This window comes from Rhopalosiphum padi, chromosome 3 (assembly GCF_020882245.1).
Source record: "Rhopalosiphum padi isolate XX-2018 chromosome 3, ASM2088224v1, whole genome shotgun sequence".
Taxonomy (NCBI): domain Eukaryota; kingdom Metazoa; phylum Arthropoda; class Insecta; order Hemiptera; family Aphididae; genus Rhopalosiphum; species Rhopalosiphum padi.
Genome location: NC_083599.1, coordinates 17,613,218 through 17,757,396, shown reverse-complemented (window position 1 = coordinate 17,757,396; position 144,179 = coordinate 17,613,218). Strand labels below are relative to the sequence as shown.

The window sequence follows — 144,179 nt, the reverse complement described above, 5'->3', positions numbered from 1 at the left end:
TAAGTATATCAAAAGTTATACATCTGTGTCATTATAAGCTAAAATATAATATATTTTTTGAGCTAATTTAAGTTTTTTTACAAATTTTCTTTTATATGAATACGAATTGAAGAAATCGTAAAATATATTTTTAAATAATTTTAACAATTTCAATAATTTAGGCTGTAGAAACTAAGTTTTCAGATATTTTATATTTTTATTGATGTTAGTGCATTATAAATAAACGTTTCACTTTGAAACTCGATTAATTTTGCGTGTTATCTCGCATACACGTTACTACGTTACATGTAATGCTTTCAATAAAAAATAAATATTTTTTATATAAAATAAATAGCAAGTTATACGTTAAGTAATATTTACAATACGTGCTATATTATACTTTTCTTTAGAAAAGGCAAAAGGTTTGTGTACATTTTTAAAATCATTAAAAAAATAAAATGATATGGAGGGTATTTTAAAGTTTAATGTTTATTTAAAATTTAACACGCGAAGTGTCATTTTTATGACATAACCATTAACAAGTTATTATTTACAACAAGTTTTACTTCATTTTATTAATTTATTATGTAATGATATGCTCACATATCGTTTAATTATTCTATAAAATAAATAATAACGGCAAAGTTGTCGCACGCAGATAACCGTTTTAAAATCTAATAATCACCATTATAATCACTTGTGAAGGAAACTATTTACATTGTTTGATCACGTAAGAACTCACACTTAGTTGTGAAAATGTGGCACAATACGTGTGATCTATTTCGTGTGCCGCCAGAGACAAGGGATAGCGCAATATGGGCCTCCGTCGTCGGGGAGAAAGCCAATTTTTCTAAAGACGCGGAGGCCTTTGATGAAGCCGCTTGCGAGGTGCGGGCGCACCACTCCTTTTAATAACATCTCTCTCAAGAGTGCATGAGCACCATACAAGCATACCATACAATGTTTCTCATTTGTTTACGATGTATCTGGTAAATGTGGTCAATACGGATAGATCCCCCCAATTGGTCCTTTTTTTTACTTGATAGGTTTAATAATATCGTACATATATTATAGAAATACAGAATAAAATTATCAAAAACGCTACATTTTATTATAATATTGACATTTTAAGAATTTGGAAATATTATAGTTGATGGCCGTAGTCAATACGCGACTTACTGCTAAATATGTATATGATTAAAAACAATTCGTATTGTAATTCGTAAAATTCCGTGAATCGTCATTATTGTCAATAATGATCCGGCTATTATCATGGTTTTTATAATAATTAATAAGCGTTTGGTTGCTATTTCAAAACTTATTGCAAGGTGAAGGTATATATATATGTATAAATAGGCATTCTAAACCAATACGTTCTAATAATTAAATGGTATACAAATAATAAACAAACTTAAACACTAAATACGAGTTATTACTTATTTTTATAATATTTATTATTGCATTAGTTCATTTTTAATCCAGCATAATAATTCACTATTCTTTATAATCGAACACGTTTTTACTGTTTTAAATTAATGCATCTTATTAATATATAAATCATTTAATAATATTACTATATTATTATTTAATAATTATATTAATAACTTAATTATAATTAAAAAATTAAAAGTTGAAACTTGAAAGATAACGTTTATTTTAAAAATCGGTTCGCAGTAATAACTGCGCACCAAGTTTCATTGTATTTCCTGATCCCTGAATCATTATAACCATACGTACTTTATACGGGTATGCGGTACTTTCTCGGTGTTGTGCATCGATTGATGTGTGCATATCATATAACTCTCTTTACTTGAGTAGTAATAATATGGTCACGACATAATAGTTCTCTTCCGAAAAGCACCCCAATGTTCTTAGACAACGTCGCCTTTTCATCGTTCAACAATAATAATTGTATATTACATAAACACAATTCCAAGCGATCGCGAGTCACCACCTTTTGCTAAACAATGGCATCGCTTCTCGTGGGTTTTGCGTCGCAGAATAATAATAATGATTTGGATTGTACCAAATATTTTAAAATAATATTATTGCAGCGATGGCGGTCCATTGTTTGGTGGACAATAATACGATTTATCCACACGGTGCTACTAAAAATACTGTAAAACAAATACACAGTAGCGAGGCTTGAGGTTTTTGGTTGGGGAGACACTGAAAAAAAAATGGCACTAATACGCCTAGACCCCCTCTTTTTTTCTTGAACCCGGCAACTATGGCCATTATCTAAACGGTAATAAATAAATGTTCAAAAACTAAAAACAAAATTAAATTATATTTAAAAACTTCCAAAATAATAATATTTGATGTAATAAAACAAATGTATTATAATTTATAAATTATAACCAACAAAACAAAATAAAATGTAATATAATAAACTGTATATGTGCAACTCGCATTAACATGAAGTTTAAAAACAAATTTACGTTAATTTATACGTTAAATCTATTTTTCTATTTTTTGTCTTAGAAAATAAGTCAATGACATTGTCAATAAATGTTGGGTCAGTGGCTAATTCACTCAACATTTTCTTCTCGATAGCCATAGTACACAAATTTGAGAATCTATCGTGTGTCATTGTATTTCTTAGAAACGTCTTGATTCTTTTTAAAGTACTCATACTTCTTTCACTAGAAGCCGTTGTTACAGGAATACACAAAATTAATTGTAACAATTTTGTAAGCTCTACGTACACTTCTTGTAACTCAGCTGAAACAAATATGATTATATTATAATTAAATACATAGATTTTAAAAATAATAATGATTATGTACCAACCTTTAATAATATAATTCAGCAATTCTTTTGGTGGAAGATGTTTGTTATTATCATTGTAAATAACTGTTAATTCATTTTGTAATCTCTCTTGTTCGAATACTCCTGGGAAAACTTTTAGTAGTTGATTTAGTTTCTCAATTGGAAAATGTTTTTTGTAATTAATAAACTCATTGTTGTTTGCGAGCTCAATAAATTTCAAAACGTGAAAATCTTGAAATCGAACTTCAGTTTGGATAATTATTGAGTCCAATATTTCATACGTCAGATTTTTGAGACTATTTATATCTTTGTCTGTATATTGAAGTTCGTTATTCAATTCCATTGCAGACTCGCAACACTCGGTTATAGTATTTTGGTCATTTCTCATAGCTGATAATTGTGTAGATAAATTTTTTATTTCATTTATGCAAGTTTGTACATCCGCAGTGCATTTTGTTTGAAGTATTAAAAATACATGATCCGAGTATATAAATATTCGATGAAACAGACATAATAAATACACAAATTTTTGATTTGATAATTTATGCAGTAACCCATACGCTGTACTTATAGAAATCGGATCCCAGTCTTCCCCCTCTGTTACATACGATATCGCTTTTTGTAGTTCTTTAAAATGTGTACTTATAGTAGCTGCTGCTCTTGAATGGTAATTCCACCTTGTTTCACAACTTTTTGGCAACTTAAAACCTTTTTCCCGAAGCAGCTCAGTTCGTTTTGGTGATCTACTGAAAAATGTGTGAAACATTGTAAGGTCGCTTATAAAAATACGGACGGACTTAATATTTTTTGACCCATGTAAAAAAATTAGGTTCAGTTGATGGGCATAGCAGTGAATAAATAGGGCTTTTGGATAAGTTTTTTTAATAATGGCTTGGACTCCATTTTGGTTTCCAGCCATGACGGCCGCTCCATCATAAGTCTGACATATAATTTTATCGTTTATATTCCATTTGGTTATTTCTGCCAATAAAATATTTGAGAGCCCAACAGCACTTTTATCTTTTGATACATCAAAAAAACCTATAAATCTCTCTTCAATGTTGTTGTCAACAACGTATCTTAAAATAATACTCATTTGTGATTTGCACGATACATCGGTAGTTTCGTCGGCTTGTATAGACACAAAATTTGCACATTTTAAATCATTCATTATTTTAGTATTTACGACATCTGTAATACAAGCAATTAAATCATTTTGCACATCACTAGACGTTCCTTTAAATAAAGAGTTAGACAAAAAATGTTCTTTGAGTATTTGTTCTTCTTGCGATAAGAGTTCTAATAGCTCTAAATAATTACCCTTACTTAATGAGCTTTTTCGTTCATCGTGTCCTCGGAAAGCTAACTCTTGTTTCCCCAAATAACACACAACATGAATTAATCGAGCTAATATGCGACGGTTAATGCCAACTTGTTCATTATATTTTATGGCTTGCAAGCGTCGCCCTTCCGATAGTGCATGATCAATTATATTTTTACCAAGTAACTTAAATTGTTCCTGACAAACGAGATGCCTTTCAGAAATAGCATGTTTGTTTGCTTTTCGTTCGAAATTTTTTATATTTGACACACCTTCGTTGCTCCAGGTTTTCTCTCCTCTTAATAATAAGCAGTAAAAACAATATAGTTTATTTCTTACCTGACTACCAGTAAGCCATTTATATTTTGAATACCACACGAATTGAAATTTTCTAGTTGTTTTTCCGTCAGCTATTGTTAAATGCAATAAGGGACATGGTTTTTTATTTTTAAGTTCATATTTTTTTTCGTATGAATAATTATTAATTCCATCGTCCAAAATGGAATTAATTAAATCGTCAGCCATTATGAATTACGAGGACAATTAATTACAATTACAATAAGAAATAATAAATATTGTAAAACAGTCGTACGACATTACGATTGCGCGGCGTGACAATGCGACGGCGACGTTTATTGAGGATTGAGGTAATTACGAACGGCGAGACTTGTCTCATCGAGTACATAGTAATCCCCACTCACATTAACATTTCCCTTGTACCCGCGCACCTATATTTGTGAGACAATGCGTCGCAACGTCTTTTAGATTTAGATATAATACCGTATTTGAAATGACCCGTATCGCCAACACGTACGCACGGCTGTATCGCCGCCGTATGCCCGTATCGCGTGCATCTAATCTATTTTAAGAATTCTATAACTTTATAACGAAAAACCGATTTTAACAAATACTGAAACATACATCATATATTTTAATATTTTATAATATAAAATAAAATTCACATTTTTAAATATTGTATAAAACAAAATAATAATTATTTATTTGTCCCGTGTTCTAATTTCTAAGTGGGGAGACATTGTCTCTTTGTCTCCTATGACGCTTCGCCACTGCAAATACATTGTACAGCGATTTTTGATATTAGGATAATTTTAAATAAAATATGAATCTTTAAAAATAATAATTTGATTTTTATTACTGTAAAAAATTAATTGAGAATACTTTAAAATGTTGTTAGAATGCTAGGTATACCGTTAATAAAACTTGAAATATTCTGATTTTACTAAAATTTGACTATTATTTTCTTCGGGAAAAATTTATTTCTGTATATTTTTTAAATTATTATAATATTATATGTAAATATATTGGTATCTTATAAAAAAATACATAAAATCACATTATTATTATAATATAATAATAAAACGATTTTTTTCTTTAAATTCATATAATTTGGTAATTAAAACATATTAATAAAAATAAAAAATTATATTATTTACTAATAATAATTTATGAACATAAATTAAAACTTAAAAAAATCATTCCTTTAAAGATTAAAACATTATTTTTGTGCAATATTGGTTTTAAACTTTTAAAACACAACAATTGTCTTTTTCCAATTATTCATACAGACATCTTCCATACAATTTATTCGGGAACACATGAGAGAAAACCAATATAACATAATATATATATAAACTGAACGTTAGGACTAGTAGGATAAAAACCCTTTCACCGAGCTGCTGACAACACCACATGATTCGTCCTTCAATTTTTACTGCAAATGAGTATAGCATTCGAATCGTACAAATATATTATATTTACTCGAAATACAATTCGTTTTTGTTGAAATTCCGTTAAAATTGTATTCGTTAAAAACTCTACTTTAAAAGAAAAAACCGTAGACATCGTTTTTGATTTTTATTTGTTCGTTTCTGTAATTTCGAAAATGGCACTATGTTGTTGTATTGAGTCGTGCGTACGACGTACGCAAGACACATCCAGTTGGCCAGATGTTTTTTTTGTGTATAATACGCTATATAATGCCGAATTTCATTTAACATCGTACCATGATTTTATCTTTCATTTTATTATTCATATAGAATTATTTAGAATATTATCTAAATGTACTCGTTGGACCCAACTGCAATACATTACATTTATAGTATGGAATCTTTTACAATACCTCGGTCACCAGAAATTAATGTGTTACAGACCTACAGCAGTGTTTTTTTCTATCAGTGAAACCTTTTATTATGTTCATTTAAACCGTGGAACCTCTACATTGCTTTACAAGTTTTAATGTGATATTTTATGCACGTATTATTTGTACCGAAAATTACAATTATTTTATAAAATAATATTTATTTGATTCGAAAAATATTTTTTAGAATTAACTAAAAACGGGACTTTTAAACTATTACATAATTTATACTAATAAAATTGCATTTCAGTATATATCTGACTTTATTGATAAAAGTTGAATTCTCATGCCAGGTTTGGTATTGAGTCTATTGTTGTATCTTCTTTTTGCCGATACATAAACTGAAATTACCGTTTTACACATATAAGTGGTCGCAATAGATAAATAGTTAAACATTTCTAAAAAATTATTAAAAGTTATAAATAAATATGATTTTATATTTTTTATAAGTTTTAAAAGTCAGTCATATTAAAATTATGAATAAATGTATACTTAAATTTCAACAATAGAAGTTATAAAAGTGTAGCGCAGATTACATATACGTTTCGCTTTCTGTCACGGCGCAAAATACATGCTAAATTTTTATATTTTGGTGGGTTCATGGATATTATAATTCGTTTATAGTAAAGTATTTATACAACTAAAATATACTTATGCAATTACATAATAAAGTACTTATTAATAAATTAAACATAAATATAATTAAGTTAAAAGATATTCTACTACAAGATTAAAATCGGCGCATTATATACATTATACATATTGGCTTACATAGCATCCATATATAAACTTGACTTTTTTCAATAAATCTATTAATAAAGCAATATTATATTTAAATAAATTATTTTATTTTAATAATTATAATATTTCAATTAATATTACAAATATGTATTTACACTTAAAAGTAAAAACTAAACTATTAGCAGTACATAATAATAATTAGTATTAGACATTATGGTATTTATAATATAAAATAATAATTTACTTAAATTAATTTTGAAATCATTCATATTTATGATATACATCTTTATGTTTGAAAAATTAGGTAAAGTATTTTTTCACAAGAATAAATAATAATAAATAAATAAATAAATAATAATAACTCAACTAAATAACATGTGTTCAAACAACGATTTACCACCACCTCCTGTATGTACATACCGTGTTTTATGTAATTACGGTTATCCGGCCCAATCGTTTTTAATCATATCAGACGCCTTTTCCGCTATCATGATCGTTGGCGCGTTGGTGTTGCCGTTAACAATCGTAGGCATTATGGAAGCATCTACCACCCTCAAGTTTTTGATGCCCCTCACCCTCAACCGTTCGTCCACCACAGCATACTCGTCGTCCACCGGACCCATCTTGCACGTGCCGACCGGGTGGTAAATGGTCATCGTGTAATGACGAGCCTGACATTCCCAATATTTGTCGGATAAAAACACGTGACTCTCGCACCCCGGCGTGGCAATGTTATGCAATGTGGTGTTTATCTTAGTCATTGCAATGGTTCGGCTGATGGCGTATCCGATTTTGGCACCCTCCACTATAGTTCTGAGGTCCCGCGGGTCGCTGAAATAATTTGGCACGATTTTCGGAGCGGCGTAAGGGTTGGGGCTTGAGATATCGATGTAGCCTCGACTGTACGGCCTCAGCAGCAACGGTGATATCGTAAAGGCGTCTTGATATAATATGGGCTCGAATACTTTCTCGTAGTACTCGTCGGTGATGCCCACGTCCCGCTTATTCAATAGACCACCGTCGTCATTTTCCCCAGACGCTGTCATAAACAGCTGAACGTCCGGCCAATCGTGATCATCATTGTGACTGCAACGAGAAAACCATAATATGTAACAAAGATTAAATAATAAATCTAAAACAAAACTAGAAAACCATGTCGGCTTATCTTATATAATTAACAGGACTCGTATATATAATTAATAAAATAACTTGAATTAAGCATGGTGACTACCTATTAAAAATTATCTGGAAATAAGAACAAAATAAAATAAACAATTATTTATTCATAAAATAATATATTAAATTATTTTACATGAGTTACATTGTATGATTAAATGTTTTGCCAAATATTGAAATTTGAAATACATTATAACACGTTATATAATGCAAATTACCAAAAAAATAGCACTAAAATCCTAAAATACTTCAAATATGCAAAAATAGTATTATTAAATTTCATATTTATATTTCATAAAATAAATTTATAGCTCACTCTGTTATTTTTATCCGTATCCTATACTAATTAGCAAATGCTGTAAAATCCGAGCCCTGGTAATTAGTCTATTTTAAATCTTAAATCGAAAGCTCACTTACCGCGTGTTTACAAAACCCATGACTTCGCCAAGCGGTATCCTATAGAGCGGTCCCATTTTGTCGCGGAAGAATTGCATGAACGAGTTCAGCGTAAACATCCTTGGTAACACTATACCTAGGCCTTGGGGATTGGATTCGGGGGGCGAATCGAACAGATATGTTACTCCGCCCATCGCAATGTGGTCTTGCAGGTTCTGCCCCACGCCAGGTATGTGTTTAATGACATTTACGCCGGCTTTACGTATCTTGTCGGCAGGCCCTATCCCCGACAACATCAACAGGTGGGGCGAATTTATTGCGCCCGCAGAGAGCACCACTTCTTTTTCGGCCATCACCAACTTCGGTATCGACCCCAGTTTCGATATCAGTACACCTGTAGCCCGGCCGTTTTCGATCACGACTTTTAAGGCATGCGTGTGTAAGCTGATATGCAGGTTTGGACGATTTTTGATTGGCCTCAAAAACGCTTTGGCCGTACTGCACCTCAACCCGTCTCTTAGAGTTCCTAAAAAATCATATGAGTTACATAATCTAATTAACATAATTAAAATTCTTATTACGAAATTTAAACACCGACGTTAGTAATAAATAATAATAAATAACAAAAATACACTATTAATGTTTCGTTTGGTACCTACAGCATTTTATAAGTTACACAATTAGTACCTTGAGATCGTGTGAATCCTGTCTGACTCCGACCGTTTATATCGACTTCGTCGTAACCGACTTCCTTGACGGCCTCCAAAAAATTGTCCACAATCGGCGATTTCGACCGGAAATGCTCAACGCTGAGGTATCCTCCTGTACCGTGGTACTCCGAATTCACGAGCTCCGGTATCCTCATATCCTGGGACTTGATGAAGTACGGTAATACGTCATCGTAACCCCATCCCTCATTTCCGGCGTTTCGCCACGCGTCGTAATCCTTCCGGTTGCCTCGGACATAAAACATAGCGTTCAGAACACTGCTGCCACCGATGACTTTGCCCCGGGGCCAGCTAGATTGGTTCCCGTTGAGGCCCAAGCATGACGAATGACTGGGTTCTGTTTTATACTGCCAGTCGATATCCGAGCGCTGGAGGGAAGGATAAAGCAGCGGTATGTCTGAATACGCCGGTTCGTCGATTCCAGCCTCTATTAAAAGAACCTAAAAAATGAGAACGATTATTATTACTTGATAATTGTTATAGTATTTGTTTAGTTTGTATATAAGTATTTTTTCCCGTACCTATATTTGCAACTATAGATAGTGTTTAATTATAGTTATAATTAAATTGTTATCAATAAAAATTGAATAATAATAACTGTATGCATTAATAAAAAAATTAATAAAACCATAATTATGATTTTAGAATCTTTTTATTCTGCAACATCATTTCGTTCAAATAATATATATATATTCATATTTATATAATATACTATTATGTTGATGTTATGATAATAATCCATTTTTTACTAAAATAATTCAAATCCATTTCAAAGTTCGATTTCCACTATTGAATTAAAACCCTGATGTAATTTATAAATTAAATTTCAATATGTTCAATTGTACGTTGATTATTAATAATTGTGATTATTTTTAATGCATTTATTTTACGTGAGCATAGTATTCTATTCCATACATTTATGAAAACATATTGAAAATTTATAAAAATAAGACACAAAATCTTTATTATAACATCGCTTATTTTATTGTTTAATAAAATATTTTTTAAAGAATTAATTCAATAAATAATTAAATTATTTAATTTAAGAATCTGAAGGTATCCCTTTTCCATTAAACTTTTTTTTTAAATTATAATTTATTAACTATACCAAACGTATAATAAATATTATTTATGTAAAAAGAGATAATTGAAAGTAAATAGTTCTTATACAAGAATGAAATATACACATTTTCAGTATCTCATTAATTAATATAATTTTTATTTGTACGTATTAAATCACTAGTATGACTAGCAATGCAAAATGAATAATTTTAGTATTTCGTGTGTACAACATGTGCTTAAACAATGTTACCTAACATAACGGGTTTTTACACGCAATCAATTAATGTTATTTATAAATATTACCGTCCAGTTTGCGTTCTCGGACAGACGATTGGCGATGACGGAGCCCGCAGAACCGCCGCCAATCACCACGAAATCGTACTTGTCTCTGATCTCGGTGATCTGGCGGTCCACGAACCGGTGACTGATGTCCTCGATGTCGGACCGGAAGAACAGTAAGGCCATACGGATGACCATTATGTAGCCAACACTGGACCCGTACGATATGGCCCTTCGGGTGGTCAGCCAGGACGTGAACGGATTGGGCGCCATTTTCGACGACGGTGATTGGTAAATGAACACTACCGGAATCGAACACGCTGAGTAGGTATGTGTATAATAATATTATACAGGTGCACCTGCCAGAAAGAAATGATAGATATTATAATATTAGACGCGTTATTATAATTGTTATTTTTTTTCGGGTCTACTTCACGTCGTCATCAGTCGTGTGCGACAACAATAAAATAACGTTTATGCCCGTCGACGAAATATTTTGTGTTGTGTGTCTGAAAGAGAGGTTTAAAACCGTCGACACCTGCACCGTTCCACAAATTATGAATAAGTAAATGTATTTAACTATGTTCTCAAAGTTTTTGGACACTTACATTATTATAATGGACATTTTTGCGAATAATAATCGAATTTTATGTTGGTTGTCGACTTCAAAAAAATTTATTTGTGCTCTATTATCTAAATGTATACATAAGTATTCAATATAGTATGTAGCTATACGTTGAACCGTGGAGAAAAGAGGTCAAAGTCGGTACATTAGTGGTATAGTTGTACGCCGAGCACGGTGTAATGGAACAAATTTAATAACCATATAGGTGCCCAACTGTAAAATAATAGGTAAATAGGTCGAATAACACGAGTAATATTAGATCTCATTTTTTATATTATGTAAAACAAAGTATATTGCGGCATTGCGTGTAAAAAAAAAATTTGGCTACAAATTCCTGGTCGATTTAGTTGTGTAATCATAATGATACGCACCAAGTCTCAACAGATATGAGATTGTTGGCCACGCAATATAAGTGTGTACCCCGCGTCATCATGTAATAAATGATGACAATAATAATAACAAAGTGCAATAATATGGAGTATATAAAAATGTACGGTCATGATGGGGCGTAAAGCCAACTCGCGTAACCTATATATACAGTTTATAGAATTTGACGAAGATGGCGATGAGTTTGATGAGTAATACGGCCGGTGGTGACACAACGGGAACAAACGATATAATATATATATATATAATATTATGTCGATGAATTAAGTGCTCGTATGTATGGTGGCGCGAGCGTAAGGTATGAAGTTTATTCGTTGACATGGTATATGGATACGTATTGTCACTAAAGTGCGTGAAGCAACGCCTTTTAACTTTTCGTACCGAGTGCGTAACTTCGACTGCGGCTGCGACAACGCAGAGATAGCCAGGTAGGTCCTTTGTTACCGCGAACTTTGCCACAATCGCGTTAGATTATATAATACGGCACAATATATATATACGAAAAATATACGTAACACATAACTATAAAGTTATATAATATTCAAATATTTTCCATATAAATAATTAATATTATAATAAACGCATAAACATTATACAATTCGATTCGTTATGCTATACAGTATAAACAAATGATTTAAAATAAATCATTTACATAGGTAACCGAAATATATGAAATTTGGTATAACATATTATATACATAAATAAAGCTTTATGTACGTATATTTATAACATAATAAATCTATAGTTCATAATAAAAAACCACTTATTCAACAACAATAAATGCCGTTCTCGGAATCAAAGACTTTTGATATTGTAGATCCATATCATATAATTTTTTATTTACACAACAATCACAGTACCTATTTACTTTTTAAAATTTATTTTATAGCTACTAAATATTATAATACTAATATTATAAATTAATAAGGTTGACTCAGAATAAATATATTTTCTTGAAAGCATATCAAAAGTTTAAATTAAATCATCTCAAACTTTTTATTAAATATTGGTTACAAAAATAAAATATCACCTGATATCGTGAATTTAATATAATGGAAAATAATAATACTGTAACATTAAAAAGGTTATTAATCGGTTCACTATTAATCATATATTTACACGTCTGTTTGCGTATTTTAGTGACGTTAAAACATAAATAAAAGAAAATATTAAATTAAATAAATTAAAATAAATTAAATAAAAAGTTAAAATGGTAAAATATTTCTAAATTAAGGTCACAAGCTTTTAGGGTGAAGGTGCCAAGTCCGTGGGAATCATTCCCAACACTTAAATGTGCTGGAGAATAAAATTAACCACCGGATATTAATTAGTAATTACAGTCTTACGCAATTACTTTCCCTTTGATCGCCGGAGGGCTCTCGAGGTCGTATTTTCGAAAATATAATAAAGTACACCGTATGAAGAATATACGTCTAAATTATAATAGTAATATAATATAATGTATATTATAATTATGCAACTTACCTGACTCGCAGGAATATATATATAAATATATATTGTAATGACGTGACGTGATGAGGTGATACAAATAAAAAATTCTCTGAACACGTAAATTCAAATAAAAAATAACACTGACTTATCTGGTTTGAAAAGAGGTCCAGTTGTCGCACGCGGAATCTGGTGCAGAGAGATACAACTCTTGAGACTGTTGTGCATGGACTGATGAGAAAGACGATTCGGTCATTCTATTCAGAGTCGCTGGCGGCCCCATCAAAGGCCTCTGAGTTTCTAAAGAATTACATTTATCCTTGCTAACAGAGATCCTGAATAGGCCACCCCTTGTTCCTGGCGGCACAAGAAAAATGCACCTGCCTTAAGCCCCATTGTCGCAAAACACCTGTCAGATTTTACATAACCGTATACAATGTAATTTTTCCCTTTTATTAGAGATGAAAGAACGTACATTACAATAAGTATGGCCTCGCCTCAATAAACGTATTGATATACTTTTAGAAAAAAATGTTTCCTTTTGTGAAGTGCTGGGGTAATGCGTAAAAGCGAAAAAAAAATAATATTAAATAAACAATATATTATACATACTAATAATATGAAACATATGTATTATTTGAAAATATTGAATAGATCTTTGTGTTTGGTACCAAATTAAGATTTCTTGTATTTTTTCGTCCCTATAGATTTTCAATTATATTCTAGCAGCTTCCGAATTAGGTGGTGGACGATTAGTGTCGTTGCGCAAAGAAGTTGATAAATATCTTCTTAAAATTATCTAAAGTTTAAGTTTTTCATTAAAATAATTAAATATAAAATATTGTAAATAAATTTTATTCCTTACATCAAAATAAAACAAAGTAAATTGGTGACTGATTTACGATTATCATATTGTCATCTTCCAACACCAGAATCTCATTTTCGCTCAACGGGTAATTATCGTTCATTATTCTTCGTATTCTTCGGAGAATACAAAATTTTACATTTATTACAATTATGATCATACATTTAAATTCCCCGAGGTATTTACTATAAATAATTTTATTTAAATTTATCTATTACTTCATGACTGTATTACAAAATATCCTTTACCTATTTTATATACTTTTTTTAAATTGCATAATATTGTGTGCACATATCTCTTTCTATATATCCAGAATTAATTTTATAAGATTGATTAAACATACAGTAGCGACACAATAATCCGAGAATAGGCTAATATGAAAGATGAACACATACAGCAACCCCTCTCATACTATAGATAATAAAAGGTATATTCGTATTATATATAATAATACACCTATAAGGCCGACATCACGGCACATATTATCATCACTCATTTCGCTTCCCGACTAGCAACATCCGTTTTTTTGTCAAGTGTGTACAAACCAATTCATGGAGTAACACACCCAAATCTACCAGGACCGTCATCCGGAGGTCCGAGAGACACTACAACAACAACGGCAACTACAATACTGACAACAGCGGGATTGACACACCATTGTGGCGGTGACTTTCAAGGTGTCGGGTAAAATGTGTTATACCTTTTATATATATGTTTTATGTCCCAAACTTGTGTGTCAATAATAAATTTACCAAATATGTAAATAAACTGTTCTGCATGTAAACAATTAACACCTATATACAAACATGCCAAATCCACGTTTTTCCGACCCAACCGGTCTCGGATCCGTGATGGTTGATACCTTTTTGGTGTCCGACCGTAAGGAAAACTTTAGAACTGTATATAAAAATACAATAATAATAATAATAATAATAATAATAATAATTTAAATTAATATAAAAAAAAATCTAATCAATTATCATATTTATTGTACTCGAATAGTTTATACACATATCAATAATAAAAAATTGTAAATTTAAAATGCAAGTCAAGTTTGTAACAAAGTCATAGGTAATCCGAACCACCCCATTCCCCAATTCCCATCAAATTAATACTGCCGCCACGCTACTGTATAATATACATTAAACAATAGGTACCATTGTGTTGAGTGTAGAGTGTTAGAACTTTCAACGTGTGATAATTAACAAATAATAATACAATTCAAACATTTTATTAAACATGAATCAAAATTGATAGAAACAGTTGGTATATAGTTATTATTATAGTTAAATTCATAAAAATAATTAATTTAATAATTAATATTAATATACAACAAATAGAAAAACAAAATAAAATAATTTAAGTTACAATAGCTACATTAACTATATATATTCAATGCCATAAACAACCAATCAGTCTATCAGATCTAAGAACGAATTTTTTTTAGCCTATAGGTGTTTTTGTTTATAAATTTATATGTTATAATCTAAAGCCATAATTTTTAAGGCATATTATTTGAATAATCATTGTCAACGTAATCAATACCTAAATAATTCAAGTTTATATCACCTACAATTAGGGTTCTAAATTTAAAATTTAAAATTTCACTCTTTTTGAAATATTTTTTTCTTTTTTTATATGTGTTTGGTTATAGTTGATTAGAAATAATATATTGATTATATACAAAACAAAAAATATTGATAGTAAATATGCAAAAATATCCACTATAAATTTTTGATATTTATCACTTGTATTAAATTGGGTCCTTATTAGTTATTATTATTATTATTTATTATACATATTTTCTTTGTTTCACACAATAAACCAACTTTTGAAAATTTTCACTTGCAAGTTGTCATGATTATAAACTTAAAGATATAATAGTTTATGTTTTATTTTTCATTGCAATGAAATATTTCATGAAGATTTCAATAATATATATAATTATTATAAAGGTTAATTAATATAATTATAAAGGTAATTCTTATTTATCACTTGGAGTGATATAAATATACATATTATACATTTAACGATATGTTATTAACTAATTGTATTTTAGTATTTTACTTTTATTTTTTTACGATTCTGAACGGAGATTATTTGTCAGTCTAGGATATACTATTATTACCTATATTTAAATTGTAATATATCGCTTTTACGCGGTTTTGTAAAAAAAGAAATTTCGTACGTTCATAACATTTTTTCTATATTGACGCTAGAACTTTTTTTTGCAGTTATTTGAATAAAAAGTTATGGAGAACCTTGTATAAGTTTTTTAACCTTACAGATATAAATTACAAAAATATTATGAATTTTCACCTTAAAATTTCAATTTTTTTTACTTCTGATCCCCCAAAGTACCAACTAGATTCATTTTCTTTTTCAAACAGGGGCTGAAGTAAAAAAACATAGCACTATTACTACTCCAAAACGTGATGACAGACACCATAAATAAAAACACATCATGGTAAAATCAATACACTCATCACTCTGTTCAGAATCTATTTTATTTTGATAGATAATTACTAATTAAATACTAGGAATGTTATATAAATGCAATTATGCTAACGATAAAAATTTAATTAACCTACTGTTATACTAATAATAAATAAATTACTTTAATTGCAATATTTTAACTTTCATTATCTCGGTTCAGAACGATTTTTCGTGTACAATGATTTATTATTAAATTCAAATTTAACATATTATCTATCACAGTGACCCACTAGACACTTATACTATAGAGTAGAGGGGCAGCCGCTGGCCCGACTTTTTTAATTTTTAATTTTTTGTGATTTTACTAAGTGCAAAATATAAGTTATTTTGTTTGGTAGTAATTAATTCATTTGAAGGAAACAGGAAACATGTTCTATACAATTTCAAAATAAGCAATGAGCATGCAAATCATTATGATAGAAATAATTAAATATTTACAGAGCAAAATAAATTTGAAAGTCGATATTCAATGAAATAATTTTACTATACCTATTACCTAATATATTTTAAAGATTTTTCGTTTTTTAATTATTATAACAATATAACATACTGCGTTAATAACGGCTCGAAAATAATGTACCTAAGTCTTACCCATCTAACAGGCTGACCTCAAAAATGATTCTCGTAAGGTACTAGCCATCAGGGCTTAAAAAATCGCACACGTCTTATTCACGGAGTGAACTGAAAAACAAAGTACGTTTTTCCGCAAAATAATAATTACTATTTGGAATCGAATTTTGATAATTGTTTTGAACCATTTTAAATAACAAATATTAATATTTTCATTACCATTGGCACTAGAATGATAATAAACAGATGACTGAGACCCTCTTTATAATGTGTTGTTTATATTTTTGATTTATCTGTTTATTTAATACTCTAATGTTTTCCTTTTTCATTTCTCGTTGTGTTGTTTGCTGCCGAATTAGTATTGCCTGTATTTGATATTTTACATATTCAATTTGTGATGATTCCATTTTTGGTTCTGTAATTAATAGATATATTTTTAAAAAAAGTGTACACAATGCTGTTATTAAAATAAATTGTGTTAAACGTAAAGAATAAATAAATTACTTATAATAATTATTACTAACGAAAAACATTTAATTTATGTATATACATATATATAATATATATATATATATATGAATAAATTCTTATTTTTGTATGGCCTTATGTACATAATTAGCTTTTAATAATAATAATGACAAAAACTAACAATCTAAAATTAGAAATACATTGTTTTTTTTTATATAGACATTTGAAGTTCAAACTTAGAAGAAATTGTATATTTAAAATATGTATAACGATATTTATTATTTTGTTATAACTCAAAACATTATTCTTATTTAGGGACAGAAAACTTTTATTTATATTATTATATTTTATGCAAACAATAATTAGCAAAAATTAATGGAACCTACTGTACTACTAATAAAATAAATTGCTTTAACTAATAACAATATTTATGGAAATTTCAAACACCTATAAAAAATTATGATTATGTATTTCTTAGATATCTTTGTTTCAGTATTAACTACTCACAAGTAACCTTAAATTATATTTTCAATCTCTAACTATAAATATTGAAAATTGTAAAAAATTTTTGCTAGGTAATATAATATACGTCTTATACTTCATAAACATATTATTAGTAATACAATTATATTTGATCTTTTAGTATATTTTCAAGAATTTCGACTAAACGAAAATTGTTTTATCGACATTTATAGAAAAAAACTAAAAAATGTATCATGCCTACAAATAGCTTAAAATAAGATTATTTTTTAATGTGTATAAAATGATAGTATAAACACTCTAAAATTTCAAATTTGTAATTATGTGCGTCTAAGACATCATATCCTTTTTAAATTAAAATGTATAATAAAATAATTATTTTTATATAATTATTATTCAACAAGAAAGTCACTACATGAATCGGAGAGGTAATATTATCAAATTATAATATAAAATAAGTAATAGATTTAATAGAGACATATAATCGTCCCCGATAATTTAGAGTCCTTTCATTCATTACAAATTTCTAAGGTCATTCGTTTTTTAATTATTATTATAACAAAATAACATACTGCGTTAACGTCTTAGAAAACAACAGACGGCGGTGGTATGAACGGCTCGAAAATAATGTACCCAAGTCTTACGCATCTGACTGGCTGACTACAAAAATGATTCTCGTAAGGTACAAAGGTTTAAAAAATCGCACACGTCTTATTCACGCAGTGAACTTAAAAACAAAGAACGTTTCTCCGCAAAATAATAATAATTACTATTTGGAATCGAATTTAATCGTGATAATTGTTTTGATTGTTTTAACCATTTTAAATAACAAATATTAATATTTCCATTGAATGATAATAAACAGATGGTAGAGGCCATCTTTATAATGTGTAGTAAAAAATGAACAAAATTTGTTACCAATAATTTTTTTTTCGGAAATGGGCCATCACGTGTCCCTTAGAAAAATTAAAATTTTATCTGATGTATTCAATGCATTTGAAAAAAAAACTTCGTCGTTTGGAAAATCACCTAAGATAATCGACAATCGACTGAATTGCTTCTGGTCAATCTGGGTTTACTGAACATTAAATTTCTTCATTAACACTATCTACAGTCGTTTTTTCGACATTTTCATGAACATAGGTATATTAGAAATTTGAGTAGTCAAAAACGTAATTAGAAAATATGCTTGCGTCTATTAGTAAAAAAAATAATGTTTAACTTTTAATCTATAATACTAAAACACGCTTACTTTATCGGTACTCTCAAACGATCAACGATAAATATTTAATATTTAAATTTTAATGTAATTTAATAATAAATAACCAACACACACAATATGTTTATCAGCTATGTGAGCAGCAAACATGTGTACCTAGTGTAGTAGTGTTAGCAATTACAGCTTAAAATTATACTTGTTAGTCGCTTATGTTTATGTCTGCGGCAAATAATTTATGTATGAATGTATTATGTGTGTAAATACAATATAAAAACTTTGAAAAAAAAATTCAAGTTGAGATAAATCAATAATATGGTATTACATTTTAGTATAACATTTATTTTATTGGGCCATTGTAGACAAAAATTTTAATTTACTTACAATATAATTTATTTCCGCAAGCGTAAATTTCACAGTCATACATAAACATGAATTGTTTTCAAAAATATTAATTTAAAAAACATTCGCGGGAGTAATTTTTCTTTTTCGACGCGTTGAGATTTTAATTTTTTTTTTAAACTTCCACTGAAATACACATGCACGTTTAGACATTATTAATGATAAATAAAATAGTTTTAAATATTAATTTAAGTAATATAAATAAATGTAAATATGAGTAATAACCATTTATTATACATATTATAAGAGTATTTATAACCAATGGTAATACTTGTGTAACATTTATCTAAGGCGACGACGATAGTCCGCGACGTACAACGTATAAATTAACAATGGTTTAATCAATAGATTATAAAACTAATACGAAGTCTACACGATAGCCGCCGTCTTAGAATAGCTGTACCGCAATTAGGTACTACGTATAGGCTGCAATAATTTATTTTTATAAAAAAGCCCATTTGAAAAACCAATGATGTACTTATACCTATACGAGTTTATAATGTTATATATATATAGATAATATAATAATAAATACCTTTGCTGTATTTCTTTCGTATTTCAAATTAAATTATTTTCAAATAATATTATATACTATATACAATTGACGTTTTTAAAATAAGCAAATTATAGTATTTCATTGTTTAATAAATGTTTAGATTTTAAATACAATATAGGTACATTTAAAAAGAAACTAAATCTAAAAATGGAATTCTTACTTCACTAAATCATCAACTACATAGTTGAGTTATTTCATAAAAATCTCGCTAATTAATGGCATATTTTAAAGGTTTTGCTGTAATTTAATGTAATTTTTCTTTACGTTTGGAGTTTGGATAATTTTTTTTATAATTTTTAAAAATACTGGGATACTTATACATCATTGTCACATTAATGTATTTTTCGCTCTTAGTCCATAATCTATAAATGATCTGAGTTTATCTACATCACCCATCACTCTTTGATTACACTACGTAAATAATATTATAAAATTGTTACGAATTTACGTTTTTGCAGATGGCTAATAATTGCCCTTTAAAATATTGTGTTCCCCATGCAGTTAGTATTATAATAACAATAATAATAACAATTTTACTTACATTTTATTATTATATTAACGTAAATACGTCTTGTATAAAAAATTATTTAAAATAAATAATAATATTTGATACAATTTTTTAGAACAATGTCTAACGTACAAATGGATTTTGAAAAAATGTCCCACAGAATGATAGCTTTTGTGAACATTTTTAAGGAAAATAGTTCTATTCCTACAGTACTCACTCCTCACTATTGGTACAATATTAGAACATCCAAATAAATAATAAAAATATCTCATTTGATGCAGTTAATTCCTTTTTGATATTTTCCCATATTATTATTATTCATATATATCAACCGGTCTTTGTTTATTGTGCGTATACAACATGCAACGTTGCAAAGAAGTTAGCGGGTAAAAACGTTGTCAATCGTGTTTTGGCGCACAAGTGTATAACCATACACGCGGTTGCGGTGTAAGTTTTACCAACCGGACCGATACACTTGCCGCCTAAATGTTGTCGTTGTTTTGACTCCGCGTTCGGAAGGTTTTGGAGGCTAGACAGGCATGGAGGTAAATAAATTGTAACACGTATTTTTGTGTCTGACGCGTGTGCGTCAAAAGTCGATTTATTGTCGTAATAAGTAGTTGGACATAAGTAAGATCACGTGTGACTAGGCGTACGATTATTGCCTTTTCGTCGGGTGCTCGATGCTCGGGCGTGCGGTGTTTGCGTCGGGGCGCACGCGAGTTCGTATCGTAATTCGTGAGCGGTTGTGCGAGGGCGCGAAAGCCGTAGAGTTCGGGTCGCGAGACCGGGAACGTCGGGGACGTGTTGGTCGACGGGACGAGAGCGTGTCGAAACCAGATTCGTCTTGAAAGTGCTCGTTCGCCGCGAAATCGCGATATGTAACGGGTCCGTGCGCGTCGTAGCGCGTACCGGATATGTCGTGTCGGTGGTCATTGCATCTCGTAAGACCGATCGTCGATGCGCGTGGTCGTGGTCACATACCCACGTGAAAATTGGCGCGGAACGTCGGGTTCGGGTCGGCGGTTAAAAGTTCGGTCGGACTGTCGCGGAGTAGGGGCGCGATCGCTGCGTCGCGTAGATAAAAACATTTATAAAATTCACAATGGTCGCATACATGTAAAAGTATAAAAACGAAAATAATTCAAAATAATTGTGAACGAATAGAAAATATAAAAAAGGTATAATTCACGTATCAAAAGTGGTAACGTCGGTCGGGCGGGTCGACCAGTAAAGTTATGACAATCGGTGTCGCCACAGTGTTATTAAAAAAGATACGGCCGATAAGGATGGTTCTCAATCGTGTTTTATTCGTAATATGTAGAGCAATTCAAAGGAAATGGACAGGATCGCAGACGTAAGGTCAATCAGTGCTACTATAGTGTTATAGTGTGTTGTGGGTATGTCTATAATTATATGTATGTTAATTTAAAACTATAGGATTATGATTCAGATAGCTTAGATTATAAATGATAACAAGGCTTTTTTGCCAGTTTGGCACAACCAATTTAATACTGATATTGTACAAAATAATAGTTCACAACATAATAACATAGTGAAAACTAAAAATTAAAAAATACAAATAGATGTAAAAATCTTAGCCCTTATGGCTCAACAAACAAATGATTATAAAAAAAAGAATTTGCATGTTCTAAATAACAATATTGCAAATAAGCATTTAGTATATAATATATTGCTTATTAGTTATACCTTATACTATTAACTAGGGTTCTAAATTTGAAATATTTAAATGAAATTATGAAAAAAAAATGTTTTCTTTATGTATTTCTTCAAAACATCCTGGGAAAATTAAAGGTATACGTTCATTTCAGAAAGTTTCGGGGAAATGACCAGAATAAGCATTTTTTTTTTTTTTTTTTGAAAAATCAAGCACACTCACATAGTAGTGAGTATAGTATGAGCACCAACCATTCATAAAGCCGCAGTTTACAATATACTGGAGCAATAAATTATTAACCACAAATTATTTGAACGATTTTAGCTTAAAAAATCAAAAATTTTTAATTTTTAACTAATCAAGTAATATTTTTAGAAGCACTTCTTAGCTTAATGGTGTGTTTGATAAATGCAATAAAGTTACTTTACTCGTTACTCAAATAAAATTGTAATTAAATTACTTTATTTTAGTTTTATTTTATTTTTTAAAAATTCCAAAAAAACATAACCATTATTACACATTTCTTTTAAAATATTATTTTGTATAGTTATAACTTTTGTTTCAGTCCATTTTAAATTTTGAATTTTAAAACGCTCACGAAAATTATACGCCTGAGGATAAATCCCCAACTTAGCCAACTCCCCCCCCCCTAGATCCGGCCATGGGTAAAGATAAATACATTGTAATTGATTTGATATTTGTTATAAATTATAATATGATAAATTAAAACTTATGGTACTACTGCAGTATGCTACCTTTACCACTACTTCGGCTGCATCCGAATTACGTGCTAAAAAAAAAATGTTCGAATTGCATGCCATCTTTTAGAGTGGTCTGTCCGAATTACATGCAGTGTACCCAACAAGTTTTTTATCATGCACGATGTATTTATAATTTATATGTAAAACTTAAACTTTAATTTTGATGTTTCGTATATTATTATTATTATTATTATTTGTACTTTTTCAGTGTAATTTAGTTAATTAAATAATTTTAAACTATTCCTTTTTTCCATATTGACATATTTTATTTTTATAATTTTATTATTATACATACGTAATATACTAGTACTATATTGTATATTGTCAAAAAAGTTCACCAAATTTTATAATATTATTATTTATTTGAAATTCCATGTAAAAAAGTGAAATACATTCACTTAATTACTTTAAACTAAAATCGTTTTATTTAATATTCACAGTGCCATCTTCTCCTGTGGTTTGGTAAAATTTTTAAAAAAGTATTTCAATCTAGAAACTTATCAGTTTCTATGCATGCGTTTTTAAAAAAATAATAGAAAAATCAAAAATAAAGTTTAAGTTGTGCACATAAGTGCATGATAAATAAAGATAAACTTGTAGGTGGTAATAGGTATACGGCATGCAATTCGGACATTCCAATTTACGTTTATTTTTTGGCACGCAATTCGGATGCACCGCACTACTTCGTATTGGTATAATATACTGCCTACCAAAATGACTTAACGAGTAAATGTTACCGTATTTTATTAATTTAAATATATCAAACTAAGACTTACTTAATGTATTGCTGATGAGTGATGAATGATGGTCATTATTGTCAAGTATTTTATAATATTCCTAGAATACATCCCAGAAAACTTCTAAACAGTGTTGCGTATTAATGCACCGCCACCATTTTTCTTTTGTTTTATTGGTAATAAAATCTCTTTTTTTCACTTCAAAAAACCGTCGTTCTAGAATCCTAGCAACATTTTTACATTATATACCCATATAAATAGCACATTGATGTATTCAATATATTATTTTAAAATAAAAATTTACAAAGTAAATCTCGCAACGAAAAAACACATATTTGTTGGCGGATGTGCTTCGTATGCCAGCGGTAGACCCTAATAAGACTATTATTTCCTTAATGATAAATTGATAAACATACAATTTTATTAAAAATATCAAAGCTGATGGGGTTTTTATTGTTATCAATAAAAAACCACGAAATTAAGAACTAAATTTTCATATTTTTATTTCGTGATATGTCATATTTACATTAATATAATAATTATTATAATATTATTATTTACATATTAAGGAATATTTACAAACTAGTAAATGTATACATTTTATTTATACGATATTATATTAACAAACTAATACCTATATTTTTATATTTTATTTATACCTTATATTTACAAAAACTAAATTTAAACATCGGCTAACGTGGGAAGATACAATTAGTGAAGGAAATCGAAAATTTTTTCTGCGATGTCTGAGTCATTTAATTCACCCCCGAGATAATCCGAAATTTTTTCTAAATCCTCCTCCCCCGCCCATACCTGTAGCCTACGGTTGCAGGTAGCACATGTTTTGAAATTGCGTAATGTAAATAATAAACGTTCAATACCGTCAACATATTCAACACTCGATTTTACACGAGTGCGTAACTCTATGAAGTCATTTATATCATTATATTCTATAACGCAAACAGTATTACTAGCACAAAAATATTTTTGGGTAGTAGGAGCATGTACTGACGCCCCAAACATGGCGTAGTCGATTACTATTAAATTAGAAAAAATAATATTTTTTTCTTTATTTAAATCTGCGTGAATATACCCGAATTTTAGAATGTAATACATCTCCGTGTAAGTGTAACAGAAGTAATTACTTCTGATTACATCAAACTCCAGAGATGTATTTTGTAACCCTAATGACACTAATAATGGACTGTATTTAATTTTTCTGGTTATTTTACCCTCCAAATTGATTCTGTTGTTTTTACACCTTGTCTTTACAATCCAATCAACTTTTGGATGCATATTATTTTCCGATGTATTTCTATCGAAAAACGTCATGATATCCGCTTTAAACGAAATACGATCGGTGTATCTAATTGTATCTTCCCACGTAAATCTTTCCAACAAATTATTACGAAAATCAAAAGCATCACTAAGTTCGGGATCATAAGCTCTTAGTCCTTGGGTTCCGTCCTCATCTTCATCGGAATTTTCCTCACTCTCGTATTCCCGAGCTTCAGCTTCCGCTTCCGCTTGGGCTTCTTCTTCAGCTTGTTGTCTAACACTTAAAAATGAAAGTTTGCATTGAAAAAATTATTTAAATAAGATTTTTAAATAAAAACAGACATACAGTTCTACTCCATATATATTTATGAGATCTTCTATGCTTAGAAGCGTATTTTCATCTTTTTTTACTCCCCATGATGAAGGTACTAAAAATCCCACAATCATTATTTTAACGAATAAATCTAATAATGCAGACATTTTTTTAATTAATAATTTTTCTTAAATCAAAAAAAAAGAATCACTCGTATTTCAAATAGTCAAAAAACTTTAACACTAAAAGGCGGGCGGTGCGGAAATGTACGCGTTCAATAGATGAAATCATACTAAACGAATTTTGGTTTTCACAGTCAGTATTAAGGTGGTGGTATACTATGCAATGTGAATTAAGACCTTTGAACTGTTGTCTGTTAGTCCAGCTAGGAATGGTCTGTCCGGTAATGGACAAAATATTATCGATAATACACTTTTGTGTTAGCATATGCTCACAATTTATATACATATTAAAAAAAAATAATATAAACTAGCAATATCCGGTTGAAAGAATATGCGACGATTCTATACATTTCTATATATTTTTCTTATAACATTTGTGATAAACCATAAATACATAGTGCATAGTACATAGTGCATTGCACATGCGCATAACATAAACCAGGGGTCACCAATCAATACTTTCCGCGGGCCACGGTAAGAATTTTGAAAATCCTCGAGGGCCATAAAAATTCAAAAAACACAATATTTATTGTAGTAGTTCCTATCAAGATAGTACAATACCTACACCGCATATGCGCACAAGAACTATGGGATTATACAATCACTGTAACCGTACGCCTTATCAATCATATAATCATGGTAATAATTGGTTTTTTAACATTGAAATTATTATAATTTAATAATTTAATATCCATATAATGAGTACCGCTATGTCACGACTAAAATATTAATTATTATAAATAGTAAAGTAAAATGAAAATAAAATATAAAAAAAATGAAATTTATTATTCACAAAAATTAATATAATGGGCAATACCTAGTCAAACTTCATTTATTGGATGATTATCAATATTTGAACATACTTCCAACTTCATACGTTTTTAATATTTCCGTTCTCGTTATTGTTTATTGATTTAAAAAATATAATTCCGTTTTCTATCCCTGGTTTATAGTGAGTATTTCATTTATTTAGATTGATAATTTTATTTTAACCTTGTATGAGCACGACCGGCATAACCCTTTTTTCATAACATCTCCAAATTATTTTTTCGTCCATCTTTATCTCTTGTTTCAGAATAAAACCATTGTGCACAAATTAATTCATGAATTAATATCTCGACCACGCTGGATTTTTATAAATTGTAAGTATATTAAAGTATATTTATTGTTTAATAGACTGGTATAGGCTGTTATAGACTGTTTTGGTATTCTATTCGATACTGTCTAACTGATGCTAAAGAATCATATATTATTTATTAAATAAAACTTTAAAGATACGATATCAAAATTACGTGCGGCGAAATGTCGTATGCGGCGAAATGTCGTATGCGGCGAAATGTCGTATGCGTCTAATTGTCGTGCGTCCAAATGACGTATATATCTATATTCTTATAGAGGTTTTTTTCGATAATTTAATATTTTAATTTTAATAAAATGTGACAATTTAAAAATGCTCATAATTAATTTTTAAAGATTAAAATAGCGAAAACAAATATCTGAGCACAGACCATGGTTAAAAATATACTTGTAAGTACCTATACCTACTATAACCATGTCAAAGATGAATCACATTATGTATAGTAACCTAACCTTATTAATAGCAAAAATAGTGGCTGTTGCACCCCGTATGTATTGTCTCTGCCGTACAAGCATATAATAAAAAAGTACAAAATATACACAAACTTATTAATTTAACTTAAAATATTTAAAACAAAATTTGGTGTTCTTTGGAGTATGATAGGTACTCGATAACTTTCTATGGAGTACCGTGATTCGAGATACTTGATACTTAGATACATTTCAAGTATTTAGATACTAATACTATGAATAGTGTTATTCATTATTTTGTCATACTTCAAAAAAATTATTCACGGGGACTTAAAACATTTATGTATAATCTTATATTATATATGTATTAGGTACTGTAGGACGTAGGTACACACAATGATATTTTCAAATGCAATGTTTTCAACATAAATTATTAAAATTACTGTATTACTTATAGTAAAATAAGTTACATTACCATTAATAACAATAACAATATCAATATCACTTTCCCTTTGTAAGACACGCCATCACATGCGCCTTCCAAATATCGTTTGCGAACGAATAGAAACGGTCAGCCTATACCAGATAATGGTGCAGCTGCTATACCTACATAGCTATTACCTATATACCTATATAGGTGGTGTTATTTAAGAGGGTGACTGAAATCGCAAAATTTGGTACCAGGGCCACATCCGCAAGATGTACCTAGCCAACTGGTCGTTCATTCTATAGGGCGAATGTAAGTTCCTACACGAGACCTAGCAGGTAAACAAGATACATATGTTAGTTCCTACACGATAAAATAAAGTATACACAAGTTTCTACACAGTAAAAAGCAGGTACATGTGTAAGTTCCTATACAGTAAAAAACAGGTACATGTGTAAGTTCCTACACGGTAAAAAAAGGTACACGTGCAAGTTCCTACACTAAGTATGTTATAAGTTATCAATCTAATATTAGTTATATCATATTCTAATACTGTCATACATTTTAATCCTTTATTCTATATAATATATAATTCTTTATAATATTTAATAATTTACCTTATAAATATTATCATTTTAATAATTTTAACAATAATAATTGTAATAATATAATAATAATTCGTCATTTATTGTAAAAAAAAAAATATAAATGTTTCGAACAGTACTAACATAACTATTATTATTCAATGTGACAATGTACATTATTCTGTGAGGTTTTTTGTACAATTTGTATCAGTAATGAAAAGTCGTAAATATTTCGTAGATTGAAAAATCGAATTTATAAGTCACTTTGTCAGCTTTATCGATAAACTATCGTTATAATCTATCTTATCTTAATGCGATAACATTATTTCATCACTTACTCCACATTATTATGTTCTTACAATTATGAATTATCATTATATAGAATGTATTACTTATATTATTTTTAAAATTATTAAATTAAATTAGATAGAAAGTTTATAAATTATATAGAATATAGAATAAAGGGTTAAAATGTATGACAGTATTTTATAGACGTAGATTGATAACTTATAATATTCCTAGTGTAGGAACTTACACATGTACCTTTTTTTATCGTGTAGGAACTTACACAAGTACCTTTCTTTCGTCGTGTAGAAACTAACATAGGTACCTGTCTTCCGTCGTGTAGGAACTAACATACGTACCTTTTTTTTTTTCGTGTAGGAACTTACACATCACATATGTAGGAATTAACGTATGTAATTGTCTACCTGTTACTCTCGTGTAGGAACTTACGATTCCCCATTCTATAGCACAGTCTGTAGTTCATCACAAAGACGTTAATGCAATGCCATACGAGAATAAGAAGTATATGCTTAACTGAATTAAATAAATGTTTTGTAGTAAAAACGTGTTTATCAACCTACCCGCAATACTAAAAATAAAAAAGATGAGTTCAATTTGTATTTCAGTAATAATTTAAGTTTTTCTTATAATGTTATGGTTGAAACGTATATTATCTGAAAATATCACGATTTGTTAGTTAATAAATTACTACAAGTAATCGTTTAATTCAATTAATACAAAATAAAACTAAATACTATAAATGTATACAGCATTTAATTTTTAATACATAATAGATATTTAGCTTACTATTAGCTTGCATACTTTATAAACGAACCTCTTATTTACTAATTTTTTGATCGGTCTTGACAATTATTATATAAGTAGTATATTTATATACAAATAGTATGTTTTGGATCTTTTAAGAACAACGTCCGTACAACCTCACACACAGCATCCCGTATCCCTAGTCCTTGGTTAGTTGATGGCAGATCTTAAATCTTGATACCTCGTTAGAGTCGTCCGTCGCCGTTGTCGCTGTACCTATAGTATAGTTCCTATAGTGCTTCAGCCGCCGGTCGTCATAGCCGAACTCAGGGCCTTTCAAAACTATTATAATCAAATATTATTAAATATATTATTATTATTATTTCACATTACATTCGCGGCCACCGCTAGCCGTTTCCATTTTGTAAAGGATATTTTATAATATATTTATATTGTATGCAAGTACCTACTCTATAAGTAATTTATTTTTGAAATTTTGCTGAGTATTTTCAAATTTTTAAATATATTATTTGTTGTTTGAATGACCTTAAAGGAATAAATAGCGTTATGATATAATTAATGTAAAGATTTAGTTTTATGATTTTCTAAATGTCAATTAATAAACAAAGATGAATTTAATTTATTGACAATGAGTCAATAAATATTAGCTATAATTATTATCAGAATATTACCTTTAGCCCATTTGAAATGCAAATAAGATCAGTTGATACAATAAATTCAATATAGTTTAAATGTCACGTTTACTTTATAAAATTATCCATTTCATGAAACAGATAACTTTTCGTGAAAATAATCTACTTGGTGAATCAAAATATAATATACATTTAATACATGTAGTTATGATATCAATATATCATATATATAATATAATAACGCTAGCATTTAAATAATATTAAATATACTACCAATAAATAATAAAACTTTACGACCAAATTATTTTCTCATGGTTACAATATTTACATTAAAATAAACTTTTATTTTAATGATGTGAACCGCCTTTACTGTGGCGTATTTATGGGGGGTTATGGGGGGATAGATCCCCCATTGGTCTTTTTTTTACTTGATAGGTTTAATGATATCGTACATATATTACAGAAATACAGAGTACTATATTATTGAAAACGCTACATTTTATTTTAATATTGAAATTTTAAGAATTTGGAAATATTATGGTCGATGACAGTAGTCAATACACGACTTACTGCTAAATATGTATATGATTGAAAACAATTCGTATTGTAAATCGTAAAATTTCATCAATCGTCATTATTGTCAATAACGATCCGGCTATTATTATGCTTTTAATAATAAGCGTTTGGTTGCTATTTTAAAACATATTGCAAGGCGAAGGTATATAAATATATATATATATATATATATAAATAGGCATTCTAAACATTAAGTTCTAATAATTAAATGGTATACAAATAATAAACAAACTTAAACACTAAATACGAGTTATTACTTATTATTTTAATATTTATTATTGCATTAGCTTATTTTTAATCCAGCATAATAGTTCACTATTCATTATAATCGAACACTCGAGTTAGTGCCAGTGTCGAACTTCAACATAGGCAAACTAGACAGCGGCCAAGCGGTCTTTACTCTTTACCTTCCCAGGGTGGAAGCCTCCGGCTAAGTACCAAAAAAGGGCCCTTCCTTAGTAGCAGTATTGAGACACTTAAGTTCGGAGCACTAGCTGATGCATTACTTTTTACTGTTTTAATTTTTCGTCCTATACATATATATTTGTATATTTATCAATAAGCACTACTATTGTATTTTTATGGTTTACTCCATTTTATAAAAAAATGATAATGAATAATATATCTTCAAAACAAAAAATACAATCTTATATATTTATGTGTAGATACTTATTGATAATAAGTATATAGATTTTCAAAATTTTTGAGAAACGGAATTAATGGTAATAAGTGTAACCCCCTCCACCCACCGGTAGAGGAAATTATATGTTTGCTAATGTATATCCCCCTCCCTTAGACAAAATCCTAAATACGGCACTGACCCTTCATACAAATAAACTATATATATATGTTAAGGTGTATGACCGCAGTAGGTGAATGTCGACAGTCACCGGTGTATGTCGACATTTACCAAAACTCGTAGTGAATGTTGACAAATGGTCTTAACGCGTTCTTAAACCGGTGATTGTTCAAATTTAAAATAAATGTTGGCAAATGTTGACCAGTGACCACATATGAAGCACGATGTAAATCACTATACTAAAAGGTATTTTCTTATTATTTTATAGAATTAAGACGTTATTGTCCATTCACAATATGCGTTGGAGACGTTTTAACGTTAGTATAATGTTATGGCATGATTGGTATGAGATAATCCGAATGATATTATGGGTAAACTAATCGTCCCGTAGAAACTAAAACTATTCATTATGTAAAGAACAAAGAACTAGGTACTCGAAGTTCATATAAAAACATGGTCATAGAGGGCGAACCAGAATGATGAACGAATACTCTGTAACAGTAAATGCCACGATAGTTAACCGTGTTGTAATAAATATAACTTAAAAAATTAATACTACTAATCTATAAGTTAAAAAATTAATTTGTTAAACTATGAGTATATTTCTTTATGAATTTATTACCTATATATTTGATTATATATGTTGTCAGACATGTCAACATTCAGTAAATAACTATTGCGTTTATCAACAAACACTGGTAAAAGTCTACATTCTGAGATATTTGTAAAAATTGATAACATTCACTAAAATGATCGGTAAATGTCAACATATACCGGTGACTCTCAACATTCACTGCCATGCGGTCATACACCTTAACATAATATATATCTACACTATTGTTATATTTTAATCAAACAGTCCTATCAAATATTAAAATATAGGTAGAATTTGAAATATCATCATTGAATAAGTAAATAAGAAATGTACAAAGTATCAAGATAAAATATATTAACACTAAAACAATATTTAACTATAATAATAACTGTAAAAATTGTTTTCAATCAATATATACCATATTGGGGACGATTTGACCTCTAAAAATAGTATAAAATGCCCCTCCAAACAGAACGTCATTCAGAGAGTTTTTAGTATCCACTCGCGTATACATTTTTGTCTCACACATACAGACCTATTATATTCCTTAGGCCAGTGGTCGGCAACCGGCTATTGTATACGGCCCGCTTTAAATGCTACGACAACGAAGTTTAATTGAATATTAAAATTTTTTATTTTTGTCTGGCCCGCGAACATATTCATAATTTATGAATGTGACTCCCGGGCGGGAGTCCAAAAAGGTTGCCGACCACTGCCTTAGGCCATACTTGGCTAATAAGCTCAAATCGTTCCTACGTGGCTACGTCATTGTCATTAATTTGTATCAAACAAAATATTGTTTATTTATTACGTGTGTAAAATTTCTATTGATGAATATTGCCACGATAGGTTATATTATTAAATCATTTATTTCCACCAGTGAATTAATTATCAGCTACATACTGTTAGCAAGGTTTACCTTATAGAATATAGAGGAATAATCGTGTTATAGGAATTAACGAACCCTTTGTAATTTGATAGCAATTCTTTCTGTAAGATAAGAGGTAATATAACTATTATATATGGTTTACTTTTCTTCTTATTGTTACCCAAAATTTATTTTTATTACAATATAATATTACCATTAGTTGTATATTATACGAATAATACATTAACCATACTTCGAAATAAATATAATAGACCATAATACTATCATGTCTAAATTAAATATATAAATTTTTTTGAAATTTTAAAAATTTGAAATACCTACATTAATTTTATTTTTTGAAATTTAATTCTTCGTTTATTCAAAAAAAAATGATTGGATCATGAAAATGGTTATTACATTTAAAATTAGATTTCAAGCACGTACAACGGTTAAAATTTCATTTTTTTTACACGAAAAATTAAAATATGTTTGTCCCCCTGATAGAACAGCAATTTATTATAAAAAGAATGTTATTAAACATACAGCCGTATGGGTACCTATAGCAATATAATTATAAAATCCAGTTCATAAGGCAGCATCCGAGTTGAGTCCCGAACTTAAAATGTTTACACTAGTTGAGCAGAGTCGAACGTGTATATAGTGAAAATCCCGTTAAAATATTACGAATCTTATGTTTACGAACGCTACAGCGTACCTATTTAATAGCATTATATATTAGTTCGTGAATACCGCTTAGAATGCTTAGATAACACATAATTATTTTCGCCAAAAATTGACAAAAGGATCTAACCTAATTGGATAATAAATAGTTATCAATAAAAATATAAGATTAATATACTTATATTATATACCGTGTACTATGTAGGCCTATGTAAACTACAATTATTAGTACACACTTTTACGTCGCTGTGTAAATATGAACGATTTAAAAATTATTAAAAGTGAACGAAACCGTGTCAATTGTATATCAAAGTTATACATTTTACAAGCTCCTGTAGAATTGACAAAATTATTAAATAGTAACGACATAAATCGAAAATACGGAAAAATATATATCATGAACACCGGAAAAACTTAGATTTTATCAAAATCTCTTATAATGTCACACATGTTACTATTCGCAAATTAAAAATTAAAACAAATATTAATGAAAAATTTTTACTAGATAACAATTCTGCATATAATATTAAATATTTTCAACCAAAAAAAATTTAAAATATATATGTGACAAAAAACAATTATTTTTGTAGATGGTAAGTTTTCACATTGCCCAATTTTTTTTATCAAATGTTCACATTGTATATAGTTCACAATAGTTATTATGTATACTATTATAATAAAACTATAGAAACGTATAAAAACATGTTTAAAATATAATAGCTGAAAAGTGCAATGACTTTGGTTTAATATTTACGCCGAATTTATTTGTAGAAGATTTTGAAACAGCAATCCATAATGCGATCAATAAAATGTTTCCTTTATGTAAAAAAATAGGTTGTAGATTCCTTTTATCACAATCATAGTATCGTAAAATACGAAATTTAGGACTTACTACAAATCTGTTACAGAAATTGGAAAATGACTTCGTAATATATTTGGTCTAATTTTTTTAATTCAGTTGAAGTTGGCGAAACTTATACAGATGATTTTATGTTAACTATCCCAGAAAATTATGTTGTTTGGGAATTTAGTTGATAATTATATTTCTGACGAAGGACTTTTTTTGCCTCATATTTGGGCTTTGGATACGATTTCTAGTCAAAGAACTACTAATGCATGCGACTCCTTCCACGCGAAGTTTAATAAATCATTTTCATCACCATATCCAAATATATTTGTATTTATTGATGTTTTAATACAATTAAAAATCGATACTTATATTTTAATGCAGAATACTGACACAAAACTACCAAAAAAATAAAATAATATTGAAAAATATATTGACTTTTATGTATACTCAAAAGCGTATTGCCAGGCTAGAATTTTTGAATACAGTTTATTATTATTATAAAAAATGATTAAAACGAAAAAATAATGTATAATAATGACAATAATTAAATTTGACGATTTAAAAAAAAAATGTACAATTATAATAATAATATGTATATTATAATAATTATAATATTTATATATAATTAACATACTGTGATGTATAAAATAATAATTTTTAACCACACCTAAAATTAAATCATTGTCAATCCTAAGCTTGTAAGTGGGAAGGAAAATGAGTGTTTACTAAATATTTAACCCCTTCAAATGCATGATAATTTTAATGAAATACTTTTTTTGAACTTAAAACTAGTTCGACTGCTACCTACTTTTTATCCGAGTGCAGTTCGAACATTACCTTTTTTAAGGTATAAGCGGTCACTTTGTACGGTCCATTGTTTAAACCGCATAACGCGGACACTTTTTACGGTCAGGTAATATTTTATATTGCAGAATGTGAATACTTCGTATTATCATATTATGTATAAAGTATATGTATATTAATATATATAGTTATATTATATACATAAATGTTAAGTGTATATAAGGTAAAAATTAAATATAAATAAAGTAAATTTATTAAATATGTTATAAATTATAGTATATAACTATTAGTCAAAATAATCAGTTTAAATCAATTAAATATGGGTACAATATGTCAATATAAATAAAAAATAGTATCGAAAAATATCTATGTCAAAAACGAGAAATAATGTTAAAACCGTCATGTATAATATATGGAATTTAAAAATTCAAAATTATTTCTTTGATGCTGGTTACATAATTTCAATAGTTTAATATCTTCACCAGAATTAGATTTATACTTCTTATGTAGCCTATTGCCGCATTCAAACAATTGTATTGATCGCAAAACTGTCCAAAAACTCGGAGAATGTATAAGATACTTAGATTTACCAAATAATATTTAAACTCAATAACATTTTTAATAAAATTGTATATAATATATACATTACTCGTATGTATATACTTTATGACTTTATGTGTATAATATTACAAAGTGTCCTGCAATGAAGCTTTTTACTGGACAGTACAAAGTGTCCGCATTTCGCACTTTTAATACTCGACCGTACAAAATGACCTAGAACCCTTTTTTAAACCCAAGTGCAATTTGACAAAATAAGTGCAATTCGACCATACCTAATTCTTTTAGGTATTAAACTAGTTCCTAAATATTTTTTGACAATTACTACACTAGACTAACATTTTCTTGAAAAATGTTAAATTATTATTCAAAATCAAATTTATGAGTTATAAGTATAAAATGTATACTTTTAATTATGATGCGCGGAGTGTTGCGGTACAGTGATGCCTCGGAAAATGTTGGTTTCCTTGTACTACTTCACTTACCTTTGTTTAACATTAAATTTATCTTATAAACCACTCATACGAATATCGATTTTTATTTATCGAAATAATTCGAAAAATATTCTTCTTTAGAATATTAAATTAAAAATTAATATAATCATACAAAAAAGTAAAATATTAAAAATTATAATGACACAAAATATCAATGAAAATTTTTTTTTCAAAATAATTATCGATTTTGAAATAATGAGTGTTGTTTTCAATAAATTGATTACTCAGTATATTCACATTAACGTATTAATTATTTATTTCAAATGCATTATTTCGAATTTTATAATAGATAATTTTAATGTATTTTCTATAATTACTAATAAGTAATAAGTATACATTAACGATACTACAACACGTGCCTACGGGATGCTTTGAAATATAATATTCAATTAATGTGGTGAACATAAAAAAAAAGTAATTAATTTATTAATATTTAAACGATAGACGGTATATAATTATAAAGAAGAACGCGCCTACAAATCAATACCGTTATAAATTAAATTTAGTATTATTATGCAAGTCATATCTGTATTTGTATATAGTTGAATATACCTATATAATATAATAACAAATAAATCTATTTGTTTTATTTACTCTAATTTTGTACAATATTATTTTATATATAATAAATAAGTGTCCACTAATCTCATAGATTGTTATATACACAATCGTCAATAAATTGTTTTAAACATTATTTTTTTTCTAAAAATTATTTACCAAATACATGCAGTTTTTTACGCAAATAGATGCATTTTTTTAAAAAATCTGGTACCTTCCAAATATTGGTTACGAAAGGATTGTAGCGGTCATTCGGTCAGATAATATAGCTAATATATGTGGTGTTATTACTTATTTAAGAGGGTCACTTAAAACGCTAAATTCGGTACCAGGATCACATTCATAGGATATTTTTTATCTTGTCAGCCAGACAAACATCTCAGTGCCGCCTGCCGTTCACAATGACTTTAACGCATTGCCCTTTGTGAATAGAACGAGTACGATTTATTTCAACCACTGTACCTTCTGAATATCGATTGTCGTGGTCAGTCTATACTTCTGATATACCTATATAGGTGTTGCTATTTGGGAGGGTGACTTAAATCGCAAAATTCGGTACCAGGATCACATCCGTAAATAAGTAATATTTATTACAAGAATGATCATCCGGGCGTTGGCTGTAGTCGGCGACGAGACGTTAACGCAGTGTCCAACACTCCCACAATATTATTATCATAAGAAAAGTGTGATAACTGAATTAAATAAACATTTTATAACCAAAAAAAATTAAAAAAATAAAATATTATCATAGTTGGATAACAAATATATTTAAAAAGAAAACACTGATAATTGTTGTTTTGAATTAGGTACATCGATATCGAAGATTATAATAATATAACCGAATAAATTAATACTTTAATAAGTAACGAATGGCCATTTGATGCAAAAAATCACGCGATATCAAATTTTGGTGTACATTTCGTGAAAAGATATCCCATTAATTAAATTTTTAATTATTTCATTAAGTGGAAGAAAACAGTTTCTCCATTAAACTGGATAACTTTTCATGAAAAAATAATTTTTATCTAAGTGGATGCGACAGCATATACATACATCAGGGACGGCGCTAGGGTAGGGCAAGTGGGACATTTGTCCTGGGCCTCGCGCTTTAGAGAATATTATCAAGGCCTCGCGTTTGCTCCCAATAAAGACACTCAAAAGTAAACATAATACAAAAAACATGAACTAAGAATATCTAAAATTAAGTATTATCGTGTTACGTGTAATGTTTTTTTTACAAACACAAATTGAAAATTATTTTATTTATAGTATGATGATACTTTTTTTTATTATTATAAGTTGTCGCCAATTATTAGTGGTTTCTCCGTAACCGATAAGAAAAAGACTCGTCGATCAACCGGTCGACACCGCAGTACGCATTGTTTATACAAAATAATTATAAATATAATTCTTGCATGTATCAATTTTTTATTATCTTATCTTATTTATTTTTTGATTTGGTGAACAAACAATTACAAACTTGCAAATCACTTTTTACTGAAGAACGTCTGGCAACGGCTGTCAGGCGGTACTGTAGCAATAATAGTTTTTATTTTATTTGAATTTCGTAAGGGGTAAGTGGTAAGTAGACACAATTTAGAATACACGGAGAGGTTCAGCTGTGCGTGGATGGGGATTTAATTTTTATTTAAATTATTGTAATAATTAAATTAAATAATTTTACATATAATAAAAAATGTAATACAAATATTTTTAATCATGTTAGATTTCTTGCTAAACTAGGTACCTAAAATTTTCTGTTGACCATAACTTATGATGGCTAATAGTTTTACTATAAAATGTTATTATTTGTTATATTATTTAATTTAATTATGTAACAACTAACAATCAGTATATTTGATCTAAAATATATTATAAATAAGTATTTTAAGTATTTACTTTTGCCATGGTTAGAAATTGTTTGTATCTTTTAGACGTCATCTCTCTCAATTCTCAACTTATATTATTTAAATAAAACGATTACCTGGTTTATCTATACAACTATACTAACAATAACTAGCCGCAGTGTTGGGTAAATAACTTTTAAAAAGTAATAAAATTACGTTAGGTACTTGTTACATTAAAAATTTTTATTTAAATTACCTACATTCGCATTACCTACCTAACATTATTTTTATCACGTTACATTACTTTTTCTTTTCAAAAGTAGGGTGTTAAATTAACTTTACTTTTTTATTATTTATTGATAAAATAGATCAATTTTTTTTACTATAAAAAATGTTATACATTATACCTATATAAATTATGTAGGTATAACATTAATGTTGTACATTATTAATTTTATAAATAAACAGAATGTATAAAATATATTATACGCCGTATATAGATAGAAATTACAAATAATATTATTTCGAAATCAAAATTTAATTAATTGAATTGTAATTTGTTTTGGACATTGTAATCCTTTTACGTTTGTTATAAATTATTGTACTTCATTTTAATAACGTAAAAAAATGCGTTACTCTGCACATTAATGTAAATTTGAATAAAATGTAATGAAATTACTACCACCTTACTAGAAAAGTAATTTCGATACAGTAATTTGTAATTTGAGTTACGTTAATACCCAACACTGTAACTAGGTAATATAAATTCAAAAAAATATTAATTTATATCTTATTAGGTACCTAGTTATATTACCTATGAAAAATATTATATTAATAAATAACATAAAGTTTGTACTCCGAGTGACTTATCCCCTTTCTCACGAAATATAATTTTACTTTGACTAATACCCAACCACACGTATAAATATCACAATAACTGTGAAACATGGGATAGACACACGTATTTTTTGTATTTTCAGTGATATATAGAATACAATGGGACGAGATCGCGATAAATTTAGGAAGTTTGAATCAGGATGTGCAAAGCGAGAAAAGAAAAAACAAAAAGAAGAGTTTGTAAAAAAGATACGTGGAAGTCTTGAAAAATTTTTTCCAACCTCCAACAAAGTAGAGACCACAAAGATTAATGAAAAAAATACATTGGAAAATAACATAGAAAATAATTTTGAAATTGATGAGATACTAAAAAATGATAATACTGAAGGATGCTTAAATTTTGAAGGTGAAAAAGTTGATGCCACTGAAAATTTGTCACTTGAAAATCATAGATTGGATGATAATATTATAATACATTTTTCTACTAATATAAATAAATTAAATGATGATCACTTGAATGAAAATAAATTACATTTATTGAAAGATCATGCGAATTGGCCAATCGTAATGAATAATAATACAAAATACGAAATAGTTAAATTGGGTCCTTCACGTGTAATAAATCATAACTTTCCAATTACAGTGCAAGATGATGGTTCAAAAAGGAAATTTTCAACAAAATTATACTACCGTAATTTAATTAACGGAGAACAAATTAATAGATTTTGGTTAATTTACTCTAAGTTGGAAGATTGTGTATTGTGTTACTGTTGTAAATTGTTTAGTACCAATGCTAATTATGATAAAGAGACTTCATTAAGCTCTAAAGGTACCAATGATTGGAGACACTTATCTGAAAAACTTAAAACTCATGAAAAATCTATTTCACATTATAAGTCTGTCGAAGCCTGGATGGAATTGAATACTAGAATATCCAAAGGGAAAACAATTAACCAGCTAGAAATAAATATAATAGAAAGAGAAAAAAATCATTGGAGAAATGTATTGAACCGAGTCTTATCAATAATTCATTATTTAGCCATACACAATGATGCCTTTAGGGGTACAACAGATGTTTTATATGCCAAAGGGAACGGGAAATATCTTGGTATTATTGAAATGTTAGCAAAATTTGATCCGATAATGGAGGAACATTTAAGACGAATTAAAGACGAAGAAACTCGTGTGCATTATTTAGGCCATGATATACAAGACGAACTCATTCAAATTATGGCAAATGAAATAAGACAAAAAATAATAAGTTTGATACGAGCCGCAAAATATTTCACTGTCGTAATGGATTGTACACCAGATATCGGACATCAAGAGCAACTTACAATTCTCATACGCATAGTAAATATGGAAGAAAGTAATGAATCTGATCCAACCATACAAGAATATTTTCTAGACTTCATAAATGTAAATTCTACTACTGGATTAAATTTATCTGAAGTTCTCCTTAAACAATTAGAATTATATAATATAAATATCGGAGACTGTAGAGGTCAAGCATATGACAATGGGTCAAATATGGTTGGCAAATACCAAGGAGTGCAGACACGTATTTCAAATATAAACCTCAGAGCTTTTTTTACACCATGCGCAGCTCACAGTTTAAATTTAGTTCTCTGCGATGCGGCAAAAAATTCTACAAGAGCAATTTCATTTTTCGGTACAGTACGCCGTGTTTACACCTTATTTTCGGCTTCAACAAATCGTTGGAGTATAATTCAAAAGCACTGCAAATTATTTACTGTTAAACAATGGTCCGATACGAGATGGGAAAGTCGACTAAACAGCGTGAAAGCATTACGATTACAATTTCCATGTATAATAGAAGCTTTAGAAGAAGTATATGAAACGGCAAATGATTTAATGGCTAAAAGTGAAGCTAATTCATTATTAAACGAAATAAGTAGTTATGAATTTATACTTAGCCTTATTATTTGGTATGATATTTTAGAAAAGGTGAATATTGTAAGTAAGAATCTTCAATCCCAAATTATGAACATCAGTACTTCTACAAAAATGGTATACGGTCTTTTAGAATATTTGAAACAGTATAGAATAACAGGATTCGATTTTGCAAAAAATATAGCAAATAAACTGGCTTCAGAAATAGACATCCCAATTATTTTTAAGTGTTGTCGTGTTAGAAAGAAAAAGAAGATGTTTAGTTATGAACATGACGATGAATCAATCTCAAATGAGGAAGATCGTTTTCGTATTGATTATTTTCAAGTTATTGTTAATCAAGCAATAGAATCGATTAATAAACGTTTTGACCAGTTAGAGTCATATTCGAATAACTTTGGTTTTTTGTATCAAATAGGTAAAGTAAAAACTATGGAAGAAGATGAACTACTAAAATATTGCAAAGATTTACATTTAGTATTATCCGATGGTGATCTGAATGATTTGGAAGGACTTGACTTATTTTCTGAACTTCTTATTTTTCGTATGATGATTGATGACAATACAACTCCGCTTATAGCTCTTGGTATTTTAAAAAAGACAAATGGTTCATTTCCTAATATATCTATTGCTTTAAGAATCATGTTAACAATACCAGTAACATCAGCTTGTGCTGAAAGAAGTTTCTCAAAGCTTAAATTAATCAAAACGTACCTGCGAAATAAATTAAGCCAAGAGAAACTTTCAGATCTTGCACTTATATCTATTGAACAAGAAATATCTAACAAAATTGACTATCAAAATCTTTTAGAAACTTTCGCTTCAAAAAAATTAAGAAAAAAATTTTTTTAGTAACATACAATTGCACAAGTAATAAGTATACTGTATAATATACAAATAATATTCAAGTGTTCGTATTATTATTATTATTATATATTATTATTATTATTAAATCAACAAAAGTTTGTTTATCATTTTACATTTTCGTATCCATTTTTTTTCACAATCGTTCCTATAATCAATATTATAATAATTTTAATTTAGGGCCTCGTAATAGTGTATTGTCCTGGGCCTCGCAAACCCTGGCGCCGTCCCTGCATACATCATACATGTTTATATTATAGGTATTGCTGTATAGGTACACTTACAATTAAAAATTAATCGATAAAAGTATACCGATAGCCGACTTCATCCATCTTTTCTATACGGATATATGTATAATGTATATAGTATATAATCGTCCCTAAATCACGGTGAAGGTAAACCTGTTAGTTTATAATGTGTAAAAGGTTAGCTAGCTATTATGTAATACATAATGTAGACTGTCTGGACGATAACGATCAAAACTCTTACGAACTCGATACGCCATAAAATATATTGTACTCATTAAGGGGTACATGGACGATTTTAATATAATTATTAAGGTTGTAAAAAAAAAATAACTTGTTATGTGCTAAGGGGCTATAATAAGAGTAGGACACAATGCTCCCTTGGAAAACGATACAAGCTCAATTATTTATATCAGTTATCATTACAATCATCACGTCAATTAAAGAAAACCAATTTATAAATAGGAAATTAATATTTAAACAAAATCAGTCAAAATTACAAAAATGTACATTATATATTTATTCTGAATACCTAAAGCTCAAATATTAAATACAAAGTCCTACATTATTATTTTTTAAATGTTTATTCTATAAAAGTAGAACAATAAACATCCATATACGATTACATAATAATATGTTTAGGATGATCGTGATGTCCAACAGGAGTGTATTTTGATCTGTTTGTAGACTAATAAGTTATTATACAATATGTATATACATTTTTTTTTATAAGATCTTTTGTTTAGGACATCATATTTACATGTGCAGTCTCCGTCTTACCTACATACGCATAACATAACAAAATGTCCATGTTTATGAGAATATTCCATAAGTATAATTAATTTACATTTAATTTTTTACATTTGTTATATTTAATAAACTTAATTTATACATTAAAAGTTTAAATATGTAAATATACTCATTCACATTAAAAACTTTTTCAGTACATTAAATTCACAGCTATACTTATTACTAAGTTTTCATGTCGTGATCTCAAAAAAAACAAAATGTATTATTGCATTAAGCAGCTTTACTTTATAAGTAGGTATATCAGCAGTATAATCTGATCGGCTAACCACTACAACTCGGACAATTCGGTCGTAGACGATTATCGGGAGGTACCGGGCTTTAAAAAAATCGCATTCGTTCTATTCATGTAGGACACAGCGTTAAAGTCGTTGTCGACTATGTACGAAGATAACTTTTTTTAAAACATATTTGATGATAAATTATAATACAATTTAAAAATTAATACATTAAATGTATATAAATTTATTTTGAGAGATCTCTGTTTTCAATTTAAATCGTATCTTATTTTTAAAATACCTAGTATAGTACTATAGTAGGTACCTATATAAATAAAACAACACTTATATTATATCATTATAGTTCATCACCAATTTGTTACTTAAAACATATAGGTATAAGTGTATAGGTGTATGATTACCTATAACTATTTATAACAGTCGAAAGATTTTTATTAAAGGAATATTTTTAAAGCTATTTATTTATTATTAAAGATATTTTAGTAATGTTATTATATTTTAAAAATTAACAAATAATATAATATACTATATTGGTATATATTTCATCATGCGCATATAACTTTAAAATTATAGCTACTAAGACACATCAATTTAACTTTCCTAAAAGTAATAACTGTTTACAGTTTTATAAAATAGTTGTACTTATTTGAAAAAAAAGTTGTAAATTTTTAAAGCATAAAATTATACTTATTTAAACGCATAAATGAATGCATATTTAATTTTTTTTTATAACCTTCCTCAGCTTTTTAAATATCAAAACAGTGTGATAAGTCATCAATATAAAAACTACGAATCATTAAATTACTTTATTGTCGAATATCGTCAATAATCTTATCTACTGACCGTTGAAATTTTAAGTGTTATAACTTATTACTGCTATAAGTATTTTAAAATATAATTTGATAAACTATAATAAAAGTAATCATTGAATTAATTTTAATGGATATTAGATAATACATAGATTATAATCGGCCTATATATGTACATTTTAAATTTAATATTCTGAAGTAAAATATTTTTTGGAGTATATTGATAAATGCAAATCACTCAAAATCAAATTTATGAGTTATAAGTATAACATTTATATTTTTAATTATGATGTGCGGAGTGATGAGGTACAGTGATACTACTCGTCGTTTACTACTTCACTTACCTATATTTAAAATTAAATTTATCTTATAAACCACTCATTCGAATATCAATTTTTATGTATCGAAATAATTAGAAAAATATTCTTCTTCAGAATATTAAATTAAAAACAAAAAATTAAAACATTAAAAATTATTATGACAAAAAATATCAATGAAAATTTTGTTTTTCAAAATAATTATCGATTTTGAAATAATGAGTGTTGCTTTCAATAAATTGATTACTCAGTATATTCACATTAACGTATTGATTATTTTTTTCAAATGTATTATTTCGAATTTCTTATAGATAATTATGTATTTTTTATTATAAGTATACATTAGCGATACACAACACGTACCTATTACGGGATGCTTTAAAATATATTATTCAATTAATGTGATGAACATAAAAAAAAAAGTAATTAATTTATTAATATTTAAACGATAGACAGTATATAATTATAAAGAAGAACGATTATAAGCGCCTACAAATCAATACCGTTATAAATTAAATTTAATATTATTATGTAAGTCATATCCGTATTTGTACATAGTTGAATATACCTATATAATAATAATACATAAATCTATGTTTTATTTACTCTAATTTTGTACAATATTATTTTATATATAATAAATAAGTGTCCACTAATCTCATAGATTGTTATACACAATCGTCAATTGTTTTAAACACTCCCACAATATTATTATCATACAAAAAGTGTGATTAACTGAATTAAACAAACATTTTATAACAAAAAAAAAAAATTAAAATATTGTCATAGTTGAATAACAAATACATTTCAAAATTTTTGAATTACACCGATATCGATAATTTGTAAAGATTATAATATAACCGAATAAATTAACACTTTAATAAGTTAATGGTTAACCTGTTCAATACAATACCTAATACAATTTGAGTACACCAGTAGAAAACTTAATAATAATTATATGAAAAGAGGTAATATAATGTACTAAAAAATATATATTCAAAAATATCCTATTTATAAATACGTAAAAAAAATTACACAAAGAAATATTTTATAATTTTTTTAATTACTATAATTTTAACGACGAACATTTAAGACTATGACGTTTATGACTGCTTGGTATAAAATACAAACATATATTGAACACTCATCTTGTCTTATTCTCATACAGCACTGCGTCAACGTATTTGTGAACTATACAGAGGGTGCTGGAATGAACGGTGTTAGCAAGGTACACCTTATTAGTTATTACGAATGGGATCCTGGTACCGAATATTGCGATTTAAGTCATCTTCCTAAATAACACCACCTAAATAGATACTATAAACTATTTAATCTGACAGACTGACTAATTTTATCTGTTCTAAAACAATATTGGGAAGCCGCGGATAAGATTTAAAAAAATTGCATTTCTTTTCTATTCACACGGGACACTGCGTTAAAGTCATTGTATATGAACTACAGACGACACAGGGATGATTGACGCAATAGCATATTACAACTTACAGATGATGTGACCCTGGTACTAAATTTTGTGATATAAGTCAATCTCTTAAATAATATTACCTATTTAGGGCTATAGAATTTGCATAATTTAGGCATAACTGCAGCATAATCTGACCAGCTGTCAACGCTCATCGTTTTTTTTTGTGGTAAATTTAATTACTAGAATTTAAAAAAACTTGAAATTCTTATATTGTCTTATCTGTGAATTTTATGTATTTCTATATTATTTCTTAGTTCTTACAACATCATAATAAAGAATTTGTTTAAAATGTTACCAAAGCATTTCTAATTTGATCTAGTTTAATTATTTTTGAAATGTCCTCAAAACGATTGTACTTATAGGATTTTTTGATAAGGAGCATAATATAGCGCCTTTGCGAACTACATATGGCACTGAGGTGATCGGTCTGCAGGCAAGGTTCCAAATTGTACGATTTAAGTCACCCTTCTAAATAACACCTTCTACTTAGATATATCTGTATATAATAGCTGTGAATGTAATACATTTGCATATTTTTTTACTACAGCATACAAAAAAAATGAATTTTATCAACTATTTTTTGTGTTATTTATGAATCTAATTGAATACCATATTTTGCATATTTAAGAGGACGTCATATCCGCATGTGTTGTCTTCGTTTTACGCATATAGCACATAACAAAAACTGTTTGCCTATGATAGAACTACTTAGGTTGTAGTGGTAGTTAAGAATCCAGATTGATATACAATATATATGTTGAGAATATTACCTCTGAAATATTGTTTTTATTTTTTTGATATCATTTATACGAAAAAAATTCTTATTGGTCCAAAATTCATTTTTATTAAATTTGAATAATTTTTTTTGTAGTTCCGATACCGAAAAAACTACTATATTTCATAGACAAATATTTCCTTTTTATGTGGTAAAAATGTCTTTTCTTAGTTATAGCTGTAGTCTTTTCGGTTCTTTCCTGTGATGCGGAAATAATGGCCTCTTACTTAGTCACTATTACTATTTGTTGGTTTTAATTTTTTATCGATTAAATTAGAATTCAAATAATGTAAAAACATTAGTTTGTTGACACATTTAAAATTCAATAATTAAAAAAAATTAAATTAATATTCAAACATCAATATCTTATTTGGAACCAAGTATATATAGCTGTGCATGTTTGTGGAAGACCGGTGGTTAAACATTTACGAGGGTGGAAATATGTTCATGGCCAGAAGCACTGCAGATAGACTTCTCGATGACTCTGATAGCAGCGGTAGCGAACACCGTGGCCAATCGCAAATACAACCGCCCCCACCATACTTAATAACGTTAACGCTATCGGTGTCCGCACGGAAGGCATGAAGTGTAGGCAACAGTACTGCTGTATCACTGTTCCTGAGGTGTGCATTCATCACAACAAACTAATTATCATTTATATATATAGTTATATTTAGTATATAGTTTCACGCTAAACCAAAGAAAAAAATAATGACAGACAAACGGCGTAAAGAGCATACCAAAAAACCAACACCACCAAGGTAAATGCATATTTCTATAATATTATTAAGACTTAGGAGTAAACTGAGTCATCATGTATTAGTTATTAGTTATTTTGCAGGTATGCTTTGATAATATAGTAAAATGACATAACTTATATTACTATATTACTAATAAAAGCATTGTTCAGTATATATAATTAATAGTTTTCTAAAAAATTATGAATAAATACAATTAGTTGATAACATGTCGATAAATATAATAATTATATTTATATCACTCCAAGTTATAAATAGAAATTTTAACTTAAATTTATAATTATTATAATTATTTTATCTGATAATTGAATTAATGGAGTTGTTATAAATTGATAATTATTATTGTAGGTGATATAAACTTGAATTATTTAGTGTTGATTGCGCCAACAATGATTATTTAAATAATATGTCTTACAAGTTATGACTTTAGATCATAACATATAAATTAATAAACAAAAACACCTATAGGCTAAAAAAAATTCGTACTTAGATCTGATAGACTGATTGGTTGTTTATGACATAGAATAGATATAGGTAATGCAGCTACTGTAACTTAAATTATTTTATTTTGTTTTTCTATTTGTTGTATATTAATATTAAATTAATTATTTTTATGAATATATCTATAATAATAACTATATACCAACTGTTTCTATCAATTTTGATTCACGTTTTATAAATTGTTTGAATTTTTGTTATTATTTGTTAATTATCACCCGTTGAAGGTTTTAACACTCTACCTTAGCTATTGCTTAAGAGGATGCAAGCGTATTATTTGTTATCTCTCTCTAACCCACGCGCAACATAGCAAATTTTACGTTTACAAAAATTACTATAACCATATTAATTTCTCAAATTAGAGTAAAATTACCTATTATAGAATTTAAATATAAGAACATTATCTAGGGCATCTCATAAGCGTTTTATTATATTTTTATTTTAAAGCGAGTTATGAGTATTTTAAAATTGTAAATTGTTTATACATCTAAAAAACTCATAACTCGCTTTAAAATAAAAATATAATAAAACGCTTATGAGATGCCCTAGATAATGTTCTTATCTTTAAATTCTATAATAGGTCGTTTCACTCTAATTTGAGAAATTAATATGGTTATTGTCACTTTTGTGGACGTACAATTTGCAATGTTGAGCGTGGGTTAGAGAGAGATAACAAATACTACGCTGGCATCCTCTTAATGTATATTATACAGTAGTGTGGCGGTAATCCGAAGAGAATTGAGGAATGGGGTGATTCGGATTACTTTTGACTTTGTTATTTTTTTAAATTAATATGTGTATAAACTATTTGAGTACAACAAATATAATAATAATTGATTATATATATTTTTTTAATTAATTTAAATTATTATTATTAATTTAAATTATATACAAATACAAAAATAGAACGATTATAACGTTGGTGATGTAGTACACTCGAAGTCGTTCGGATTACCGTGTCTTTCATATTAGTCTATTTTCGGATTACCGCGTCGCTACTGTAATATGTGTATTCGATCTTATAAAATGAATTCTTGTTATATATCAAGAGATATATTATGTAATTTAAAAAAGTATATAAAATAAAGAATATTTTTTAACACAGTCATGTAGCTATAGATAAATTAAAATAAAATTATTTATAGTAAATAACTCGAGGAATTTAAATGTAAAATTCTGTATTGTAGATCTACCGAAGATAATAGATTAAACAATGATGAAATTATGGTCATGGAAGATGATAATATGGTAATTGGTCGACAATTCACTTTACCTTATTTTGAAGTAAGTAGTACAATTTATTTACAATATTTAATATTTGATTAATCTAATGAAAAACTTAAATTTTAGATAATGATTAGAAGATATCTTCAAATTTTTACACGCGACGACCATAATCGTCCACCATCTAATTAGAAAGCTGATTACATATAATAGCAAATGTATATAAAAATTGTTTCATATTATTATAGTGTTTATAATTTATTGTTTATTTTATTATTATATATATTTTTATATTATATTAACATTTAAAATGTTGAGCATTAGGTGATGAATATTAAGTCATAGGTGTGTTAAATTTGAATTTAAGGATATATCATTATTGTATACAAAAAACGATTTTAAGCGGAAATAGTCTATCAGCCTATATATCATCAAGTGATATGTTTATTTGATATAGCTCTTAAAGTCGTTTATTTTACATTTAACTTATAGTAAAATTAATTATGGTAGGATAATTGGATAGTATATAATATATTAATATTGTTATTATATCAGATAATTTTTTTCAGAATATATTGTACCTATTTATTATATTATTATTATTTAATTATTATAAATTGTAATAATATATAAATATATATTATTTCAACTAATATAACTTAAAATGTAATAGTATAATCTTCTTGTAAATACCGTAACACAGATATTGTATAGGTACTTTATTTCTTTATGCTGTAAGAAATTCTCACGAGAAACGGTATTCAACTTTCAAAGTAAAAACTAAAAAAAATGTCAACAAAATAAAAGTACTTAGAAAATTATATGATGGAAGATGCTATTATGAGTATCATATAATAATTCTATATTGTTTAATTTTAAATTACAACTAAAAACAAATTCTGTTCTACTATTTTGTAGAAAAATAGCTTTTTTCCTAAAAAATCTTGTTTTTATAATTTTTTTTTAGATTATTTTGGAAAGTTCTTGGGAATTATTACTTTTGAAATCTATAATACCAACTAGATTTAATTTTTAATTAAAAACTATCCTCAAAGTTGAAAATTGATATATTATTTAATATTTATTATTATCCTTTAAGTCTAAGAACGTAAAAAACAAAATTTAAAAAACTAATGCATCATTCTAAAACTAATAAATTCATTGGAACTTTTGTACACTAAAAGATGGAAGGTAAACAGTGCTAATTATATTAGTTCACGAATAAAGATAATATCTTATTTGTTTTGTAAATATTTAACTGTAAAATACATAATCGTATAGACTGAATTTTAAATTAAACTGAGATTAGTCAAAATCACCATAATCAGTAGAATCCTATACATTTTTGTAGTTAAAAATTCATTAATATTAAGCAATTTGTTGCATATGAAAGTTTAGTATTTTTACCTATAATTTTCACGCTAGCCGTTCAACTGTTTTTACCAAGAGCACTTCTACAATTTTCGGCAGCGACGCTGAATTAGTTTACAGATGTGAACGTGCTAACCGGCCGCCGCGACACGACAAAACGACTACATCATAGATTCATAGATTCTTATTATTATATATCATTATAAGGGTATAAAACTACTTTGCTTCGTGGAAGCAATGCGTAAGCGGTCCCCACGACGTCGTCGATTTAAACTGGAAAAAAAGGGTATAAAACTAATCTTAAAGATCTGTAAAAATAATAATAATGTTAATAAACTAAAGATTAACTAACGAATAAAAGTAATATAATAAGACAATATTCAAACCGACACTAAACAAAAAACTGAAAAGATCTCGAATACACAAATAATATTTTTATTGCGGTAAGAACAAATATTTAAGCAACACGTTGAGTATAGTGATTGTGATTTCACACGTTTGTAGTCATTCGTATACAATATAGTGAAATAGAAAATAAGCGTGAGTTAAATTTCCTTACAATCAATTTTTACATTCTTACAAAAATAAAAGTTATGTTAAACAAACTTTAATGCAGATCTTTTAAAAAAAATAATTTATTCATTATTATAGTTTATTGATATGTATGTACAGTATTAGTACTTAAAGTATTTAAATTATACATTTTAAGCATTCAAATTATTTACCAAATTTTTTAAGGATTTTATTGAAACTCGATATCTCGATCTTTTTTTGGTTCCCCTTGAGATTTATCATAGCAAGAATTTACTGTAAATTTAATACTATTACTTGGGCTCGGGAATTTATGCACTTAAAATCATAAAAATATGTGCATACATATATGTATAATAAAATATCGAAATATGCGCTTAAATATGTGTTTATCTGAAAAACATTTTAATTGATTAAAATAAATAGGGCCAAACAATTGATCTTTTTTAATTTTTTAACATTCAGCATCTTTTCTATACCTAGTAATTAAAATTAATTAAATTAATTTCCACACTCAGGCATGTTTTTATGTAATATAAAATATAATCATTATTTTAAAATTCTAATTATGTCCTTACTTGCGTTACACTGGATTATTAATTGTTTTTCTCGACTTTGAACGATCTTCTATTATCTGTTAGTAAAATTTTATAGGCGGAAATTATCTTTCTACGTTTACCAATGTGATTGGAGCATATTTAAAATACGAGTATGTCAGATCATTAATATCCAAGTATTATGGTAAGTCTTTCATGTCAATTAATTCACATTCATTAAGAATGTTTTTAATTTTCTTTAGCATAAGAAGACCAACATTTTTCTATTCATTTTTCCTTAATAAAATACGGTCACGCTATTGATTATCGACCTATCGGCTTTATCGCAAACGAAATCATATAGATAAAATTAATTTAGAACGCGTCAAAAATGAAAATTTTACATTAATATTTTGAATTTTTATTATTAATCGTTAATGAAATTTAAAAAAAGTATAAAATATGCAATAAAAACGAACAAATCTTTATAATATACACGTAAAGAAAAAAAACCCAAATTATGCAAAAATATTCAAAAATATGGAATAATATGCAAATGCATAGTCCGAGCTCTGATAATTACTATTGTTACAAAAATATATTAAATTAAGCAATGTTTTTAAAACACAATAGTTAAGGTAACATAAGATATAATTTTATGAAAAATATAAATTATAATAATTGAGTGATTAAATTTCAAAATTGAATATCATTGAATTTTAACGCACTTAAAATAACCATTTCTCCTCCTGCAATGATTTTTGATATTATATTGTAATAATAAAAAAAAAAATGTCGATAATAATATTTATCTCTGTGGGCGTTTAATAAAATTACATTTACCGATTTACAACAAAACACACGGACGTTTTTCAACAAACGACTTCGCCGCGGCTTTCGAATAAATTTCAAACAATATTAAACATGAAATAGTGTTCAGTGGTAAAATATGTTTTACCTTATATTCAACAAAAGAAAAAACACACTATTATATTTATTTCATATCCAACCGTGGGTACACATCATTATCTGTCTATTCCTACGGGCAGGTGGTTTTGTAACTCGGCGCCTCGGCGGCACCAGTCGTGTATTGATCGTTCACTCGATAACGATCCTTTCCATTTAAGCCGTCTAAAATAAAATATGGCCAGAAGATAATATCGTCGTATTCACTATATATAGTAAACGCACACAATTTATAATCGTTTTTCTGCCGAAAGGGCCAGATAATTGTATGTACGTCTTTCCCGACTCGATTAGTGTCGGGTATACCCGCTGTGACGCCAACCTTGGTCAAGATTAAAAATGACATTTTTCAAAATATATTATCGTTGAATGTACGAAGGGTTATAAGCAGTATTATAAGGGTGTATAATATAATAATAACGACTCTACAATATGGACGACGAACGTCGTTTAACCCGACAAAGAAGAAAAACACGTATTATGCCGACAATTTAAACCAACTACAAAAATGGCGTCGCCTATTCACACCGAATATCGAAAAAGACGGTCCAAGTACTATTGTCTCCAGACTCCAGATGTCGATTTCTCTTTTGGGTCTTCTACCGCAGAATAATCCGTTCGCAGATGGATCCCACACGTGCGCTTCGGCATATTTTCTCTGCCTATTGTGCTCGCAATACATATTATAGTTTACCGATCATCCTTTCGAGTATTCAGATACGCCTTGCCTATATGGCTATAAATATATATATATCATATATCTATAATTATTGTATGCTTGGCTGGCAGACCTTGCCGTTTATTTTTCCACAAAAAATATGGATTGTTAATAATATCTTTTTCAACCGTTTGGTGATTAAAGATCATTCCACGAATCTCACCTACAGTGTACATAATTTTAAAAATTGTTTAACGATAAGCTATTATATAGTTAATCGACCAATGAGTAATGACAGAGCATTTGCTAAATAGAAGTGAATATAATTTGTTTATCGATTATTAGACATGGTATTTAGCTGTGTCCAGTAGAAGGATCGTACAATAATACAGACCAGTAATGTGTACAGAAAACTTATCTTATAATTTATCAACATTCAATTGTTAATACAGCCATACAGTTTCTAATGACATTCCAGGATATTATTTCTTAATAATAAATAATTAATATTAAATAATGGTTGATGGGTTTTCTATACTTTTTTTGTGTTGGCATACATTCTATATATTTTGTACACAATACATAATAACAATGAGAAATTATAATTACCCTTAGTATAACAATTTTGACTAGAATATTTAATGGGATAGATTCAAGGCGCGAGTGATTTAGTTCAACAGAGGACATATTACATTACCTGGTTCCATTTTAAACCAGAATATTATATTTGTGTACATGTGTCGTAAACTATTTTATTCGTGTATTTGTTATCGCCGGTTGTCGTTTGCGCATCACTATTGTTAATTTTGACCTATTTTGTAAGACAGTTGTGCATCGTTCGATTTTTGGATAATACATCATTTGCACATCAGCCGTTTAAAAGGTCTTACATAATTTTCGCATCAACATAATTTAACAATAGAACTAAAAAAAAGGTGTATACCCTGCAAAAGTGCAAGTTGTTTACTAACTTTGATCTTAAAATTCGCACACCTCATCTAAATTTACTTTCGTAACATCCAATTTTCAAAATATTTTACAGATATTTCTGTTTAAAATATATTATAATAGGTTATATTTTAGTAAATAATATTGTGATAATATTGTGTAGGTAATCAGTTAGCAATAATACAACTAAGATGTACGGTTGATTAATCGATTTTTATTTTCAATTCATTTTTACTCGAACTATATATGTATATTTGTATTTTAACTATATGACTGTATCTAATGTTCCAACAAAAGTGTTCATTTCAATATTTATATAATTATGAATACAATTCACTTCATTTGTATCTATTATTATTACATAATATATGACTTATGAAAATCATTAAGTTTTCAATCGAAAATTATTTTTTATACAAATCTATTGTTCAGCATCAGCATGTTGATGCGCATCAATGATATGTGATAATTATTGGTACAGGTAAATCGCACGATGCGCAAATTTGTTATATGTTAATTGCATTTGCTATATATGCAGGGGTGTATTGGAGCGTATACGGCGTATACTCAATACTCACAACAATATTTATAAAGAGATGCGTATACGTGAAAAAAATATTCATTTTATAGGTATACGGTTGATAAATGTTGAGTAATATAATATGGTGAACGGTAACAAATGGAAAAGTGAATATTATTTTATTAATTGTATTTTTAAATTGTATTTTATAAAATTGTATAAAATTTCGGTTAAACATTACTTATCAGGTCATATATAGTAAACTCGTTTCTATAATCGAAGACCGTGTTATAGTCGAGTATAATATTATAATATTTATGGCTGTTATTGATAGTACTATTTATATTCTACAGCAGTAGGTATGTTTTATTTATATAATTTTTCGAGCGGAGCGATAAACAATTTTGGTATAGACATTGACTGTGTCAAGCGAAGTAATAACATTATTTTTTTTTGAGATACCTACATTTTAAAAAATATGGCGTATGTATACTCAACAAATTATTTATGTATTTACCAATACATATAACAGTATGAAAATACGTTGTCAATATGATTAGGATGATATTTGATAAATAATAGTTATAAAAGGTCATGAGTTCGGCTATGACGGCCGGCGGCTGAAGCACTATTTAGGGTCTATATAGGTACAGCGACAACGGCGACGGACGACTCTGACGAGGTATCAAGATCTGCCATCAGTGAACCAAGGACTAGGGATACGGGATGCTGTGTGTGAAGTTGTACGGACGTTGTTCTTAAAAGATCCCAAACATACTATTTGTATCTATAAATATACTTTAATAATTGTCAACGCCGATCAAAAAATTAGTAAAAAAGAGGTTCGTTTATAAAGTTTGATGCAAGCTAATCCTAAGCTAAATAACTATTATGTATTAAAAATTAAATGTTGTATACATTTATAGCATTTAGTTTTATTTTGTATTATGTGAATTAAACGATTACTTATAGTAATTTATTAACTAACAAATCGTGATATTTTCAGATAATATACGTTTCAACCATAACTTAAATAATTACTGAAATACAAATTAAAGTCATCTTTATAGTATTGCGGGTAGATTGATCAACACGTTTTTACGATAAAACATTTATTTAATTCAGTTAAGCATATTCTTCTTATTCTCGTATGGCATTGCGTTTACGTCCTTGTGAACTACAGACTGTGCTAGAATGAACGACCAGTTGGCTAGGTACATCTTGCGGATGTGGCCCTGGTACCAAATTTTGCGATTTCAGTCACCCTCTTAAATAACACCACCTATATAGGTATATAGGTAATAGCTATGTAGGTATAGCAGCTGCACCATTATCTGGTAGGCTGGCCATTTTTATCCGTTCGAAAACGATATTTGGAAGGCGCGTGTGAGATGGCATGTCTTACAAAGGGAAAATGATATTGAACGAATATTAATGCTTTTTGGGAGCATAAGATTTTAATTCTTAGAAATAAAATCGAGAAAAGAACTTATTATTTGACCATATCAAAGACAGTGTCTTCATTATATTGACCTCCCAACAATATGATTGTAAGGTATATATGGTCTTATACTCAGTAAAGTCTTTTTACTTTTCTTGATAGATAACCAAAAAAAATTATCATCGTCGGCAATGGCTGCGAATGTAATGAGAAATAATTATAATAATATTTGATGTAATAGTTATAAAAAGCCCCGAGGTTTGGTATGACGGCCGGCGGCTGAAGGACTATTATAGGAGTTAGGTACAGCGACAACGGTGACGGACGAGATATCAACATCTGCCATCAGTGAACCAGCGACTAGGGATGCGGGATGCTGTGATGTGAGGTTGTACGGACGTTGTTCTTGAAAGATCCAAAACATACTATTTGTGTCTAAATATACTATAATAATTGTCAACACCGATCAAAAAATTAGTATTTAAGACGTTCGATTATAAAATATGCAAGCTAATATACTAAGCTGAATAACTTACTCTTATGTGTTAAACATTAAATGTTGTATATATTTATAGTATTTAGTTTTATTTTGTATTATGCAAATTAAAAAAATATAGTAATCTTTTAACTACCTACTAACAAATCGTGATATTTTCAGATAATGTACATTTTAACCATAACATTATAAGAAAAACTTAAATTATTACTGAAATACAAATTGAAGACACCTTTTTTATTTTTAGTATTATGGGTAGGTTGATAAACACGTTTTTACTACAAAACATTTATTTAATTCAGTTAAGCATATTCTTCTTATTCTCGTATGGCATTGCGTTTACGTCTTTGTGAGCTACAGGCTGTGATATAGAATGAACGACCAGTTGGCTAGGTACATCTTGCGGGTGTGGCCCTGGTACCAAAGAGTAATAACATAAATTAGTTTTTGGTGAAATCAGAACTAACTTATATTTTAAAATATTTTAAAGGTACCTAATAACTACCAATTTTTTCATGATGTAATATTATGCCATTGAAAACCACTTCACGGTGAAAATACACCCAATCCACAGTGGTATGTTGAGCAATCCCCTAACTCCTCGGAAAGATACGATAAAGATACACTTTTTGCCCATAAATACGTAAAACTAACAAATTTGTACAATAAGTTGGACTTGTGGAAAAAATTATCTTTTCTTATGGACTTGTATCTGTTTTATTGGGTACAATTTCAAGATAACATTATAATTAATATAACACAATATATTACATTTTTTTTTTTTCTTTTTTTATTGAACTTAAGCCCGGCGACTAAGGCCATCAGCTGTTGTAGGGGTTATGAAATTGTAGTAGGGATTTAGTGGTATGGTAGTTTGTGTTACGGTTGTCACGGTATGGTAGCAAACACGTGTATATGTGTGGCAAGGTTTTTAACTACTAAGAACCCGAATGGTCACCCATCCGGGTGCTAGTAGCTGTGGCCGTTACTTACTCCCAGTCGCATTCCACGACTGGTAGCAGCCAACGCGCCACGCCAAGCCACATATTACATTTTTATAAACGATACAAAATGAAAATTCGGTAAAAAAGAATTAAGGAGTAAGTAAGAGCAAATTTAGGCAGCAAAAAAGATAGAATTGAATCACTGGAAACGAAACTGACATAGAATAGAGGTCATATGACAAAAGAAATTGAAAAGCTGGAAAAATGGAAAAGAAATTAAAATTATTCTTGAAGGACATCAAGTATGTAATATGAATACATGGTAATAATGTTAACAATCATTATTGTACATTATTGTAAGCTTTTAATGTAAACACTTTGTTAATTTAGACTCAAATACTCAATCTCAAGGTCTTATAACACCAATCAGAGTCAGTGTTGATAAAATTGAACAAGGACATTAAGAATTTATTATACTTTTCAGTTTTTGCAACGACTGAAAGAATCTGCTAAACCAAAACGACTACAGGTTATTTTGAATCTGATTTAAATAGACTATTTTTTATTTACTTACATTTTTGTAGCTCTATTTACTGTATTGAATAACATAAACTGTTTAGTAACATGGCTATCTCATTAGGTGTTCCTTAGACAAAGCTGTTTTCTATCAATATAGTAACTTAGTTTGATTAGGTACCTACTTCTTAAAATTTGTTGAAATTTCTAACATTAGAGACTATTGACAAAGTAGTTACATATTTATAGTAAACATAGGTACAATGTTTTAAAAAAAATAAGCTAATTACTATAACATATTATTTTCATTATTCATACTAATTAAACAATATTTTTATTTTTATTTTTAATTTTCCTTAATATAATAATAATAATGAATAATGATAAATACAACTTATGATTTAATATAGTAGCTTAGGTATACAAATATAATAAGTAATTAAAATTAATAGATAGTACAAAATTAAATAACAATTATATAATTACACATTTACATACATTTTATAACATATATTTCATTTATTTCAAAAAGAATTATGGAGCATCCGGAGTAGGTAACAACACATTATTTAAGATTTCAAATGTGATTCTATGTCGTAAGAGTGGGGCATCTTCCTGGGTGTAGTATAATGGTTTTCCCAGTAAAACATGTCTGGCATTTGTGCATGTAAATACACCACAATCAGACGTATTACTTTGCAATGGAGAATCCCCAAAGTCTAATGTCCATTGTAATTGTTCTTCATCAACCGGCTTCTCATATTTTTTATATGACTCAATCAAAAATTCAACTAATAAATTAATTTGATCTTCATATATGCTTGATTTTATACTATCGTATAAAGTAATGGTACGACTCTTAATATTCACCACAGTCAATGTCCAATGATTACCCTCTAGGTATGTGGGAGTTATAAGTTTATCATAAGCATATACATTTTTTATTGTGGCTGTCATTGAATTGGTAGCTTTGTCAAACCCACCTCTTACTAGATCCTTAAAAAACACTGGTGGTAAGCTCAGTATTAATTGATCCGTACAACTTTTGGCTAAAAGACTGAAATAATGTTCCATGGTACAATCCGACATCCATAGATGTGGATTAAATACTCTTAATAAATTTTCCATCGTACAATAAAAAGAATGATTACATTGTAGTTTATCATTTTTTTGTTTTTAGAAATATAATTCACTAGTTCTGCAAAAACCTCTCTATTGTACCCTGGAAATATAATATTTTGACGATCCGACTGAATGTAATTTATTCTACCTAAATTCATTTTTTCAGAAATTTTAGGTAGGCTGGTTCCAACAACATTTTCATCATCGGAGGAAACAAGATCAATTACTTCCAAAATAAGTTGTTGATCCATATCTTGAGTATCACTAAACATAAAAATTGAATATATGATAAGACTTGATTTTTCAAGGACTGCAAGTTTATAGACAAAGTAAAATGGAAAATTAGAAATTATTTTTGTAATTTTTGAATAAGTTAAAATAATTGTTTATTATCATTTATTTTTTTTATGTACGCATGAATTAATTGTCACTGATAAATTTGAAAAAAAAATTTAGACTATTACAAAAATGAAAAATAAAAATTATAAAAAGAGATTGACAAATCAATTGTTTAGTCTAGAAAATTAATTACAAGTATATAATAGTCTACTTTTAAGATATTCTGATTAAAATTAATAATAATGAAATATTCAACTGGTAAAAATCAGGGCTACAACTATTTTAGAATATCTCTTATTTATAATGTACTTTTACATTGAAATAGTCTAACTAGGAAAAATTAAACAAAATAAAGTACTAGTAATTAATTTTACTTAATGTTTTGTTGAGAAATTGAATCATAAATAAAATAAAAATGAATTTGTAAATCGCTTTCATTTAAATTTTGAAGAATTTAAGTCTTGTAGATAATTGAGATGTCAATCACGATATTCAGACAAAAACAATCTTCTTAAATGTATGTATATTCTATCACAAAACATTTAAACATAAATATGTACAAATATACTAATATCGACTATAGCTACTAAAATATGACTTATGAGCAATTATTTTTAAAATCATTCACAGTTAATATTATATTATAAATTAATAAATACTGTTAAAAAAATAACAGATTAAACGAAAGATTTACTACGTTTTTTTAACGTAAAATGTGCACGGTATGCGATAGTAAGACGAATGCTACAAATATGGTGTCGAATACGATGTACCTACCTACTTTTAAACGGCTTCAAAATAAAATAATAAACAGTTGATTTAAAAAGTATAATGATTATGCAATTGAAATAAAAAAAGTTGTGATGATCATGTAAAATAAATAAATAAAATTTAAAATGTTATTATAGAATATAATAATTTTCATTATTTGTGTTATATTTTATGTAAAAAGTTTTACGGTACTATGTCCAACGACAAATAATGCAATTACAAATGCTAAACATTATATAAGCCGATTTTCAGAGAATAAGTAAACAATACAATAATTATTATAATAATAATAAACAGATAAACAATGAAGACATGATACTTACAAAAACCAGTAGTAGACGTAAAGACTGGACAATTAGGTATGTATAAAGGATGAGAAGTGAACAGGTTTGTGTATAATACTGGTGACTTCTGGACGCTTGAAATTTCCAGTAAAGAGTGTTTACGAATGGCGGTCTTACGATGATTTGTATACGATATCGATATTTGATACGTAGATTTGTTACTACGAAACGGCATCATTCGGGACGGTGGCGCGGATCCAAGTAGGGATGATACAAGTGGGAAAATATGGTATGCGGACAATTGGTCCTCGAGAAAAAAAGTCTTATGCGTACAATTGGTCCCCGTCATAATTTTATACTCCGACAATTGGTCCCCGTCTTAAAAATTAAATTCAAAATATTTTTTTATCATCAAACGTTCTTTAAAATGTTTTTTCAATAGTACAATACTTTTATAATAACCTTGTATTCAATTTTTAAGCTTTGAAACAATATAAAATGTAAAAAATCATGTATTTTTATTAACAAAATCTGAAGCATTTTATAATAAATTTAAAAATATTGTTAGAATTAAACTTCCAAATATTTATAATTTTATTGAATTCATACGAATAATTAATTCAACAACAATGATATCATTGACAACAAATAATGATGATATTTATTTTAAATAATTTTTTGGAACCTTTAGCGACAAGGAAAAATATATTGTTTCTATATTTTGTAATAAATTTGATAATAACTTTTCAAAAGATGATCTTTTGAATTATTTGTGTAGGCTTTCGAGATTTTCATAAATTGTAATTATTATGTTATACTTAAATAATTTCTTTTATTCGACTATAATAAAATTATTTATTTATTTATTATTATATTATTATGTTCATTTTTATTATTTTTAAAACAAATAACTGTTATTATATTCTAAAAGTAATATATTATCCAAAATACATTATAAAGAATGTTTAATGATAAAAAAATATTTTGTATTTAACTTTTAAGTCGGGGACTAATTGTCTGCTTACGATATTTTTTTGAGGCGACCAATTGTCTAGTATCCAGAAAATATACATACTTTATGACCTAAGGGGAAAAAATATTACTATAAATTAGAAAGTAAATATATTATACTTTATCATGGATAATAATATAGGCCAATTCACACTAAACTAAAAGCACGCTTTTGAAACTGATGAACGAAAATTTACTATGTCGTACGTGTGTAAGACACGGAGATAACACATAAGGGTGCAACGTTTGCTTAATATTTTTATTTTTATATTTCATATTTAATTTCAGTGTCCATAGATTATATTTTAATACAATAAAATAAATAATCGTTAGGTTAGTCCAATAGGTTTCAATGCTATAGCAAAAAATTTAGGTAAACGGTCACTTTGTAATGTCCATTGTTTAAAATGCAGAACGCGGACACTTTGTACGGTCGGGACGTCGGGTAAAAAGGTACTTTGCAGAACGCGGACACTTTGTACTATTATATACATAAAGTATATATTATAAATATAAGTATTATACATAAGTAGTAACTAATAATTATGTATAGTGTTAATTAATAAAATTGTCATTATTTTTATTTTTATTAGCTAATATTCTAAAAATTTGTAATAGTAAAAACTATTACTAAACTATTTTCATATTATACTACCTTTTGACTTATTTATATTGTACACATTTTTACATGTAGTTTAAATGATATTGATTATTTGTTTATTTAGATTATTTTTATTATTATACAAATACAAATACATTTAATATTTTATAACAATTTTATTTTTATTTTTTCTATTTTAATAATTAACACTATACATAATTATTGTTACTACTTATGTATAAAACTTATATTTATAATATATACTTTATGTATATAATAGTACAAAGTGTCCGAGTTCTGCAATGTACCTTTTTACAATTTTTTTGTAAACTACTTTTTAATTGTCGATTTCGCAGTATTAGTTTATATTATTGTTATATTGTATCATTTTTGATTTTATTTCCACAAATCATAAATTGAATTGAATAAAAACTAATTTTGTGTTTTAATTTTTGTAAACAACAAACTCAATTCGTACTTGCTGGGGGGATAATAAGAAAGATAATAAGAATTTCAAAAAAAGTATTTGTTTTTTGAAAAAGATTTATAAAACATCAAAAGGGAGTCGCGATCGACTAGTTGGCGACGGCTGACCTATAACATTAAAACTGTCGAATAATTATTTTAGCCTTAAATTGTGTCACCTTAGTGACAAATTTAGCTTATTAACTTGAAAAAAAATTATTTAATTAGAATAGTTGCTTCATTGGAGTTTACAATATTGTCCATTATTTTAGCATGTAGTTAGAATTATTAGAAATCAGTAACGTATCTCAACATATTATGCATATGTATATTCAATTACCACATTTTAATATGTACTTATATTTTACTGACGTAGTAACGGATGTTAAATATTATATAATGGAGCTATTACAAAAATGTAGTTATTGTAAAACGTTGCATTACTGCTAATATATGTGATGTCAATAGCTCAATTTGTAAAAAATGGAAATAAGCAATTTGAATATGTAAGTTAATCGTTTAAAAAAAATAGACAAAATTAACTTGTGGAAGGTGGGTATTTGTTGCTAATATCCTCAACATGTGCAACTTACAACGTACAAATTTCAAGTCAATGAACTTAATTTTTATATGACATTTTAAAGTTATAGGTTGCCATTTGAAATTCAAAAGTTGAAAAAAATAAAAATGTTATATAATTTCAGAAAAACATAAAACTAAAAATTTGGAAAAAATTATTGAAAAACACTGAAATTTTTAGTGTAGGTACAATGATAAAAGAATCATGCTCTATAAGCTTCTATAGAAAAAAAACCGTGATACTTTTCGCAAATAAAAAATAATTTTATTTCAATATAACTAAGTAGATATTTAACTGTTATTATAAAATTTTGTTGCTGGGTCAAAATTGAATATATGTTTCCAAATACTTTATCGTATATTTGTTAACAAATTTAAAAAAAAATACATAGACAAAACTCTGTTTAGTAATTAGTAGGCTCCGAGTTCAATGCAAAGTGCATATTTTTTTGGTTGATCTTACCCAATGCTTTCTAAGTACATAATTCCTTTCATGTAACTAGGGTTTCAAAGCTACAAATTTTATTTTGCATTTTTTTGCATATTACGACATTTTTTCATTTGTACAGCATTTTTAGCATTATTGGGTCATTATGGTTTTTAATGCATATTTGTTCAATTAATATACGATAAATAGAAGATTTTTGGAGTTTGAACATATTAATATTAAACAATATATTATTGTTCAATGCAATGCTCAAAATTTAATAAGTTCAATAGGCTCTTAAAATTTTTTTTAATAGAAATTAGAATTTTTAATTAGTATTGAGTTATTGCAGAGTATTTACATAGGTATATTTAAAAATGTATTTATTATCAATTATAAAAATCAATAGTTTATATTCTACATTTTTAACAAACTTTAATCGATAATTACTAAAGTAATAATATTTTAAGAATAAATTAAAAATTTTAAATTAAGAATAATTAAAAAATTGTATTTTAAATAATAAATATATTCCTATATTTTTGATATTTTTATGCAAAATTATATATATTTTTAATTAGAAATACTCGTATTATTTATTACCCATAATAGGTCATAAATAGAAATTAAAATAGCTTATAAATAATATTGAATTTTTAAATACTGTTTAAAGCTAATATTATCTACTAATTTTTGTATCAAAAGAAGTATAATTGTCTAATGTACGGTTATATTCGTATCATTATGAATAACCGCGTCACACACACATGAATAAACCGACTAATTTCCTATTACAATTTAACAATGTATGTGATGTTTGTTTAGACATAATTAGTTAATTTTATCTTTAACCTTGAACAAACTATGGTCGGATTGAAAAAAACGGCGTTTACTAGTTAGGTCCGGGAGACTCTTATTTAACCTAGTTAGGTCCCGGTGTTTTTCAGGTACAAAACTAATTGTATCCCGGATATTTTAGGGTACTAAACTAGTTGGGTCCTTGCAAAAAAACATTTCCCTTCTAATTTTTACAGACTTAGGACTATCAGTGATCTATAAATTAGAACTGCGGTATGATTAAAAATATTTTTTTGTGGTTCTATATATATTTTTTTTTAAGTTTAGTAAAAAATGTTAAAATGTGCATATAAATTAATTGGTTTATTCATTATAATATTGGTCACCCGCTCCTTGTACGACAGTTTATTATATACTTCTTAGCTTGCCATCCTAGGCCAATCGCCTTACGTAGGAGCCTGGTGGTACAGTTTTTATAATGGGACCCAATTAGTTGTTTTTCTTTATCATAAATGTTATCTCGGACCCAACTCGGATACGTCCGAAAAAAATCATTCTAATAAAGATTAAAATATTATTTTTATTTAATATTAGTTTCAAAATACAAACTATTGTTCAAATTATACAACCGGAATTGAAACATTAATTATTGTTTCTCTGAATCCATTATATTTATAAACATATGTCTACTGAATTATAATTTTTATAGTTAATCATTCTGTAGATTTGTTGTCAAATTAAAATAATAATTTTATACTTATGTCTTATGTCTATTTACTAATTCTATGCGTGAGACAGAGAAATTTTTGTATAATTAAATGTATATGATTGTTAAACATTGATAAAAGTTAATATTGTGTACTGTACGTCTGTACTACTGTTTACTTATTATTGTATCGAATAAAATATAATTTTCGAATAGACGGCATTAACCATATTAAAAAGAACTGCGTATAACACGAAAAACCAATATTAAATATTAGAGATTTGATCTTATTAATTTTTATTTCATTATGACGTGTTGATTAGAAAAATTTTACTTGGTAAAAAAACCCGAAAAAATGAATATAAGGTTCCTCATATTATGTTTACTTATTACTGGAATTTAAAAGTACAATTTATATACATGTTTTTATTAGTATCTGAAATAAAAAATTTAGTAAAATTTGATTTTTGTATAAAATAATGATTTATAATGAAACAGTTTTATTATTGTTTTTGTCTAATGATGAATAACCAATTTTCACCCAATCAAAATTGTTGAAAAATTAATATGTGTTATAATGATAATCAGGGCCGGGCCTAGGGCCTAGCAAGGTGGGCGCCTGCCAGGGTCACAAAATATAGAGTATGAATGGGGGCGCAAAATTTGAATTTGAAAATCTTAGCTAAAATATTTTAATATTATATGAGATGCGAGTCGATTAATACTGTGTTTATTGTGTTATAAACTTTCAATTGGATAAGAACTTGCATCTAAGACGGACTACACTTCAGTCATCGAAGAGTTTGCTTCTAAAAAAGCCAGATAATTTAAAATATTTTAATTATGTTGTACTAAATTTACTATATTATTTGTATTATTTTATTTGAATTTTCATATAATTCTTATACGTTGTACTGTATTTTAGAAGTTTTCTTTAAAGTTACGAGTATACCAAAATATCTATAAGTAATACGTACAAATCTATTAATTTCGTTATTATTAATAAATTTTTGTTATTTAAACTATTAAAATAATACATTTTAGCTTTACAGTAAGTATTGATAATGCTTATAGATAAATAAGGGCGCTAATTTTTATTTTTCCAGATTATTAAAACTGATAAATTACAGTAGTTATTGTTTTAGTTCAAAAGCGTTCTTTCAATCGTTAACATAAATGATTGTTTTGGGTAATATATTAAATTAATCTAGTTGGTATTGTTTGGTACTTTACTAATTATCTCATAATTTCATAAACAATAAACAAAACAATCGAATTTCGATTTTTATGCATCGAAATAATTTTGTACCAAAAAAGGCTGATCACTTCTGTTCAAAAACGATATATTATGGAAGACGCGTGAAAAGTAAAAATATTGCATTTATCCTATTTATATCGAACCTTGCGTTAAAGTCATTCTGGATGACAGACGGCACAATGGTTGACATAATAGCATCATATTGCATTTTACGGATGTGTTATCTCCGTCTTACAAGTGTGCAACATAGCAAACTTACGCTCTACAGATCAGGTTTAGCTCCATCAGTTTAAAAATTAGAGTGATCGACCTATTTTGAAACATGATGGTAAATCATCATCTGTGTTTGTATGTTAGTTTTTTACGATATAGTTTAAACTTTTAGCAAGTTATACGTATATAATATAGCGTAAATTTAAATAATTGCACATAACTTACTTAAAAACTGAATATTCGTTAAAATCCAATACACAATTACAGATTATGTTCTTACCATCAAGTTTTATTGTAGGTCGAATCACTCTTATTGTTCGAACGCGGATCTATTACCGCGAATTATCGACACTCGTTGATTCCCCCCAGATCATGCAACGGGTGGCGAATCTTCTCCGGCCGGTTTTACCCCCTCCCTCTTCGAAGTTCGCCATCGTACCGTCTGCCGTGAGTGCTAATGTTTATATAAGCTGTGCTGCTAGCCTTTACATTATATATGACACTTTTTTCCTGGCGTTCGAGCCCGACGCATCGTTGCGTCCGCTCGCCGCCTCGCACCGTGTTGTGTGGCGAAACCGCGTGTGTGGTAAATGCGTTTACATACATATTTTAAGCCGTTGTGGCATTTTGCGAACTTATACGCGTTCTTTTCCAGCGGTCGACCGCAACGGTCGATATACCTTTTTCGCCGGTCGTGGCATCGCGTATCGTCACCGCAGTTGTGCCTTTTTTGCGTCTTGTTCGGCCACGTGGTCGACGAGGTTTCTATTTTTTGTGCGTTGTTGCCATAAAATCATGCATAGTGGCGTTGCTGTGCTGGTATTCATACACCAAAATTAATTATTATATTACATTCGTGTGCGTCGTGTAACGTGCTGTCCGAGTAAACAACGTGTTTAAACGAGCTCTTCTGTGTGTTGTCGCCACAGAATCTAACACGGTGTTTTTCGTCACCTGGTGTGACGCGTGCATCTCAATATCATCATCATTGTTCCAGCGTTCCGGACCACAAAGCAGAGTTTGAGCGGTGTCGGTATCGTTAACCTATTTTTTGTATTTTCATTAATTGTACTGTTTGATTTATTGTAATCGTCATATACACAAATTATTTATTTTATTATTATTTCATGGGCGCCCACCTTTATTAGACTGTTAAGCCGTTTGCATTGATTATTATTATTATTTTCTATTTATTTAATATACATTTTTGGTGGTGTTATATGCACTCGTATATTGAAGTGCTATTATAATATATATATACCGGATAACATTTTCCCGTTTCCAACACCTCGCGAGTCGTGTCCGATAACCGCGAATTTCCAAAAGTAGGATCGGACGCGGCGCCAACATTTGGTAGCAGAGCGTGGTTCCGACCTCAGTGGGGGGTTCGGTAGCGGTGTGTTGGTTTGTATTTTGCCCTGGTATTTTGGTGCAAAGTACAGTGCTTGGGTGTTCCCCGGACGTTGACATTTATTGTCTATTGGTGTATTGGTTGACCGGCTTTTCCCGTGATAATTATTTTTACTATTATTTTAGGTACTGTTAAATTAAATTAATTTAATGTGTGATGCGCACATAGTGCAGATAGTATAAAGCTGATATAGGTATTTATTAACATTAAGTTAACCGCGTTGGTCGTGGTGTTGCTATCAGCTATACTTTAGATTAACGTTAGAGGTCATTCTACGCACTACCTGTATATCGTCGATATATTCAATAAGTTAATGCGTATACGCGACAGCCGTTAGTTTTGATATCGTCGATATATCTAAACTACACTTAATATTAGTCGTGTCGGTTGCGGCATTGATATCTCCGATACACCAATTGCACTAACGTTGTAGGTATACTACGTAATTGCGCCCGTCGTTGAAGTGATATCGCCGATATATCATTATTATTATTTATTATTCGCGCCGGTCGCTGTGAAATATTTTATATAACATTTTGGGTATTGTCCGTTCACTCCGGTTGTTTATATCGTGTTGTGATTTAATTCGTAAGAATTCATTCGGTTGTAGTCTTCCATAGTAGCGTAGGGTGGGGTCCGATACCATGGCCGAAGATGAAGAGCGTCTCCGTCGTCTTACGAGATTATTAAAATTGAATACTGTAAAACGCGCTACTGTGATTGCGCAAATTCGAAGCACACATGATGTGGCATTACGTGTCGGTACCGACAATAGCTTAGTTCCTCTGTAATCCTTTTACGTGGCTGACCTAGACTCTTTGTGGCACGAGTTCAAGTCTTTTGATCTGGTCGTAATGAACTGTTTGTTTGAGCTTAACAGGGCGGACGAGTATTCGCTAGATTTACATTCTTCCATGCGCAAACTTGTCGACATGTCCAAAACCGTTTGGACACAAATATGTCATATGGGCGCGGAGTGCATTATTAGAGCACATCCGATGACTTTTGAGTCAATTCCGCGAACGTCGAAGACTGTCCGCGGCCAATGTATTATTTTTCCTAGTGGACGTTTTTCGGAAGTGTTACCGACCCGTCCGTCTGCGTCCGATATAAGTTCAGTCATGTCCCGCCCAACCGTCACACCATCGTTGAATCGTGATTATGATATGTCAGATTGTAATTTGTTGACGTTCAGGTCACCATTGGCCAAGTTGGTTTCTACGTTCGGGCCCGTAATACGATCGTCGAATTTCGTAAGGCCGTGTATTTATGATTTGTTTAGAAACGGGCCGCTCCTCCCCCCCGATATTATCTGTGCAGTCCGCGCTGCCAGTGGATCTCATAAGTGGTCATTGAACTTTGTTAAAGGTCCGGTCGTGTTAAAGCGCGTAGTCACGCCGCCGCCGCCGCCTGTGTTCCCACTCCACCCCGCGGTATGCCGTAAGCCTACATTGTGCGTACAAAATCCGGAACGCTTTCGCGATGCTTATCCGTCGTTATCGGTACATTATTTACCTGCGCGTCGCCGTCGTCATTACGTCAATGGGCAGACGTGACAAGTATCGTGGTTTCGGTAATAGGCCTTCACAAATCGGTTAAAAAATACATGTTCAATCGCGGGTATCAGATCCGCACATTTTTAATGACCGGTTTCTTTGGACAGTATATTAAATCGTCGTACGCCGATATAGGGCGTTGCGTGGCATAATGCCGATTATTCCAGCCGGACTCCTCTTATACTGGTGTAACACGCATGGAGCGAACGGCGATCCGTCGGAATGGGACGACTCATCTCCGTCGCTATCCTTATGCGATTTATCCAAATTTCTGTCGTCGTGTATCACGCGTATTGTTGATATGACCAACCGGTTGTCTACGCGCACGTGTAATATTGACCACATGTTGCATACTGTGGTTCATATATGCGTCGTAAGAGTGCCACTCGTGGTCGGCGTAACTGTGACCCGTCGGTCCTTGTTGTTATTTGCGGAGCTTGGGTATCGTATGTACCTCCAAGTAATTTGTTTCTATATATAGTTTTCGACGGAGGCGGTCGACAGCGGCGCTTAGTCAGGTCTAAGCGCGAACGTACCATTTCCGTAACGTCGATCTCTCGCGTCTCACAGCCTCATCTCGGTCGCCGATTGCACCGATTGTTGTGCTCCACCAATCCGTGTGTCAGTACCACGATGCGTTCTGCATCGTCGTCGGGACAGGGGGTAGACCCGTTACATATGTACGAATTGCGGCTAATAATTGTCCGTCGAAAGGTAATAGGAGTGATGTAATATGTCCATGGTGGCATTATTAGTATTATTACCCACCAATAATATGAAAATGATTTAATATCATTGTCGCGTCCTTTTGTGTCACCTGTAAGCACTGTGCTCCTTGACACGACGCGTCCGGCTCACCAACCCAACCACCTGTTAATTATTTTATTGTATTGCACGTTATTAAATTATGTATAGACATATCGCTACTGGTTGAATGTTGGAACGGGGGGAGTCCTCATGTGTAAAACCGAAATATAAATTGATCGGTATTATTATTATTTTGTAATTTATATTATTTCGTTCAAGCGGCACTAATGTTTTTGTGTCCGTGGTTATGTACATTATTTTGATATCGTCTTACGACTGGTAAAATGATTGTTTAATTATAAACTATGTTTATTTTACTTTTACAAAATTATTAATTATTTTTTATAGTTGCTTTGTGAATTTCATTTTTTTGTACGCCCCCCCACCCTAGGCCTAGCACAGTTAGTGCCGCAACTATTAACTCTGGGGCCCGTGTGCAAAATTTATTTGGAGGCCCTAAATTAATATTATTGTTTTTTTTGTATTACTACGGCAATTAATCAGTACTTTTTTAGTATTTTAACTTGTATGAAATAATTTCTATTATTATCCGTTCATTATACTAATTAGACAAGAAGTTTACCCTTCATTATATATTTATATAGTTATAATTTATTATTAGGGCTAGAATTTCGATGCACTTTGTATTTTTTTCTGAAGCTTTCTGTCCGATGCTCGTTTTTTTACAACTATGTTTTAGGTATTTTGAAATTGAAATAAGAAATTATATTTTGCATTTTTTAACACTTTTGATTTTTAGGTCATTTTTCTATTTTATTTAGGGTATATTAGGAGTTTTTAAGTCATTTTTGGTGTTTATGAATTTAAAATTAAAGATAATAGATTAGTGATTTATAATATAAAATATTTATATGAAAACAATTTATGAAAAGGAGCTTTTTTATCTAAAAAAAACTTATTGGCGCACAACAGTCGAGCATTTCTATTTGAAAACCTGAAGCACGCTTTCTGATTCAGTGTAACAATAAAGAATAATTATATATTTATTATTATATTATTAATATATGAAGTAAAATAAAATATTTATTTATATGTAATGAATTTTTTCAAATTTTATTCTATTTTAAATACATTTTGAAGACATTTTTTTAATGCATTTGTTGAGTTTATAAGTCGTTTTTGCATTTTTTTAGTCATTTTTCTTGATTTTTAAAGATATTAAAATCCCAGCCCTAATTATTATAGTATTAATTTGAAACTTTTTTCAAACCAGAACCAACTTAAATAATGTTATGTCTAGAATCTAGATTAAGCACATGCATGCTTTTTTGTAGACTTCATAATATGCTATTTATAATTAATAAACAAACAGAATAAAATAAGTAATAATATAAAAAAAAACATTTCTATTTAATTTTCGTAAATTAAATACATTATATTATAATTTCTAAATCCAGAATCTGATATGAGTAATTTTATTAATACATAGCTCTGGAAAGATTAAATATTACTATTAAATAAAGGAGATTCGATTTTAATATCATATTTTTTATATTTTGACGATTTTTAGATAAATAACCTTCATGGATCACATAATTCAAGTGTATTAGGTGTTTACTGTTTACTATTTGTTTCAATTAAATATTCAATTAATTTTGCTGAATTAATTTTAAATTTTAAAACAATAAAACGGTATCCTTTGAGTACTGAATCACCAATTAATTTTTCTAAATATTTTTTTAAAATAAAACTTTTATTTTCATCAAATGATTTGATTTCATTCAATAATTATATCAGCTATAGTTCAATTTCTATTGTAATACTATTTACAAAACTATTCATATCTTTTCATCTTTTATTCAAAATCATACCAGGTCAGCTTATAAATTAAAAGAAGTTATATGTTTAAACAGTAATATTTATTTTCTATGTGAAACATTAAATATTGTTTCATTCAAAAAACACACCAGAAATTATGATGTTAGTCAGTGTTTACCACAAATTTATGTTATAAAAAATATTAAGTCATTTATAGGGCCTTCCATTCATTTCTATGAATTGCATACAAAGGAAACAGTTATTAGATTAAAACATTATTCCTAAGATACGGGTTTTATAATTTTCAATATTATATAATTGTAAATAAATTAAAAAAATTAATATCATTATTATTAATTGTATATAATCAATCAATGAACTCTTTGTAGATTTTTTTGTTCATAATTTTTATGTAACATATTGTAAGTAAAGAGAATGTACTTATTTATTATATTATATCATATTAAATTATTTATTAGTTTTATAAAAACTAATTTATGTATTTTGTAATAAAATAATTATAAATTAAAATAAATAAATACCTAAATAATATTATGTATATGATGTTTATAAAGAACTTAGTTTGATACCTACTATAGTGAGGTACCTACTTCTTAAAGTTTGTTGAAATTTATAACATTAGAGACTATTGACAAAGTAGTTACATATTTATAGGTACATATAGGTACAATGTTTTAAAAAAATAAGCTAATTACTATAACATATTATTTTAATTTTTCCTTAATATAATAACAATAACAACAATAATAATAATAATAATAAATACAACTTATGAATTAATAAAGTAGCTTATAGGTATACAAAAATAATAAGTAATTAAAATTAATTGATAGTACAAGATAAAATAACAATTATATAATTACATATTTACATACATTTTACAATATATTACATTTGTTATTAATCATTTCCAATAGAATTATGAAATATGAGGAGTAGGTAACAACACATTATTTAAAATTTCATACGTGATTCTGTGTCGTAAGAGTGGGGCATCTTCCTGGGTGTAGTATAATGGTTTTCCCATTAAAACATGTCTGGCAGTTGTGCATGTAAATACACCACAATCAGACGTATTATTTTGTAACGGGGATTCACCAAAGTTTAATGACCATTCTAATCGTTGATCATCAACCGGCTTCTCATATTTAAGGTATGCATCATTCAAAAATTCAACTAGTAAATTAATTTGGTCTTCATAAATACTTGATTTTATACTATCGTATAAAGTTATGCTACGACTTTTAATATTTACCACTGTCAACGACCAGTGATTACCCTCCAGGTGTGTGGGAGTAATCACCTTATCGTAAGAAAATAAATTATTTATTGTGGCTCTCATTGACTTGGTAGCTTTGTCCAACCCACCTCTTATGAGATCTTTAAAAAAAACTGGTGGTAAGCTGAGTATTAATTGATCCGTACAACTTTTGGCTAAAAGACTGAAATAATGTTCCATTGAACAATCTGCCATCCATAGATGTGGATTAAATACTCTTAATAAATTTTCCATCGTACAATAAAAAGAATGATTACATTGTAGTTTATCATTTTTTTGTTTGTTAGAAATATAATTCACTAGTTCTGCAAAAACCTCTCTATTGTACCCTGGAAATATAATATTTTGACGATCCGACTGAATGTAATTTATTCTACCTAAATTCATTTTTTCAGAAATTTTAGGTAGGCTGGTTCCAACAACATTTTCATCATCGGAGGAAACAAGCTCAATTACATCCAAAATAAGTTGTTGATCCATATCTTGAGTATCACTAAACATAAAAATTGAATATATGATAAGACTTGATTTTTCAAGGACTGCAAGTTTATAGACAAAGTAAAATGGAAAATTAGAAATTATTTTTGTTATTTTTGAATAAGTTAAAATAATTGTGTGTTATCATTTTTATTTTTATGTACGCATGAATTATTTGTAACTGATAAATTTTTAAAAAAATTGAGACTATTACAAAAATGAAAAATAAAAATTATAAAAAGAAATTGACAAATCAATTGTTTAGTCTAGAAAATTAATTACAAGCATATAATAGTCTACTTTTAAGATATTCTGATTAAAATTAATAATAATGAAATATTCAACTGGTAAAAATCAGGGCTACAATATCTCTTATTATAATGTACTTTTACACTGAAATAGTCTAACTAGGAAAAATTAAAGTAAAGTACTATTAATTAATTTTACTTAACGTTTTGTTGAGAAATTTCATCATACATAAATTATATATGCATTTGTAAATCACTTACATTTAAATTTTGAAGAATTTAAGTCTTGTAGATAATTGAGATGTCAATCAGTAAGTTTAGTCTGATATTCCTATAAAATAAAAAAATGTAATTAGTAATTTTAAACAAAAATAAATAAATTTACTTATACTATTTATGTTTAATTATTCCTTAAATAAGTTAAATATATACTTATTATAAGTATTCTTAAATTTAGTATCGACTTTAAACCAGTTAATATAATATGCCTATCTTCTAAATTTTACAAAGAATAAAAAAATGTGTAAATAAGAATTTCACAAAGCATCTGAGATTATAACAGCTATATTTTATGGTTTATCATTAAGAGCTAAAGAAAATATAAAATATTTTATAGAAAAACTTAATAGGTAATATATTTATTGATTTCCAATAGGTATTAATAAAAGATACCTAGTTATATATAAAAATAATTACTTGTTCTTATATTAAAATTCATGTGTTGTCTCCGTCTTACTAAAGCACATCATATTACATATTAACATCAGGTTAAGAATATGTAAAATATTAACATTTTAAAATGCTTATAAATCTCTCAAAAATTAAAGTATCCTATTTCCATTTTTTTATTATATTAATGTTTACAAATTATAATTCAAAGTATAATTCTAGATTTATTGAAGATTATTACCAAGCGTCCATATTTATAATATATTTAGATTCAATAATACTATTAGTAATAGATATTAATTTAATCAAAACAAAGAGACATCTTTCAAAATATGTCAGAGACCAGAGTAAAGTTATTTAATAGAAACAAAATGAATATTTTGAAATATTTCAAGATATTAAAAATCATTAAAAGAATTATAATTTAAAAATGTTTTTTAAATTTGGTATAATTGTTGACAACAAAATCAAAAACGTACATAGAGATAGAATGTGAATTTTTTCTTAAAGTTAAACATGTATACTACTAATATACATTATATTACCACCTAAGATTTTTTGCACTATTCATATTTAATGCTATGCACAGAGTAAAGATATGGTTTCCATAACAGTACACAAAATAACAAATATGTAAGATGTAACAGAAATATAACTTTATTATATTAGCTAAGTACCTAAGAGTTGTGTATTAATATTAATTAGAAATATAATTTTATGTTACTGTTAAGGACCTATATCCGATTTACTTTTAATACATAGGAATGTTCAACAGGAACGCTATTGTTGATTACCTATGTATAACTAAGCACGAATACGTAACGATTATACACCATATATTTAAAATCTTAATATAACAATATATCAAATTATAGTTGATATTATAATTATATAGGTTGAGATGTATATATATATTTACAGTACATAACTTTTTTTCGCTAAATAGTCTATATTGCAGTAAATTAATTATGTCATAATAATGGTAAAAATGAATGACTTAATTTTGGCTATTTTTTTCAAATATAGTTTGGTCATACATATTCACCATATTGTTATGCACCATTTAACAAAAAATGTAGGTATGTATTTTAACTAGTTTTGAGTGCTCTGGCACATTTTTACTGCCATATATAGCCAACTTGACGAGTAAATGGGATAAATAACCAATGGACAATATACTAAACAAATAAAATAATAGGTAATATATAATATGAAAATAATAATGATTTTTATTATTTTTAAAAACAACTTTGTAACCAATTGCAAAAAATAATGAAATCAAATTTTACAAAACCTTAATTTTAACTGTTAATAGTTGTATTCTAATAAAATAAAGGTAATTTAATATTATATTATTAGTGATTATTATTAGTGTTAGAAATAGTGAATGAGAAAATGCATTATAAACTATAGATTGTTGCAGCCGAACTTAAGGTTGTACGTCATGTTAATTTTGTACAAAGAAAAAACAAGTTGTATTTTCAAAAAGGTTAAAAAAACATTGGAAATAGAATATTTCATTCCTTCCCTACGTTAATAAACTTAATACTTGAATTGTTATTAAATTTATTATACTAATCGTTAATATTTACAACAAATACAATTAAAAAAAAATTTTCATTTTTAAAATTAGTAAATTTGTAGAATATGACGTATACATACAATAGAATACATATTTGTACAGTTATACCAACCGAGTTGTCGACAGGAACCGAATAACAATAGTTTTAGACCCGTCTTACGGAAACACTTAGTATATATATATATATATAATAAAAAAAATTCTTTGCCTGTTCGGTATTGGTCGTATATTGTATCGGTCAATGTGACAATATAATCCCACTACGTTGTCCCTCTTACAAGCGTTAAAATATTTCTACTGTGTACCTATATTATGGCATATAATAACAGAATACCTACAAAAAATAATATACTCGTAATGTACTAATTACGTGACGTACTTACGATATTCAGACAAAAACAACCTTCTTAAATGTATATTCAATCACAAAACATTTAAACATAAATATGTACAAATATATTAATATCGACTATAGCTAATAAAAATATGACTTATGAGCAATTATTTTTAAAATCATTCACAGTTAATATTATATTATAAATTAATAAATACTATTAAAAAATAACAGATTAAAGCAGTTTTTTTTACGTAAAATGTGCACGGTATGCGATAGTAAGACGAATGCTACAAATATGGTGTCGAATACGATGTACCTACCTACTTTTAAACGGCTTCAAAATAAAATAATAAACAGTTGATTTAAAAAGTATAATGATTATGCAATTGAAATAAAAAAAGTTGTGATGATCTTGTAAAATAAATAAATAAAATTTAAAATGTTATTATAGAATATAATAATTTTCATTATTTGTGTTATATTTTATGTAAAATGTTTTACGGTACTATGTCCAACGACAAATAATGCAATTACAAATGCTAAACATTATATAAGCCGATTTTCAGAGAATAAGTAAACAATACAATAATTATTATAATAATAATAAACAGATAAACAATGAAGACATGATACTTACAAAAACCAGTAGTAGACGTAAAGACTGGACAATTAGGTATGTATAAAAGATGAGAAGTGAACAGATTTGTGTATAATTCTGGTGACGTCTGGACGCTTGAAATTTCCAGAAAATAGTGTTTTCGTATGACGGGCGTATGATGGATCAGCCGTTGCCTTCTCGTTTACCTGCAGCTCTGCCATGTGGCGATTTTTGTTACTACGAAGCGGCATCATTCTGGACGGCGGTGCGGATCCAGGTAGGGATGACACAAGTGGGCAAATTTACATACTTTATGACCCAAGGGAAAAAATATTAAATTTTTTTACCATAAATTAGAAATCAAATCTATTCTTCTTAATCACGGATATCCATAATTTGGCCAAAAGACCATTCTCATTTTTTTAAGAACTTAAATTTTAATTAAGAGGACATTGCCCCCGCTTGTATTATCTCCAGGGCCGGCACTAGGTTTTGTGAAGCTCTAGGCAAAATATTCCTTAAGCCTCAAAAAAAGCTTTTATAAATCAACGGTGAAAAACAAAAAGATACATTTTAGTATTTTACTATAAATTCATAAAATGATCTTTGTTGTAGATGTTAAACATTTTTTTTTCTCATCGCTATACCTAGGTACATTATAATGTTATTATAATCATTTAACTTTTATACAAACTTTTAATACAAATTTTGTTTTTATAATTTAATATAATTTATAATAATTATAATTATAATTAGTTATAAGTAAGTACAATAAAAATAATTTGCTACACTGAAATTTTAATTATTGGAATAAACATTGGCTATTTATTAAGTAGTTACACTACAAAATTTTGGGCACTACGAAATCACAAATGTGTTCTATGGAAAAAAAAGCTATATTTCTTATTAGTAAGATTAATAAAAATTTAATTTAATTATAATAAATAAACTAGTTAAAATTATTTTGTTAAGAGGCCAACAACAAGACAAAATCGACTGTATAAACATGTTAAATGAAGATGAACATGTAAAAACGGTAAAAGAAAAAGTTCAATTAAAATATTTACAGATGTATAATAACTACAATAATATTAAATATGTATACCTATCTATTATAATTTATAATGTTATATATAATAATTCATTATAGTAGGTTATTAATCTCTACTTACATATTTTTGACAATCAGTCTATAAGAAAATGAAATCGTGTATTTTTTATTCACTCGTGTGTGTATCAATAGAGGCATATATTGGGCAAAATCAATGAATATCAAACAATTTGAAATTATTCCTGGACTATACTATTATTATACTTGTACATATTTAAAGACTCTGTTAGATAAGTAATTGCAGAAAAATATACAGAAAAATCACATATCATTATTCAAGGTAAAACTCATATAAAAACGCAAGGCCACATAAAGTGTGAGGCCCTAGCTGGATGCTCAGGTTACCCACCCACTACCGCCGGCCAGTGACTCAGTCTTACACTTACCACAAAAATAATTTTCACTCACAACTTTTAATTGCGTGTTTTATGTTTTGATAAGAGTGAATTGACCTATTATCAAACTATTGGGTAAGAACATTATCTGCGTTGTCTCGTTGGTTTTTACGGTATTTTAATTTTTAGATGAGTTATGAGTATGAAAAATATTAAAAAATTTAAAGAGCTCATAATTCACTTAAAAGTCAAAATATTGTAAAAAATCAATTAGTTAAAACACAGACAATGTTCTTACCTAAAAGTATAAAAACATATAAGTCAATTCACACTAAACTAAAAGCACACTATTGAAACCAACGAACGAAAATTTACTATGTCGTACGTGTGTAAGACTAAGACACGATGACAATACATGTGGGTACGACGTTCTCTTAATATTTTTGTTTTTATATTTCATATTTAATTTCAAGGTCAATATATTATATTTTAATACAATAAAATAAATAATCGTTAGGTTATTATTTCTATAGTTCCATTAATGCTACAGCAAAAAATTTACGTCCCAGCGTAAAAACATTATTTTCTTTCGCACAGTTGACACAAATTATTTTCGTCATCAACTAAAATGTTCATATTGGCTTGCTTGTATATGATATCTTGTGTATCAATATCTAATTATATTAATCGAGTAAATTAGTTGGTAATTTTAAAATAATCGTACCTGGCTTCATGTATACGGATTAAGGTATGTATACGGATTAAGGTTAAATCACAAGTTGTTTTATAGACATTTTATGTATTATTATTATTAAAAAAATATTAATTATAATAGCAATATGTATAAATATAAATATAAAATAAAATATTCTTTATAATAATATAGATTAAAAGTACATTTCAACTCAGAATTATTTTTTTTTATTCATGGTAACAGCGGTTTACCATTTAATTAATATTTAACACATTATCAGCTATTAGTCAACAATCATAATTGTGACCTATTCAATAACAAGATATACTAAGGAAACACATCCGATTAAAGCCCAAGGTCCATTTTTAACTATATATTTTATGACTAATTTTAACAAAATTTGTATGTGTAAACAATGAATCATTAATATAGAACCATTATGCTATCTCAATCGTTATTTCAAAGTGTCATCTATATAGTTAATCGAAATAATGTTATTCGTTGACATTTTAGACTGATGTACTATTTTAATATATCAGTCTGATTAATAATTTAATTGATTATTAAATTAATTGCTATGGATATTAACGTTATTTATATTAATATATTATAATAATATATTATACAAAAAAAAAATAGTTTGGACTATCTATGACACGATATACGCAACGGTCGCCGCCTCGCCGGTACAAAGTACAGGTACCGCAGCGACCGATCTAAGCCTTACCAACTGCCACCGCTGGCAACGACGACACGAAACCGTTGTCTCTCTACATCCTACACGAGCAGTTGATTTTAATGGACTTTAACGACCGACATCATATTATTCCATTTCTGGCACAATAATATTATTCTCTATGGCAGTGTCGTCTGACTTTCATGTTATGATGACCCAGAGGCCAAAAAGCCATACAAATTTAGTCTGTTACATAGCCACCCTCCCAACTCTGAAATCTAAATATTGAATTTGCTGGTTCGAAATTCTAATCCGTTATTGGTGTGGACATTTATGAAATGCACGTGTTCTTTTTTTACAAAAAAAAAAAATTCAATTTGGAGTAAAGAAGATGATTGTACGTTACAACAATCGAATGACACGTGATACAATGTCAAAGATCGACAAAAGTGAAAAGGGTATTAATTTGTGTGACAACTACAAAGTATAATTGTCATATAGACTAAGAGTAGTAGGTATTCTGTTTATCGGTTATCGGGCGAATACAACCATATAAAACACACACGCAATTATGTAAAAAATGACTAAAATTTCTGTTTATATAATTTGGCACTTATGCACTATAAATATAAATTAAAACAATATTGATAGTAGCGCAACCGAAATAATTAAACAAATCAAAAATAACATAACTATCTCTAATTTAATTAAAGAATTATTATGTACACCATACGACATACGTGCAATTATGGTATATTTATTATTTTATAATACATATTAATTATTAGGTACTTACCGATACATATAAAAAAATATTCTACACTCAGTGATATGTTTAGAAAGTAGTAATACTATTACTTTTTATAAGAAAGTTACCACTAATATGGTATATTATAGTCAGGTATAAATTTGTGATAAAACTATGATAAACGATAATATTTGTGGAGAAAAAGTATTGCAAGGAGTCGGAAAACCTTCCAAATCGAATTTTTAGCAGTCCATATTATCAAGCTTATTATATTTTATTTTCTTCCTCAGTTATTCCTATATACATAATAATACTAATAAATCAATTGCATAAGAATTGTATATACACATTAATTTTTAATATATACTTATGTCCTATGTGGAGTATTTAACCACATAAAAATTACAATTAAATGAAAATTAATAATGTTTAAGAGTTTATCAACCAAGTACCCATTTGCATGTATACATTTTTTCTGAAAATGTTGATTGTTATAGATGAGTACTAATTTCCTATTTATGTCGTCAATTTTTATTTTTTTCAATTTTAAGTATACAAATAATAGGTAATTATATTTTATATTTAAAAATATATATAGAACATTAACTAATAAAAGTAATAATTTAAAAAAAAGATAATATCATTCATTCGCTTTAACGTTGATATCAAAACCGATCGAGTTTATTCAGTCACAAGTGCTTGTATACTTTTTTTACTATAATATTATTCCCAATAAAAATAAACTATAATATTTGGTTGTGTATCTTAAAAGTCCGAGGTTTAAATATAATACCAGAGCAAATTTAAAAAAATGCCTTATGAAATTTACTAACGATGGGAAAGACTCAATATGAAAGAAAAAAACTCACATACCTACACAGCCGACATTTTTTTGATATTTGTACCAGGGACGTCCACCGACTTGAGGATTTCTATATGTCTAAGAATTGTTTTTTATATTTTCATTCATCGGTATATATTTATAGGTAATTTGTATATTTCTACAAAATGCGATAATATATCATTAACTATATAGTTTTGTTAAAAAGAAATTTATATTAAAGGTGTACTGTATTATTATTATTTATTTCATATAATATTACTATGGCCATTTACAACTATTTTCAACTATTTTCAACTTGCCAGTCAATTATTACGTACTTATTGTATTACAATAATCGGTTAATACCTAGTATAAATTATAAATTGGTTAAAATTAGAAAACCTGTAGATACTTATAGTAAATATATGTAGCAAAGAAAAGTATCAATTCCTTATAAGTAATACAATATATAATATTGTTATAAACAAATTCTGATATAATAGTTAATATAATAATATCTATAGAGGAAATACTATTTTGGTTTTTACTAAATATAATAATATTACTATATTTGGCATATTATAATCAGGTATAAATTCGTGATGAATCTATGATAAATAATAATACTTGTGGAGAAAAAGTATTGCAAGGAGTCAGGAAACATCCAAAACGAATTTTTAGCAGTCCATATTATCAAGCTTATTATATTTTATTTCGTTCTTCAGTTATACCTATATACATAATAATACTAATAAATCAATTGCATACGAATTGTAAATACACATTAATTTTTAATATATACTTATGACCTATGTGGAGTATTTAACCACATAAAAATTACAATTATATGAAAATTAAAAATGTTTAAGAGTTTATCAACCAAGTACCTATTTGCATGTATACATTTTTTCTGAAAATGTTGATTGTTATAGATGAGTACTAATTTCCTATTTATGTCGTCATAAATATAGGTGTAGATAATTTGTATATTTCTGGTTCACTGTGAATGGCCATTTATGTATTTCATAAAATGATAGATTTAAATAGAAACTTTTAATTGTATAATTACAACACGGTTTTTATGCAAATAGCTTACAATGCTTAGATAATCAATTTATAAGTAATTCAAAATTACTACTTGATTGCATTATTTGCTTAAATCCAAAAATGTTTAGCTCTACAAACTATAAACAAATGAATACCTGCAAATGTGTTGCTAGAACTTTCAGTTCAAACAATTATTGATAAAAATATTTTACATAAATATTATGAATTACTTACAACAATCCACTTTAATTTAACTAAATAATATTACAAATACTTTTAATAAATATTCACATATTTTTAACTGAAAACTCCCAACCTCCTAATTAACAACATCAACTATATACAATAAACTCAAATACGTCCTTGCTAGGGGATAATAAGATAGATAATAAGAATTTTAAAAAAAGTATTTGTTTTTTGAAAAAGATTTATAAAACATCAAAATCGTGATCGACTTGTTGGCGACAGCTGACCTATAACATTAAAGCCGTCAAATAATTATTTTAGCCTTAAATTGTCGAAAAACGTGTCACCGCAGTCAAATTAAGCTTATTAACTTGAAAAAAAATATTTAAATAAAATAGTTGCTTCATTGGAGTTTACAATATTGTCCATTATTTTAGCATGTAGTTATAGAATTATTAGAAATCAATAACGTATCTCTACATATTATGCATATATATATATTCAATTACCAGATTATAATATGTACTTATATTTTACTGACGTAGTGACGTGTGTTTAATATTATATAATGGAACTATTACAAAAATGTAGTTATTGTAAAACGTTGCATTACTGCTAATATATGTGATGTCGATAAGCTCAATTTGTAAATAATGAAAATAAGCAATTTGAATATGTAAGTTAATCGTTTAAAAAAAATAGACAAAATTAACTTGTGGAAGGTGGGTATTTGTTGCTAATATCCTCAACATGTGCAACTTACAACGTACAAATTTCAAGTCAATGAACTTAATTTTTATATGACATTTTAAAGGAATAGTTTGCCATTTGAAATTCAAAAGTTGATAGTGGTTTCACTATTAAATATAAAATTTGAAAAAAATAAAAACGTTATATAATTTCAGAAAAACATAAAACTAAAACTTTAGAAAAAAAAAACACAGATTTTTAGTTTGGTACAATAATAAAAGAATCATCCTGTATAAGTTTCTATAGAAAAAAAACGTGATACTATTCGCAAAAAAAAAAAATTTATTTCAGTATAACCGAGTAGATTTTTAACTATTATTATACAATTTTGTTGCTGAGTCAAAACTGAATACAAGATTCCACAGACCCACATACTATATCGTATATTTGTTAACAAACTTAAAAAAAAATACATAGACAAAACTCTGTTTAGTTATTAGTATTGAGTAATTGAGTATTTACATAGGTATATTTAAAAATGTATTTATTTTCAATTATAAAAATCAATAGTTTATATTCTACATTTTTACCAAACTTTAATCGGTAATTACTAAAGTAATAATATTTTAAGAATATATTAAAAATCGAGAATACATTTAAAAAATTATATTTTAAATAATAAATATATTCCTATACTTTTGATATTTTTATGCAAAAATTATATATATTTTTAATTAGAAATACTCGTATTATTTATTACCCATAATAATTCATAAATATAAATTAAAATAGCTTATAAATAATAATACATTTTTAAATACTGTTTAAAGCTCATTTTATCTACTAATTTTTGTATCAAAAGAAATATAATTCTCCAATGTACGATTATGTTCGTATAATTATTAAGAACCACGTCACACACTCACACGAATAAAACGACCATTTTCCTATTACAATTTATCAATGTATGTGATATTTGTTGAGACATAATTATTTAATTTTATCTTTAACCTTGAACAAACTATGGTCGGATTGAAAAAAATCATTCTTATAAAGGTTAAAATATTATTTTTATTCAATATTAGTTTCAAAATACAAACTATTGTTTAAATTATACAACCGGAGTCGAAACATTAAATATTGTTTTTCTGAATCCATAATATTTATAAACACATGATAAGTACTGAATTATAATTTTTATAGTTAATCATTCTGTAGATTTTTTTGTCAAATAAAAATAATAGTTATTTATACTTATGTCTTATATCAATAGAGATTTTTTTATAATTATATGTATATGATTGTTAAACATTGATAAAAGTTAATATTGTGTACTGTACGTCTGTACTACTGTCTACTTATTATTGTATCGAATAAAATATAATTTTCGAATAGACGGCATTAACCATATTATAAAGAACTGCGTAGAACACAAAAAACCAATATTAAATATAAGACATTTGATCTTTTTAATTTCATTTTCATTATGACGTGTTGATTAGAAAATTTTTACATGGTAAAAAATACCGAATAAATGAATATAAGGTTCCTCATATTATGCTTACTTATTACTGGAATTAAGATACAAAATACCTATTTAATTTAATTAGTGTTTGTTTAACAATAAACTATAAGTAAAATAATAAGGGGTTTCCATTAAATCAATATAAATAAAATTTTGCGGAAAAAGCTAGGAATGAAGTTTTTTCCTATATACAGGATACATCCGAATTGCATGCCAAAACAAATAAACATAAATTGGATGCTATCTCTTATAGGGGTTTGTTTGAATCGGATCTTGGAATAAAAATTCAAGGGTAACGCGTCCTCCACAAAAAACCTAACGAAGAACCCAGGAAAAAAAATCCGTGGATATATCAATATTATTCACAAACACATGAAAATTATTGAATACATATTTTTAAACGCTAATTTCAACATTTATTTATAATTTATTAAAAACATACAGATTTTATACAAATATAGTATAGACATATACAAATGTTTTTGAATGATGAAATGTCAAATTATAATAATAATGATAATTGTGTGTGCCCGAGAACGGACGGAACAGACAAAAGACTACTCGGTATGGCCGAAAACGATGTTATTCCTTTAAAATTTGTGGGTAGGCAAACTTTCATGCACACATGGTTTTGGGTGAGTAGGCTGCCTTATTACCTCTCGACGACGACACGGAGGGCTGAGAATATGCATAACGACAAGGGAAATAGGATGGTACATGTTATGTTATGGTAATTGGGGGGGGGGCCTATGGTCGATCCGGTGTGGTGTAATGATACCTTGTGGTACAATTGTACAAACACAATATATGGGGCATGGGGCTGCACTTAAAATTAACTTAGAACTAAGGGCCTTAGTCTAAGGCAGGTGAAAGGCGTACTGGTGACTGTCGCAACTGGACGACCGGTGATGGTCATGTAATGGGCTCACACTTAATATATTATAAAGGTGTAACATTATATGTAGTAAATTATCAAGGTATACACTACCTACACTTAACACGTAAATAGGTAACATTTGAAGTTTTTATATTCTATATAGTATTGTCAAAATATTAGGTAACCGTAATTAGGTAAACGATTTGTTTTCCGAAGATTTTTATTCCAAATACTGTCTTTTTTTTATATAATATTTCGTTTTTTTTCGATCGGTTAATGAAGTTAATGAGTGGTTATAGTTATAATACACATATAATTTCGGTCTTCGTATGTATACAATTCATAAATATTCATAGGTAAGGGCGAACGCAGGGTGGACGTCTCTAAGAGGACTTAGAATAACTTAATTTAGCAGGTAAAGTTGTTAATGAATTTGGGAAAAATAAAATAAAGTTGCAATTTGTGTTCAACTAGTTACTATAATTGTAAACTATAATATATTACATATACAAGTATTTAGATACTTGTATTTAAATAATTAAATACTTTTTGAAGTATTTTTATGATATTCTAAATACAATTTTTAAAAGTACTTTTTTTAACAAAATATTGCGAGGATACAATTATTTTGTTATTATTCACATCATCATTATATTTTTTCTTTATTATAATTATAATCAATTATACGTTTCGTCAGCGTTGCACTTTTGTGGTCTCGTGTCACAGAACACAAGATCTCCGATAAAGCAGGTATAAATACCGACGGAGCAACCTACCATCTATAGAAATTTTTTTCCAAAATCATAGTAATACGACTAGGTAAATTAGGTCCGACATAATTTGTGTTCATTCTGAATGGTGGTCGTTATAACCGCACTTTTTACACCGTTCAATACTGCACACATTTATTCTATTGTTAAAAAGGTAAATTTGAAAGTTCGATAGTTCAAAACCGCACACATTTGATTCACAGTTAAAAATTAAACAGCATAATCATAAAATTACTTTTCATTTGGAAAAGTAGCCATAATCTCAACAAACGCCTTAGGAATCAAACGTGGCAAATCAGTTTGAACAGTGTAATTAACTAATTGGTTTCGCAAGATCCTTATTTAGTCTAGTTAGGTCCGGGTGATTTTCAGGTATAGTATACAGTATACTAGTTGGGACCCACAATTTTTCAGGTACTACACTAGTCGAGTCCTTGGAAAAAACATTTCTCTTTTTATTTTTACAGACTTTGGACTGTTAGAAATCTATAAATTAAAACACAGAAATGATAAAAATGATTTTTAAGTTTCTAATTTATAGTAAATAATTATAAAATGGTATAAGTACATGTTTTTATAAACATATTTCTCAATAATTCCATTTTTCTTACATATTTCGACAATTAGTTCATTTACGATTTATTAATAATTATTAATTATATACGATTGCATTTTTCAATACAGATAATTTTCCATGTTTCCAAAAATACAAAATAGTAACAAAACAATACCAATTATTGAACTTAATCTACGGTCGATTAACTTACTCCATCAGATACAGTCAAAATCCAATACTGCCCAATAACATCAGTGGAAGTCGAAAGATCATTTAGTCGTATACGACGGTATAAGGCAATTATACGACCAAATCGAAGATATTTTAAATTTGAATATTTAAAAACGATGTTATCATAAATTGTAATCAAGATAATTTTTATTTATTTTATTTATATTTACCATTTTTTTTTCTAATAATTTTATTATTTAAGATATAATTTGTTTCATTAGAAACTCATATAGTCATATGGATATATTATATAATTAAATAATAATAAATAAATCATATTAGTAAAATACATATTTTGAAGTTTTTGAAATTTTTAGCACATATTTTGGTAGTATAAATACATATAAATCTGAGCGACTGAGTCCTACTAATGAGTATATAAAACAAACATTAAAAAAAGATAATAGCCAATAATCATAAAAAAATATGTCAAGAAAACTTTGTATGTTTCGGAATGAAAAAATTTAAAAAATTTTAATTTGTACTTTTTTTCCTACCATCCATCAGCTCCTTATACTATGCAAAATTCTTACTTATTATCAAATACAATACATTTAGAATCAAATTAATTTGTAATATACGAGTAATTCATATAGTCTTTAACAAAATAATTTATATGTATAAATAAATTAGACCCATACTCTGTATACAGATAGCGCACTAGTCCAGTACTGGTCTATTAGACAACTAGACAAATACACATAAAAATTACAATGCAATAAGCTTTAAAAAAAATATTGAATTCAATATTTAACAATCCAATAGCCTATGGTACTATGTTAATGAAGACCGAAGAGTCAATTTTAGGATATCAAGTATAAATATTAACATAAACCCAATTGATAATCAGGGCCTGTTTTTATACGATTGACATTTGGTTTCTACGATCATAAATCTTACGTTTTATATCTGGGGGCTTCAGAGAATTTGTTTGAGAGTCTTAGTTTTCATTGTTTTTTAGTATTTCCATAATCAATACAGTGCATTTTATATAATTTACTAGGTATTATTTCTTACATTATTTCTTACGTACCTAATTATTTTATTTATATAAATTTACTTTTCTTTTAATAGCTATGATATACCTAGCTTATAATATAAATATTTTAAATTTTATTAACAAAAATATATTTTACATGTTCATATTCATGAAGCTTAAGTCTTCTTTGTCAACAAATTACAATAAAAGAAAATATTTTACAAATATGACATTTTTAAATGTCGCCAGATGACCACCAGTTACAACTTTTTGTATGGATACAGTGAGGCTCTATCACAGAATAGATTAAATAGAATTAATCTATTCTGTGGCTCTATTAAAGAGCCCTAGATAGTAGATACAGTACGCCGTGGCTCCATCCATATAGTATATGATCTAAAGTGTAGAGCATATGAAACCAAGATCTATAAAGAAATATAGATATATAGATATATAGATCTTGATATGAAACATGAATTCTGATTCTGAACACGGATATAAAAGTTCTTTTTATCCGTGATTCTGAATGATTACCACGATTAAAGATAGTATCTTTAATCGTGATGATTACGATGATAATGATGATATCAATTATTTTATTTTTGATAATAGTTAACAATTTCTTTTTTCTTGTCTTTTGTCTTACTGTCTGTCTGTCTTTTATTTCATTTTATTTCACTATTGAATTTAATTGAAATTGATTCTTTCATTTTTGTAGTCTTTCAAAACGAGTAAAGTATAGGCACTATAAATGTTAAGACATTATCATCGCCCAAAGTGACAGTCACTTTAATTTAAAAGTGACTAAAGGTGTATCAGTACTCATACTGTTTTATGTTAGAACAATCAGCAATCGATTTTATTCAACAAGCTGGTAAGTATCTGTTATTGTTTTTAAATAATCATTAACATTTAAATAATGTAAAATTAATATTAATAATTATTACCGTAATCAATCAATGTTTAGGGTAATAGCCATTGTCAATGAGTGCCCATCTACTTTTGTTTGATGAATATTATGATTAGAGTTTATGCTTTTTGTATTTTGTATATATACCTACATACAAACTGTATGTTAGGTCATGCACATTATCATCGTTTCCGACTCGTAGTTTGCGTGTTATCATCGTGATATAAACTCATATTACTACGAAACAAATTTCTGTATTACTTAGCTATGTTTTTAATGATTATTTAAAAACATGCAAACTCCTTGAAGTCTTGAACCCTAATTATTACAGTAGGCATCTAGCGATCTCGTATATCCATGATTTAGGTATCATTCTTAAAATTATCCCCTACCTGGTTGTAAGCTAGTGCCAAAGCGCCTGCCAAGTGCCTCATGAGATTGGCAATTTCTTAAATGTTTACTCACAAAACAAGTCGTCAGACATTTCGAACATTTCCAATGTTTTTTTTTTTTTGGTTTTAGTTTATTGAGCATCAATTTTGGACGGCGATTGCATCCAGATGGTTTTTTCCAATCTAATTCAATTTTTTCTGTACCTACCCAAAATGTTTTTACTCCCCCCGTTGAGTCAAGGTAAAGAGTAGTATTTAAAATATATTTTTCCACTTGGTGTATAATTGCTAGGTGTTGTAACTTGTAATAGTTTAAGATATTATTGCACTACCATAAAGACATTGATATATTTTTATCATTGTTTTATTAGATTAAATATGTATTGATATTTTATTTGTTAAAAGATTTCAATAATTGATAATAATTTGTATTCATATAAGGTACTATTGACCATTTACTTCATATGATAACTGAAGAAAGAGATAAAAAATGGTATTGAATTCAGTTGTTGCGTCTCTTGAAACTTTATCAAAATCTCGCTCTACACAAATTGTTCAAAATATGATACATCAATTTCAAAATTCGGTAATTATGATATTTGCTTAAATATATAGTAGTAAAATTAATTAATTAAATTTTATATTGTATAAAAATTTTTTTTTATGTCATAAAACAATAATTTCAATACCATGAAAATGTAAATGTATTTTACAATTGATATTTGTTGTTGGTATTATTTCCAGTTGAGTATTGTTGAATCTAAAAGTTCACTATCTGCTATGAAACAACTTTGTGAAAACCTCTATGATGATTTTGATGTGGAGCTTACAAATAATTTGGTTTAATTTGCCACTAATGAAATGTTTAAATCCTCAGACTCTCAGTTTCCAGCATCAGATATGTTGATCATCTTAAGTCGATGAAGATCTGATCAGGTAAAATTTGTGGATAGAATATGATTGTGTGTGGTGGTTATAATCAACACTTTTTTTTGTAACACAATTAGTTATGTTATATTTATTTTATTTTTGTGTAGTATTGCCTACTTATTATACAATATTTACTTCTATAAACAATTTCAAAATAAAATAAATTTACATAGTAACAAACTGTGCAGAAAGTTGCATAAAATTACACAACAACCAATTTTATAGTGCTCACGTGCCAACACAAGAAGGAGTATAGTCAACTCTTGTTATCTTAAATCACAAAATAAATTCAACTTTTTTTAGTTAGTATTTTTCAAGTTATATAGTACCTCAAATACAACTAATAAATATTTAAATAAATATTTCAAAAGGCAAGAAATAAAAACGAAAATGTACTCAATCCTAAAACCTATATCCATATTAAATGATTATCCAATTTAAAATGTAATGAAATTTCAATTGAATTTTATACCAAATATAAACTGCGCAAAAATATTTATACAGTGAAAACTCTTTATAACGAATCTGAAGGGACCAAGAGATTTCTTTCGTTAAAGAGAGTTTTCGTAATAGAGAGGGTTTAAAAAAAAAAAAACAAAATTGTTGTTAGAAATTACGTTGATAATAAAATGAATATATTCAATATCGATAATAATGGTATTATTACGATATTAAAAGTAGATAATGAAAGAATGTAATCATTTTTAGAAATGTCGGTATTTTTGACGATTATTTTTATAATTTATAATGCTTAAGGGGCAATATCCGATCTTTTTTTTTTTATTAAATCATTGAAATGCGTATACCTAAAGTTAAAACATGACTTAAGATGAAACTAAAAAATATTAAAAAAAATATTTGTTCATTTTTTTGGCTATAAATACAGTTCAAAAATTGAAATTTCGCATTTTGAGTTCCTTCCTACTAGTCTGAGTTTTGTAGTTAGGAGTCTGTAACTTTGAATATATCATATTGACATATTGCCTAGAATACTGTCGTTGGCTGTTTCTTTGTTGATGATTATTTTTAAAGGTTATTTGGGTTCAAACTTACCTCTTAGTGGTAAAATGGTTTTTCTTAAATATTTTTTTTAATAATCAAAATACGAAAAAAAAATCAACGTTGGTATATAGGTATTACTATTATGAATCAGTTTATTTTTTCAGATCAAAAATATTTTAACTATTGAGTAATTTGGAAAGGAACTAAGATTTGGTTTATTCAATTTTGTTGGCTCCTCCCCTAATACCCAACGCATGCACGCAATTTATCGTATTCCACTGTTAGCGCTGCTTAGCGGCGGCGGCAAAGCGCAACGGCGCGCTGGCTGCTAGTCGGTTGTTGGTTGTCGACGCAGATGCGACGTAATATATAGCCTATAGGCCTACGGCGACAGAAAAACACTCTTTATTCTGCGCTATGAGTGCCTGCAATCGACAATTGGTCTCATCTCCCGTGTTAAAAAATTACGGTGTATTGTACTAACCCTTTTAGGAAAGTGATTATTAATTTTAGTTTTTTGATATGAATATAGCCATGACTAAATAAATAAATGTAATCATCGGTAGAATTAACTATATAAATAAATATAAGGTATTATTAATAAAATGCGTATAATATTATTATAACAGTATAGTTATCAATGCAATTAAAAAAAAATACAAAATATTAAAAATTATAAATAACACATTTAAAATTACATAATATGACATTTTTCAATTCTTACTTTAAATTTTTAAATTTCTTTTTTATTTGAAATTGTGCTTCCGTTATTTTCGCCGGATCTCGTATTCGTAAACCTCTTGGAACTCGAGGATCTACAATTTCAGGCAACATACAGTCCATGTAGAAATTGATTAATTTTGGAAGCATCTTATTTGTCCAAAGATATTCGTCCCTGTTGATATTCTGCACATAAAGATTATTTCCCATACTGAATAAAATAAAAATACATTCTATTTTTTTTGTAATGTTTAGTTGGCCTTGAATTTGCCAATAATATTTATGGTTTTCTTTGAGTTTAAGTTGACCTGTTTCTGTAAGCTCTAAACAAAACTGCAACTTTTTATCAAGAGCTGCATCTTCTAAGGTTTTTTGTCCTATAGACGGCGTACACTTGACCTCTATTATTTTATCGTCATCAACTAAACCATCGGGACTTGCGCCCAAAAATGGATATTGTTCATCAACAAACAACCCACACGGTCTTACAGTTTTGTTATACTGATTTTCGAATTGTCGGATAACCACTTTTTCATTTTGTCGTCCAAATTCAATATGTTTCGAAATAATATTTTTACTGTATAATAATGTTTTCACTAAATTATGACAAGATGTAGTTGATTTTCTACAAATAACTGTCCCGAAATTAGAAGCGGTGAGTCTATTTTTCTTTGCTTCGTGCCAGACTACATTATCATGTTGACCAATAGTGTTTTTTTGTAATTGTTCGATTGTTTCGGTTGAAAAAGAATCTTTTTTTAACTCTTCTAACTTTTTATTGACGTTAAATTTAAAATCCTCTTCAGTCATATCCAGCCCAGCAGCGTCTGGACCGTAATCAAAATCATGATTCACTGTACTTTTGTCACCTCCACTTACTTTAAATCTAATTTTTTTTTGTTTTTTATACTTTGAGTTTAAAGTTGTCATTGCAATACGCCTCGTTAAATTTTTTTTAAAAAACTTGCCGGGACTTTTTCCTGATAATTTTTTCCATGGACTTAAATGCCAAGACTGGCCCCTAGAGTGAACTTGGGTTGCACCTAATACTCTTCTTTGATATGAGCCTGTTTTGGTATAATTTACTCTTTTACCGCCAGTAAATTTTGCAACTAAGCTCATAAAGTTTTCAGCTATATTAGTTGTAGTGTTGAAAACTAGACGATCGGCTTTTCTCGTTACTTTATCAACAATTGCTAAAATTTCTGACATTATTTTGCCACTTTCCATTAATGGCACATTGTCCTTTTCATTCATATTTGACCGTGTACAATATGTAGGACGACAATTTTTATGAGAACCGAGAACATGATATGGTGCATTTTTTAAATCTTCTCGCAGTATGTTTACATTATGTGATTTTCCACACTCTTTAATTGCAGTCCGTACCCCTTTAACCAATCTTTCTAAGGGAGATGGAGAACCATAAGTTAAAACTTTGCGCACATGTAATGGGAAATGTTTATTTGCCACCAATTTTCGTAGGCCATCGTGGAGATTACGAGTTATATGATTAGCACATTCTAATTTGATAACATCTCGACCATACGATACTTTTTCAACTATTCTGGCATACACACTTGAATCACCATCGCCAATATAATATTTATATATTAAACCATGTTGTTCTAGGCTTTGGCGAAAGCCTTCTACAATAATATCTTGTTCCATACCTGTTGAAGAACCATCATAATTTCGGAAACACAAATGATCTATTTTTTTATTATTTTTGGATGCAGAAGAACATGTACTACAATATTTGTTTCTTACACCTACATAGACGGGCTTTTTTGTTTCTGCACCAATAATTATTCCCTATAAAATAAAAACTATTCTTAATAGTTCTTGCGTATAGTTAAATATATATCATACGTAAAGTTAAGATAAAATAAATCAGATTCGATACATATATGTATTTCGTGATATAAGGATTTTAAATTAAAAAAATTATTATTGCATATTTTAAATATTTTGTCAAAAAATCGATTTTGTCGAAAAGTGGTTTTTTCGTAAAATTGCCGTTTTTCTGTCACTTTTTTTTTGTTTTTCTCGATTTTTTTGAAAACTGTTGGAAAATGTTTACTTTTACCTCAAAGTACCAACAAGATGAATTTTCCTATTCAAAGAGGGGCTGAAGTCAAAAATCGGAGCATTATTACTACTCCAAAACGTGATGACAGACACAAAAATTAATAAAAAAAAAAAACACATCTTTGTAAAATCAATACATTCATCACTCCGTTCAGAATCTAAAAATGATTACCTATCTAAAACTAGTAGAAAGCTGGTTTTTGGCAAAAACTACCGTTTTTTTTCTATAATATTATTAAAAACAAATATATTATATATTATATTATTATATACATTTTATATCTATAGGGCTTATTTATATGCATATGCGAATACATATTTCCCCTTTGACATAAAATATCCGACTAATTATCTAGATACCTATATTTACATTTAAAAAAAAAAATAATAATTAAGTATTAGTAAAATACATATTTTGGTTTCATAAATATTAAATACATATAAATCCGATCCCTAGTTATAACTTATAAGATTTCTAAAATTACCACGCCTGATTGAGAATTGAAACCATGTCCGTAACTTCTTTTAGCCCAACCACCATCACCTATCACTGTGATGTAAGGAGTTCCTTTATATAAATTTCCTTTTTGTATGGCAATTTTTTTTTCCTGCTCTCCATTTTTTTTCAACATTTCTGAAATTTGTTGTTCCCACACCTATAATTGAATAATGGTAAATTAAATTACCATAAATCACTATTACCTTTAGCTTTGGAATAACAAGGTTTAATTATCTTTTATATGTTTATCTACCTTTCCTATAATAACTTCATGTCGTTTAAATTTTTTAAACGATGGTGATGGACAGTCCATAACTGCGAGTAAATCTTCAATCTGACGATGTCCAATACCGATTGATAATGCTCCCCAAACTAACGCATTATTGACATTATCTACAGATGATTCTCTGTCTGATGTGACAATTTGATGACGGTCACAAACATGGCATTTGAAATAAAGTTTAAATCCTACACCATTTTGTACTTCTTTGATTAGTACAAATCGTCCCATAGTACATTTACTACCATGTTTACCCAGTTCCATCATTTGTTTCATAAAATGTTCTATGTCTACTACTCGGCGCCCTGATAATGTAGGTTCATTAGATTTTACGTACTCAACATTCAAATTTGGTAATGTAGATTCATCTAATCCCGAATGGTCTGATAGTTGTAAGTAGTCATTATCATCGTTATTGACACTATCATAAAAACATTGAATATTTCTGTATAAATATATTGTATTATATTATATACATAAATAAATATATTATATAATATATATTATATATTTATATATTTATATACATATATTATACAAAAAATTATAGATAAAAAATGTGGGCAAGTGGGTACCGCCATACCACACTGTTCACACGGTAGGTGTCTGAGTAAATGTATAAAATACGAAAAAAGTATAATTATACATGAAAAACGATTCTAAGCGAAGATGGTCAGTCAGTCTAGGATATTTTTAAATACAGTAATTATATCACATAATAATGATTATAACCTTCTATTGAGTTTTTAATGTTTTTGTCCAAGCAAATTTTTTTTCGCATAATTTATGGAAAAAAAAAATAACAAGCCTTTTTATAAATCCATAAATAGCTCAAAATGAGTCAAAATATTTGAAAGATTTTATCATGTACAGGGAATGCAATCTTAAAATGTTTGTGAAAATTTCGAGTATCTATGTTAATTCGTTTTTGAGTTAGGTAATACAAAAAAATTATTCAAATTTTGTCGAAAATTCGAAATCTGGTGTTGCGTCATAATTCTTATTTACAAAACTGAATTACTATTTACTTTTAATAATTTTACTTGAAATTAGTATATACCTATATATTATATATAATATGAGTGGTATCCATTTGCCCATATTTTTATGCTTACGTTTCATTTGATTTTTGGATATCCATATCCTCTTCAAGATTATTGGTATTATCTTCATTATTTATTTTTTCAGTTTTTTTATACCTACTCAAAAGTAAATTTTGTATGCATTTCGACTTTGCACTTCTCTTTTTGCATTTACTTTGTTTCCCATGTTTTTTGTTTGCCATAATTTATCCAATAAAAGTAGATAGGTAATCAAATAAAACGTGTGCAGACATTGAAAGTAGAATAACAAATGACAAAATATGTACAATAGTATTACAAGCAATAAGCTAATATAATATTATGAATTGTACATTATCGATAAGATATTATTATACCTATACGATCATTCTATGTTTTGAATTTTTATTTATACATGTCGTGCGCCAGTATCAAAGTCAGATAATAATAACACGGTAATAAAATAGTATTTTTGTCGCGGAGATATATATTAATTATTAGAAATCCAGCGTGGTGGGAGTGGGGATTGTTCTGCCGACTGTCGCCGAGTCTCGCCGCCAGGTCCGTAGTAGTCAGAGTAGGGGTTACTACGCGATTCTAATTACTAGTAACGCGCTCCTACGGAATTATTTAATAACATAATCGAATTTATCCCCTTAACAGGTAAATAGTGTTATGAAACATAAAATATTGTTTTGTTATTGAGAGTGACTATGCGTTATAGAGAATGAATTGACTAATGGGTTATAAAGCAAATCAGCTAATATTATGTCATGTTTACGTTATATAGAGTTTTTTGTTGTAAAGAGTTTCGTTATAAAGAGTTTTCACTGTGTATAATATATATATATCATGTATCTTCATTTAAAACTATATATTCCAAGGAAAATATTTAATTTTTATCCCAATTTTAAATCATTTTCTATTTCTTTTTTAATTATTATTATTATTATTTTACAGATGTTTAATTATAATATTATGAGTTTGATTATTGAATGAAATAAAAATTAATTCATTTTTACTCTTAAAACATCGATAGATTATAATTATAAATTTTACAATGTTGATGTTTATTTGGTACAAAATTATGTCGTACTAAATGATTAATTTGTTATTTGTCAAGTATAATATGCAATTTTGTTTCTAAAAAAGTAAAACCATACGTTTCTACCCATAGTGTTCTATGATTCTACCAAATTAATATTCTACTGTTATTACTAATCTAAATATATCGTGTCATACTCTATCTAAAATGAACATGTAACCATTTTATACACTTGAAATAGTGTGCTCATATTGTACTATTATCAAAACATATAAATTTAGTAGATTGAAGTAGACTTTTAGTGCAATTCTAAATATAAACTAATCTGTAAAGCCATCACATGTTACATTTTTATAGTGGAAAGAGTATAATCGATTAATAATAAATGTTCTGTTTTTAGTGTATACAAAACATTATGTCTCATTTAAAAGAAGGTATTCCTCTACATCCTTCTATTATATATTCTTGAGGACATCTTGCTTCAAATCACCTTTTTAAGTTTATTAACTTTGTTGATCCATTCTTATCAGCTATTTGCTCAATTTTACTTCTGACCAAGTCAGATGCACTGCGTAAAATTTATGGTACAGGTTTGTAATATTTACATTTATTAATCAAATTTTATATATTGTATGTTATACTATAAGATTAAGAGATTGCAAAGAATACATTTAAATATAATTTTGGTTGTTAGAAAGTTGCCATTATAACCAGGGACGGCGCCAGGGTTTGCGAGGCCCAGGACAATACACTATTACGAGGCCCTAAATTAAAATTATTATAATATTGATTATAGGAACGATTGTGAAAAAAAATGGATACGAAAATGTAAAATGATAAACAAACTTTTGTTGATTTAATAATAATAATAATATATAATAATAATAATAATACGAACACTTGAATATTATTTGTATATTATACAGTATACTTATTACTTGTGCAATTGTATGTTACTAAAAAAATTTTTTTCTTAATTTTTTTGAAGCGAAAGTTTCTAAAAGATTTTGATAGTCAATTTTGTTAGATATTTCTTGTTCAATAGATATAAGTGCAAGATCTGAAAGTTTCTCTTGGCTTAATTTATTTCGCAGGTACGTTTTGATTAATTTAAGCTTTGAGAAACTTCTTTCAGCACAAGCTGATGTTACTGGTATTGTTAACATGATTCTTAAAGCAATAGATATATTAGGAAATGAACCATTTGTCTTTTTTAAAATACCAAGAGCTATAAGCGGAGTTGTATTGTCATCAATCATCATACGAAAAATAAGAAGTTCAGAAAATAAGTCAAGTCCTTCCAAATCATTCAGATCACCATCGGATAATACTAAATGTAAATCTTTGCAATATTTTAGTAGTTCATCTTCTTCCATAGTTTTTACTTTACCTATTTGATACAAAAAACCAAAGTTATTCGAATATGACTCTAACTGGTCAAAACGTTTATTAATCGATTCTATTGCTTGATTAACAATAACTTGAAAATAATCAATACGAAAACGATCTTCCTCATTTGAGATTGATTCATCGTCATGTTCATAACTAAACATCTTCTTTTTCTTTCTAACACGACAACACTTAAAAATAATTGGGATGTCTATTTCTGAAGCCAGTTTATTTGCTATATTTTTTGCAAAATCGAATCCTGTTATTCTATACTGTTTCAAATATTCTAAAAGACCGTATACCATTTTTGTAGAAGTACTGATGTTCATAATTTGGGATTGAAGATTCTTACTTACAATATTCACCTTTTCTAAAATATCATACCAAATAATAAGGCTAAGTATAAATTCATAACTACTTATTTCGTTTAATAATGAATTAGCTTCACTTTTAGCCATTAAATCATTTGCCGTTTCATATACTTCTTCTAAAGCTTCTATTATACATGGAAATTGTAATCGTAATGCTTTCACGCTGTTTAGTCGACTTTCCCATCTCGTATCGGACCATTGTTTAACAGTAAATAATTTGCAGTGCTTTTGAATTATACTCCAACGATTTGTTGAAGCCGAAAATAAGGTGTAAACACGGCGTACTGTACCGAAAAATGAAATTGCTCTTGTAGAATTTTTTGCCGCATCGCAGAGAACTAAATTTAAACTGTGAGCTGCGCATGGTGTAAAAAAAGCTCTGAGGTTTATATTTGAAATACGTGTCTGCACTCCTTGGTATTTGCCAACCATATTTGACCCATTGTCATATGCTTGACCTCTACAGTCTCCGATATTTATATTATATAATTCTAATTGTTTAAGGAGAACTTCAGATAAATTTAATCCAGTAGTAGAATTTACATTTATGAAGTCTAGAAAATATTCTTGTATGGTTGGATCAGATTCATTACTTTCTTCCATATTTACTATGCGTATGAGAATTGTAAGTTGCTCTTGATGTCCGATATCTGGTGTACAATCCATTACGACAGTGAAATATTTTGCGGCTCGTATCAAACTTATTATTTTTTGTCTTATTTCATTTGCCATAATTTGAATGAGTTCGTCTTGTATATCATGGCCTAAATAATGCACACGAGTTTCTTCGTCTTTAATTCGTCTTAAATGTTCCTCCATTATCGGATCAAATTTTGCTAACATTTCAATAATACCAAGATATTTCCCGTTCCCTTTGGCATATAAAACATCTGTTGTACCCCTAAAGGCATCATTGTGTATGGCTAAATAATGAATTATTGATAAGACTCGGTTCAATACATTTCTCCAATGATTTTTTTCTCTTTCTATTATATTTATTTCTAGCTGGTTAATTGTTTTCCCTTTGGATATTCTAGTATTCAATTCCATCCAGGCTTCGACAGACTTATAATGTGAAATAGATTTTTCATGAGTTTTAAGTTTTTCAGATAAGTGTCTCCAATCATTGGTACCTTTAGAGCTTAATGAAGTCTCTTTATCATAATTAGCATTGGTACTAAACAATTTACAACAGTAACACAATACACAATCTTCCAACTTAGAGTAAATTAACCAAAATCTATTAATTTGTTCTCCGTTAATTAAATTACGGTAGTATAATTTTGTTGAAAATTTCCTTTTTGAACCATCATCTTGCACTGTAATTGGAAAGTTATGATTTATTACACGTGAAGGACCCAATTTAACTATTTCGTATTTTGTATTATTATTCATTACGATTGGCCAATTCGCATGATCTTTCAATAAATGTAATTTATTTTCATTCAAGTGATCATCATTTAATTTATTTATATTAGTAGAAAAATGTATTATAATATTATCATCCAATCTATGATTTTCAAGTGACAAATTTTCAGTGGCATCAACTTTTTCACCTTCAAAATTTAAGCATCCTTCAGTATTATCATTTTTTAGTATCTCATCAATTTCAAAATTATTTTCTATGTTATTTTCCAATGTATTTTTTTCATTAATCTTTGTGGTCTCTACTTTGTTGGAGGTTGGAAAAAATTTTTCAAGACTTCCACGTATCTTTTTTACAAACTCTTCTTTTTGTTTTTTCTTTTCTCGCTTTGCACATCCTGATTCAAACTTCCTAAATTTATCGCGATCTCGTCCCATTGTATTCTATATATCACTGAAAATACAAAAAATACGTGTGTCTATCCCATGTTTCACAGTTATTGTGATATTTATACGTGTGGTTGGGTATTAGTCAAAGTAAAATTATATTTCGTGAGAAAGGGGATAAGTCACTCGGAGTACAAACTTTATGTTATTTATTAATATAATATTTTTCATAGGTAATATAACTAGGTACCTAATAAGATATAAATTAATATTTTTTTGAATTTATATTACCTAGTTACAGTGTTGGGTATTAACGTAACTCAAATTACAAATTACTGTATCGAAATTACTTTTCTAGTAAGGTGGTAGTAATTTCATTACATTTTATTCAAATTTACATTAATGTGCAGAGTAACGCATTTTTTTACGTTATTAAAATGAAGTACAATAATTTATAACAAACGTAAAAGGATTACAATGTCCAAAACAAATTACAATTCAATTAATTAAATTTTGATTTCGAAATAATATTATTTGTAATTTCTATCTATATACGGCGTATAATATATTTTATACATTCTGTTTATTTATAAAATTAATAATGTACAACATTAATGTTATACCTACATAATTTATATAGGTATAATGTATAACATTTTTTATAGTAAAAAAAATTGATCTATTTTATCAATAAATAATAAAAAAGTAAAGTTAATTTAACACCCTACTTTTGAAAAGAAAAAGTAATGTAACGTGATAAAAATAATGTTAGGTAGGTAATGCGAATGTAGGTAATTTAAATAAAAATTTTTAATGTAACAAGTACCTAACGTAATTTTATTACTTTTTAAAAGTTATTTACCCAACACTGCGGCTAGTTATTGTTAGTATAGTTGTATAGATAAACCAGGTAATCGTTTTATTTAAATAATATAAGTTGAGAATTGAGAGAGATGACGTCTAAAAGATACAAACAATTTCTAACCATGGCAAAAGTAAATACTTAAAATACTTATTTATAATATATTTTAGATCAAATATACTGATTGTTAGTTGTTACATAATTAAATTAAATAATATAACAAATAATAACATTTTATAGTAAAACTATTAGCCATCATAAGTTATGGTCAACAGAAAATTTTAGGTACCTAGTTTAGCAAGAAATCTAACATGATTAAAAATATTTGTATTACATTTTTTATTATATGTAAAATTATTTAATTTAATTATTACAATAATTTAAATAAAAATTAAATCCCCATCCACGCACAGCTGAACCTCTCCGTGTATTCTAAATTGTGTCTACTTACCACTTACCCCTTACGAAATTCAAATAAAATAAAAACTATTATTGCTACAGTACCGCCTGACAGCCGTTGCCAGACGTTCTTCAGTAAAAAGTGATTTGCAAGTTTGTAATTGTTTGTTCACCAAATCAAAAAATAAATAAGATAAGATAATAAAAAATTGATACATGCAAGAATTATATTTATAATTATTTTGTATAAACAATGCGTACTGCGGTGTCGACCGGTTGATCGACGAGTCTTTTTCTTATCGGTTACGGAGAAACCACTAATAATTGGCGACAACTTATAATAATAAAAAAAAGTATCATCATACTATAAATAAAATAATTTTCAATTTGTGTTTGTAAAAAAAACATTACACGTAACACGATAATACTTAATTTTAGATATTCTTAGTTCATGTTTTTTGTATTATGTTTACTTTTGAGTGTCTTTATTGGGAGCAAACGCGAGGCCTTGATAATATTCTCTAAAGCGCGAGGCCCAGGACAAATGTCCCACTTGCCCTACCCTAGCGCCGTCCCTGATTATAACCTATATATTCTTTATTATTAAAGAGGTCATTTTGAACTTCTTAATTTAATCTAACACAAATAATAGAACCTTAAATCTTATCCATAATATTTATTTTATTTTAGTGATTGGTGAGATGTGTGCGTCTGTTATTGAATATGAACCATCAGTTATAGATGCAACTAAACAAAATTTGTCACCTAAATTAGAAAAAATATACAAAATTATTAATGATGTTTGGTTAATTTCCAAGGTTATAAAGGTCAATATTAAATTTTTTTTTTACTTTATGTAATAAATATATTTTGTATAGACTGTAGATGAGTTTTGCAGTTTTGCTTAATGTTATTGAAATGTATATATGTTCAGAGCATATTTAGAGTCTAATTTATTTAGGTGTAGTGTATTATTTATCAGTCTCAATAAAGTATAAATGTTAAAATAAATCTTATTCCCTTATTGTATTTATTGCTTATAATTAGAGTGCGGATTTTTATGCACTAAAAAGTATCGAAATATGCCATATAATATGCAGTTATAATTGCAACTTATAATAATTAATTACTTAAATATTTAATAAAAAAAATTTAGGGAATTTTCTGAACAACTTATATTTTTAAAGACTGAAAACGAACATTTGACGTGTATAGAAGTTATTGGGGTATATTTGAAGCAACTTAGTATTATCGGGTCTTAGCAAGAGCGATTAAGTTTACATCGTAGTCGATTATTTATCTTATAAATAAATATATATAAATTATTATTTATAGTGACTATAAAATTTAGTTTTAATTTTTCTACTTGACAAAATATTATTTTATACATTTTTTTTTTTAAATTTTCGCTTTGATATGCAATAAATTTTGAATTTTGCCAAAATATGCAAAAATATGCAATTGCATAGAAATCCGCGCTCCACTTATAATTGAGTTTATGATTTTATATGATTTAATATGGTCAATGATAAGTAATAGTAATATATAATACTTCTTATAATACTCTTTTGAATGTTGGGTGTTATTTTTTTCTGTGTTAATTTATTGAATAAAAAAGGTCATGGTTTTAATTATAATTGTCTATATTATTCAAATGATTAGTCCATAAAAAATGTATTTTTTATATTTATTTATAGCTGATTGAAAATATTCTTGGAGCATTAAGCTCAATTATTATGCTTATGAGTACTGAAACATTAAATAGAGATTGTATAGTAATTTTGACAACAAATACTGAGCTTGTATAATAAATGTTTATCAATTGGTATGTCTTGATATTGGGTTTCACAGTACTTGGCAAGGTTTTATCTGCCATATCAGAAATTATGCTAGAACCACTAATAGATATAACATGAAATGGTAAATACAATCAATTGTAACATATAATTAATTATTAATCTACAATTGGTTATATTTCCAGGTTATTTTAATGTCAGATTATGATATTCCAATGGCTATTAAAAATCATTCCAAAGTTTTAGGATGTTATACTTATTAAGGTATTATTTTATCTTGTTGTTTGATAATATATAATATATATAAATATGCATTCAATCAATAACATTTTCATGTTTTAATACTATTTTCTAATAATAATTCTTAATATTTTATGTTATATTAAAATGATGATATTTATTGTTAAATAAATTAATTATACACCTTATTATGTCAATTATAATCATAAGTATAAGAACTTCTTATCATGTTAATAGTTAATATAAAAGAATATTTATACTCAAAACATGCATTTATTCTATACATATAATAAAACTAAGTCTTAAATTCTTTCTTTTTTTTTAAAACATGTTACAAACTAGATTTAAGATAATAAAAGAATAATAAACTAAACATTTTTTTTTTACATTCTTACCAAAAGTACAGAATAGTAGTTTTTACTATTAAATAATAAATACATTCACTTTAATAAAAATAATTATTACATTAAAACTATCAAAATAATATAAACAAATACTTTCATCAAAAACAATTTTATACGTCAAAAATAAAATATTTAAATATTTCAAACAATGCTCAATAATATTGATTGATTGAGCATAAGTTTTTGATTTAGGTAAACATTTTGGTGACAAAATACGTGAACTGATATTAAGAGATCTTTGATCTTATTCAGAGCAAGGAAGAATGGGTGCTTTATTAATACTATAAATGCTTCTAATCAGAGTATTAAAGTTAAATCTTCAGAAATTATTCTAATTTTATAAGATCTGCTGAAAATCAATAGCTCATTTCTGGTATTTATTAAAAATTACATAATGATAATTAAATTTAATAATAAAATAAATAATTAATTTTCAGATGAAGAACTTATTAGTAAAAACTAAAAGCTTTTATATGCTTTGCATATAAAGGACATTAAACTGAAAAAGATGATTATTTTATTGAGTTTTTGATTAAAAATATTTGTTATTATGGTCTATCAAATGTAAGTTAATTTATTTAGTATTATCATATTTCACCTTATTATTTTAAAAATGAATTGTACATAACACCTATAAAATGTATTATTAAAGTAGTCTAATATTTTTTTCCAACACGTATATTTAAATTTAAAATTGGTGTTATTATTATCTAGTATATTTGATTATAATATATTTTATTTATTAATTAATATCTTATTGAGCGTTTAATCATGATAAGAAGTCTCGTATTGTAACTAGAGTGTATTTTAATTATTCTTCAAGCGTAACAATATATTTCTATGGAAAAAGGGTGATAATACACGCTAATTCTTATTTATTTTATGATGTCTCAAATGGTTACCATAATTTTATAGACCCATCAAATTTGTGAAGTATTTAGATGTAAAAATATAAAGCTTTATATTTAGTAAATGACTCACTGATGACTCTAAAGTCGACTTTATTATTTAATTATAAAAGACTAACTGTACTCGTGCACTTCGTTGCCCGTACAAAATGCATCCGTGATAAGTTTGGTTGCCTAATGCTAACATTTAACGTGAGGATAAAAGTTATATTTAGTTTTCCAGATTTGGTGTTTAAAGGATATTTCCGACATATCAACTTTATATAAATGTCCGCCCAGCGCTGCATTTTTTCAATCGAAAACTACCCTATCTTATGACGAAGACAAAATTACACACGTTAATCATAATTCCATCAAAATTGATTGAATAGTTTCGGAATGCATTGTGAACATCATACTCTCCATACACCAAATTTATATACATAGATATATTATAGTTAGGTATTAGATTCTGAACGGAGTGATGAATGTATTGATTTTACAATGATGTGTGTTTTTTTTTTTATTTTTGTGTCTGTCATCACTTTTTGGAGTAGTAATAATACTTCGATTTTTGACTTCAGCCCCTCTTTGAAAAGGAAAATTCATCTAGTTGGTACTTTGGGGGAGGGGGGGTCAAAGGTAAAAAATGTCCAATAGTTTTCAAAAGCGTCGGGAAAAACCCTGAAAAAATAACGGAAAAACGGGAATTTTCACGCATAACCACTTTTCGACAATATCGATATTTTGATTTTGATGTAACTCAAAAACGAATGATTGTAAATACTTTAAATTTTCACCAATTGTTTATATTATAGTTATCTATTTGCGATTAAATTTTCAAAATATTTTGACCTTTATCAAAAATCGTTAGTCACAATTTTTGTTTATAAGCATTTAAAGTTCAAATATTTACGAAATATATCAAAATCGCTAAAATTTGCAAGGAATTTTGAAGTTGAAAATTCATAAAATTTTTGTGATTTATACTTAAGGTTCTAAAATCCAATACAAGGTTATCCATAAGTTTTCCTTTTAGTAATTGTAAAAAAAAATTCCAGCGTCAATACAGAAAACATTTTATGTGCGTATGAAATTTAATTTTTTACGAAATCGCGTAAAATATCGTTATATTACAATTTAAATTTAAGTAATAATAATATAATAAGACTATCGGTTGAGTAGTTTTCGAGAACATTAGCATCAAAGTTTTCAATTTTCGATTTTATATATTAAGATTTTCATTGTCGTTTTTTTACATCCGGATCCGTATTTTTCTGGTGGATTTTCCTATAATTGTATTACATAAGAACTTTCTCCTGACAATTACGAACACAACAAAAAATGAATTAGCGAAATCGGTCCAGCCGTTCACGTGTGATGCGATGAGAGGGAAAAAGGGAACCATTTATATATATAAATATATTAATTATTTTTTTAATTAAAAAAGAAAAAAGCCACAGGTTTTAAAATAACATAAAGCACTATTTATATAAAAAAAAAAATAATAATTTTACCATTGCATCATAAAAAATATTTAAGCTTATTTATTATAATTATAATATAAATATAAATCTATATTTGGCTGATACTGTGTGACTGATAACCAATCCTTTATAATATCACAAATTGTAGTCATTGCATAATTATAAATCATGTAGTATTAAGATATACATATCTGATTATTCTGATTTAAGATGTATATTATATTAAACCACGATCTTCATGACTTTATGTATAGCCATAGAACATTAGATCATGATGTATTGACTATTTATGTCACAGAAACAATAAAATAAAAAAATAAAATAAAGATATATATTATTATTCCATGTTTCGTTCATGTTTACGATGACTTTTTTTTATTTTTCCCGCTACCATTGCATCACTGCAATTCAAAGATAATACAATTTTGAGGTTAGAAAATAAAGTTTAATGTGGTGATATCAGCAGAAATCAACAATCATTGAAATTTATAAACAAAAAGAAATAACAAAAGTTATTATCGTCTTATTAGTGATTATTTATTATTATATTTGTATAGTAAGTAGCAAGTTCTATACTTATCAGATTAAATTATTAAACTTCATAACTTACAATAAATATTAATGTTACTAAAATTTTTAACAAATATACAAGATGACTCTTCAAGGAAAAACACGTTTAGCTCGTGCATGTGCTGCTCAAACAAAGTTGACATTTTTAAAGCTTGCTGGTCCACAATTGGTACAGAAGTTTATTGGTGATGGAGCAAAATTAATACGAGGTGCATTTGCTTTAGCTAAAGAAAAAGCTCCTGCAATAATATTTATTGATGAATTGGATGCTATTGGTACAAAACGTTTTAATTCTCAAAAAGCCGGTAATCGAGAAGTACAAAGAACGATGTTGGAACTCCTTGATCAAATGAATGGTTTTACTTCAACAGTTGATATAAAAGTGATTGCAGCTACTAATAGAGTAGATATTTTGGACCCAGAATTGTTGAGGTCTGGTAGATTAGATAGAAAAATTGAGTTCCCACACCCCAACCAAGAAGCTCGTGCACGTATTATGCAGATTCATTCAAGGAAAATGACCAAATTTGATGTTAACTTTGAAGAACTTTCAAGATCTACTGATGATTTTAATGGGGCACAATGCAAGGCTGTTTGTGTTAAAGCTGTAAGTTAACTATTATCACCAGTTATATTTACTATGTAATAAGATTGTATATTTAAATATTAGCCGTTAGGATAGATTGAACTGTTAGAAGTAACAAAGACAAATACCTTTCTATACTCTGTACATGTAATACAGTGATACTTCCATACAATGAAGTCGAATTAGCAACAAAAAAATTTTGTAGTATAGGGAATTTGTTAAATAGAATCAAGTATTGACTAACAATGAAGGTCATAGTTCTTAAAAATATTTCGTTAAACAAAAAATTTCGTAAAATGGAAGTTCGTTATATGGAAGTTTCACTGTAGTAACCTCATGGCTCAGCCCGTGACTGATTTAGTCAGACCACGCTCCTCCATCAAATCGATTTTTGTCGTCAGCTTTCATTTCTGACGATCAGTCAAGGTCGAAAAATTGTTGTATCATAATAATCTTAGTATAATACAAGCTTGATATAGTTCTTGATATAAAAAAAAAATTGTGCGTGTAACAAGTACGTGCGGATGAAGTGAAACTTTTTTCAATCAATTCATTTTTTTTATCGGTGTAAATAAATTACTATTACATGAACAAGCAGTTGCATTTTAATAACACATCAATATTGGGTTGACAAGGTAACAGTCTATCAACCAAACTTAAAGTTAATAGTATTAATAATAATCAATATTTTTAATAATATAGTACATTTTCCGGTATTATAGTCGTTCGCGGTCCGTGACGGCCTGACTGTAAAAAAGTTTCACTTCAAAAATGACACTTCCATGTATATTGCATTTGGCGCCTACTAAAGTACTAACTTGACACATTGCCACCGCTTGAAGTTACTGATGTATAAAATCGTATACATTAATATTTTGTATATTAATTGTTGAAATTATTTACTATGAAGTTGGACATTGAACAATTGTCTCTTTATATTACCATATTTATAATTAATTTCAAAACTTATTTTTAGATTTTATTTCTCATATTGAGATTAGTTTTGTTTATTAAAAATATATATTAACATAAGACTATATAAGAGTATAATTTAGAATTCTGATTCCATTTGAGTTTATTTTGACCACATGTCCACATTTAAAAGTCTGATGTTAAATAATTATAAGTTATGAAATGTACACACTTCTGTTAATAGTATTATTTTTACTCTAATTTAGTTGGTTATGTGTTATTAATACTTTAAAAAACTATGCCAGATTTAACCTTGGGTTTTTGGAAGACTTGTAAAATATCCATTATTAAATTAGGAAAGTTGCTTTCTGTACAACAGTTGATTGATTTACTGTTATGGATGTGTTGAATTTGAATTAAATCATTGCATAAAAAAAAAAACAAATCTGAGCATATCAGAATACTTCTTATGATATTTTAATATTTTATATTACTATTAGCAATATTGTACTAAATAAAATTATTTATTTCATGTTTTAGGGTATGATTGCTTTGAGAAGAGGTGCATCAACTGTTACTCATGAAGATTTCATGGATGCCATAATGGAAGTCCAAGCTAAAAAGAAATCCAACTTAAGCTATTATGCTTAAAAAATTAACAGAACATATTCATTTATATCTTTGTAATGGTTTTTTCATCTACAAATAAATAATTAAACTATTTCTTCATTGCTGTTTAACATTCATTTTGAAGCAGTTAAAAAAAATGAACGGTTTATTAGAATTCACATTTTTACCTAAATATATACAGTGTGTAACAGATAGAACTGACTTTTGGAATAACTTTTGTTCTAATTAACATTTTCAATTTTTTTTTTTATCATTAAGAGACCCTAGCGCTACATGTATAATTTAAATTTTTTTATATTTATTTCTTAGTACTGAAAATAAAACAAATTAAATTTGATTTAAATTTTTTTGAATAAATTTAGCCAATTTGTGAATCTGATTATAAGAACAATTTTGTTGGTAAAACAATTTTTATATGGCAAGCAGTTTATTTTTTAAAACTTTTTGATTAAATTAATTTTGAAAGTAATAACTTTTTTAAAAATATGAGTTTTGAGAATTTGTTGACATGAGTATATTTCTTAATTATTTACTCGTCATAAATACTAACAATTTTTATCATACGTTTAAGTACCATAATTTATTTTTATTTTTTTGAATCAAGTCTATCTGTTACACTTTGTATAATGAAACTTATGAATAGTATCAACTTCCATACTGTACATACGTTTTTAAAACTGATCTTTTAAAAACACAAAGAAAATAGTGAAGGGTTGTTAGTAAGAGTCATTGGTCAAATTATAATTCTACATTTATTAAAGTTTATTACAGAGTGCCAACATTTATTACATGTTTCGATTTAATATTAACCTCAATAAATACTAAACTCATAATCAAAACAACGAGACTTCTTTTTAAATATGTTGGTTGTTTCCCAATAAAGTTATTTAATTGGAAAAAAACTAATATTTTGAAATACTTTAAGATATTAGAAAACATTATTTGTTTAAATAATTTAAAAATATTTGTTTAATTTGGTTAAACAAATTTGGTCGATCAAATTTTTATTTATAAATAATAATTTTATTCTACCTATATGTATTATTTAAAGTGCACGGTGTACCTATATTAAGTATTACATTTTTTTTTCTATAATTTTTATTAATACATTTTCATATTCCCCCCCCCCAATAAATAATCCTGAGAACGCCTCTGTTGATGACTTATATTTAAAAGATATTTAAGGATTAAAAATCATTTAAATACAACTATTATATATATTATACTAATAAGCCAATAAATTTATAAAATTACATAAACTTAAATGTTCTAAATTTACTGATAAGTAATAATGTTTAAACTTTTGTGCTGTCGTATATTGGAGCATTACTCAGTTAGTACACGATACACTCATATTTCGTTCGGTTCTTGAGAATAATAAATACCTAGTGAATTTCATAAGAAGTTACAATTTTAATTTTTGCTAATTTAGCAAAAGAATAAATATACAAAATTAATTTGTTTATGACTCAAATGTAAGTTTTCTTATAAGTTATTACTATAGTCTATAATAATATAAAAGTATTACAAATACATATTAAAAATTTTTATTTATAAATATTTTAAATTTTTTTTAGAAGACAACAATGGTAAGGTATATCAGTATAATTCCCAAAATGTGTGTTATAACCCTTTGTTAGTCACCTTAATGATTAGAACAATCTTAGTCACCCGGGGTAATATAATACCCCATATATTAATTTAATTTTTTTAATTAATTATTTCATAGAATTTATTTTTATTTTTTGCTAAATTTATTTTGAATATATGTATAATTGATATTTTAATAGTTGATTGCTATTTTTTTAAATATTGCACAGTTAATATACATTTTATTGTATATTACTTAAAATATTAACCATTGTTAATAACTTTTTTATTTTGTTATTTTATTTGTAATGTTATATTAATAAAGTGATCTAGTCTTTAAATTTTTATTCTTGGTAACTCACTCAACATATTTTGATTATTATTTATGAATTTATATTGAATAGGAACCCTAATATGGGGTAAAATATTTCCAGAATACAATTTGAACGAATGTTTATTATTTCATACTGCACTGATAATGATAAAAATCACACTATCATACTAATAATCTTATCATTAATGATATCACAGCTGTGAAGGTACATATGTTTTTACCTCCAAACAAATAAACGTTTTTAATATACCTGGGGTATTAAAATACCCCGTGGTGACTAATGAAGGGTTTTAAAGCACTGAATACAAAAGTCTAATTTAAAAATTCTCAAAAATCATTATTTTGAAAGTTCTTTCTTTTCAGTTTACGATTTTACGCATTTACGCATGCAAGCGCGAAACACTGTATACTTTGCTCTCTTACGTTTTCGTATTAATATTAATGATTATTAATACATATTTTAGTTTTTACTCTGTGGCCTACATGAGGTAGTTTTGCATAGCAAGTCGAGAGATATTTTAGATTTGCGGAGCGGAGCGACGGCGATGAGGAGCGCAGCGACGAGTGCCGATACACGTGTATAGTAAGGGATATTACAGTGGCGTAACCAGGATTTTTTTCCCGGGGAGGGTTGATCAACTTTTATAAAATACAATTTAAGATTTTTGTAGTGATTATTTTCATAGACCATTAAAAATTAAAATAATTTTTAAATTTTCTTGATATTTCGGGGGGGGGGAGGGGGCTGCAGCTCCCTTAGCCCTTCCACTAGCTACGCCACTGGGATATTTGTTTTATTATTATGAAGGATTTATTCACGAAAATAAAACATTATAATTTATCAGTTTTATTGCCTTTTGAAAGTCGTTAAATATAATCTAAATTTTTCATCAAAAGTACTTTAGATAATAATATTATAAAAAGATAAAATAACATAATTAATAAGAGCCAAGAAGCGATAATCCAATACGAAAACGTAGGAAAGCAAAATATACAGCGTTTCGCGCATGCATGCGTAAATGCGTAAAATTGTAAACTTTGGAAAGATATAACTTCCAAAATAAATCTAAATTTGCGAGAATTTTTGAATTAGACTATTGTATTCAATGGTTTCAAGCATACATTTTGGGGGAAAAAAATCAAAAAAAAATATGTGGAAACTAAACTGCATATGTTCCATAAAGCTTAGCTGTCAATTATAATTTAAGTAATTTATGAGTAAATTTGTCGTGAACCGTTCACTATACGACCGTCGACTGTGCCGCCGCCGTGTCCTTAATTGTCCCTAATCAGTAATCATTACTTCATTAATTTATATGTAATAAAAAACCAAAAATATGTACATATATACGTAATTAAAATGGTCAAAATATGTAGTATAAAATAAAAAATTTTAAATTATGTTACAATTGATGCTACACTTAGTTATTTTCAGCGGTAAAAACTTGTCTACGGAAAACAAACAAAACGACGTCAAAAAGTGGTTTTTTAATAAAAGTAACAATCATGAAAATTATAGAGAACATTATTTAGGAGGAAACCTCATTGATTTTTTTGGAAATTATAAGCATTAAAAAAAGTCAGTTATATAAAAAATGTAAAAAAAAAAAAAGGTTTTTGTGCCTTTAATTAATTATTTGTTCCCTTTGCCGTTTCCAGCGTTGGCTTTGTGTTGTATCGGCAGTGGTACCAATCCATGCATTATGCATTACACACTATTCATCGAATTGTGAACCAGACTACCATAATATCCAATATTTCCGTTTGGTTGTTTGCCTGAACTCGATAGTTTGATACTACCCTTGTCCCTTACATTCATATACGTATTGTATTCCTCTTATCTGTCGTTCAGCGTCAGTGTTTAACGTCTGTGTTCATGCTACTGTCTGCTTTTTTAACGGCAAATTTACTACTGAGTCAGTACCGACATTTCATTGTTGCCGTCAACGTTTTTTTTCTTTCTTTTTTATTGAACATTATCCAATAATAACGATGAATTCTTTGGTAAGTAATTACAAATATTTGCGGTAAAAAAGCACGTGTTTTGCCGTTATTCGTAATGCTGTCGGATAACAAGACCTGCTTGTTGTGTTAGTTGTTTACACCGTATACGACATGTGTCCATGCCCTCCACATGCCAACGGCGGATTTTTTTGTTACCCTCTGCTTCATCAATCGTGATTCTCGCCGTATTTTCCGTCTTAATTTTAGTATTTCATGGCGTTGGATTCTACCCGGCTTGTCAACATGTTCTATTTCATTCTTGTAAACGCTTGTTTATTTCATATATGTAGTATATAGTATAAAAAAATTATGATTAACTGGTACCATGGCGTCTTGTCTTATTGAAAGTCATTATGTTTATAGCCCTAAAAGTGGTGATAGTCATCTATAGACCTGAAATGTACAACCATCATCGACCTACCTGTATACAGTTGAAAATTATTATCATTTACATTGATTATATTTAGCACGATAAGTCAACTAGCTTTTGACGACAAGTAGATTTTATTAGTTCGTAATCATCTGATCCATACAAATTAATTTATTATATATTGTGCGCAATACAGTATCATGACATTATGGTTTATATCGTTTAACATTCATAAAATCTATATGCAAAATTAGAATGTTCGATTATGAATTATTTTGATACAAAATGTAATTTTGTTAATTTTTAAACCCCAATTAATAATTAAAAATGTTTATTGTATTTAGGTATCTTCTGACCGTATTCACCTGAATGTTCTTAGCCAAGATAATACAGTCATACAATTCAAAATTAGAAAAATTACTCAATTAAGAAAATTGATGAATGCGTACTGTGAAAAAATTGTAAGTATAAATATTATTAATAAGTATTTTATTCCAATTGTAACACTTATAGTTCCACTGACTAAATTTAAGATTAAATTACCTCAAAATATTTTAATTTAAAAACTATTTGTGTATGGGATATATTTTATCAAGAATTCACTTAGAAATTGATTACATTGTGCAAATTTATTCACCGATTGTCAGCAAACAAAGTCATAAGCAGTGTAGGTCGTAGGGCATTATTCAAATAGAGTATTATTTAGATAATATTTTATTTGAAACATTTTCAATTATGATTATTCAAATAAAAAAAATATTTGACTAATTTTCAAACATAGTTATTCAAATAATATTCAGTTATTTTAACTTAGTTAACATATGGTTGGTATTTTGGTAATTTATACATTTATGTATTAAATAAATTGATGATGAATTTTTATATTTAAAAACATTTTGTAATTGTGATTTTAAATGTTAATATGTATATGGCTAGTATTATCTAAGTTTATGTGCTGGTTTGTTTACATTAATAATTTAAATATTTTTAATATATTCAAAATTGAACATTTCAGGGTCTTTCTTACAAGTCGGTAAGATTTCGATTTGATGGACAATCGGTTAACGAGTATGATACGCCAATTTCATTAAATCTTGAAGAAGGGGATACAATCGAAGTTTACCAACAGCAGACTGGTGGTTGCCATTTTTTTATGTGTAAAATGCTGTTATAATAGTATTGTGAATATTGAAATTAAATATGGTTCTTTAAAGGAGTTCTATAGTTTTATATTTAGATTTAAGAAAATAAATTAAATACGAATCTCATACTGTAAGAATGTTTTTATTAACTTTATTTTTGTAAATTGTGAACTTATGGGCTTACGCACGAAACTGTTCAACGAGAACCTTATATTTTTCAAAAAATAAACAATATTACTATTAATATTAGTTAAAATATAGTAAATTATTATAATTAATATATATTATTATTATTATATTAATTAATATATTTAAATCATACGTTTTCCAGCATATACATGAGAACTTAACGATACATAGTTTTTATTTCTGTGTAAACGATATCACGAAAACGAATATAAAATCGATTAAAATTAAATAATATTTATTGTCAATATAATTATTTCCATATCGGGTTATTTATGATTATGAACTATTATGCATAGCTGAGTTAGTAGATGGTGAAGTATACCTACTGTCGTTGTACGTCGGGTAAATAGGATGAACACCAAATATCGAGTTAGATACTTCAATATTTTATGAATGCAGCACTTGTCAGATGTAACTACTAATTAACCATATTTTTAGAAAAAAAACATGGTTTCATACTTTAAGTAATACAGTTTATTAAAGTTAAGACTTCGATTTTTGATATTGTATTTCAACTGTGCAATATTTCAATAAACCGTATTACTTGAAGTCAAGTCTTCTTAACAAAATATATTTTAGGTATAGATACCAATTAAATTTAGCACAATATACCTACTGATAATTATTAGTTTAAATTATAATTTAAATGGATTTTAAAAATAAAATAAAAATGTCTCAAATGTTTTAGTTTTCATAAAAAAAAATGTATTGTAACTATAGGTTGTTTTATTTAAGATGTCAATTTAAATTTTTTAGAACATTTAGAGTTTCTGATGAGGATTATTACTATTAAAAAAAATATATATTAAATGTATAGAAAGATTTAAATAACCATAGTGAAATTATAACAAAATAATATTTTATACTTTGGTATTTTTAGTTATGGTACTTCTGATATATTATTTATTGACTGTTCATCTGTTCCAAAATGTGATAGGTACTTAAAGGTACTGTAATATTGCTCTAATTAATTTTTTTATAGAATCAATTGAAATTTCATTTACCATTATATCTATAATACCAAACAACAATTTTGTGTACCCATAACAATAGGTTGGTACAAAATCATAATTTATGGGTGGTTAAACATGTTTTAAGTTTAAGATTCCAAATAAGCAACATGATGTATAATGTTATTAATTATTCTACAACATGTACTATGTAACATACTAACATTTATATTGCTTTTAGAAAAGTGTTAATCTCTATTTTGAATTTATATGATTGATAAAGATTTACTATTTTTATGAAAAACTAAAAACAAATCTTGCAGAAAACACAATTTATAGAAATAAAAGTAATAAGTAGTCGATATTGTCCAATACATTTGGTTCTCTATGTATGGGTCTATTCAATGAACACATTTTATACCTAAATGTGTAAAATGCTGTTATAATAGTATTGTGAATATTGAAATTCAATATGGTTCTTTAAAGGAGTTCTATAGTTTTACATTTAGATTTAAGAAAATAAATTAAATACGAATCTCATACTGTAAGAATGTTTTTATTAACTTTATTATTGTAAATTGTGAACTTATGGGTTTACGCACGAAACTGTTCAACGAGGCCCTTATATTTTTCAAAAAATAAACAATAATACTATTAATATTAGTTAAAATATAGTAAATTATTATAACTAATATAGTTGGTTATTTACTAGTTAATGCGTATTGGGGGTAATACTGTGGATGCCGCTTATAAGACACTTTGGGACCAGCACAAAGTGAGTCTTATAACTGAATGAATCTTATAGACGAAGTGGGGAAAAAAAATTGAATTACATATTTATGAATTTTATTTTACTATATATGTTGCTTTAATTTTAATTTACTTTAATACATATAATATTACATATCATAAAAATTATTACATAATAATAAAAAATTATAAAAGATGTATGATGTATTTATTATTTATGAAAAAAAATTGTAATTTTGGTTTGTTTTGAGTATTAATATTTCGAAAATATATTTCTCGTACTCATATTACAAGAACGATAATAAATAAAATTATAATATATAAAATTGCTATTTAAAATAATAGAAAATTGCCCACGACCTCTACACCTCCCCCACTTATTGCGTCACTGATAAACTACTATTATAGTCGTGAATCGTAATCATTTTGTCTTTTCCTATTTTTTTTATCTCGACTGGCAGCCGGTCAAACCACGATTCCGAGAGGGTGCGCAGCAATCGCGGTTATTACTATTTTGGCGGAGCGCACAAAAAGATTTGACCGGCCGGCGTCGGATATCGGACATCGGTATGGTGTTTGTTATATAATATTAATATGTCGATGTCTACGATGGTCGCGACTGGGTAGTGGCGGACGAGGTTATGCGCCGCGGAGTCGTTACTACCCGAGTCAGTCGAGGCGAACAACCAGATAGCGCCCTGAGCTCGTGCGCAGAGTCTTTGTGGCCCACCACACAAATATTAACAACAATTATTATTACTATTATTACTGGCCGATCGGTGAAACTGTTGTTGTTGTTGTTGCTGCCACTGCTCCGTTGATGTTGTTGTTGCTGCTCCGTTGATGTTGTTGCTGTGGTGTGTGCTGCAGCAAGAGTACCCCGAAATGATATTAGGTTAATAGGAGCCCATGCGGTAGAATTACATTATCGCGGTCCGGAGAGCTCGGTGCTCGGTGGCGACCCGCACGCCGCCAGAAAATTACGGCGGCGCCCGTCTACTCCGGCTAGGCTCCTGGTACCGTATACGAGTCATTATCGTCGACTGACCCCAAAAAAATCAATTGTCCGGTTGGCGTTGCATTAACTACGTTGAATATTACAAAAATATTATAATATTGAAATATTATTGTTGTAATATCAAGAAAACGATGTTGGTCGCACCACGCCAACATGGAGTTGATTTCTCCGGAGTCCGTCGATATTAGGCGCGTATCATACGCGACGTATCTTACGCGCGCGTTTTCGGTCACGTTGGTACATACGCGCCACTCCGACGATGGCGCGTTTCCCTCGCCGTATGAACTCAATCAATGTAAACCAAAGACGTGCGCGTGCGATACGCGTCCATGTGAAATGGGCCTCGGGTACCAGGGGCCCAGTCGGAGCAGACGAGCGCCGCGCACCGCCGTAATATTCTGGCGGCGCACCAGTCCCGAACTCACCGGCCGCCGCGCCCCACGGCGATGATGACATAGCAATATTAATAATATAAAATTAAATTAATAAAAAATAATATTAATAATATTGTGATATAATATAAATCCTATATTGTGAAAAATATATATATAATACTTGTTAAAGTATTTTAAATGGGATGGACCTGTTCAAGGCACGTTAACCGTCTCTATACAATACGTATAATATATATACCTATATGTATGTATAGGGTGTTTCAGAAATCGGTATGAATTTAAAACCGCGATGACTGCATAAATCAATGACCCGTCTCAGTGGGCGGACATATGCCGAGGGTTATTTTTCATACATAAAATGGGAGATGTTTTCTGAGCCGTGTGTGCAAAAAAATTTCATTTTTAATAAAAATGTGTAACTTTTATGATTAGGTTTTTTTAATTCGTACTGATTTTGATACACTCTTTATATAGGCATATAGCGTGGGTGTGGAATACATCTTTATACATCTACCTTATAATAGCATTCAATTCGACCCTAAAATGATCGTTTTTTTTTCAATTTATATATCTTTACAATCTGCGTAACAAGACCAACCTAAAATACATACAATGCGCAAACTGCAACAGAATAATAATAAACATTATACAAACTGGAATGAAATTAATACGGTATAACTCGACGTATACCTACTATATTAATATATTATTATATACATTTGTAATGGTTTTTAAAACATATTATTACTGTTAGAAATGTATGTAACCATTGAAACGTGTTAGAATAATCTAAGATCCAAAATCCGATACATATTTTCAGAAATAGTAGAACTAATCAAACGTTTTGTTCTTGCCTCTAAAGTAACGTACATTTATGTGCCCTCAATCCAATAAATAAAATTAATCATTAATTTTATACTTATATATATACATACTAATTATTAATCAATATATACCTATACATTATATAATATATTACCAATTAGTTAACCATTAGTTATATTCAACATTACGTTTAAGTTTTTTATATTGAAAAGTAGGGATGTCTTCAGTTGTGGGATACTGGGATTGGTAAGAGGAGGGGGTGGGAGGGTAAAGGAAAAATCGCTCATCGTAGTTTTTACCTTTTTTTAAATATTGTCACCCGTTGTATCTTTGAAGATAGTTGCATCTACCTTAAAGTTTAAATTCTTGGTATGTTCTCAACAAGAAAATGTAATTAATTTAATTAATTCTTTACCACGTTCACTTAAAAGTTAAAACTATTTTCATAATAAATAAAAGCATGAGCCACAACAACTATACGTACAACGTGTGTAATTATACTGAAAAATACTTATAAAACGAATAATATTTGTCCAAATTGTATTTTATCTTCATCAAATAATAACATAATAATATATATGGAGAACAGAAAAAAGTCTCGGGGAAATTATTATTGTTGGTACTTATTAATATTTAGTTATAATTAGGGCACGGATGTTGTTGCATTAACAAATTTTTTTCTACTTTTGCAATATATTGTTAAGTACGTTTTAAATGCGTGTCGTGTAAGTACGAACTAAAATCTAAAAGTTTTAAGTGCAATTTTTTGCAATTTTTGCAATTTTTGGATTTGTATTGAAATTTTATTGAATTTACTTATTTATATACAACAATTTTAGTTATACCTATAGTAGACACTCAACCGTCGTATCCATTTATGTTATCTTATAAAATAAACATAATTTCAAGTTGGTAGGTATTATGAGGACGTTATATCCACATGTATTGTCTCTGTCTAACTAATGTAGATCATAGCAAATTTGCGTTTAGCAGATTGAATTGTATGCTGTTAGCCTTAATGTTAGAGTCAAATTACCTTTTATCAAACTTAAAGGTAATAATATTATCTAGGGCATCTCATAGGCTTTTATTGATATTTTAATTTTTAAGCGAGTTACGAGCATTTTAAAGTTTTAATATTTGACATAACCATAACTCACTTAAAAATTGAGATATCAATAAAAGCCTATGATATGTTCTAGATAATATTCTTACCTCTAAATTTGATAATAGGTAAATTTGCTCTAATATTAAAGCTTTGTATATATTGTAATATTTTTGGTAGAACTTTAGATAATAGCAGTAAATTTAAAACATTTATATAACAAAACGCTGTTATTTTTTTAATGCGATTTTTAATATTTTAACTTTTAAGTATAATTTTTGGTATATTTTAGTGTAATACTGCTATCAATTTTACTAATTATTTAGTACTACAACATCCGTGCTCTAGTAATTAATAATTTTCAATAATCAATATTGAATATTAATCAAATAAAATTTTTAAAATCCAAAAAAATATTGCATACTTTTAAATTTGCTACTGCACACAATTTTAGGCCTTGTTTTATAATATTGGCTGAAAGGCCGCCCTCCGCTGAAAATTATTTTAATCTCCACTGCGACGGTGCGATATACACTCGGTGAAACCCAGTTGATAATAATTATATTTATTTCTTAAATATATATATATTATTTTTATATTTCTGAAATAACAGTAATCGAATTCAGTTGAAGTTTAGTATCATAAATATTTTATCGTAACAAATTACGATGACAGTTCTTAATCTTATAATATAACATTATAACTATACAGTATATTATACAGTCAAATGTACATAAAATGGTATTTGATAGTTCTAAAATACACTCCATTATTTAAAAGCATGAAACTTGCTTGTACATAGAAAAAAAATTTTCAGATTGAACTAATAAAAAATTTATGGGCTTCAAATTTCCAATTTAATTTTTAGATACTCGTTATAATTTTATTAATTATTACTAATATGTAATTTTAATTTTAATTATTTAACTCATTTTAATATTGCTGTAAAAATATAGCTAATAACTACATGATTTTGATAAAATACACTTTAATTTTGTAAAATTTATTTGTGCTTATGGTTTTTGGTTTGTTAAAAAGGTATTTTTTTTTTTGCGTTTTAGGTCATATTTTGTACTTGTGGGTTAATAATTTACTTACTATTAAAACAACTGGATAAATATTTATAATGCCACACGTCTATAAACTGTATCACGATCAGATGGAAATAATAAAAACGTCCAATGATTATATATTTTTATTTATCTGGCGATCGTATATATCAATATCAGTGGTCGACAACCTTTTTGGCTCTCGGGCCACATTCACAAATTAAAATGAATTTGCGGGACGGACAAAAATAAAAATTTTATATTTTTAAATTATTTACTATGAAAAAAAAATTACTGTCTAAAACATTAAAATAATAAAATGTACAAAAAAAATGTCGTTCTAAAATTTAACGCAAGCCATATACAATAGCGGTGTGGGTCGCTGGTTGCCTACCACTGATAGGTGATAGGTATCTACTGACAATATCATCATGGGGAATACTGTTTTCAGATATTACAAAGATAAAATTATTTTTAAATTAAAGATGCAATAAAACGACGACTATCGATTTCAGCAATTTCGACGTGTCATCGCAACGGATATGAACGTATTTAATGTGGGAAGGCCTTAGTTTCCATCTGCCCATAATAAAACACATTATATTAATACCTTAATGGCTTATACCTAATTATATTAATTGTTTATATAAAGCAGTCAAATGTAATAACAAAATAATGATTTTTAATTAGTAAGTACATACTGCGTATTATATTCAAAGGCGTGCGCAGACCTAAATTTCGGAGTGAGGGGGGTCGCCTACAATTTTTTCGTGCCCATTTCTTAATTTGGGCCCTCTCTTAAGACATGTACATATTTAAATAAATTATAATGCATGAATAAACATTATTTACATTATATCACATATTAATCAGTGGTATTACTAGTACCAAGTTATATAATATTTCATTAGATAGAAAGATATAGATAGATTTATATTTTGTAAATGCTGAGTCAATTTCTTTTCAGTATCATTGATAATTAAGTAAAATTACTACTTTTATTAAAATATCATATTATACTCCCTAATAATTAGTTAATATATAAGTTTTATTAGTTTTTACATATATAAAACTATAAAAACTATTAAAAAATAACAGATTAAATAATGTTTAATTTTTTTTTAACTATAGGTATATTATAATTATAATTTTATATATTTGTATGAATTAAAACAAAATTCTATATTATTATACTCATAATTTAATAATTAATTGAATTACCTATAGATATATAATCTAAGTTTCTCACAATTTTTACTTTTATTCTTATTATTTTATACAAAAATTTACGTAAATATTATATATTTATTAATTAATTAATTTCAATGTACCTATTTATTAATTATTATATAATAATAGTAATAGTATTACACTTTGTTAGGTGACTATAAATTATGTCGAAATAAAATATTTTCGTAAATTTTTTAACATAGGCAAAACTTATATATTTCAGTTATTGCTCTTCCTGGTTGAAGCCTTCCCATTCATCAAACATTCTCGATGCTATATGTTTACCCAAACATTGGCCTTAGTATAGCGATCAACTATATATTCTTTTGAATTTGTTTTCCACAAACATTCTTCTTTTTCTATCTCCAATATAAAGAGTTCCGTATCAATAACGGTCATTTTCAAAAAAATGAAAATGATAAATAATAATTTTAACTCGAAAAACGTGCGTTATAGCCGCTGTAATGTGACACGCTTCATTGTAAATCGTTGGTTTTACTTCAGAGTGGTCAAAAATATTGAGCGGCACGCCGCGACAAAACCGCGATATGTGTCACGATTTGAAGCGGCGAGTTTTGGTAAAACGCGGCGGAAACACTATAGTATGTCACAGTCCATATTATATAAATAAAGGTTTAAAATTTTGCGGTTTTGGTGCTCGGCGGACACACGCCGGCAGTACCTAATTATTAAACTGTGTAAACTGTGTACGTCAAAATATGTACAAATATGATATAATACTGTTGAAGCGTATATTTTTTTTATATAAATATTGTAAAACGGATTTTATCGCGTATTATCGATTGCGAAAAGCATTATCTTATATTATATAATTATATCTAATCTTACGACTGTCAGTACGCGTTCGACTGTCCATCGCCACACAAATATATCGTAAATAATACCGTAAATTGAAATCTATTAAATTTAATTAACCTATAGTCCATTATTTATAGTTTACAAAGTAACAAATACTATATATAGTACGTGAGATATTAAATATTATATAGGTAATCTATAGCCATATATAGTACATCGGTATTCGGTATAGACGGTATAGTAAATTACCATACGATGTATCAAACCGACTAATAAAACATAACGAATAACGAATATTATTATAATATAAAATGTATATTACTAATCCGCCGGCTCTTCATATCGATACTATAATAATTAATAATTATAAAGACAAAAAATATATACTAATATAGTATGTATTAATTAAATACTTTTATTACTAGTCAATAATAATAAAAGTTGCTTATCTTTAAAAAAACACATTTGACAACACGGAGTCATATAGATATGTTATTACTGGGGTCGACAATTATATGCCTTAAAAACCCGGAGTCGGTAAATTGCGTCCCCCAAAAAAATTTTGATTGATAATAATAAATTAATAATTAATAATATGTTCACTAATATAATACTACTAGCAGCCTGCTCGAAGATCTTACGCACGAGGTTTTACGTTGCTTTACAATTTTACTGCTTACATCTTTTTTTAATTTAATAAAAATGGACGTTATGAAAAGCGAAAGGAATAAAACGTTAAAAATAGTTGATGGCTTCAAATTTCATTTTTGCAAATTGCTAAAAAATGATATTCAACGTTGGTATTTCACAATTAAAACTACGTGTGTTTTTTGAAATTTAATGATAATAATATGTGTATAGATAGTTTTCAAAATCACAATCATTTTAAAATCGGAAAATAAATAAATCTATAATAAACGAATTCTGATAATTAAAATGAAAGCGAGAGAATTAGAACTCAACAAAAAACTAATATGCTATGTGCAATTTATAAAAAAAAAAATAGAATTATAATTTATAAACGACAACCAAATCGATAGATATAATTTTGTAAAAAGCTCGACTTCATTTAATAGTATTTAATTTTAATTTACATTATATAATTGTATTACATTTAATTTTATTGACCACGATAGTGTTTGTTGTATGTATTGATTATTATTATTTTTATTGAATAATAAGTTTTTAGTTATTACTACCTATAGATTTAAAATAATAATTGATATAAATTTAAGTTGTACATCGTTTAGGTTATGTTGTTTCGGTATTCCTAATATCCTATCTAATATTATTTTTATTTAATTTTAATAACATATATTGTATTTAAACAATAAAAAATTAAAATATTATTTGCGGAGTTACAGTGTTAGAAACAAAAACCTACGTGTGGAGTTAGGGTGTTAAAAAACGTTTTATGCGGAGTTAAGGTGATGTATAATAAATTGGTCACAATGAATGCGCAGTTACGGTGCACCGAATGTCATACACCAGGGCACTAGGCGAATAGTTCGCGCGCGGACACAATATTATAATTCGCCGCGAACGTTCGTTCGTTTAAAATTAAACAGCTTAAATAGATAAAAGACCTAACTCATTTTTTTTAAATTGTATCATTAAAGCGTATTAATGTCCTGGATATACTCAAATGAGTATTCAATAAAATTCACCAATATCTATGTATTTTAAAAATTATTACCTGTTTATTTACTAATTAGGATGTTGGCAATTGTGGGGGAGGTGATCCCCCCAATTGGCCCAATTACACTTTATTTACACCATTAACCTAGTGTCTGCATAACTAGAGATTATTTTTTGCTAGTCGTTCATGTCACCTTATCGAATGTCGGTGTTTTGTACCGATTTTAAAAATAAGTTTCGCAAAAATGGTTTAAGTCGTTTAAGACTAGAATGCTCACTAAATATTAATTATTAAAACAATATGTGATGTAAAAAATACTTAGTGGTATATAACAGGTTTGATTGCTTACTACTTGTTTCCCTAAAAAAGATTTATTTTATAGGTATAGTAATAGTAAATTGCATGAGTACAACATGATTGTGCACTTTTTCCTTTTTTGACCCGACTAAACTAATATACCTACATAATATATTATGTATATACTATATACTATGTATAATTTATGTATGTATGAAAAACATAAAATAATATATTATACAAAATGCGTATTTTCTGTTATTTTTATATTACACAATTTTCCATTATCATTTATCACAACAAATTATCATCGTTGGCTTGGTTATAAATTGTTTTTTTCTAAATTTAATTTAAATATAGTAAATTTATATTATATTATTAAGATTAAGATATCATAATCAACATATTATTTGTTGTCGATATTATATACAATATACATATACCAAATTAAACAAGAAAGCATTGGTATTTTCACCATATTTTGATTATTTTTATAATTTTATTTGAACTTTGACTCAGTGTAAGGCAATACGTTATAGTAGGGAGGTAGAAACTTAATAAAGATAATAATAATCTCTTAATAAGTGATATCGGCGTTGGATATTGGTATTTATGTCTCATTCGTAATTTGTATCGTGTATAGACTATAGAGTGAACGTGTCACAATGTGTGTCGAATATTAAAGTGAATATCAAAATTTAAAAGAAATGTCCAACTGCAGGAAAAGGTAAGCTAAACATTTTAATTGATAGACATTAATAAAGGGAATTCAATGTAGGTACTAAAAAATGTGGAAGTAAGTATCGGATACCGGTGTACCAAAAAAAATAATTTTGGTAGTCTGCTTGTTAATAAAAATATTACAATAGTTATTAACATGCTTAATGACCATAAGGTAATTGCTGATAATGTCGTTGATACGCAAATTATTTATTCCCGTATTAAAGGGAAATGCAAAATGATTTATAAACAAGGCCGCGAATTAAATAAATCGAGCTGACCTTTAAACCACAGAAAATGATATTGAACTTGAGCATTCTGATTTGAGGTTATGGAAAAAAAGTATGTGCGCAAGTATGTTTTGTCGTAAGAGTATGCCTAAAACTTAAAAAAATTTAGAATTATCAAAAGGTAAAACATTTTTTAAAAACACGAAAACATATAGCTATATAGCCTATAAGTAATACTGGTGAATTATTTTGTCATATGGAAACAATTTCAAGTCCGATAATGTTTACTTGTGCTACTAATGTTGAAATATTAATAATAATATAATTATTATCTCATATATTATAATATATCGAAATGGTTTTTATATACCAATAGTGTATAGTTTTTGACTTCAAAATCAACTCAAACAAGGCAAACGTATATATATATATGGCTTACAATTGTAAAATTGTGTTTGAAATTGAAGGTATAATTTATAAAATATATTTAACTATCATTGAGTCAATCAATTGTTTATTTCAATTTTGAAAAGTGCTCATACGTTATTAGAAAAAATAGTGTTAAACCTAAACGTAATGAATAAATAAATTACGAAAAAAGCAAGAAAACAACATTTTTTTATTTATAACGGTTACTTAGGAAAAGTTTAAAAATAATAAAATATCAATGAATGATTTGCAGACAATGGAACTATGTTTTCTTGCTAGTCACCAAATTCCATTTTTTAAGTACAATTACATATTAGAAAAAGTATGATTGTGATTCGTATGTTTTAATTTTTTATAAAAAAAAAAATCATACATTAAAAAATGTTGACTATTGACTATGTCAATATATTTAATTTAGAAAATAAAATGTTTAACCACGCTAACAATGATAATTTGTTATCATAATAATTCGGCTGTTATTTTTCTTAACTCCTATAATAGTTATAAGTTACTCATCACCGAGTTGCGTCCATAATTATTATTTATCATATTGTAAATTGTAAGTTATGTCTATGGTCTATCATTCAAATATATCAATTTATAAACGTACTAAAATAATTGTTAATTAGTACTTGTGTTGAGCTATATATTAATGAATAGCATAATACGCCACAAAAGATTATAAAACAAAAAAAAACAGACAAATTGTTTATTTAAATAAATTAAACAAATTTTGTTTTGATATATATAAAAAAAACATATCACTCAAATTTCAGCTTTAACTATTACTTTTGTTGCATGGACCTCTTTTTATAAGTAGACTAACTACTGATTTAATGACTGTTACAACTTACATTAGACAATTTACACATTTTATAGACTGTTATAAATACATGTTAATATATTATTATTTTTACTGTGATTTTTTTTAAATTTTATAATATAAAGGTAAGGTATGCTGTATGCATAATACATAAAATTATAAAATTATTTAATTATAGTTGTGTAAGTTGTAAAGAATAATTTATACGAGTGTATAATATTAAATATTGTACAATTAAGTAGGATACCTTTATTCAAAGTTTCCTGATCAATTTCATCAATAGTTTCAAAATATAATTTATATCTATTCCATTTAAACTCAAGCAGTACCCCCAAAAAAGATAATAAATAAACATAAAAACTGTTACTGTTGCCGTTTATTTTACATTTTATTGTATTTTTTAATAATATTTGTTTAAAAATAACGTAAAAATGTTAGTGCATTAGGAAAAAGATACTATATTTACTTCAAAAAATTATAATTGTTTAAAATATATTTTTTTAATTTTTAAGTTGATTATTTTTATCAGTTCTGGTAGTACCGTAATTTCGTTTAGCAAACTGCTCGTAGAATAATACTTTGGAAACAATATATTTTGGTCGTCGCCAAAAGCATGCCTAGACAAATTATAATACAAGCACACTCTACTTATGTAGATATGTAGTTATGTCTTTGGTGGTTATATGGTTATTAAGTTAAAGTTATTAAATTAAGTTTAAATATATTTACTTATGAAATACTAATATAAACAGTGTGGGCGTAATAAAAATAAACAGCCTAGTCAGTGCACTTTTTTTTGCTACACTAGCCATCACATATGACGGTTAAAAACTTTATTAAAAAGTAATCTAAACCACTACTGTTTTCTTGTTAATTATTTTTTGAGGAATAAACCCAAATCTAAACCCTTTTAAACTGCAATCCACGTTCGTTGGTTCCGGGGGTAATATTAGTTCATCAACGACTTGTTGACTACCATATTGATGAGATAAACATTTTTAATTCATAATAAGTATGAGACATTACAGCATTTAATTTTTGTCAAACATACTTTTTTAAATTACATAATATATCTCTTGATATATAACAAGAATTCATTTTATAAGATCGAATACACATATTACAGTAGCGACGCGGTAATCCGAACGACTTCGAGTGTCACCACATCACCAACCTCCTATCAGCCTCCTAAGTGGACGGTTATGGTCGTCGTGCGTAAACATTTGAAGATATCTTCCAAACATTATCTAAAATTTAAGTTTTTCATTAGATTAATCAAATATGAAATATTGTAAATAAATTGTACTACTTACATCAAAATAAGGCAAAGTGAATTGGCGACCAATTACCATATTTTCATCTTCCATCACCATAATTTCATCACCGTTTATTCTATTATCTTCAGTAAATCTACAATACAGAATTTTACCTTTTTGATATTTATGATATAAATTTAATCATCATAGTTTCTTTGTTCAAAATATTTCACTCACTTTTTATCTGATAATAATGATGAAAAATCTTCATTTTTTTCCTTTTATGATAAAAACAAATTTATGTTAAAAAACTATCTGCTATATAATTACCATATATACTATCCTACTGGCTACTATAATATACTATAATTAATTTTACTTAAAGTAAAATAAACGACTTTAATAGCTATATCAAATAAATATATCACTTGGTGAGTTGATGATATACGAGTAGGCTGATAGACTATTTCTGCTTAAAATCGTTTTTTAAATACAATAATGATATATCCATCAATTGAAATTTAACATACCTATTATAATAATAATGAATTAATACTTAACACCTAATGTAAGCAGAATAGTACCCACTTACCTACCTTTTTTTATATTTCTAATAATTAAAGAACTTTATTTTACTTTTACTAATATAAAATATAATATTACACATAATTTATGTCCCCACGAATAGTGTTTTTAAGTTTTATAATAATATAATGAATATCGTTATTTAATATTTATATAGATTAAATATATAATTTCGTATATATCGCAATATTTATGGAAATTTCAAACAGCTATACAATATTGTTATAATGTATTGTTTCAGTATTAACTACTCACAAGTAACCTTTAATTATATTTTCAAGCTCTAACTATATAATTGAAAATTGAAAAATTCTTACGTAGTTATGTAGTGTGGGTGTAATAAAAATAAACAGCCTAGTTAGTGCACTTTTTTTTTGCTACAGTAGCCTTCACATATGACGGTTAAAAACTTTATTAAAAAGTAATCTAAATCATTTACTGTTTTCTTATTAATTATTTTTTGAGGAATAAACTCAAATCTAAACCCTTTTAAACTGCAATCCACGTTCGTTGGTTCCGGGGGTAATATTAGTTCATCAACGACTTGTTGACTACCATATTGATGAGATAAACATTTTTAATTCATAATAAGTATGAGACATTACAGCATTTAATTTTTGTCGAATCATTTTCAGCTGGGAAACAAATTACCTATTATAAAATATATTTATTTCCTTTAAAGTTCAAAATTTCAAATGGCATCATTGTAAAAATAGAAGCACACTTTGCACCGATTTCTATTGAAAAATTATAATCATTCAAAATATTTCTTTTTTTTATTTCTCAACTTGTTTATTTTTACCAGGTATGGAACTTCTTGTTTATAAATTTGATTTATCTGTTTATTTAATACTCTCATCTCGTGCTTTCCTTTTTAAATTCATTCGTGTTGTTTTGCTCCTGAATTAGCTTTATCTCTATTTGATATTTTACCTATTCCATTCTTGAATATTCCATTTTTGATTCTGTAATTATTAGGTATATACAACTATTGTCTATCAATGGCTCAATCAAATTTTTATATAGATTTTGAAAAAAAGTGTACACAACGCTGTTAATAAAATAAATTGTGTTAAACGTAATGAATAAATAATTTACGAAGTGAGTAAGAAACTCAATATTTTTGATTAAATATTTTTGTAGCTATTGAAAATAATGATTTACCAGCTACTACTAAAACCAATTACAAATGATTTTTTAGCTGTTTAACAATTATAATAAAATATAAAGCTAGTGTGGTTATTAGTGGAAAAGCGAAGAAAAAGTATTAATTTCACAATTATTATTTTTAAATTATCTAATAGATTATACATATGTGTTGTAGACGTCTATCTAAGCGTTAATCACACTTTGCAAAAATTTTAATCATTTAAAATATTTCTTTTTTCATTTTTGAATTTGGTTATTTCTATAAGGTCCAGACCTTTCTTAATACCTTTCTTGTATATATATTTGATTTATCTGTTAGTGTACCTGTAAATACGTGTGTATACATTGTCAGTGACGCATATTTTTCTGAATTGGATAAGCGTAATTGCGTTTAGCAAACTACTTGTTGAATAATATTTTGGAAACAATATATGTTGGTCGTCGCCAAAAGCATGCCTAGACAAATTGTAATACAAGTACACTCCTGAGAAAACGAAAACTGCAGTTTAATAAATAAACAACCACTGTCATCACTGCTAGTATTTATAGAGAATGCTTATATGACTATATCTATAATACTTGCAACTTCTTGCATTTATTTTATTCACCGGAAATGAATGTCATCCAAATATGTATACCAAAGTGCGTGCTTAACTCTGCCAAATGAACTATGTTCGCCAATATACTAGGTTTGATTCTTTCAGCTACCCTCGATGACATATTTAAATCGCCGGGCAACACCTACGCGGTGACCAGAATAGCAGCCAACGCCATTACCGTGTATGCCGATTGAACCTTTGTTCAATATCCTGAGAAATAAAAGCAACCATTATTATAATAAACTACAGAAAATTCAAGAATATTAACTTTTATAATGTGATACACAATATATTTTGCAAAGTCAATAGGTATAGTATAATATTTTATTTTGTAAATAATAAATGTTAATAATACATTATTCATTATTCATTGTGAAATAATTATAATCAATAACACATTTATAATTACGATATAATCATATATATTCTTTATTACTTTGTGAATTATACATATTTTTTTTCGCACGCTATTTGTTTCCGTTTTCCGTTTTCAAGTAGTTGAAAAGTAAATTTACAAATACAAAATACATCTTTAGGAACAAAAAGGTTAAATTTATACTTATTATACTTGTAATATATAAATATTGGTAAAGGATTATCTTAAGTATAGGTACATGTAGTTATGTAGTTATGTCTTTGGTGGTTTTTAATAATTAATAAATTAATTAACCAAATGCTCTCTTTATTTAAGTATACGCATAAATTGTGATAAAAGTTGTATGCAACAATATGTTTATAAATACTGATATAAACAGTGTGGGTGTAATAAAAAATAATATATATTAATATTAATATTAGTTCATCAACGACTTGTTGACCACCTTATTGATGAGATAAACATTTTTAATTAATAATAAGTATAAGACATAACAGCATATAATTATTATTGTTGAACATTTTCAGCTGGGAAATAAATAACCAGCTATAATAAACTATATTTTTAAATATATATATATTATATTATATATATATTTTTAATTGAGGTTCCAATGGCATCATTGTAAAAATAAAAGCACACTTTGCACCGATATCCTTTGCAAAATTATAATCATTTAAAATATTTCTTTTTTTTTTATTTCTCAACTTGTTTTATTTCTAACATGTATAGAACTTCTTGTTTATAAATTCGATTTATCTGTTTATTTAATACTCTCATGTTTTCCTTTTTAAATTTTTGATTTTGTAATTAGTAGATATATAAAACTATTGTCTATCAGTGGCTCAATCAACTTTTTATTTAGATTTTGAAAAAAGTATACTCATAGCTGTTATTAAAATAAATAGTGTTAAACTTAATAAACAAATAAATTACTAAAAGAACAAGAAACTCATTATTTTTGATTAAATATTTTATTAGCTATAATCGCCTATAAATATTACCTCCTGTACAATAAAACATAAAAAATACGTGTTTTATTTTGTTTTCCACTGTAATGTATATCAGATACTTGAAAATAGGTAGGTGTAAATGAAAAAAAAATGTTTATTTAGAGTATGAATATCTAATAAAAATATTTTTTGTTGCGGCCGTTCTCAGGCAATCGTAGTTGTTGTTGTGGTGGTGGGGGCGACGGAATTAGGCTGCAATGAATGCTAAATGAAATACATTAATTGTAATAAATGGTAATTATACTATACACTGCCATGACCATGTGCACCTTTCGAAATGTCCTATGGATAGTCATGAAATGTGGACAGTTGATTAACGGACCCAAGTCTTGGCGACCCACTTCTTTGCCTATGACCGTCTTGATATGAGGATATAAGTCACAAAATCAGCGGCACCACATATAGTCGAATGCCAAGTTCCACCAGGAAACATATACTCAGTGCATATAACTGTGCAGAAAAATATTGTGTTAAATACATTTTATTATTATTATTATCATCATAAATATTATAAATTATAAGTATGGTTATTGTAGTTATCTATATAGGTGCATACGTCAATTCAGTGCTCATACAGCTATAATCGTCAATCATTTAATAAATTATAATACCTAATACGAAAAATCTGTTCGTATTTTGGACATATAGGTTAGGTTAAACATAAATAGGTTAAAATTTGAATATTTCTTCGTTATAGTTCGTCCTACGTTTATATTATGAATTATGACAAATTTATATATGTATCATTGTATAATTTATACGCTTTATTTAGTAAATATGTATTGATTAATAAAAATAAAATCTAGTAATAGTACAATATGTAATTAGTTAAAATGGTTAACTATGTATTATAGTTTCTCGAATATAGATATTTATTTTATTTCCAAAAAGTTACCTTTCTTTATAATTCACAATAATTATATCGCTTCTATTATTATATTTTTGTTGGACACTGATCCACCTAAAAATAAACAGAGTATATATTATAATATATCTACCGTGGTTAGAAAATGTTTACAAGTAGATATAGAACCAGCCGAGGATTAATTATCCAGTATAGAAAATAAAACATTGTTTATCTATATTATGCAAAATATATTTTTTCAATCAGTCTTACTTCAATGTATGATACTTTCTACAAAAGTATGTGTTCACGAAGAATCATATAGATAAACCAGATATAACTGCAGTGATACAATATTGATGGTGATAAGTTGTAAATGCTGCATTACGAGTTACGACTTATAATTAACAATTAATTATTATAGACTTAATCATCAAGTTTACCTAAACCCAGTTCGCTACACTCGTGGAGAGTAAGTACACGGTGATACCAATACATACCGGGAACCTGTACCGTCTGCTATAAATAAGTATGGGCTGTAGATGTATTATGAATAACATTATTGTATATATTTATAATTATAATTAAATAAAAAATTCAAAATTGTATGTATGTAATATGTATGTATTTCTAATTATAATTTAAAACAAATTCATTATTATAAAAAGTCTCGATTAACCGTGGTTTTCACTTATCCGTGTGACCCCCTCCCCGCCATTACCCCGGATAATCGAGGTTCCAATGTAATAAAATATTGATTGTGTTATAATCAAAATCATAAATAAATTTATAATTACGATATAATCATATATTCTTCATAATTCTGTGAATCATACATATTTTTTTTCGCTCGCTATTTGTTTCCGTTTTCCGTTTTGCGAGTGTGAATGCGTAATACCTAATTATTTGTATAACAATTTTAACATAAAAATAATACACAAGACATTTTAACGCACGTCCTATATAACTTATATTTACGTTTATTATTTAACTGTTTTTTTTTAACCATGTTATTTAGGATTATTAATAATGATTATAAATAAATAAGGCTTGTTTAAAATAAAATAGTATTCCCATCTATTTCTACTTACCTGCATAAGTATATCAAAAGTTATACATCTGTGTCATTATAAGCTAAAATATAATATATTTTTTGAGCTAATTTAAGTTTTTTACAAATTTTCTTTTATATGAATACGAATTGAAGAAATCGTAAAATACATTTTTAAATAATTTTAACAATTTCAATAATTTAGGCTGTCGAAACTAAGTTTTCAGATATTTTATATTTTTATTGATGTTAGTGCATTATAAATAAACGTTTCACTTTGAAACTCGATTAATTTTGCGTGTTATCTCGCATACACGTTACTACGTTACATGTAATGCTTTCAATAAAAAAATAAATATTTTTTATATAAAATAAATAGCAAGTTATACGTTAAGTAATATTTACAATACGTGCTATATTATACTTTTCTTTAGAAAAGGCAAAAGGTTTGTGTACATTTTTAAAATCATTGAAAAAATAAAATGATATAGTGGGTATTTTAAAGTTTAAAGTTTATTTAAAATTAAACTCGCGAAGTGTCATTTTTATGGCATAACCATTTACAAGTTATTATTTATAACAATTTTTACTTCATTTTATTAATTTATTATGTAACGATATGCTTACATATCATGATTGTATATTGTTTAATTTATTTTTCTATAAAATAAATAACGGTAAAGTTGTCACACGCAGATAACCGTTATAAAATCTAATAACCACCATTAATCACTTATGAAAGAAACGATTTACATTGTTTGGTCACGTAAGAACTCACACGTAGTTGTGACGATGTGGCACTATTTCGTGTGCCGCCAGAGACAATAGGGATGGCCCAATGAGGGTCTCCGTCGTCGGGGAGAAAGCCAATTTCTCTCAGCGCACTACTCCCTTTAATAACATTTCTCTCAAGAGTGATGAGCACCATATAAGCTTACCATACAATTTTTCTCATTTGTTGACGATGTATCTAGTGAAAGCAGTCAATGCGTTGTCGGGTTCCCCTTGGACGACCGGCGATTGTGTCGTTTCTACCTTTTCATCTACCAAATCCTTGTGGGTAACTGCGTCGAACATCGTTGGCAACTTGAACAAGTGATGTGGATGGTCGTATCCTCGTTTTAACTTGTAATTGGCTGTTTTACTCATTGTGGTCTTGGGGAAAGTGTCTATACACAGAATAATGATCGAAAGTTATATATAGTAACTTATTGACACTGCATGTGTATAGTGGCGGCTTGTTGTGTTAAAAATAGGTGGTGCCCAAAATAATAATTAACAAGTATTGACTATGATTCAACACGTTTTTACTATTTAAAATGAATGTATCTTAATATATAAATCATTTAATTATATTATTATTTAATAATTACATTAATAACTTAATTATAATTAAAAAGTTAAAGGTTGAAACTTGAAAGATAACGTTTATTTTAATAATCTGTTCGCAGTAGTATTTGTAGTAACTGCACACCAAGTTGCATTGTATTTCGCAATCCCCCCTCCCCACTCATTAACCATGAACGTACTTTATACTTTTGAATAATTTTTTTTTTAGCACCCCAATATTCTTAATGAACATTTTATTGTTTATAGATTAAGTTCTAAATTTATATATACATATTATATATATTATTTTGATATAATGGTATGTGGTGCGCTTTACCTACGTAAACAGTATCCTGGCCCCGAGTAAAGATCACACGATCGTCGTTTGCAGTGAAAAAAACTGAGCACCTGCACAGTGAACCGGTCTTTTGTTATATGGGCAGCGACGAAATGGCCTACGTGGCCGCCGTATACGCGGCGTTTTTCACAACGTCGCGATTTCAACGTTCAAGAATAATAATAATAATATTACATGAACACTATTCCGAGCGATCGCAAGCCACCTGCACCTTTTGAATAACCAATGGTATCGCTTCTTGTGGGTTTTGCGTCGCAGAATAATAATAATGTGTATTATATCAAATATTTTAAAATCATATTATTGAAACGATGGCGGTCCATTGTGTTAAAATTATTAAATAAAATTCGATTTTGTTGAAATTCCGGTTAAATCGTATTCTTTGTAAACTCTATTTTAAAAGCGTAACGAAACACGCCCCATGCAGATGTTTTTGTTGTGTATAATACACTATATAATGCCGAATTTCACTCAACATCGTATCCCGATTTTATCTTTTTCAAACGCATTATTCGTGTCTTTAAAATATTATCGAAATGTACTCGTCGGACCCAACTGCAATAAATCACATATTTTATACTATGGCATCCTTTTACAATATATCGGTCGCCCGAAATTAATGTGCTACAGAGTACAGACCTACAGCAGTGTTTTTTTTTCAGTGAAACCTTTTATTATGTTCACTTTAACCATAGAACCCCATTGAGTTCTCATGCCAGGTTCGGTATTAAGTCTATTGTGGTATTTGAGTAGGTACAGTGAAAACTTTATAACGAAACTCTTTACGACGAAAAACTCTATATAACGTAAACATAAATGGTTGGTTTGCTTATCTATAACCCATTAGTATAGGCGAAACTACGGGTCAGGCCGGTCAGGCCATGGCCTGACCTAATACTGACTAAAAATTTGTATATATTATATATTTTAATAATTATTTAGGCATTATAATAAATAATATATATGTATACATGTAAACGTATACATTTGTACGTTTTGTATAATACTATAATATCATATAGTATATACTATATTTATATAGGTACAAATGAGGATTATAACATATCATAATAAAATGATATTTTTTTAAATGACTAATAGTATATTTATTTAAAATTAAAAACTTTATTTTTTGCATATAAAATTTGTGAAATTTTTCGTTTAAATGTTTCGTAGGTACCTACTACACGATTATTATACCACTCGTACCTATTAGAAGTATACGAATACGTGGACTTGATATAATTTCTTAAATTAAAAAATTGTACAATATACTACACAATATGAACATAATAATAACATTTATTTTTAACATTAATTATGGAAATATGGAGTCGTATAGTCGAATTCTATGTACTCGAATAATCGGTTTTATTAGTTATTGTTTAATTTAGACATGGCGTGGTGAATGGTGATATATCCGTAGAAAATAATTGTCAATTATACGTACTTTAATATTTTCATATTATTTCTTTTACTATAAATTCATATTTTTATCATTGACCGGCAACAGCGGTTGTTCACAAGATTCTTGCGTTTAACATTACAAAGTTATGGAGAGGTAATTATTAATTAGAATATTTTTTTTATAGATAGAGAATAGTCAAATATTTTAATTATTATTTAAAATATAATACCATATTATTATTATACACATTAAATATTAATACATCACCAAATAATTTATTTATTATTAAGTAATATTAACCCCCGTTAGTCGCATCACTGTTTAAAATACCGGGCATTTATAATTTTTCAAATTTCTCATTGTAAGTAATTTATATTATTTCGTGTACTTTAATACTATCATTATCCAAGAAGTCAAGCTATCATTTAATGCTATTTAAAACAATTATCTATTGTTTGTTGAATTTACATGTATTTTTAAAGTCATAAACCTGTCAAAAAGACCGTGTGTGACAACTCGGATAATAATTAATTTTGTTCAATATTATTTTCGTCAGTGATTTGTTTTTTAGATATAAAAAAAACGATCGTAATCGTTTCTTGAGTTTTTTTATTTCTTATCCATAGTTATAGTTTATCAATTTTATCGCTTTTCTGTTCATATAATTTCATTGAAAAATTCAATATTTTCGTCATTTTTATTTTATAATCGACACATGATTTAGGACAAGTGTGTAAATTACCAAATTTAAATGAAAACAATTCGGAATAATTTTAAAACTACCTATACAGAAATATAATCTTTCATTAAAAAACATTCATATATAATATGTATTTTTTTAACATTATATAACCATAGACATTTTAATAATAATAATTTAAATAGTAAAAAATAAATAAATTATAATTTGTGTATATCTTTAATAAATGTATTAATTATTAAAATTTTTATTTATTATTAAATATTTAAATTGTAAAGAAATGTTCATTATATATAATATATATATATAAACATTAAACAAAATTGCTATAAAAAATTGTCAATAGAATTTTTTTTTATATTTTTCATCATTTGGCCTGCCCTAATAAAAGTGTCTAGTTTCGCCTATGCCCATTAGTCAATTCATTTTCTATAACTATAGTAACTATAAACAACGAAACAATATTGTATGTTTCATAACACAATTTACCTGTTATGTATTATAAATTATAAAAATAATCGGCAAAAATGCCGAAATTTCCAAGAATGATTACATTCTTCCATTATCTACTTTTAATATCGTAATAATACCATTATTATCGATATCGAATATATTCATTTTATTGTCGACGTAATTTCTAACAAACATTTTTTTTAAACCCTCTCTATTACGCAAACTCTCGTTAACGAAAGACATCTCTTGGTCCCTTAAGATTCGTTATAATGAGTTTTCACTGTATTTTGTTTTTGTCGATACATAATGTATTTGTCCCGTTTTACACATAAAAGTGGTCGCATTAGGTAAATAGTTATACATTTCAATTATTAAAAGTAACTTAAAAAAGATATTAAATAAGTATAATTTTATATTTTTATTGGTTTTAAAAGTCAGTTATATTATAATTATAGATAAATGTATACTTAAATTTAAATTTCAACAATTGAAGTTATAAAAGTGTAGCGCAGAATTGCAGCCGCAGATTACATATCCGTTTCGCTTTCTGTCGTGGTGCAAAATACATGTTAGGTATATTTTTATATTTTGGTTAGGATATCATAATTCGTTTACAGTAAAATATTTATACAACTAAAAAAATACTTTTATACAATTACATAATAAATTAATACTTAATCAATTAAATATAAATATAATAAAGTAAATTGATATTCTAGTACAAGATTAAAATCAGCCCATATGAATATAATATGATACACTCGTATATTTCACAATAATTATACTATTACTTTCAGTGACTATACATTATATATATTGGCTTACATAGCATCCATATAAACTTGAATTTTTTCAATAAATATTTTTTATGTATCAATATTATATTTAAATAAATTATTTTATTTTACTTATTATAATATTTCGATTATTATTAAAAATATGTATACACACTTAAAAGCTAAAACTAAACTATTGCAGTTCATAATACCTAATACTTATAACTTTTATAAGTTATAAGACGTTAAGGTATTATATTTATAATATAAAATAATAATTTACTTAAATTGTTGTATCAAAATACAACAATTGTCCAAATAATACAACCGAAATCAAAACATTAAATATTGTTTCTTCGAATCCATTACATTATATAAACAAAGGTATGTTTTCCATATTATAATGTTTATCATTCTGCAGATTTGTTTTGTCAAATTAAAATAATAGTTTATATATACTTATGATTTATATCTATTTACTACTTGTATGCTAAAACCACAGTGATTTTGTATAAAAATATTTATATGACTGTTAAAAGTTAATATTGTCTACTTATTTTTGTATCGAATAATATATGATTTTTTAAATGTACGGCTTTTCCATATTATATAAAGAACTATAAAACAAATAAAAATAATAATAAATACATTGTCACCAGGGGAGTATTTAGAAAATTTGGGAGCTGATGTAACAGACATTTTCCGCCCGTACACCATTAAAAAAAAATAACAATACGTGATGTAAATTTATTTTAGACCGGACCTTGTACCTCTGTTGACTGATACACAGATCTTACACAAATAGCTTTAAATTAACTAGGATAATTGTGTTACTTTTATTTTGTTTTATAATATACTTATGTAAAGAATTTTGATCAGTATAGGTAATAATCACTGTTACGGTTTGGGTCGATAATAATATTAATAAAAAATATTGAAATAGATAATATTTTATATAATATTATATTATTATATTTGTATTATATAATATTCAATAGACTAAAGTGATATAACATGTATTGAGACAACCATATTTTTAAATCGGTTCGTCTGCAGTATCCATCGGGTTGTCGTTTCCAAATAATCTAACATTTTATATTAGTTGCGTGGGATAAGCGGTCTCTTTGTACGATCGCAAGTAAAATTTTAGACTGCAGAACGCGGACACTTTGTACTATTATATACATTATAAACATAATTAAATATTATAATGTATATAGACATATAGTTCTATACCTAAGTGTTATGTGTTTGAAAATATAATATTATCCTAAGAGAAACAAGAATATAATAGTTTTGTTCCGAAGTGATATTATACAATTTTAAATACTATCATGTATCATCGCATAACAAATAATATACGCCATACGGTATAGTTACATATAAATATATTATATAAAAAATGTTTTCAAAGGTTCCGTTGAACAACGTGACGGTATAATGCGTTTCTTTTGTTACGTTGTCGGGGCCTCGAGGGATAATTTTACTCGGTCTTAACCCGTGTTTATGCACCCTAATTCGACGCACTGATTTCAAACAACGAACCGTTTGTTTAAATATCTTTACATTTTTAAGCACGAGTTAAAATGTGCACCGCGCAGGAACAGTCCGTTATAATGGTCCACCCCCCCCCCTAAACCATAACATCATTAATAATTAATGACTTCAAGTCCCTAATCTCAGTTATCACACGATGAAATCACACGTATACGCCAATACAGATCATAACACGAACTTCACGAACTGTCGATTTATTATTCATACAGACAACCTACATGTCCATACAATTTATTCGGGAACATATATCTTAAAAAACCAATAAAACATAATATAATATATAAATTGAACGTTAAAACTACTAAGATAAAAACCCTTTCACCGATCCGCTGAGATGTCACCACATGATTCGTCCTTCAACTGATACTGCAAATGAGTATTCGAATCGTACAAATATATTATTTACTCGAAATACAATTCGTTTTTGTTGAACTTCCGTTTAAATCGTATTCGTTGTGAACTCTACTTTAAAAAAAAAACCGTAGACATCGTTTTTGATTTTTATTTGTTCGTTTCTGTAATTTCGAAAATGTCACTATGTTGTTGTATTGAGTCGTGTACGACGTACGCAAGACACACCCAGTTGGCCAGATGTTTTTGATGTGTATAATACGCTATATAATGCTGAATTTCATTTAACATCATATCCAAACGCATTATTCATATGTTTAGAATATTATCTAAATGTACCAATGGACCCAAATGCAATACATCACATTTATACAATGGCATCCTTTTACAATATATCGGTCACCAGAAATTAATGTGCTACAGATCTACAGCAGTGTTTTTTTTTTTATCAGTGAAACCTTTTATTATGTTCACTTAAACCGTGGGACCTCTATATTGCTTTACAAATTTTAATGTGATAATTTATAAAGTCAGTCATATTATAATTATAAATAAATATATACTTAAATTTCAACAATTCAAAATATAAAAGTGTAGCGCAGATTACATATACGTTTCGCTTTCTGTCGCGGCGCAAAATACATGCTATACTCGTATATATTTTGGTGGGTTCATGGATATTATAATTCGTTTACAGTAAAGTATTTATACAACTAAAAAAATACTTATGCTGTTACATAATAAAGTACTAATTAATAAATTAAACATAAATATAATTAAGTTAATAGATATTCTACTACAAGATTAAAATGTGCGCATTATATACATTATACATATTGGCTTACATAGCATCCATATATAAACTTGACTTTTTTCAATAAATCTATTAATACAGCAATATTATATTTAAATAAATAATTTTATTTTAATAATTATAATATTTCAATTATTATTACAAATATGTATACACACTTAAATTTAAAACTAAACTATAAACAGTACATAATAATATTTAGTATTAGACATTATGGTATTTATAATATAAAATAATAATTTACTTAAATTAATTTTGAAATCATTCATATTTATGATATACATCTTCATATTTGAAAAATTAGTAAAAGTATTAAACGCAAGAATAAATAATAATAAATAAATAAATAATAATAAATAACAATAAATAATAATGACTCAACTGAATAACAGGACGTGTTCAAACAATGATTTACCACCACCTACTGTATGTACATACTGCGTTATAAGTTATTATGGTGGTCCGGCCCAATCTTGTTTAATCATATCAGACGCCTTTTCCGCTATCATGATCGTTGGCGCGTTGGTGTTGCCGTTAACAATCGTAGGCATTATGGAAGCGTCTACCACCCTCAAGCTTTTGATGCCCCTCACCCTCAACCGTTCGTCCACCACAGCATACTCGTCATCCACCGGACCCATCTTGCACGTGCCGACCGGGTGGTAAATGGTCATCGTGTAATGACGAGCCTGACATTCCCAATATTTGTCGGATAAAAACACGTGACTCTCGCACCTCGGCGTGGCAATGTTATGCAATGTGGTGTTTATCTTAGTCATTGCAATGGTTCGGCTGATGGCGTATCCGATTTTGGCACCCTCCACTATAGTTCTGAGGTCCCGCGGGTCGCTGAAATAATTTGGCACGATTTTCGGAGCGGCGTAAGGGTTGGGGCTTGAGATATCGATGTAGCCTCGACTGTACGGCCTCAGCAGCAACGGTGATATCGTAAAGGCGTCTTGATATAATATGGGTTCGAATACTTTCTCGTAGTACTCGTCGGTGATGCCCACGTCCCGCTTATTCAAAAGACCACCGTCGTCGTTTTCCCCAGACGCTGTCATAAACAGCTGAACGTCCGGCCAATCGTGATCATCATTGTGGCTGCAACGAGAAAACCATAATATGTAACAAAGATTAAATAATAAATCTAAAACAAAACTAGAAAACCATGTCGGCTTATCTTATATAATTAACAGGACTCGTATATATAATTAATAAAATAACTTGAATTAAGCATGGTGACTACCTATTCAAAATTATTTGGAAATAAGATTAAAATAAAATAAACAATTATTTATTCATAAAATAATATATTAAATTATTTTACATGAGTTACATTGTATGATAAAATGTTTTGCCAAATATTGAAATTTGAAATACATTATAACACGTTATATAATGCAAATTACCAAAAAATAGCACTAAAATCCTAAAATACTTCAAATATGCAAAAATAGTATTATTAAATTTCATATTTGGATTGCCTGGTTCATAAAATAAATTTATAGCTCACTCTGTTATTTTTATCCGTATCCTATACTAATTAGCAAATGCTGTAAAATCCGAGCCCTGGTAATTAGTCTATTTTAAATCTTAAATCGAAAGCTCACTTACCGCGTGTTTACAAAACCCATGACTTCGCCAAGCGGTATCCTATAGAGCGGTCCCATTTTGTC

The 144,179-nt window shown here is 27.6% G+C and overlaps 8 protein-coding genes and 2 long non-coding RNA genes across 11 annotated transcripts in view; 4 read left to right on the top strand and 6 right to left on the bottom strand.

Annotated features, from left to right (window-relative positions):
• Positions 1–2,229: 2,229 nt before the first annotated feature.
• LOC132926624 (zinc finger MYM-type protein 1-like) lies at positions 2,230–5,034 on the bottom strand. Its single transcript, XM_060990998.1, has 2 exons — positions 2,773–5,034; positions 2,230–2,703 (listed from the first exon to the last, which is right to left on the bottom strand). Exons 1-2 carry the CDS (start codon positions 4,595–4,597, stop codon positions 2,417–2,419), a joined length of 2,112 nt encoding a protein of 703 aa, XP_060846981.1. The 5' UTR covers positions 4,598–5,034; the 3' UTR covers positions 2,230–2,416.
• Positions 5,035–7,257: 2,223 nt separating this feature from the next.
• Positions 7,258–12,200, bottom strand: LOC132926355 (glucose dehydrogenase [FAD, quinone]-like). The gene is made up of 4 exons (XM_060990706.1): positions 10,637–12,200; positions 9,231–9,711; positions 8,565–9,069; positions 7,258–8,057 (listed from the first exon to the last, which is right to left on the bottom strand). Exons 1-4 carry the CDS (start codon positions 10,883–10,885, stop codon positions 7,412–7,414), a joined length of 1,881 nt encoding a protein of 626 aa, XP_060846689.1. The 5' UTR covers positions 10,886–12,200; the 3' UTR covers positions 7,258–7,411.
• Positions 12,201–39,879: 27,679 nt separating this feature from the next.
• On the top strand, positions 39,880–42,078 carry LOC132924830 (zinc finger MYM-type protein 1-like). The gene has a single exon (XM_060989272.1). The coding sequence runs from the start codon at positions 39,880–39,882 to the stop codon at positions 42,076–42,078; it is 2,199 nt and encodes a 732-aa protein (XP_060845255.1).
• A 16,628-nt stretch (positions 42,079–58,706) lies between these two features.
• On the bottom strand, positions 58,707–69,091 carry LOC132924829 (sentrin-specific protease 1-like). Its single transcript, XM_060989271.1, has 3 exons — positions 68,958–69,091; positions 59,394–59,558; positions 58,707–59,283 (listed from the first exon to the last, which is right to left on the bottom strand). The coding sequence occupies exons 1-3, from the start codon at positions 69,089–69,091 to the stop codon at positions 58,707–58,709; spliced, it is 876 nt and encodes a 291-aa protein (XP_060845254.1).
• A 4,148-nt stretch (positions 69,092–73,239) lies between these two features.
• On the bottom strand, positions 73,240–74,079 carry LOC132924827 (sentrin-specific protease 1-like). Its single transcript, XM_060989270.1, has one exon. The coding sequence runs from the start codon at positions 74,077–74,079 to the stop codon at positions 73,240–73,242; it is 840 nt and encodes a 279-aa protein (XP_060845253.1).
• Positions 74,080–89,387: 15,308 nt separating this feature from the next.
• Positions 89,388–103,289, top strand: LOC132926793 (uncharacterized). The gene is made up of 5 exons (XR_009661530.1): positions 89,388–89,632; positions 90,191–90,301; positions 90,502–90,646; positions 90,805–90,996; positions 103,152–103,289. It is a non-coding gene; the product is annotated as an uncharacterized LOC132926793 (long non-coding RNA).
• Positions 91,753–97,055, bottom strand: LOC132927759 (uncharacterized). Of its 2 annotated transcripts, XM_060992352.1 has the most exons (5): positions 96,698–97,055; positions 95,837–96,003; positions 95,556–95,770; positions 95,289–95,459; positions 91,753–94,527 (listed from the first exon to the last, which is right to left on the bottom strand). In XM_060992352.1, the coding sequence occupies exons 1-5, from the start codon at positions 96,865–96,867 to the stop codon at positions 92,713–92,715; spliced, it is 2,538 nt and encodes an 845-aa protein (XP_060848335.1). In that variant the 5' UTR covers positions 96,868–97,055; the 3' UTR covers positions 91,753–92,712. The 2 variants fall into 2 exon arrangements, with proteins under 2 accessions (XP_060848335.1, XP_060848334.1); XM_060992351.1 differs by having other exon boundaries at positions 95,556–96,003.
• An 874-nt stretch (positions 103,290–104,163) lies between the features above and the next one.
• Positions 104,164–105,462, top strand: LOC132927709 (uncharacterized). Its single transcript, XR_009661808.1, has 4 exons — positions 104,164–104,381; positions 104,443–104,521; positions 105,094–105,274; positions 105,339–105,462. It is a non-coding gene; the product is annotated as an uncharacterized LOC132927709 (long non-coding RNA).
• A 2,380-nt stretch (positions 105,463–107,842) lies between these two features.
• LOC132926843 (26S proteasome regulatory subunit 6A-A-like) lies at positions 107,843–110,072 on the top strand. The gene is made up of 2 exons (XM_060991251.1): positions 107,843–108,452; positions 109,884–110,072. Exons 1-2 carry the CDS (start codon positions 107,928–107,930, stop codon positions 109,992–109,994), a joined length of 636 nt encoding a protein of 211 aa, XP_060847234.1. The 5' UTR covers positions 107,843–107,927; the 3' UTR covers positions 109,995–110,072.
• A 32,831-nt stretch (positions 110,073–142,903) lies between these two features.
• The window catches only part of LOC132926929 (glucose dehydrogenase [FAD, quinone]-like), a 3,546-nt gene continuing 2,270 nt past the window's right edge, over positions 142,904–144,179 (bottom strand). The window contains exons 3-4 of the mRNA XM_060991355.1: positions 144,118–144,179; positions 142,904–143,604 (exon numbers count right to left, since the gene is read on the bottom strand). The exon at positions 144,118–144,179 is cut by the window's right edge and continues 443 nt beyond it. Of these exons, the coding sequence (XP_060847338.1) occupies positions 142,953–143,604; positions 144,118–144,179 (714 nt within the window). The 3' untranslated portion in view covers positions 142,904–142,952. The remainder of the gene's footprint in view (positions 143,605–144,117) is intronic.

Bases quoted from the DNA above. Each gene is read 5' to 3' on its own strand.
- LOC132924830 (XM_060989272.1), top strand. From the start codon at position 39,880: ATGAATAATAATACAAAATACGAAATAGTTAAATTGGGTCCTTCACGT.
- LOC132926624 (XM_060990998.1), bottom strand. From the start codon at position 4,597: ATGGCTGACGATTTAATTAATTCCATTTTGGACGATGGAATTAATAAT. The intron at 2,704-2,772 runs GTTGGTACATAA...TATTTGTTTCAG, and splicing joins GCTGAATTATATTATTAAAG to CTGAGTTACAAGAAGTGTAC.
- LOC132924829 (XM_060989271.1), bottom strand. From the start codon at position 69,091: ATGTCGACAAGTTTGCGCATGGAAGAATGTAAATCTAGCGAATACTCG. The intron at 59,559-68,957 runs GTAAAAGGATTA...TTTTATGTTTAG, and splicing joins AAAGAGTCTAGGTCAGCCAC to TGATACTCAAGATATGGATC. The intron at 59,284-59,393 runs GTACAATAGAGA...AAATTTATTAAG, and splicing joins CAAAATATTATATTTCCAGG to AGTATTTAATCCACATCTAT.
- LOC132924827 (XM_060989270.1), bottom strand. From the start codon at position 74,079: ATGGATCAACAACTTATTTTGGATGTAATTGAGCTTGTTTCCTCCGAT.
- LOC132926355 (XM_060990706.1), bottom strand. From the start codon at position 10,885: ATGGCGCCCAATCCGTTCACGTCCTGGCTGACCACCCGAAGGGCCATA. The intron at 9,712-10,636 runs GTAATATTTATA...CTCATTTTTTAG, and splicing joins CCGAGAACGCAAACTGGACG to GTTCTTTTAATAGAGGCTGG. The intron at 8,058-8,564 runs GTAAGTGAGCTT...TTCTCGTTGCAG, and splicing joins ATGGGTTTTGTAAACACGCG to TCACAATGATGATCACGATT.
- LOC132927759 (XM_060992351.1), bottom strand. From the start codon at position 96,867: ATGGCAAACAAAAAACATGGGAAACAAAGTAAATGCAAAAAGAGAAGT. The intron at 96,004-96,697 runs GTAAGCATAAAA...TTTTTATGATAG, and splicing joins ATCCAAAAATCAAATGAAAC to TGTCAATAACGATGATAATG. The intron at 94,528-95,288 runs GTAATTTTAGAA...TTTATTTTATAG, and splicing joins TCAATTCTCAATCAGGCGTG to GGAATAATTATTGGTGCAGA.
- LOC132926843 (XM_060991251.1), top strand. From the start codon at position 107,928: ATGACTCTTCAAGGAAAAACACGTTTAGCTCGTGCATGTGCTGCTCAA. The intron at 108,453-109,883 runs GTAAGTTAACTA...TTCATGTTTTAG, and splicing joins AGGCTGTTTGTGTTAAAGCT to GGTATGATTGCTTTGAGAAG.